Source organism: Cygnus olor, chromosome 3 (assembly GCF_009769625.2).
Source record: "Cygnus olor isolate bCygOlo1 chromosome 3, bCygOlo1.pri.v2, whole genome shotgun sequence".
NCBI classification, from domain to species: domain Eukaryota; kingdom Metazoa; phylum Chordata; class Aves; order Anseriformes; family Anatidae; genus Cygnus; species Cygnus olor.
The window spans coordinates 58,985,602-59,129,780 of NC_049171.1; the positions used below are offsets into that span (position 1 = coordinate 58,985,602).

At 40.1% G+C, this 144,179-nt stretch overlaps 2 protein-coding genes and 1 non-coding gene across 4 annotated transcripts; 1 reads left to right on the plus strand and 2 right to left on the minus strand.

The window, feature by feature from the left end:
* Positions 1-2,352: 2,352 nt before the first annotated feature.
* On the plus strand, positions 2,353-93,282 carry AKAP7 (A-kinase anchoring protein 7). Of its 2 annotated transcripts, XR_005818362.1 has the most exons (9): positions 2,353-2,524; positions 4,881-5,036; positions 6,005-6,150; positions 10,604-10,740; positions 15,913-16,073; positions 31,257-31,369; positions 42,262-42,406; positions 91,031-91,745; positions 91,983-93,282. XR_005818362.1 is itself a non-coding variant. In XM_040552388.1 (8 exons), the coding sequence occupies exons 1-8, from the start codon at positions 2,368-2,370 to the stop codon at positions 91,231-91,233; spliced, it is 1,218 nt and encodes a 405-aa protein (XP_040408322.1). In that variant the 5' UTR covers positions 2,353-2,367; the 3' UTR covers positions 91,234-93,282. The 2 variants fall into 2 exon arrangements, 1 of the variants encoding a protein (XP_040408322.1); XM_040552388.1 differs by having other exon boundaries at positions 91,031-93,282.
* Positions 18,638-18,709, minus strand: TRNAQ-UUG. The gene has a single exon. It is a non-coding gene; the product is annotated as a tRNA-Gln (tRNA).
* MSH5 (mutS homolog 5) lies at positions 32,263-39,617 on the minus strand. Its single transcript, XM_040552387.1, has 3 exons — positions 39,397-39,617; positions 38,946-39,041; positions 32,263-38,289 (listed from the first exon to the last, which is right to left on the minus strand). The coding sequence occupies exon 3, from the start codon at positions 38,286-38,288 to the stop codon at positions 35,853-35,855; it is 2,436 nt and encodes an 811-aa protein (XP_040408321.1). The 5' UTR covers position 38,289; positions 38,946-39,041; positions 39,397-39,617; the 3' UTR covers positions 32,263-35,852.
* Positions 93,283-144,179: the final 50,897 nt, after the last annotated feature.

Below are 144,179 nucleotides of genomic sequence, written 5' to 3' on the forward strand. Positions count from 1 at the left end.
ACCTCTGAATCCTCCTACTCTGAACTAAATTTGACTGAAATTAGGTGATGGACTAAGAAGCAGTCAGGTGAGAGGCTAACAGGCGTGGGCAGTGTGGTTGTATAGGCAAATCCATTTGCAGAGCTGCCTGTTCTTCCTATTTCTGTTAATGTCACTCAGCTGTCATTACGTGAGAGCTCTGATTTTTTCTCCTCCAAGGGATAACTGTACCACTGAGAGGTTAATCAGAAACCCTACGAAACACAAGGCCACAGGAAACTGATAATGCTTTGGCTTTAGCCCAAACCTAAGCATTAGCAAAAAAAAAAAAATACAACACATTGGCTTGCTTCAGACAGGCACCAGGTCAGTGACCACTACATAACTTGCACAGTATTTGGGCAGGCAGGAAAATCAGAACTTCTCAGCCTTCTAGTCCTCAGCTGAACATTCTGCTTCCAACCGCTTTTAGGACTTAAAGGGACAATTTGTGATATCAGCTAATCTTATCAGATCCAGCTAATGCGTTTTTAATTTCTCACTTCCCCTTATCCTGTATATTCAGGCACCTCATGAACCCAAAGAATATATCCATGTATCAGTACTAGGCTAGTGGCATTGGTTAGATACAATTTTAGGTCCACCAAAAAAGTGTTGCATTTTCAAATGTTATAGAGACCATTAAATGCTCGTTTATCTAGTATTACATTAGACTCCCCTGTCAACTGTACAAACAGAAATATTCTTTCTAGAGTTTGGTTGCTGAAGATTTCAGCAAAACACCTCATGAACTGACTGGGAACAATTTCAGATTCAAAACTGTGTTTTACATTACATTTTTACAGACACTCAATAGATTTTCTCCCAGTAGTTCATTGGTAACTCCATGGAATCAAATTTTCAATTTTTTTTTTTTTTTAACAATGCTAACCAGCTAGGAAGAGGTGACCACTTATGTATTTAGCCTCCTAACGATAGCTGTTATTTAGCTGAAACACATGCAGTAAGCAAAACAGCCAACAGCCTTATCATAAAGCTCCTCTGAGATTCTCCAAAACTTGGATTTCTGTGTCAAATCCAGTCTTTGGTTTCCATGTGTCTATACAGACCCCATGAAAACAGTGTGAAAGACATTGAGGGCAAACACAGCATGAAATGGGTCAAAAAGGTTGTAAAGTATTTCCAAACAAACTATCTCCCAGAAAGGGAAGGCACAGACAAGCCAAATATAGAAACTCCCTTAATTTTCACTAGTCTCTCAGCTTCCAACATCGAGAATGCATGCAGCTTTGCAGCTTCCTCCCTAATACAGCCATTTTTAATTTTTTTTTTTCCCCTCCAATCCTACTCCCTTTAAAAGCGAAAGTAAGAATTTGTATATATGGATAAACAATCAGCTCCTTCAGATCTGGTCTATATGCACAGGCTGATCTGCAAAAACAGAAGGCGAGATTTGGCTTGGCTTCGCCCACAGAATGTAGTGACAGCGTTTGGCTTCCAAAGGGCACAAAGTCTTTATTTAAGCAGAAAAATAGTGTCTTGCATTCCTCGCCTCGGAGAAACAGCCTCTCGTGTACACCCAAGAGGTTGATTCCCAATAGGAGATTGTACAGCCACAGTAGAAGCATTATTGCCAATGGTTAGGGTGGGCCAGAGTGATGTTAGGAGACTGGGTGATTGCATAAAGAATGGATGTTTCAAGGAAGATGATGTTTTTCCCTGGACTGCAGCTAAAAGGATAAAAATTAGTGCTTTGGGTGGTATAAAGTTCCTCTGGTGGTCCCAAGATACAAATGATTATTTTGAGGAGTCTGAGGAGTAGTCAGCTCAGAACACTCCTGTGGAGTTAGAGGCGTTCTGTTTAGCCGAGAAATTTTGGTAAAATAAGAGTGAAAACAACAAATGGACATAACATATATGAAATGTACATTACATATATGGGATGTACATGACATATATGAGATATACATTACATATATCAGATGTACGTGACAGATACGAGACGTATGTGACATATACGAGATGTACACAACAACAAATGTACATCTCGTGTCAGGACACGCCATCTGGATGCCTCCACCGCGTACAGGGCAGCTGGACAACAGCCCACCGCAGAGTATAAGCTGCAGGAAGACCACAAGGCACAACGCGCTCCCAAAACCCGGCCAGGGAAGCCTCGGTCCCCTCCGCACCGCCATGAGGGCCGCCCCCTGGGCGGGACAGCGGCGGGGCGGGGAGCACCGACATGGCGGCCCACCCCCGCCCCTCCCGCCATGCCCCACGCGGGGCTCCGTGCGCGGAGCACGCCGGGGGCTGTAGTTCCGGGGGAGCGCCGGGCCCCGTCCCCCGGCCGTCCCGCAGCGGGGCGCCCCGCCGTCCCCGCCGGGCATGCAGCGGCTGCTGCGCCGCCTGCTCCCCGCGCTGCGCCCCGCGCTGCGCCCCCGCGCCCTCCCGGCCCCGCCGCGGCCCATGGCGCTGCGCCCGGCGGCGGCGGCAGCGGGGGGCGGCGGGTCCCCCCCCGCTGGGTCCCCTCCCCGGGAGCACGGTGAGGAGGCGGCCGGAGGGAGGCGGGGAGGGAGGGGAGGCGGCCGGGCCGGGCTCGGCACCCCCGCGCCGTCCCGGGGCTGCGGCCCGTGTAACGGGACCGGGCGGGCTCCAGGGGACGCCCGGGCCTGATCCAGCCGGCCTCGGGCGGGCAGCTGGAAAGTAATAAAACGTGCTTTACGGCTCCCCGCTTGGTGTGCTTCGCTTTACGAGCTACGTGTATCTTTTTTTTTTTTTTTTTTTTCATGGTTATTTTTTATTTCCTGCTGGAACAGATGGCTCGTGGAGATCAGGAAGCACTTAAAGACAAATATGGGGATAACGTGGATGCCTGCTCGTATATAAACCCCAGGCAATATCATTAAACGTGCAGTTAAAAAGAGTTTATCCTACAATAGCTTGGTGATCAAGGAGCTCCTACTTCTTGGGTTACTTAGGTCTCAGATTACCTGCATTATGTCAGGAATCCTGAAAAGTTTTGTTTTCACCTTGTTTTAGTAACTAGGATACAATTTTTGGGCTTTGTTGCTGCTTTCTGCGGTATTTTATGCCAGGAAAGGGGTGGGATGAGGCTTTTTGCCCGGGTCTCAGCGCGTGTTCAGAAGCAGTGCCCCTTCAGATGAGCCGACCCCTTGGAGAAGGGGCATTGCTGGCGGCCGGCTGTGCCGCTGCCGTGCCCACCTGCCCCTGTGAGCAGGCAGAAATGTGCGGGGTGGCTCAGGTGTATGGCTTTTCGTGCAGACATCTGCAATATACACCCCTCAGATTTATGCGAGCCCCGGCCTGCAGCTGATGCTACCATGACAGATCCCTTTTGCTCTCAGCTGGGCACGATTCCGCATTTCGGGATCTCGCTGATAACTTCTGTGCCCCAGACCGACCTAACTGGTTGCCAGTTTCATGGATTTTTGTTTTGCCCCTCGCTTTGCGATCTCTTTGAAGGAGAAAACATTGTTTTCTGTGTGCTGGTAGATCAACAGCAACAATCTGTTGCGTAAGCTTCAATGTATATGTTAAGTAATAAATTTATTATTGCTTTAGCATCTCTTTGTTGCACATAGTTTTTAGTGTCTACAGGGGGAACAAGCAACCAGTCTAAATAGTTTGCTGCTTTTTAGTTAGCCTGTGGCACAAAGTTAGGTGTCAGATCACAACCACAGAGTGATTTATGCCTCCCTACTTTAGGCTGGAGTGAATTGGCATTGAACCAGCTTGTTCTTTTACTTATCATCCCTAGCATAAAGTGATAAACACACACATACACAAAAAAAACACCCTGTAGGGTGCTAATAGCCCAGGCTGGGTCTGTACCATTGATTTTACACAGATAGTGCAGCTTTGCATGGCACAAGAAAATAATATGCACTTTCACTGCCAAATTTCCCCCTTGGGCCAGATTTGGACTATCTGCACTGGTCACAAGAGGAGCTTTGAAAGTGTGTTGTCTGTAGTAATGAGCTGTCCTGGGATAAACTGCAATTCTGACATAAGGCTTCTGCCACTACAGTAATCCCATTGTGGAGTTGTCCCAGAAGAATATTGCTGGATGTTTGGTTACGTGCACATTTTCTGTTGCTAGAGGAGATTTTGATTTTTTATTTCTTGAGGTATAGCTTAGCACACAGCTATTAGCGTTTACTGATGCAGAAATATGAAGCAAATATAGGGAAATGACTGCATAATTAGTACTCTTGGGGAAAAAAGGCCTTTTTGGAAACTTGTTAGTAGAGTTTGTTCTGTCATTGTGGTATTTTTCTGAGATTCATGTTTATACATGCAAGATGAATTTAGATGTGCATTGATTCCTTCTTAAATGCTATTAGTTTCTAGAACAGGTTGAAATCGTTGCTGTCTATAACATGTTAATACTGTGTGGGAGATGCAGGAATAGAATAATCATCTCATTCTTGCATGATGTAGTCAGCTGAGAATTCTTTGTTTTATCAGGAATTGTAGGATTCCCTTTGTGCTCCTCCATGCCTCATTTTCAGTGTGTTTACACTGCAAGTCATTTGCCAGTGTTTATCTGCATTGAATTTCATATGCCACTGCTGTTATCTAGAGTGAACTTTACATGATATGTAAAGGCTTACTGTTTTATACTTGGTCATAACTGTCCTCTTTGCACGTAATTAATTGCATTTACTTAGAACTGAACAAGAACAAGTTACTAAACATAGAAAGCTAAATTCACTTTTTATGCTATGCCACATCGAGTGTTGAAGTCCTTTTGCTGATATGTTGATAAGGAAATGCTGGTAAATAGAGGAATTTTTAAATTGTATATTGCTTGTGTATAATGCCACTTGGCTGTTTATATTGAAAACTCAGACCCAGTGTCTTAAAATATATTACAGATGGGCTGGAAAATGTACAGCAGAAGAAGAAAATCTTTGCCGAGATTAAAAAAACGACAAAACAGAGAAAAAAGCCATGTCCGTCTGCTGACTCAGTAGACTCTCTGATGGCAGAAATGCCGTTTGCCAACACAGATATTGAAGATGAATTTGCTAGTAAGTAAATTTAAACAGAAAGAGTGTTTGTGGTTCTTGGTTCTGCCTGTTGGAGTGCACAGGTGGGCTGTGTGCGTGGGGTGGTGGAGCTCCTGCAAGCAGTATCAAGTCTGGTGTATCCGTTGTTAGTAGGCAGTCCTGCAGGTACATGAGTGTATTAAAAATTTACTATTTTATGATCCGTTGCAAGAACGAGTTGCAGAATAAAGACATCTTGTATGTCTATTTGCATTACTGCATGCAAACTTTTCAGTTGATGGCTTGCAGCTGATGGTTGGAAGAGCTGTCTTCCAACATGTGTGTTACCAGCATGTAGCTATAAATTAGTGCACCTGACGTTGGACAGTGGATGACCGCATTCTGGTCAGCTTATGGATGTGTATCACTCCACGTGGTGGGAGAGGGTCTGCAAAGTCTTGAGGAAATAAGCTGGGAGGAAAGTAATGTATGGTACAGAGAAGAACTGAGCGCATGCACTTTTCTTTCTGTGGGAAGGAGTCTTTGGGAAAGGAGACAGACAGTAGGTCTTGTTTGGATTAAATCTTCTTCTGGGCTGGGTTTGTTCCATGAACTATAGGTTGGCCAGTCCTAGTCTATTGCAACCTTTTCCTTTAATGATCCTGTGTATGATCTTGTTTTGAAGTCACGTCCATTTTCATGTGTGGATAGTTGCAGGCCAAGTCCACTGCAGAGAGTTGACAAAATGAAACATGGGAGTAGCTTGGAAGCTGTGTTAGCAGTTTATGAGCCCTGCTTGGAGGTAGACGCTTTTATTTCAAGTATGGTACTCCACCTGCGTGACTGTTAATTCAGGTTGGAGTAGGATCCCAATCAGACAGTTCAGTGCATGGGTAGATCAGATGCTTCAGTCAGTTGACTGTAGGCAGCTCCTGTAGGCATGATATTATGTGTATCTTTGTTCTGATTTGTCCATATGATGATTTTTTTTATTCTTTTTTTCTTTTCAGTGCATGAAACCTCTGAAGTAAATACAGAAAAGAAAAGAAAGAGGACTACTGGAAGGGAAATTCCAGAAGGCAGTGAGAGAAAGAAGAAAAAGAAAAAACAGTATCAGCCAAATTATTTCATTTCTATTCCAATTACTAATCCAGAGGTGATGTTCTTTATGATTGTAATTTGGTATAACCAGAATTACTTCAACAGCTATATGTGTTTGTAAGAAGAGAGGTTTATATTTATCTTTTTGTTCAGTTTTATGGATTTCATACTGTTTTGATTGAGGCTGGCTTAGATTTCCCCTCTGCACTTTTCCAGTATTGTGTATTTTGTCATTCATTTAGAATAAGGAAGAGAGACATTTCATTTAATAGGAAAAACTCTGCATTATTTTTAGCTCTGCTTATAGGTAGGAATCTAAATTTGGATCTGTTGTTGTTTTAACTAGGCATTTTGCAGTTTAAAAGGTTTCCAGTAAAATAGATCATCTTATTTAAAATTCAAACAAGCTGTTGTTTTAGTGACAAGCTGTTTAAATGGATTCAAGAAGTGCAGTGGACTTTTGAAGAACATGTATTTTCCTATAGTTGGCATATGTTGTCTCATTTAACCTAACAGTGAACAAAGATGATGTTTTTATGTGCTGTGGGATGTGTCTGATACAGCTTTGGCATCTTTTGTGTCTTCAGCAAGGAAAGTAGGCATGTTATGTTTAAAAAGTTAAAAACAACAGTTTACCACCATTTCCAAATTTAGATTTATATTTTAATATCAGAAGCTATATCTTTCAGGTGATTTTTAACACATTCTACATCTGTACTGTTTTCAGAGAAAGTCAAAGATTGAGAGAATCTGAAGTGAAAATGATGTAATCTAGATTTGAAAGTTACGATGCAGTCTTTGATGCTTCAAAAACATTGTGTGAAGAAGAGATTGCAGAGGCTGTCTTCTTCCTCTTCAGAATAGATCTCAGATAGCCTGACACAAATATTTTTAATGCCATCTCGGTCTGAAATGGCTTTTCTTCCTGCCTCTTCCATGATTTAACAGCAACAATTAATGTAAGGGTTATATAATCTGATCATTGAGAATTGCTTCTCACAATTGTTATGTTGAATTGCTGGCCGAGTAGAAAAAAATCTTAACTAAACGTTCATTTTTATATGCCCTGTATTGTTTACAAAGGTAAAGGAACAACTCTAAATCTCAGAGCATTTGGGAATTCCAAGACTTTGCTAAAAAGTTTTGTTTATACTTGCCTCAGATGTAGAGTTGTTATGAAAGTAGAAAATACATGTTGGAATTTGTATAGGCAACATTAGCCAAAATGTAGACTTAAGACACCTGGCTTCTTGATAGCCAGAGGGGATCTGGTAATTACTAGTAGCATTTCATTTAGTAAGGAGAGGTCTTTCCTTTGTGAGGATCTAATTTTATTTCAGTGAAGTGTTTTAGGCATTACTACTCTTCCTTCATATTTTATATATGCTTTTAAGCTTTACACAACCATTTTGTAGTAAGGAATATTCCTGGAACATTTAATGAACTGTTCCTGCTGGAAATTAAACATTTTCCTTGCTTTCATTTTAATTATGTTTCAAATCTTCAAAAGTAAAATGAGGTATTCCATTAATTTGGGATTTATATTTAACATTTTATTGGTTCTGTAAGAATAATTAAATGTTATCACTTGGTAAGTTAGTCTTTCGGGTTCTTCCAGTCTTGATTATAATTTCAATTAGTCTGTTAAATCTTTAAAGCTCACAGTATTCACTTCCCAGTAGCGATCTTGCAGTAAGCAGAACCATTATTTTATTACTCTTTGGAATAACATATCCCAGGGAATGGGAGAGGTTACCTTGAAATCACTATTTCAGTCCTTTTTTGGGGAGACTTTTTAAAAATAATCTGAGAGGAGAATGATTGAGTATGATCTGCCCTCAGACGTTTCTTTTTGGAAATGAAAGTTAGGAAATCTCAGGTTAAATGAAGTTGTTGTCAGCATGACAGCAGTTGAAATATAACATAAAATTTCATAAGATAATGTAAATAGCAAGTTAAAGCAATTTAAAGTTCTCATTCGTGCATGGGCTATAACTAGGTATTACAAAGATTCAGGAAGAGTCCTAGCTAGCTTGATTAAAATTCAGTGCTCTCAGCTGTTAAATGCACCTTGGATTTATCGAAGAGAACAGAATCAGTCTGAAGTCGTGACAGCACAGCTAAGCTCTAGCTGTTGTATTACATTTTGATCACATAAGTTCTGGGAAAACACACTAAAAATAAATTCCTGAATTCACAAAAATGGATTTGAAAAGTTCTTTTTTCCCTTCTTTCTGTACAATCTCAACGTGGATCATATAGAATGTAGTTGCTCCAGCCAGAGAACACGATCAGTCGTCTTTCTATTTTGCTGTTACCAAGAAGGCAGCTCATTTTATACTTCTCTGCTGGGTTCAACAACAGCTTGTCTCTGGACCTGCTAACTGTCCATCTTTGGAATTAATCTTCTTCCAAAGGTGCGTTATTCATTAGGTTTTAGCTTGTCAGAGGTCCTAATTTCCTACGGTGTTTTGTGGAATTGTTGGTGAAATTAGAGCCTTGAAAGAAAGTGCTTGTGTTACAGGCTGCAGTGTGAGTATGGCAATTACCTGTTCTTTGAGATCTGACAGATGATGAATAAATATATGCATATTTTTTAGGCAGTCAACCCCCGATAACTGAAAATCAGCCACAGCATGTGTTCTTTCTTGCCCGAGCTAGAACTGAGCTATAGGAGGGACCTGGGGGTAGTGCAGGGAGTTTAGGAAATGAGTAGGAAGAGATTTGGAAGTACTACTGAAGGAAACTGTATGGGTGAGGGAAAGCGGAGTGTTGGCTGAATAACTGAACGCTGAGTAATACTGATCTTTTTCTGAGCTAGGATATGGTTTTATCACTGTGATAACACAGTTCCAAACCTGTTTAATGTATACACACCCTTCAGAATACTTACACATATATATTTTTTTTCCTTTGCCAGCTCTCAGGTACAAATTAAATTTAGAAATAGTAGTCAAAAATAGTTGAAAATGGAATGAAACTGCAATTGTTATGATAGAGCATTTCATTTTTTTTTTTCTTTACCAGGGTAATTGCATTTGCTTTAGTTTATAAACTTAAATAATTATGCAGTCAATACACTGTAGCTATCAGGGATTGTGTTTACCAGTTTCTTGTGTAAACATGGGTTACATTTCTCCTGCATCTTAGACTACAATAGAAGCGTCATGTATCTATGATAATTTCTGACTGTGGAGGAAATGGTCTTATTACAACAAGAGTTATAATCAGAATGCTGGTGCAATTTTCTTCATGTGTCTCGTACTACAGAGACACTTCTGATTTTGTAGATGCCATATTACTTTTTTTCTGGCAAGTGGCTTTTCTTTTCTCCTTTCCATCCTTCCTGGAGTTGGTCCTCTTCAGCTATAACTTGTTTTTATTTATATGGTGCTTTACCTTAAATAAATAAAGTGCTACTAGATATATTAGGTAAAACTCCTGCATGGCAAAACTCATCATAAGAACGTGGGTCACAGAAGTGCTGACCACTCTCATTATAGTATACTTTTCCAGGAAATTTGTGTGTTAATTATCATGAGCAGAGTAACTCAATTATAGCTTTTTTTTAGCCTAACAGCTACTTGTGCTTGTTATAAAAATTAATATATATAGTATATTCGTTAAGCATTTACCAATGAGTTTCAAATAAAAATCAGATTCAAGTTTTCTACATGCTTCTTTTAGACTATATACCCCAAAGCTGATTTGACTGTAATATCTTTGCTTACCATCGTTTAGAAATAACTCATTTTGTCATGTGGTCAAGGTTATTGGATTTGATGTAATTTCCACTAATATATTCAAGCATTCATGGATGTTTTTTAAAACTACTATAATACAAGTATCATAACTGCAAGCACAGTAAGCAATTTGGATACAATTTATAAAGCATGTATAGCTATACAAATAATTTTAATTGAAGAAAAATGTGAACCAAACACTTTTAAAGAAAAAGACTGGTGGTGTTAGAACTGTATAGGTGTTACAGAGATTCATTAAAATGTTTGAAGAGAGTATATAAATTATGCAATCTTTTGGACAGTATGATCAGAATTGTAAATCTCCACAAATAACTTACTATTTGCCTGTTTCATATGTGCCTGATACTGCAAAGACCTCTTTACCTTATCAGACACTTGTCTGCTCATAGCAGTATACATGTTTAGCAGACAGTAGAGAAGCTCCCTGAAGAAGCCTCTGATCTGGACTACTGGCAGTGTAAAATTGGATGATTTTAATCTGTTCCGGGAATTTATCATTGTACGGAACCTAACTCCTGTTAAGATGTGATGGGAAATGTCCTGCTATTTGTTAATCCCTGCATTTGTGCCCACTATGAGTTTACTCAGGCCAATTAGCACAGCTTTATCAGAGGATAAAACTTCCTTCTGCTAGGATGGTTTCTACATAAACATTTGACTTCAGTTTGTGCACTTTCTTGTTCGCTCGCATTACGGGATGCAGTAATTGCTAACTGCTGTTTCTGTGCCTGTCTGTCGTTCCAGATTACTGATGGTATTCGGGCCGTCCAAGATGCAATAATACAAAAGGATCATAGGCTTTCCAAAGCAATGGTTCGCTGCGGCTCGTTGCATGTCACCATGTTGGTGATGCATTTATCCGGTGAAGAAGAAATTGGCATGTAGGTATTTTGGTGTTAAATATATAAAAGTAGTTCTGTTGGAGGAGTTCGTAAAAAGACTAGGAGGGGTAACTGATGCTTGTTTTTTGTCATCCCTAAATTACTAGAGCTACTGAACGTTTAATTCATGTTGTTCTTAAGCTGCTGATCTTAATATCAGCTATTTTCCTAACTTATGGTATGTCATAAGCTCTGCACAAAGTACTCTTTTTGTTTCCTTACATTTTTCATAACTGTGTGCTGAACTTGCATGCGCAAATCTCATGTTCGCTAAAGTAGTTATTTCAAAACAATGTTTTGTTGTGGGGGACGTTGAACAGATCAACAGAGGAGCTTTCAGAATTTCGTAGCTCAGCAGATATTATAGGCCAAATTAGTAACTGTCACTGAAAGACCTCAATGAAATAAGCCTTAGCTGCAAGGTAATGCCTCATGCAGTTAGTTTTTAATGCCTCTAAATGAATTTGTTATACTCAAAATTTAAGTACATTAAAAGAGAGGTGTTCATTAGACCTTATCAAAAGTACAATTTTTATATTGCTTCAGTGAAATAGCTGAGTTTTTGCTCATAAAGAAGTCCTAACAGTCATGGAAAAGGCTATGTGTTATGTGATGTTATCATGTATAAGTGTCGAATGTGACTATTTGCTTTATAAAAAATGCAGTTCTTTGATGGCTTTTACTGTTTATCACATGCCGTATAGCTCTCCGACAAGCCTACGTTAAAGTACAAGTTCCATGGTTAACATGAAGAAATTCAGACTTTTAAGTCTATGCGGCTATAGTTTATGAATGTTTAGAATAATAGTTTTTGTGTCTAGCTGTACGTTTGACTTGAAAACATACTTCATGTTTCATAGTCCTGCTTCACACAGACTTTCCTGGCAGTTTCTATTGCGATGTGGTGCCCAGTAGCTTGCGTATGTGATGTCTGTATGTGTACATGGTAATTGCAGGATTGAGATCACAAACACTTGGGTACCTGTAACGTGTTAATTAAAATGCTGATAAATGGCCTGCTGGCATTATACCGACATCTGGGAATCCTCCATTGCTTATGTATCAATTTTGAAGGGAATTGGTAATGAATCAAAAGTCCTTATATTGTAGCTTTGTGAAAGAAAAGCATTACTTTTACATCTCCCCAAGAGGAGTTCTTTCAGGGGGCTTCCGTCATCTATATATCATAGTGGTTTTCTCTGCAGTATTAGAAGACATGCAGTCCGTATACTGAATTACCTAGATTAAATAATGAACAAGTACAGTGAGACATTGCTTGGGTTATGGTCACACAGTTACAAAATAATGTGTATAATAAGTGTGTGCATTGAATCGTTTTTCCCCCCGAAGGTTTTGCTGTTAAAGTACAGATTGCTCATAGGAAAGCCAGAATCCAAGGTGGAATGTGAAAACAATTAGTAGAAGTTATTTTGGCTGAAAGCATTTATCACACCTAAAAATAATGAGATATCAATGTATCTAAATCAATTGCCCTGCTTGTTTTTTCACACGTTTCCTTGAATGTTGTAATATTGAATCATTGAGGCAGCTGTGCTCTCACCTCTTTTGTGAGGTTACAAATCTGTCGGCTTCTTCCTCCAACACCGCTCTGAAGGGAGAGACACAGACAGCCAGGAGCAGGAAATCGAAAGGAGAGCAAAGGATTCTAGATCTGCTGGGCTCCCTCTCCTCTCCATGTTCCTTTTGTCTCCTGGAGTCAGCACACAAGCTTCCTCCTTCTCTGGTTGATGAGTGAACTTTGGTAGCACCTGAAAATCGGAGAGAACAATCACCAACTGTGTGAACACTTTTTTTTTTTTTTTTAAGGGTTTTAAGTATGAACTTTTGAAAAAGGGAGTGTGAGAGGATACCTCAAAGGCAAGTATGCCTCCTCATGACTGGAGTCGTGAATTGTGTATCAGAATGAATATTGGCAAGTTCAGTATTCTTGGCTACATCCTTTGCAGCTCTCTCTGTCCAGCTGCCACTTGGGCACTTACTCATGGAGTTCTTCTCTGCCTCTCCCAGCAGAACTCCACAGTCCAGGCATGCAGGAGCTGTCCTCTAGTCAGCAGCAGCTTCCCCGGGGATTCACCCCTTTCCTGGCCAGGTGCCTACTACAGGTATCTAGCTCAGCTATCCTCAGGTTGCATTTCTATTATATGGAATTCTTACTTTTCTCATAACTGATGTTTTCTGCTTAATATTGTGAGAACTTGAAGAGTTAAAACTTGAATTTTCCTTTCCTTGCATCACCAATTTTTGATACCACATTAATGGAATTAAATCAAGATCCAGACTGGCAAAAGAACCTGTGTGTAATGTCAGGTGACAGTAATTCCCCAAACAAAGGGCAACTAGTCAACTAGACTTATTCTAAGAGTTCACAGATCCGAAAGTTTGGATGCGTTAAGTTACGTAGATATCTACAGTTTTTATACTGTATATGTACAATAGTGCTTCTGTCTGTATAGAAATGAAATGTGTTGAATGCTATTTGAAGTCCAAACGCATGATAAGAATGTTCTAAACATAACATTCAGTTCAGCACAAAGCTCTTTGTATGGTGTTTTAGTACATACAGCTTTTGCCTTGGAAATAGAAGATCTGCATTTTAGGTTTCTCCTTCTAAGGGAATCCAGACCTGCAATTTGCATGGGAATTTTCTAACTCATGGGCTGTAGTCTAGCTTTCGTCAGCACACGTTACATCTGTTTTTATAGGACTGCATGAAATCAAGAATGTGAGGTTTAAAATAACATAAAGAAAACAAGCAAAAAAGAGTCATGACAGCACACCCTTCAAGCAGAGCAGTTGTAGTCCATGCTAACTGCATGTCTTTTATCCATTTACTTTAATGTCAAATGCATTTGTAGCATACTTGGGATCTGGTATTAGAAATTAGGATACCAGCCTTCGCAGTAAGTGCCTTCATTAACAGACTACAGCGTTAAGTTCCTTTTGCTTGTTACTTGTCAAAGACTGTGAATCTAACCTTTTTATTATACATATGAAAGCTATTGAATTCTAAAGTAACAGTTCAGAAATTTCTGAGAAGAAGCTACACCAAACAAATGCTATAATGTTTACATTAGAACAATATGGAAAACAAGAAGCACTGCTTCTGTGACCCTTGTTTGTATACACTTAGAATATACTGCCTTTTTAAAATTTTTTTCCTTTTCTAGTTTGAAGCAAAATGCATGTAAGCTCTTTTGTTATGTTTGTGGGGTAGTTGCACTGAGTGTAATTACTGTTTGGCATTGTAAGTACTATTTGGTATGGAATAAGAAGAAAATACCACTGTTGTGTTCATTGCTGTTGAATTCAGCGGAAACGTTTGTCCTTTGTGCTTTATTCTTACAAAGCAATTGTCAGTTGTTATAAAACGATTGATGGAAAAAGAAAAATACGAAATATTCTCAATAGAGCTGACAACAATTTTTTAAAAAATAGTGTATTTAAAGATTATTAAAAAAAAAGTAGAGCTAAATCTTCAGTGACAACAGTGCTAAACTGAAAACACACTGCTCTGTCTGAGTTGACCTTTCATAAACCTCACCAACTGGAGTTGGGCTGGTCAGTGAGTTCTGCAGCACACCCTACAGTATGGAAATACAAATCTTTATTCAGTTAGGGACCAGAGCTTTCTATGGCTGTCTGTGTACCAGTTCAGAGATGTAAAAAATCCAGAGAGGGGTATTAGGGCACAATTCATTACTTAAAAACCCACTGAAGTTTTTGATACTGTTTATTTGTAATATCTGTACTTATTTTGGAATGATTTTCAGGTTCATGTCAGTAAATAAATACAGAAATAATAATCTGTGAAATAATCGTGACAGGTATAATCAGTATTAGATGGTGTTTTTGAAAAGTCTTGAAGTATAGCAGACCTGGAAGGCACTCAGAACAATCTTGTCTTAAGGTGATGAAGGTGGCAGAGATAATGCTCAAAAAGAAATATCTTTGCCAAGGAACAAGTAATAGCATTGTTGCTTAAAGTGATGATACAGGAGCTAAAATACTTCCACTTTGTAGATTAAAGTCATAAGAAAAACCACAGGAGAACAATATCAATCAAAGATTTTTTGTCATGTACTCAACATGCTTTCTTAACCTGGTCTTGATTTCAATTAACTGCATGGTTCTCATCAAGACTCTGTCTTGTTAAACATAATGGAAAAGTGAGTAGAGTTGTTTGTATATGTACAGGATTAAAAAATAGATATACTTCAGAAATCATGATGATGGCTTTCATCCAGTTACTGTAGAAAGAGTAAAATAAACCCTCGAGAGTTTTTAATCTGTTACTGCCATCTAGCGTTGATAAAGTCAACATTGGTTTAGTGAAAAGTTTAAATTTAGTTTCACTGAGTAGAACTGAAAACTTGGAGCATGCGAGAGATTTTTAGAAGACACTAAGAATATATATATTTTTTCCTCATGAATCATTTCAAAACAAGTACATGTACTTAATAGGGCTAATTAAAATGATTATTAAAAGGTTACCAGGTTTGCTACAGTTTAAGTTACATGTAGATTACGTGTGCATGCTACTCCTCTCTTAAAGAAAGTAAGCATTAATTTAGATGGTACCTCTTTTCCTGATAGCTCTCAATGAGCTTAATAGTAATTTCCATCTAATTCCATCTAATTTTATCATTATACATATATTACATATAAAATGTCACTAACCTCTGTTTACAGTATTAAGTAATATTCTGTAGTAGGTTTGAATGAAGTAGAGTCTTAGAGTGTCCCACTGAGATGTGAGGAGATGAACAAAAGTAGGCTACTTTCAGAATGGAAAACCAAATGCTTCTGAATTAGCATCTTACTAAAATGGTATGCGCAGAGTAATGGAAATATTGTCATCTTATTATCTAGTCACCTTGAGAATTGAGAGAAATTCTTTCAAGGAATTGTGCCTGCTGCTAAGTCTGCTTTGTAGTTTCCATGATTTTACAACGGGGCGTATGAACCAGTTTCCCATTATAAAATGATGAGAGTAGTACTGACTGCATTGATAGGAAGTAGTGCAAAAGTACCCGAGTAGCTAATAAACTAATACTAATAAAGCTTTCTGAAACTTTTGTATGGAAGGATTAATAGAAATGTAAACATTAATATATTTGACTTTCACACAGATATTTTCTTTCTTCTTGACAGAGCAGTTGATGCTCTTTCAAACAGCAAGGATTTTGTAGAAGATCTCCTAAAAGGAAAAACAGTGGACTTGTCTTTTCAAGGAATTGATCATTTCAAAAATGAAGTTGGATTTGTGAAGTTGACAGAAAATGATCATACAGCTATACTTACAGAAATAGCAGGTAAAAAAGTTATTTCTTACACATTGTGAAAACAGGCTGAGAGAGTTGGGGTTGCTCAGCCTGGAGAAGAAAAGGCCCAGGGGAGACATTACAGTGGCCTTCCAGTGCCTAAAGGGGGCCTACAGGAAAGATCGGGAGGGACTCTTTGTCAGGGGGTGTAATGATAGGACAAGGAGTAATGGCTTTACACTAAAAAAGGGTAGATTTAGATTAGATATTAGGACGAAATCCTTTACTCTGAGGGTGGTACGAAGTGTGAGAACAGGCTGCCCGGAGAAGCTGTGGATGCCCCATCCCTGGAAGTGCTCAAGGCCAGGCTGGATGAGGCTTTGGGCAACCTTGTCTAGTGGAAGGTGTCCCCTGCCCATGGAAGGGGGGTTGGAACTGGATGGTCTTTAAGGTCCCTTCCAACCCAAACCATTCTGTGATTCTATGATTCTGTGATATAGGTGCACCTGCATGTGCACTAACTCTCAGTTCTGTCTTAGCAGTGGAGCTAAGGCTGCTTCATTTGCCAGTCAGGTAAAATGCATCCAAAATATAGTTCTCAAGTCAGTAGGAATATATAAATTAAAAGGCATATAAATATCAGCTGAGTAACAGTAGACAGTATGTAGATCAAACCAAGGTACAGTGGAGTTTTATCTGTGTACAAGACTGTACTTAAATTATGTTGTTTACAGATATTAAAGGAAAATTATCAGTAAACAGTACTGTCTGTAATTCACCAGTGTCCTTTAAAACTATCCCAGCAATTCCAGCTATTCTTTGAAAAGACTCTTTAAAAGAGTTTTTCAGTATTGATGAATCATCTTTTGTGTTCTGTGGAATGTGAGGTCACACCATTTTTTAATAGTGCAATAACCCATATCAGGCATTTTGCAGAACAGCAAAAACTACTGTTGTCACGCTACATCTTGTGCAGTCCAGTACAGAGAAAAAACGGAGAAAGTCTTCATTAATACAGTGCTTTATCTAGCAGTTCATTAGGTTAATTTTTGAAGTGCATTTCCAAAATGTTTAGTATTTTTTAACTTACATTTTGAAGAGAGGTTGAAGAGAAGAGTGAGAGAGAGCTTTCCAGCTTACCAAATTGCTTATGTTATGATTAGGTGATGCCTTCTTATTTTAAGCAGTGTTTGATAGAGAAGTATTTCTAATATTAATTATGGTAGGAATTGAGCAGTACTTACAGTTCCAGAGAGGCTTTGGTTGTCAAATAATACCATAATTATTTTAGGGATTTAATGTACCAAGTATTTTTTCAGTCATTTGGAAGATACGCTTCCTCATCCTTGTCTTTGAGTTTGTCTTTAGATTTCTTTTAAAGGTGACAGAATACTGTGTGTACGCTGTTTTATGAACAGTGAGAGTTCATGCATAAGCTGAGTTCCCTTTCAGTACCTCTTAAGAAAGGAGATGAATGGTTTCTGTTAGTCACTGACTTTTGATTTTAAGGATTTATATTAAATTATTAAGAACTCTAAAACAACTGAAGTTGCTAGACTCAGACAGCCAAACATCTTTTGGCTTCAGGAAATAAAGAAGTTTTTATAAGTGATTTACTATACATTTTAGACCAGTTAGACGGATTTTTATCAGAATACTTGGTAAAAGATGAGGTCAGATTTCAACTTTTGTTTTATGTTTGAAGGTCCTTCCCAGTGGATGAACTCATGGTACAGTCAAATTCAGCAAACAAGCAAACCTATGTTTTCTAAAGTATAACTACTGGTACTCATTGGTGAACTTTCTTTGCTTATATTAGAACTACAGCTGTGTATTACTGTTTTCATTAAACATTGCTCTTTAGTGAAAACGTTTATTATTTTAGTGCTTACTTTTGCCAACTGAATGGAGTGTTTCTTGCCTTAGGACTGTCTTTTAGTTTGTAGACTTATACAATGACACTTGTTTCATCCAGATTTGATTCTGAAACAGGGTAGGGAGCTGAACATTGCCAGAAGAAAATGGTAAAATGGCCAAAAGTGTTAAATGGATATGACTTAGCATATTCTTTCCTAACATTTCTTTACTGGCTGTCAGAACTGTAACTTCTCAATTGCTGCTGATTTCAAAATATCTTTTGTTGCTTTCTTGGAAGTGCTGGTATTATTTCATAACAGGTAGCCTATATTTTGTGAAAGCAAATTCAGCTATATGTTGATACTTAAGCCAGGAAAAAGTTTTCAGGTTTATAATCACTGGATATCAAATATTATACAAGTTTTTCAAAAGTTAGCTTAGTTGCATGTTAAATTATTGGAAAAACGGAGGAGGAAAATAAACGCACTAAATGTTTTCAGTCTATGTCTTCATTAAGACTGAATTGGAAAGACTTTAATATAAGTAACCTGGTTAAATAGATAAATTGTTAATACACATATATCACAGAATCATCCAGGTTGGAAGAGACCTCCAAGATCATCTAGGCCAACCTTTGACCTAACACTGACAAGTCCTCCACTAAACCATAACACTAAGCTCTACATCTGAACATCTTTTAAAGACTTCCAGGGGTGGTGACTGAACCACTTCCCGGGGCTAAAGGGAAACATCCCCACAGGTTCTGCTGAGGCTTGAACTCAGATCACTGGATTCAAAGTCCAGAGTGCTGCCCATTACACCACAGAACCAATTCTGTGGCCAAGAGTAATTTTGATCCTGTAGCTCACAAGACTGTAACCACTGTTTATCATTTAGTACTGCGTAGCCTGGCAAGGATAAGCAATTTAATTGATAAGTGAAGGCACCCCACACAGAGCACTTCGCAGGAAAGGGCTTGTTCCTTCAAGGTAGTGTGATTTAAAATAGTAAATAATATTAAACGAATCTCTGTGAACTCTTCAAAACTGCTGAGGCAAATGGGAGTCGTTAGGGTCCCCCCATCTCCCAAATGTATCACATATATAGTTCCTTTAGCATAATTATGCAATTACAGGGCTAATTACAGCACATTTACTTTGCAAGCAGTTTTTACAGAGCGTTAGCGGACAGTCCTCTAGTGGCCAAAACTCCTACTATGGGTAGTGTATTTTGGAAAAGATGGAATTATAACAGTGTTGATCTGAATGTTTTTAAAATCCTGCAAAATTTAAATAACGATGTATACATTTTTTCCAATCACATCCACAAATTAGGAAAAAAGTAAAAATGTCATCGGAAATTAGGATTTTCTTGTGGTCAGTGGAGGGTAGATGTATAATAAAAATGGTATTTTTCAATTTTTCATCTCCAATAGTAACCGCCTCCTTTGTGTATAAATGAGAACTAGGTATGATAAGAAGGGAAATGCATTGTAATCATCCTTCCTCTGCCTTGATGAATGAAATGAAATCAGATGTTATGGGTAGAGTGCAGGGAATTTTAGGCTGGCAGACTGTGATTGTCTAAAATATTATCCCTATTACTATGGAGAATCAGAGAGCAAGATAGAAAGATGCAGTAGAAACTGAATGAGAAGTCTGTGTCTTGCTACCCACAGAATTTTCCTGAACTGGAAAAAAGGCGATCCTGGTTTGCAGGTTCTTCGTCTGTTATATTTCATGGTTGAGTTTTATAACACTTACACAATATGATAGAACTACTTACTGTCAGAAAAGAACTTCTTGAACTTTTCCTAACGTTTACAGCAAACAGCAATTTGTATTGACGTTGTTGTAGCAAAACAATAGGCTTGAATATGAGGCAAATCACGAAGCATCTAGTGTAATGAACCTACTTTCCTTACTGTCCAACCTTTTCTAGTTGACTATACAGACGCTAAGCATACAGCTACTAAAAAAAAAAAAAGTTCACAATTGTGCTAAATAACTGTTTTCTGAAAAAAAAGGCTAAATTCCTTGAGGCACAGTGACATTTTACATGATCCTTCACACGCAGCAAGAATCATCTTGCCTTTAAAAAAAAATAAATAAAAAATTGTGGAACTTTCAAAATGTAGTAACATACCATATGGATGCTAGAGCTGAGGCATTCTTTTTTTTTTGGCTGTCAGGAAGTGTTTTTAGTACCTGCACAGGAAGTTGCAAGTACATTAAATGAAACTATTATTTGTCTCCACTTAACAGTATTGCTTTGTAGATGGCATGAAAGGATAATATTAATGGCGGAGTTTTAAAAATTCTGGTAAGCTTTAATTCTCTTTCTACTTGGAAGCTCTTATTTTACTGAATGTTCATTTGTTCATTCAGCTTCATGCTGCACATAGTATATGACTTTTTTGTATGAATTGTCTTATCACAGTTTGAGTGCTCTGCTTCTCTCCTTCTGAAGTGGAAACACCTTGGAAACACCTAACACAGCCTTTCCTTATGACTATGGAAAATCTGAATTTTCTTGTCATTTTTCTCCTGGACATGATTATACAGCTTATAGAGGGCTTTACGAAGGATAAACCCACGTTTGATTCTGTGATATACCAGCTTCAATTTTTCTCCTCCTATATTAGTTCCTCTTTTGTTGTTTTCCCTGTATGTTTTTCATGTCACTTTTCTTAGCTTGGTGTTCTTTTTAACCATCATTTCTAGACACCACGCTTTCTGCTTTAGACTCTAATCTTAGGAACCATTGTCTCCCCCACCCCCTTTGTTATTAAAATCTCATTTCCTAACCTTTCTTTTTTCCTTCATTCTGCAGCTTACAATTACTTAAATATTTTTTCTCTTACTTTTTTAGCATTTTTATGTATTTGTGGCATGCGTTTTGTTTGATCGGGATTGATTCTTCTTAGGCTCACCTGTGTGAACTTTTATCTACAAGTGCTAAAATTGTGTTCTGTCATCGTAGAACTGTGCTCTGTTATACTCTTGCATGTTTTTGAGTTCAGAATGTCTAGAACACAATGTCTTGAATTAAATCTGAGTATGTTCCACATATTTTCTGAGTTCGTGTTTAGTTGGAATTTTGTGATCTTAGTGTTGTTTTTCAAGTCCTAGTGAGGCTTTCAAGGTCTGAAATATAAAGAAAAATCCTGACACAGCTTATTGACAGAATTTATAATAGGAATGTTTTTTCTTTGATGTTTTTCTACATTTTCTTCACTCTGATTTCTTTTGTTTGAGTATGCCCTATTTTTGGAATATGCTCTTTCCCTCTCTAATACAGTCACTGTATTCCAATCATAGTTGTTGACCTTTAGCTTGTATTATAGCCATTGAAAAGAGTGGATGAGTATTTTTTTGTTATTTTAACTTCTGGGACTGATAATGTTACCTTTTGCTGGTTTGGATATATTGGATGCTTCATCTGACAGGTTGCACAGGCCCAACAATGGATTTTTTTAATGCTTATGTTATCAGCAAAATGAGTCCAATAAAAATGATCACATATTTCATCTATAGTTGTTCTCCTTGTATATTAGAGATCGTATTTTGCTGCACTGCTCCGCTTATATACCATGTAGTACTTTCTGAACTGTACTTGAAATAATAAATACATTCTAATGTAAAGAAGCACATTAGCAAAAATGTACCATTTAGTTTGTTTTCTGTAATACATTTCATATATTCATTCAAAAACAGGCCGTATGTCAAAAATATGCCTAGCATTCCTGCTTTGTGGATAGTATCCTGAATACATGATTTTAGGGACACAGCTGCCAGAGACAATACCAGAAACTCTTTGCTGCTGGGATGCTGATACCAGGATCTGTATGACGAGTGCTGCTCACAGCCTACTGCTGTGATGCTATATATGTTTGACATAAACTAATTGTTGAAAATTTATTCTCTTTGTCTAGTACAGCTTGTCTGTGATATAACTTGTGTCCCTGGAAAACTAGTTTTAAAACTGAAGCTTACAGAAATTAAAAAAGATACAGTATTGCTGGTAGGTTGTTAATCATTTTGTTGTTATCCATGGAGCAGTAAAGAGAGATCACTCATGTAGTTGGTTTGATTTTTGGCAAGAACTAATCTTAGTTTATTACAGAATCACTGTTCTACTACTTCAAAATTATACATGGTTTCTCTTGTACTCTAAAGTGAATTCTGACTTAACCTGTTATTTTGTTTCCTGTGAGGATGTTGAAAGAAAAATATGGATAACACTAGAAAATATATTAAGTTCAAATTAGCTTTCTGTCAGATAACTCTCTTAGTTCCATAAATTACATGGAAATTTGATACTGATAGTGTCTGGATATGGTAAAATATTATAATGGTAAGTGCATGTCTGGTAATACCAATGTAAATAAAAGTTTGTCGGAGGCAAAAGTTAAGGAAAAGCAGCATTAATATGGATCTTCTGTTGTGATTTGCTATTTATTCGCTAGCAATCCATTAACAAACATTAGCATTCTGTAATTATCTACTAGAAATAATGCAATTAGATCTAAAGTGTTAAGTCAGAAGTTTGGAAAGTATTTTAGCACTTTTTGTCCAAGACCTCGTAGAAATCCTGAGCTAAATGGTACACATACAGTCATTTAAACAATAAATAAATCATTTCTTGTGCTTTTCGATACTATGAAATATTTGAAATACTAAGTGAATTTGGGAAATATAACAAATTCTTTGGCTTAAATTTTCATTTTGATAATTACATTAAAAATGCTCTTTGAAGCTGATAAAGTGAGCAGGTGAACCCGTTTTCTTTTTTTAACCATAAGCTTTGCAGTGTTTGGTTATATGAATGAACGATGGAGTTTATGCTCTGACCATTAGAGGGAGCCTGCATTCCATGAACAAGTTACTCTTCTGTTTACGTGGATAACTATTTCATTTGCTTTTGATCCTTTCTTTTTTTAATAAATACTGATTTGTTGGATTAAATATTTTATTTTAATTATAATTACAGAAGGAAGACAAGTAGTCACTTCCTGTCACTGTAGTTTTCTAAAAATGACATTTAGTCTAATCTCACTAAATTGGTTTTCCTAACTGTTGCTACTAGAGAGAGAAATGGAGAGCAAGTCACACTTGCCTGTCAGTTGCTTTACATACATTACAGCTTTACTCAAGCTTAAGTTGGCATTGCCACCATACCAAAGCAGCCTTTATCCCCGTTGTGCTGGGGATTTCTGCAACCACACAGTGAATTCAGACATGGTTAAATTAAACATTTGTCCTTTGCCAGGTAACTTTAACCCATTTAGTTTCCCAGTGCAGTTTACTGAAAAGATGCATGAAAGTCAGCACAAAGGACAGGAGTGGTGGCTGGCATGGGGCTAGAGAGAAGCAGCCTGTTTTGGGAAGGATGACGGTTTATGCACTTCTTTAAAGATTATGTAACCACAATATTTAGCATCTGTTTTAGGGTGAGAGCCTAGAGAAATAGTTTAATTCAGTTAATTTGGTTCACTTCAGTTCCAGATGGCTGAAGCTAAGATAAATGAATTTTGCCTCTTGTCAGTTACTCTTAAGTCGTGTCATACGATGTAGAGTTAGCGTTAGGTCAGAGGTTGGACTCGGTGATCTTGGAGGTCTCTTCGAACCTAGATGATTCTGTGATTCTGTAAAAATTGCAAACTCAAAACTGTTGTAATTTTCCATTAAAATGACTCATTTGTACAAAGTGAACAAAAAGCTGCTAGTCCGAATCCCTAACAATTGTATTGGAAATACCCTGCTGTGGTGGGTTAGATTTTCTTCTAATCCACGTGCCCATGTTAGCTATAGTCCCTGTGAGTGTCTGCAGCAGAACTTCGTAGGTCTGTGTAGAAACTCAGTTCATCCACAGCGCAAAGGGAATCATGCTGTAAAGTTGAAAGTAACCGGCAATGTTTTTCTATCTTAATATAATCATCTGTGTCAGCAAATACATATATACTGAATCGTGCGATGAATATAAACATCAGAAAAATACAAGTGTTTTTGCTGATTTTATTACAAGAGCCAAGACACCTCCCTGCTGGTAGTGTTGAGCATTGTTCATGCCTTTTGATGCTATGTAGTTTTCCGCATGCCTTATTTTTCTAACTAAGCTTTGTGCTACACAACAGTTTTCTTCGTTTTAGGTCCCTTGACCAGACAAATGCTGGCAACAGGCACAAACATTTTAGTGAAGATAAACAATTATCATTAAGGCCTAGTTTATCGCCAGTTAATATTAAGAGTTTGTACTTCCAATCGGTAATAGTTACAAAATACTGATAAGCTCTTGAGCTGGATACTTCGTTAGCTGCAGTGGGCTACGAATGCTGTGACCAGCAGAAGAGGCTGACGTGGGTATGAGGAGCATTGGGCCGGGCCGGGGCCTGGCTCTGGGGTGCCGCACTGGGCCTTTCTTGCCCTTCGGCTCTACGGTGCTTATACTTCACATGAGGTCTTAAAATTTGGGTCCAACTGTGTGGAAGGAGGCCGAAAGAATGGAAAAAAAAAGTCTTTTCAGTTTGATTTGGCTCTATAATAATGGTGTTTTCAGGGAGGTACAGAGAGGGCAGTTAACAAGGGGAAGAATGAGGTTTTACTGGAAGGGAAGACAGGTTGGCAGGGATGAGTGGAGAATCTGTTTGTAAGGCAAGGAGAAGGTTTATCTCCCAGAGGTTTGTTGGCATTTACAGACCGGGTAATCTCTGATTTGCTGTTGTGTCGTCAGGTGGGACTGGAAGCAAAGTTTTCAGTTGTTCCAAGTAATTTATTTAAGTACTAGGGAGATTGAAATATCTACAGTTTGCATAGTTTCTTTTCTTTGCACTTTGATGTCATTGTGACTTTTATTGTCACTTTAACTGTGACATATTTGAAACTAACTGGCAGGCTCTCAATCTGCATATTGATTTCTCCTTGATGGTTTATTGTGAGATAGTTTTGATTGTTAACATCCCTCTGATGTTGCCTGAACACAAACAATTATCTGGGTAAAGGCTGCTGAGCACTGCGCTATTGTTTAATGAAACTGGGTGTGCTGTTCACTATGTTCATTGCCTTCACTCCTCTAAAATACCTTTCAGTGATCTCCACGTTGGTTCTTTAATGCTGAAAATGTTGAGTCCCACGGTCCTTTGAAAACAAGGACAGCAAATGCTTTTGGGTTTTCATTTACATTATTTTGTGTACAGCACTACCAAACACAGAATAACAGTCACTGTAATAAACACCTTATTAAAATGAAGCAATATGATATGTTTTTGAGGAGAATTGAGTTTTATCAAGAAATCTGACATAAGTTTCTATTTCAGTCTAGCACTTTGAACCTTCATACTATCACTGTCTTGTAAGGCTTACCTTACACATTGGCACCTGTGCACAAAGTGTGGATTGCTTGGTCCAGGTGTTCCTTGGATCCTACCATATGAATGAGCACGTTTTTAATCTATGCTCCTGTGTAACAATGGGGTGAAAGAGAAAAAGCCACAAATATTGATGATACGTGGTTGAAAGAACCATATTGCTCGCTGATACACGATAGTGGTATTATATGTATGGTGACAACTCACTATAGAAAAGCCTAAACAATACATAACCAAGTAACCATGAAGAACCATTGGGAAACATCTTGACTGTGGTTTGCCTGCTGGCACAGTGCAAAGCTGAATGAATATTTGAGGAGAAATTCTAGGGATGATGGGGAGTAAAAACAGCCACTTTTCATACAGAGAAACAAGAAATAAGGTCCTTCCTTTTCTTATATTCTGGAGACAAAAGCACATCAGGTAGTGACTGACCCTGGTTTAACCACCATTTTTTTCCATTCCAGAAATTGAGTATTGCCGAGCTGTTCATGAGTCAATAGCTCTTGTCTGACAGTAGCTAGGGTCACTTGTCAGTCTGACACAGTCCTTCCTTACCCTGTTAAGGGTCTTAGCGGTAAGGCGGTAGAGAGATTGGTGCTTGGTGCAGTGTTTGACTATATGTTCCAAGGATAAAGTGATTTCTGAAGTAATTTTTTTATCGCTTGGTACTCACTTCTCATGATTTATAGATGAGGTTGTGAAAAATCTTACCATCTGAAGTGGTTGGTGTAGATTTCTTTGTTGGCTTAGGTATTGGGCCTTGTGAGGCTGTGTGTGTTATGCTCAGTACTATTACAAAAAGTAAGGATAACTAAAAAGCTTCTTTGTAAAAACCAAACTTCTGCCAATTGGTAGCCAACACTCTATACTCTTAAAATACTCTTAAATACAAACAAACAACTGAAGAACTTAACAATTTTAACATGACATGCTAAAGTTATAATCGTAAATTAGCTATGCTTAGCTTCCTCTCTGTCTTCAGCTTTGAGTGTATAGTCAGAAATGTTTCAATAAAGGGACAAAATGCTGTTTCTAAATTCTAAATCTTTTAATTGAGGTACAAGCAAAAATTAATAGACTGGAAGAAAATGTGTGTACATAGTAGTTTTTCATATTTAATGAAATCTTGGAAAATAAAGCTACTTGCTACTTACTTATGGAATATTGCTCAATGTGCAGCTCTTGTATGAATCATTCTGTATTGATCTAGCTGTTTAAGTTTTGGGCCTTTCCAGTATATAGCTGTTCTGAGTGAGCTTCATATATCACATTTCAAGTCTAATTATGGGAAAACAGTTGTCTAATGGATTCAGCCACATCCGATGTAAGAGATGCAGATGACATTTCAGTAATTTTGACATTATAAAAATAACGTACTAAATGGTATTGCAGAGTACTTCAAATTGCATGAAAGATGCTCTGAAAGCTGTCCAAAAATTTGTTCCAGGAAGTCGTTGAGCATGTAAAAATAGCCTTAATTTTTCAAGGGTATACTTTGAAGCTGCAAACATCGGTCAGCCTGAAATTAATAAGGGAAAACACAGATTCTGTTTTGTTTTCCAGTCCAGCTAGTAATGTTGAAGTCTGGGGTAAATATGGCAGATCCTTATCTGTTAAGACCAATCTGTCTATCATTCTTATAACTGGCCTTTCTAATTTACTTCAGTTTGGGTAATCTCCGTCACGGAGTTTAACCTTCATATACTTGTTTAGTCTTCAAATCGACTTTCATGCTGTCCCATAAGCTTTCTCTTGCCCACAATATCCATGCTTCCTTCCCCTGTTCTTTTAAAACCCTCCTTGTAACCACCTCTTCAAAGGGCTGCATGGATATTAATAGCATTGCATTATCTTTTACCCTTCCTGTACTCTCAGGATAACGTTTCCCTTTGTTTCTTCCCTGAGACGCGCACACACGCATTGCCCATCTCCTCAGATTTCTTTCTGTTTTCTTTATCTTTGAGGGGGGGAACACTGGTAGTTATGTCTGTAACTCACCTTAACCAGTAGAATGTCACGCTTTCCTTAAGTGTCAAATACTACAAAACTGGAGCTATTTGTAGCGCCAGCCACTGTGGCCAATCTCTTGAGCCAGTCTATGCCATGACAAAGCTGTGTTAGAAGGTTATGTCTGATGACCATAGGAGCATGTGGACACACATACACGTGCAAATCAATCACATTTAAAACGACAATCTCTCTGTAAATCCATGTTTTCTACTTTCTCCCAGTTTTTCATTATGTGTTTTCTTTACTAGAATTCCCAGGTAGGAAAAAAGATGAATTTAGGAAGATGAATAGAAGCAGATAGCAAGTAAAGTTGATTTATTTAGCACAAAGCAAAGATACCCAGGCCATGTGGTTGCCGTTCAGCAATATAAAGTGAAGGTGCCCTGCTGTCCAGCTGTAGCACACATTATATACCATAGGATCATTTTACACTGTTGAAACTGCTGTGTTTAAAATCCCATGATCAGATGTGTTGGGGCAAACCACTGGTCTGACGCTGAGCTCTTAAAGGAGTTACGGAGAGACCCCTAGATGTGCCAGTCTTCACCACTGCAGATGTTAATTGCAGAGGTGAGAGATAAAACATGCTGGCCATAAGACATGGTAGCAGAAAGAATTGAGCTTTTTAGGGGAAAAAAGCTACAATCCATGAGACAGAGTATCAGACGGTAGCATGAACTTTTTTTTAACAAGACTAATCCTTTGCTGGAACATCAAAGTCGATGAGTCCCCAAATGATGCTGTTAAGGGAACGAAAGAAAGGGACCAGAAAATGGGTTTGTTACAGATCATTTCAGTTTTAAATAAATGTAACACTTTATTCAGCACTTACTCAGCTACCAACATCAGAAAATAAGAGGCTATCTGAAGCATAGAAATACATGCACAGCATTACTAAATGACTGGATTTGAACTTCTGTATCTCAATTTGAAGAAGCAGCAAACATTTATTTATAGTCTTCTCTTTTGATATGTTAATCTGTTGTTCAATAGCATTTGTGTGCACAGCTCCACAATAGTTTAGTGGGGATTTAGTGCAAATTTAGAAATGTTTCCTGCAGACACAAAATAAACAAGTAGGTAAGCTGTATTTACATGTAGGCATGTATGTATAGCTATAGATATACAGTAGATCTAGATATATAGATCTAGATATCTGTGGATCTACAGATGCCTGTATATACATATATACGTACATATGGAGAGGGAGGGAAGGGGGGAAGAAAAAGGGGAAGGAAGGAAATGGACATAAACTGAAACCCAGGAGGTTTGGGCTGAACATCAGGAAACACTTCTTTACTGAGCACTGGCGCAGGTTGCCCAGAGAGGCTGTGGAGTCTCACTCCTGGGAGATCTTCAGAAGCTGCCTGGACGTGGTCCTGGGCACCCTGCTCTGGGTGATTTGGACCAGATGGCCTCCAGAGGTCCCTTCCCACCTGTGATTCTATATTATATGCATGTGTATATATATGCACGTATATGCACTTTTATATAATCCTATCTTGTAAATAGAGGAATAAAACCAGAGGAAAGCGTAACGACATCCAACATAACAGGTTTGTATCATTTGTGCAAATGAAGTCTAGATCAGTTTTGTGCCTCATCTCTGGGGCTGTATCACACCTTCACCTTCTTCTGTGTTACGTGCCACATGTACGTATGTCCTGCAGAGAGAGGAATCTTGCAGCTGAATTTGAAACCATGCGCTCAAAAAATAAATGTTGGTGCTCTTCTTCATCTCTGTTTTCTCAATGTTTATCACGAAAGTTGTAATCAGAAAATGATTGTTTAGTCCATTGACTTCTAGAGTGTTGTATATTAATGGGTAGTATAGTAATAATTGCAGGAAATAAATGTAGATGGTAAATGAGTGGAAAATAAAAACAAAAGACTGAAAACAAATCTAAATGCACTGACTACCTCGGAGGCAAGTGACTGTTTATAGCATGTGTTGTTACTTGTGTTTTGAACAGTGTATCGCGGATTTGCCTGAATTTATTTAGCTGTGGAAGAAGGTGGTTTCAGTGCTGAAAATTCACTTTGTCATACAACCAAATTCTCTTCTGTCCAGCTGTTCAGTTTTCCAGCAGAGGCCTAATACTAGCTTCAGCGAAGGACTGAAAGAGCTTCATGAGTTCTGTATAACTTTTTGTCTGTGTTCAATTGAAGTATATCAGCTTTACTGTTTTAAGACTTCTGTTTGGCAGAAGAGAGAGGCAAAATAGTTTTGATGCATTATATATTCTGCTCTACTGGTAAAAGGCAAAATTTTGTCTTCTAGTAGGTCACTTTCAGTGTTTGTGATGGGAATGTGATCCTGTTACCATTGTCTAGATGCTTCATGGTTTTTAATCCTACTGACTTTTCAGCTTTCTGTGAGGTAGAAAAAAAAGGGTATACTTTTTTTTTTTCTTTGTAAAATGCATCAGCATCTTTTAAGTGGAGAATGAAATTTGAAAGAGAATCTTCAAGTGGGCTTCTCTAGGAAGTGCCGTTTGGGTCTTTGATTTCCTTGGCGTCTTTCAAAATCCCAGCCTCAGCTGCATAGGCTGTGGAGCCTAGGTTTATAAATCGTATGCAGCAGAGAACAAGAAGTGAATTTTGATCTCCAGGTCTGAGGAGGATAATCTGAGATTCTTTTAGAACTCTTCTGTTGTGAAGTAATGCACAAGCTTGTGAAATCTCTTTTTATGTGTGATTTCCAACTACCTCACAAATACCTCACTGAAGCAGTTAAAAACAAGGTAAGAGTAAGGACTCTGGAACGACAGAGTGTGAGCTGGCAGACTTAGGCTAACCAACTTTATATGCCTGAATTCCTCTTCCTTGGGCCATCCCTTTTTTTTTTCCACCCATCTTCGCTGTTCACTTCCCAGTGTAACGCATTTCCTTCCAGGCGAGAGAATAACGCACTGTTTCTTTCCATTACAGCTGAAACATCTAGCCAAAAAGTAATACACTTTAATGCAAACACGTTATTATAGTAAGGGCTGATTAAATTCATGTGATAGGATTGATTTTTTTCCCTATTCTGAATTTAGCTCAAGGACAGTGTGAGTCAACTAGACTTAGAGCTAGAGAAACAGTGTAAGTTGTATTTGCAAAGAAGGAAAAAAATTTACAGTTTTTCTGTTTCTCAGTAACAGAAATAGTCTACTTACCATTATTATTTTTGCCACAGGTTTTATTAATTTTTATCTAAAACATTTCTTTTCAAAATTACAGCAGATATTTTTCGTGTAAAGTATTTCAGTTAAAAAATGAAACATAGTTCAAAAATGACACTGAAATTTACTTCCAAGAAATGAAATATTGTATTGGGCAGATAAGCTGCAAAATAGTAAGCTAGGTCTATGTAGTAGGGTTGCTTAGGCCTTTGGTGTAGATAGGTAAAAGCGTACTTTAAAAATAGGAAGTGAGCTTCAAAGGCAAGTGAAGCTTAAGGAAAACATAAGAAAAATCATCCAACTTCAGTATACTTGATATGTCCTCAAACTCTGCCATGTAAATGGCAGCTCAGCACCAGATTTTATAGCTTCCAATTTCAGATTTCCTTTGGTCTAAGTGGGAGATTACCCAAATACAGAGAGTAGAGCTTGCCACAGAACAGTGTTTTTGAAGAGGGAAATTTCCATTATATACTCAGAGTTTTCCTGAAGTTTGCAAAATTTTTTCAGTGGGAGTAACTCCTGAACCGTTTTATTGTGACGTTCCTAATTTGATAGCAGAAGCGGACAGCATGAACATCTTTTTAATTGCCATTATTTTAATAAAGCCAAATTTGTGACCCATATTAACTGCAAATGCAATAATATTTTCATTTGGAATAATATGCACCTTTGAAGCTAACTAGAAGATCTCTCTGCCTGATAGTACTCTTGGTTGTTTTTTGTTTTTGCTTTTAATGTGGTGTGGCTGTGACTCATGCTACAGTTGCACATTTTAAACATTCTGTCATCTAGTATCTGAGTTCCTCTATATTTTTCTTCCCGCCTCAGAGACTATGAAGAAGATATTTCAAGAAAAAGGCATCTTGGCAGGAGAAGGAAGAGCTTTTAAACCCCATCTGACTTTCATGAAGTTGTCAAAATCAACACAGCTACGTAAGGAGGTGAGCTCACATTTCACATAGCTCAGCAGCAATCTAGAAAGCTTAATTTGGAGACAAACACAGGAGTTGCTTATGCTGTAGCATCATAGTTATTATGTCTTTGTAACCAGCTGAAGAAGTAAGACTTTAAAATACTGATATTTTAGAAAAAAGAGTTAGTACATCTACCGTGTAAACAGCAGTCCTGTACTGTACTGCAGGTCAATAAACTTGACATTCTCAATACAGTAAAGTCATGGTCTGTTTTCTTCCGTGAAACTACGCAAAGCCAAAGGATGTAAGTACTTGCTCAAAATTACAGAATTAGTATTAGGGTATAGATTATATATTTATACATGCTGTCACAGTATTTGTATGCGGTTTGTTTGAATATTGTTGTTTTGTTACTGTATGAGAGAAAGTAAGCAAACAAACAGTAGAATTTGTATTTAGATGATGCATAATATGCAGACTGTCACTTCTCTCAATTGAATATGCTTTGGTGAATTCCAGGGTAGTGAAGAAACGCAGCATTTATATTCTTTCTTGCAGGTATATATTTCTTGAACATTTATTAGCTTTTTTGACAAGAAAAAATAGACAAATACATACAGGTTACAGTAACTGTAATGAGAAGTACCTAGACTCAATACTAGTATATCTAGGGTTTTATTTCACACTAGTTTATCAGTAATATAGTATTTAACATAAGGTATATCTCCATAAAATTTCTTTGCTGACATAGCATAGAATGTTTTATGTCACCCTTCAATATTGACCAGGAAAATAATTTTCAGAATAAATATTTTTTTTTAAAATAAGAACTAAAAAGTATGCAGTATAAATATTTTCAGTTTGCAACCATTAAAGAAAAATACTTTAAAATTTTCATTAGAAAAAAAAACTCTAAAAAATAATAAAGTGCAAATTTTAATTAAGTAGTATTGTGAAATCATTTGGAAGAATGGAGTGAGTTCTGAGATACATCAAGAAACTTCAAGGACATAACACATATCTGCTCTGAAACAGAAATAAGGACTTGTCCACAGGTTGTAGGTGGTATGTTATAGCTCTCAAAATTGTAAGTTCAATTAAGCTTTTGCTTGTATTAACAGCTGCTTTTAAAAGTAGAGCTCTTCTAGAATATTAATTTAACTGTTTTGTTAAAACCTCTCAGATAACCAGGGTGCTTTTTTTTATTTTCCATTCTGTTTTCCTTTTTTGATAGCTATTTTTTATTATTTTAATGTTTATCTACCTTTCACGAACTATTGGCCAGGATACATATTTTCTGTGTTCTGATATTCATGGCTACTGACAGAACCAGGTCAGTGTCATTCCAAATCATCTTCCTTAGTCCTCCACAATACTGGATAATGCATATAGTATTCTAAAGATATACTGTTTGGAAAGATATTATGTATTAAAAATCTGTAAATTATTTTAACAGGAGTTTTTCTCTGTCAGTCCACTGTCTGTCGTAAGCATCATAACCATTATTTCTAGTTGCATTGTCTATGAATTCAGTAAGACAGTTTCATGCATTTACTGAAAACAATAAATACAAACATGAAGCACAAAAGGAAAAACTGTTTTGTAGAACATTTTAACGTAATGTTTAATTGCATTCTCCGATCATTCAACAGTATGAAAAACAAGAAATGGGGTTGGAGAAACGAGAAACGGTGGATGAAATTTGCATGAAAACATGTAAAAGAGCAAATAGAATGAAGTAGTTGACTATAGTTCACAGCTACAGCTTCATAACTATTTAAATATTTTTAAAATGTATGTTTTCTAATTTGAAGCAGTACCTTACGACACCCTCCTAATAATGACATCTGAGTTCCACCAACATTTCCTTTTGGAAAAAAAAAATTCTTCAATGCTTAATATAGATAAACGCATTTAGAGATGCATATATTCTGAAAAGTATTTTAACTTTCCCTAGTTGTTACTGGTATTTAGAAAGAAAAGAGTGTGAGAATACAGAATTAATAAAAGAAAACAGCTTTCCACTTTGAGGTCACAGCATTAAGCTAAGAACAGACTAAATGGTAAATGCAAAAAGAAAAAGAAAAATCCTTGGAAATATAAGTTAATAAAGGGTAAAAATTTCAGATAAAGTCTGTGAGGAAAGAGCTATCTGAGTACTCTTAGCTTTTCAGGTTAAAGAACCTTCTTAACTGCTCAGAAGTGGGAGCAACTCACGACTCGATTTGACAGTTCCAAAATCTCATGTGCCACTGAAAACTTCCCCAATTGGCACTGAAAATTAAGAAGGCACAGTATGCCTGTGGGTGTCCTTGTGGAAGGAGATAAAGGGAGATAATTTACTTGCATGTGCTTAACTGTTTCCACACTTGACTGGATGATAAGAATCTTGGATTGGTATCATTATCTTCGGTACAAAGAACCTAATGAAACAGTGAAAGAAGCAATTGGAGCTTTCCACTTAAAGAAAACATTCCTATTCCTGCTTCCCGTACGAGCCTGCTGTGTTGCTGTAGGTCAGTCACAACTTCTCTTTTTCATTCACCCAGGCTGCTGTTTATTTCAGGGAGTGGTGTGAGGCACATTAGATAAACGCTGTATGACATTTGGAGATCCTTTGATACATAGTGCTGCCAGAACTGCAGATACGGTGAAATGGATTTTGTAAGTAGATGACTGACAGCTAAACTGCTCAGATGGCATCTACTTGGTTAGTAAGCAGTGTATCCTTAGCCTAGACAGAGGCTGACAAGGAAGTATTCAAAAAATGCCATGTATGAATATTTAATATATAGTACATACTTAGAGTGCTGCATGTATAATTAGTAAAATATATTACTGAGAAAAATCCTTTTGTATCTAAAACACTTGTAAGAGTTCTGCATGGCCTGTACACTGCTACCGTTCAATTTCAATGGTAATGTTGCCAGTATGTTAGATATTATCTTGCAGACGGTATTATTATGATTGCACTGACAATAGCAGCAACTGCATGATTCAGTCATTTACTCGTGTATTTTTAGTGTGAATTATGTTAAACTTTTGTCTCTATCCTGGTTTCATTAGAGATAACAAAAGTTACTTATTTTGTAATACTAAAGCACATCATAAAGGAAGAAATTCTGCACTGAATCAAAACCAAAGCAGTGTTTCTGAATCCACATCTTTTGGTGGACACATTTGTCTTTTTGCTATCTTCAGTGAGACATACCAAACAAATAAGATGTTTAATACTGATAGTATGAAGATAATTATTTTTTTCTCATGTATTTTTTCTCTCACTGTATGTGACTAATATTTTTGGTTCTTGAAATCAGATACAACTGAAGAGAGATGTAATATATCTGCTGATGTCTTTTATGAGCCATATTGTAAGCAGTTATAGCAAGTTTTGGCAGTCAGACAATTGGTTAGACATATGATGTCTTTTCTGTCTTGCTCTTAGATAAGGAATCTCAGGCGCTTAGCCCATTGCAGGGAAGGTTATTACTTCTGTGGTACTTAGATATCACGTCTGCTGCTTCATTAATTTTTTCATGAATATTTTTGGCATACTAATTCATCAAATGCTGTGTTCAGTAAAGATCGTTTGCACTGACAGAAATGAAAGGGAATGCTATGGTTCTGGTATTATTCCCTTAACCATAACTTTTACTCAATACTTTAAAATAGACTATAAAATGTCAGTTTCTGTTGTACATCCCTAGTGTAGTTTTCCATTTCCTAGACTTGTAATTTTGTTTTTATTTATACTCATACAGTATAGATAGTAGTCTTACAATAGTCCTACAAGTCCTATAGATAGTAGTCTCACCATATAGGACCTGAGGAGAAGAGAGTGATTCTCAGTAAAACCAAAGCGCTTCCTCTGTAATCAGTCCCTGTTGATTCTGACTTCTAGCATTCTTTTTATAGCAACTCTTGGGATCTCTGGCATTTTAGCCAGAAATGCTGTTTTAAGAAAAGCCACAGAGCTCATTAAATCCCTCTCTATATTTCCATTAATCAGCCTTTACTTCAGAGGTTTGTATTGCGACAACTGTTACTTGCTGATCTGGGAGTCTGAGGCACTTATTTGTAATCTTTTGATGCTGATCCTAAAATAGCTGAAACAATCTCTTTGACACAAACACAAAACAATAAACACTTTGCTTGTACAGTCTCATGAGACCAGCAGAAATATTTTGTGATTTTGCTACGGTATTTTTTTCAGTCTGGGGATCTAACAACAGGGGCTCAAAAAGCACAAACTGTGTAATCCAACAGGTGAAAGAGATTCTTGAATTCTCTTTGTTCAGTCTTCTTGTTTTCATATCATAGACCATATTGCAGAGATGCCTAACTTCAATACTTGTTTTAAACAAGAAGAAAGGACGTACACTACAGACAGTTTTTTTACAAGTGAAATGTAGTGTGAGGTGTTAGTCATTGTCATCATTGCTTAAATTACCAAACTGTCCTACTGAACGTGGTAGATACCATGTAATTCATGCTTTTACACAAAGCCCTGTTACAGAACTGAGGCTGCAGAAGGCAGCACCTCTTTACGCATGAACTCTTCTAAGTCCAGATGGGGATCATCAAGGTCTAGACAAAGAAACTTTTCCACAACAGACTTGCATTTTTCCATCTGGTCTCCTTTTGAAGGATGATCAATACATTTGATAGCTTTTCCATTGCGAATCAGTTCTGATACTTCCACTCCTCTTTCAATAATTTTGGCTGGCATTCCAGCTAATGCAGCAATGTTGGCAGCATGACTGACGGTGGACACGCCTTGTTTGATCTGATAGAAAAATACCAACTCGTCTCCATCTTGGTGGGTCTCCATGGTCAGGTACTCCAGAAGAGGCGTGGCAGGCAGGAGTTCTAGCTGCATTAAACTGTGAAAATTTGTGGAGACAAAGACCTGCGGACAGCGGGTTCCTTGACTGATCCAGTACCTCAGCACAGCAGCCAGAAGGGACAGCCCATCCAGTGTGTTGGTCCCTTTACCAAACTCATCGATAAGCACCAAGGACCTCTCTGTAGCATTGTTTACAGCCTTGGCAACCTGGTTAAGATCAATCATGAAAGTGGAGAGCCCTACAGAAACAGATTCCCTACTGTGGATTCTTGTGTAAATTCCGTCAATTGCTCCAATCTCTGCCTCTGCTGCAGGGACATAACTGCCAATCAGAGCCATAAATATTATAAGACCTACTTGCTTTAAGTAGACGCTCTTTCCAGATGAGTTGGGCCCTGTGATGATCTTTATTCGTCTGGCAGCCTCACCACTGTTCACAGAATTGGCCACAAAAGTCTTTGCGCACAGTTCCATGAGCGGATGTCTGCCATCCTTGATGTGGAAGCCGTGGCGGTGAGTAAAGCGCGGCCGGCAGTAGGAGTTCTCCCGGGCCATCACTGCCAAAGCCAGCAGCACATCAAGGTGTGCAGTGTACTCGATCACGCTGCTAAGCACTTCAGACTTCTCCAAGATCTTTGTCTGCAGCTGGTGCATAATTAGTGTTTCCTGGTCTCTTATCTCACAGTGCAAGTCACCCAGCAGGCTGTCTAGCTCCTTAGTCCTCGCACTTCTGTAATGCAGTTTATCCTCTGACAAAAACATGAAGTCCAAGCCTTCGATTTCAAAGTCACTCTTATCCACCATAGTTGGTAGCCGTGGAATGGAGAGAAGGAACCCAATCAGAGGAATGTAGATCACACAACAGGAAGGAATATGATCGTCCAGGGTTTCCAGTTCTTTTCGTGCCACTTCTGTAAGGAAGTCTGACAGTCCCATGAGCCTTCGTTTCTTTTCGTCAATGGTGGGATCCACGTTAGGTCTGACAGTGAAGCGGTTCTCTGAGATGCTGCCTTCAAAGTCCACCACTTTGCTGATGAGACTGGCAATGTAGTGCAGATCATCAGTGAAGACACGTGAAATAGTCTGAAAGAGTTCAATGTTACTGGGCAGAGAACGGCACGTGTCTCTAAGGCACACTGCGCTATACAGTGTCTTATAGAGAGCTTGCCAGTCACTAACTTTTGTATGGGAAAGTGTCATTCTTTTTAGAATAAGAGGTACATTTTTTATATTCCTGAGACAGTCTTGAAGGGTGAGAACTGTTTCATGGTTCTGAGCCAGCAGGAAGAAGTGGATAACATCCAGCCGTTTATTTAGCTCTGTCAAGTTCCGAGTAGGTCGTGTAAGCCACAGCTTCAGCAGTTTTTCTCCCCATTTGCACCTGCAGCGGTTTAAAATCCCATATAAACTGAATCCTTCTTTTAATCCACTAGACAGCTTGTACACAGAAGGATGGATATCACTTTTAAATATCTGTAGGACACAGTAAGCGTCTTGGTCCATATTCACAGTATCTGACAGCACAAACTTTTTAAAGGCCAAAATAGGAACAACAACACTGCTTTCTTCTAGCTCAATTCCAACCCTTCTCCTGTCTAGGAACTTAAGGAGCCCCCCTAGAGCTCTTATAACAAGTGGGCTCTCAAAAGGGATGACTGAGGACAAGTAGAGAATTTTCTCTGTTGCAGTCATATGGGATGGGATGAATGGAAATTGCCTAGATAGGATCCGTTGTTTGCTGACTTCTAGGCCAAAGTCTGTGTTAGGAAACAAGACAATTTCTGGTTTTCCCATGTCTTTATCACTATCACCAGCTGTTAGGTCGGTCAGGAATTTGGCAATATTCTGGTCCTGTTTTGCACTTGTCACTATGCATTGAGGATGAACTTCCTCAATTACTTTTTGCAGTAGGTCAAGGTCTTCATTATCAGGTGTGTCAGGCATGAAGTAAACTGAGCAGTCTTCTGTATCGTAGTAAGTAACTGCAAACTGCCCTGCGTACCACAAAATAGACATATGCGTCTCAGAACACTCCTGGTCCTCTTGTTCGGGCACAAGCAGTGATGGCAAGGGACAACTTGTGGTTGATGTGGAACTCATTCTGTTGGTGAACAAAATTTTTATTCACGACTCATCCTAACAGTCCTGGGAACTAACTGTAATTGACAACAGCAAGTTAACACTTATTCTTCCAACCCTGGAGAAAGTAACATGCTACCAGTAATTAAAGACAGATGTTAACAGTTCCAGTGAAAAGATGCAGCCAATAGCTACAGATGCATCTTGATTCTAAGCAAGCTGTAACTGAGCTACTACTAGCAATGTTGGAATAGTTTTATAGTTTTTCTTCATATCTTTAAGTACAATCACACCCTTCAAACCCCTCATAATGCTCTTTGAACCCTTCTACTACTGACTTGGTGTTACAAGCCATAGCTGGAGAAACTCCAAACCACCTTTAGGTACTGAGCTTGAAAGCTCAAACATAATAGGTCCTGTCTATCTTCAGGTTGTGTAGATTGTGATTAATCTAATCTCATATCTAATACGTAATCCCAGCAGGTATCTAATAGCCTGCTGTATATCCTGTTTCCATAATAAGCTATAGAAATAACACTATAGAAGGTAAAAACTTGCTGTCAGCCATGTGCTGATGGTTAAGGGACTGGAGCAACTCACATGTGAGAGGCCAACAGATCTGGGATTGTTTAGCCTGGAGAGGGCTCAAGGAGGGCTCTTACCACAGTGTATAAATACCTGATGGGGGGAGCGCAGAAGACAGAGCCAGATCCTCCTCAGTGGTACTCACTGACTGGCAGGAGGCAGTAGACACAAAAAGTACGGGAAATTCCACTTAAACATGAAAAAACAAACAAACTTTCACTGTGAGGGTGATCAAACACTGTAACAGGTTGTCAGAGAGGTTGTGGGGTGTCCAGCTTTGGCGATACTCAGACCCTGACTGAACACGGCCCAGCTGCTGCAGGTGATCCTGCTTCGAGCTGGGAGTGGACTGGGGGATTGCCACAGGTCCTGCCCAACCTCAGCAACTCTCTGATTTGTATCCAGTATTTCAGAGATGCAGCTTTACTATATGTGTGCCCAAATACCCGTGAATACAGTAAAGTACACTCACCAGTTTCCCCCTACAGAGGCCGAAGTCACTGTCAGCTCCCTGCCTCCAGCCCTCTCCCTGCCCGCTACTCACCCTCCTCACTCACAGGCGGGCAGCTCCTCTCAGCTGCTGCTACTTCATGAAGTCCAAAACTTTGATCTCACCCCCTTTTCTCCCCTTCCTTCTCCGGATCAGAGCTTGGCTCCTGATCCTCTCAGGAGGGAGGTATGCCCTGGGCCAAGCTCCCTCCCCGTGGCCTGCCCTTGCCGCTGCCAGTGACTGCCACGGAGGCAGCCTGGCCTTCTGCAGGCCCATTTGCACAGGCCTGTCCCTCCGCAGGCATCTACCTCCTCCTCCTCATCCAGCACCCAAGTACAGCATATCTCTGTAAGCAGCATCTACAACTTTCCCAAATGGGAATAACTCCTCTCTTTCTTCCCCACTGCTCCAGACACTTTCAAATAAATGAACCATGCCACACACCTGCGTTGGTTCATCCTTCCTTTCACCATCTGCATCTCACTGTAACCATTGCAAGCACTGCTCCATAAATTGCTCCAAATTCAGTTTTCCCTTGGCTGCTTTTCCAAATATCTTGTAGCATGGATGGGTTATCTTAACCTTTTCTTCATTTTCTTTGATGAGTATTCAAGGCTTCACATTTTGACAAGTGTTCTCATGTCTGAAAAGGTCTTTTTTATTGCTAATTGATGTCTAAATGCATTTCAAAGAGCTGTCAGCCAGAGAGCACCAACTGATGATTTAATTTCAAAATAACCTTAGTACATAGGAACCAATCTAGCCACAGAATATCATATTTTAAATAAAAATGACTATGGAATACATGTAGTCTTCCAGTGTGATTGTTTACCCTAAATGACAAACATCCACCACTAGATGTCATCATTTCAGACATTAAGGAACTGGAAAGGTGGTTTTTGACCTCTACTAAATTAGACTTCAGGGGAAAGAGAACCAGATGTGCAGCTAGTTACTCAAGCATAGTGCTTTTGAATTTTATCTAACTAAAAAGCTCAGTAGAAATACCACCACTGAGCACATATGGCATGTGACTAATTGTGAAGCATCACAAGAAATGATTAAACGTAATGCTCAGATGAACTGAGATAGCGTAAGGGTATGTGCAAGGGGAGAGCATCTGTCTACTTTAGGGCACCTGGTGGAGGACCTTTCCAGTGCAGAAGGGGATAATAAAAGGAGGGGGAAGCCACAAACAACAGCAACACACAGAGACACAAACCTCCTTGCCATATAACTGGGAGATATAGCAAGGGCGAAAACTGGTCAGTCACTCTGATTGCTAGGGTTCTGTGGATTGTGGGAATGCTTAGTTCTGTAGGATCATCTGGTTGAGGGCCTTGTTAAATGGAACGATAAGGAAAGATGTAAACAAAATGTATGGAGACACAGAGCTGTCGGACAAACCGAACAGAGCCAAAACCAAGAAACAAACCTTGTCTGTCTCACTAATTAATGATCTATCAGGAAACTGCAGGCAAACCATAACTTTGCAACTGTTGGGGATATAAACTTGAGGGTCCAGGGTGTTTGCAATCCTGCTGACCAGTTTGCAGGTCAGTGAGACTGCAAACTGACGGGGCAATGAACAGTGGAGGGAGATCAAGGAGGAACAAAGGAGGAACAGACAGAAGAGGTTGTAAAGGTGGCCAGTTGTGTGTAAAATGGAGCTTGTCTGACTTTAGCCCTTCGGCTGACCACCGCAGTCTGTCCTGTCTTCTTATTAAAGCCTCTTAACCATCTCTCTTTCTGCGTAATCTCTCTCCCAATCCTGTGCACATGCTACAAGGACAAGGCACCAGATACTGGGATCTGGTGTGGGTAGATTTGGAGTCAGACTGGCTGTGTGGGCACCGCGGGCCTGGAGTGTCAGCGGCTGGACCCAGTGGGATCTCCGTGCCAGGCACTGGGGTGGGTGGGGGTCTGTCCCAATCAGCCCTATCCCTGGGGGCTGCCTGTGGCAGTGCCTTGTCTGTGGCACCAGACACGTCCATGTCCTCAGTGCTTGTACCTGTGTCTCAGGGCTGCATGCTCAGCTTCCCTACTGTTTGCATCTGCAAAGAGGAGAGCAGCTGGCCCATCCACCAGAGAACTCATATCCCCACCAGAGACCCCGCGTCTGCGGCACTGGGCTGGCTCCAGCATCTGGGCTGGAGGGAGCTCTGGGTAGAGCTGCTACAGGCTGCGGCCATTGCTTACATCCCTTAGCACACCATAACGGTTTTTAAAAAGGAAGTGACATTATGTTGAAGTACACTGAAGGAGAAAATATAGTTTCTACAGAGATCATCATTTTTATTGAAAACATGATGGAATGAGGAGCACTAAACCACTAAAATACTAATATTACTGCTGATATTACAAATCATTAATATTTATCATTAGAATTGAGTCAGTCTTTTTGATAGGTAAAGTTCAGAAATATAAGTAAGTTTTTAGATTTGCTGAGATAAAAAGCCTCATGTTGGTTACACAGAAAAATATTTTCCTGTTCGGTGATTTCAAAAACACAGAAAACTTTCCTTGACAAACATTTGAGATTCTTCTATGCATGAGCACATGCCTGGTGCTGACAGAGAATAATTTCCAGTTACATGTTCCATGAAGACTCTTGCAAACCACTTGAAGTTAAAGCAGTTGTAGTGTTGTACACAGCTATAACATTGAAGAGGGATGAGTAGAAAGGAGGTGTAATGACACTTCTATTTCCATGTTTAAGTTCTGCAGCAGATAACTGCTTAACTGAAACAGATTTGGCACATTATTGTTTCAGTATTCTTTTTGCATTTTGAAGCAATTTTCCATTCTGATTTCAAATTTCCATTTAACCTCCGGTTAAAACAAAAACTGTAGGAATTAAATGTGAAAATTCAGTCTCTTAGCAGAATGCCTGATTAAATTTTCTGTTGATATTTAAAGGTGAAAAAAATTGACTCAAGCCTATATGAAGATTTTAAAAGCCAGTATTTTGGAGATGAAGTCCTTCATCGCTTAGATCTTTGCTCCATGTTGAAAAAAAAGCAACCCAATGGCTACTACTACTGTGAGTCCTCTGTTTTTCTTGGTAAGTACATCTTCATTTTCTTCCTGTATCAATGGTGCCTATAAATTATATGCCTGAAAAGTCATTTTTTCTGTGGTGTATGTTAGGCAATTTTCTCTGTTGATTATAAAGATAGCCTGTGTGACTAAATGAGATTAGATGCAGTAGCTTATTAGATTATTAAAGCTAAGTGAAATGTGTGGTTTGGCAAAGATGTGACCTTACTCGGACTGTATTCCTATATAGAGAGAATTTCAGTGATGTAACAGATTTCATGATAACTGTTCAGAGTACCATCAACACTTTAAACATTGTACCAAATACTTTGCCTAGATCGTTGCAATGCTAGAAATTACACTTGTGTCCTCCAGCTTCAATGAACAGAAGTTTCACATCTCAGTGATTATTCTAGGCTTGTCTCCTTGTTTTTGCCATTTGTATATAGCTGGCACTTCAGTTGGTGTGCATGGAAAGTCTGTGCACTGAGAGACTATGGGATAATTGCTGTATAATTAATTAACCACCTCTCCGGGGTGGTTAGCTCTCACTAGATGATAGTGGAGTTTGGAGTTGGGGTTAGTTATGTTAAGAACATGAGTTATAAGATTCTTAAATTAAGTAACTCAGGAATGTTGAGGATTTTTCTTAATGCAGTCAGCCCTTTAAACCTAGGAATGTATTGTGTGATGTGTTGGGAATATCTTGAAAGATACCATTCCTGCACCTTGGAGATCTTTAAGAAACCAGATGACATGGGAAGACAGGCAAGTAGTAATACTGTAAAATAAGAGCTTTTTTATATTAATTTTATTTTTTACTTTCCTAATTTGTCTGGTTCGTTATATGTGCCATGTTAGATGTTGAGTCTTAAAAGAGGTTTATAGCAGGGAATAAGTCATGGTCCTGGGAGGTCAGTTGATATTTTTTCTTATTTGTACTGGTACAGCTTGATTTTTACATTTCAGGGATTTTTTTCCTGCATTCGTGTCAGAGGTTGAATGTAGTGGTGTCGGAAGGCATGGGATACTGACATTCATGATGAAAGTTCATGTGAAGTTTGCCTTTTTTCCTTAGAAATAGAAATTTAGAACTCTGTTGTGCATGTTGTCAATGAGCAATAGTTCTATTTCAACAAGAATATGGACAGCCTTAATAAATCTGAATAAATCAAAGTCTTAACTCATACTCAAGGGAAAAAAAAAACATCTGTTCTTGTATGGATTCTCTAGCAAGAAGAAAGAAATATAAAAAATCTTTTTACAGGGAGCCTCAACAATAAAATACTTAAAGACTATGATGCATTTCTTCTCATACACTTTGCAACATTTTCCAGATTTCTGCTAATAAACAAAAATATTCATAACAAAAATTGACCATAAATCATTTCAACAAACAATCATTCAGTGAATCTAACCTCTCCCACTCCAAAGCATACTAACCTTATTAATGAAAATATTCACGACCAAGGAGTGATCGTATCCTCAGAAAGAAAGAACAAAACATGCAACGTTAGGGAAGTCTTCCAAGACTGTTGCCATCCCAAGTAGTTGAATAGAAACATCTTCACTGGAGTCTTTTCTTGTGTAGACGGTTTTAAAGGAAAAACGTGTCTTCATCCTTGAAAACTAAGAAATCTTTAAAAAAGATTAAAACAACTATTTGTGATGAAGATAACATCCTAAAGGACTAAAAGATCTTAAAAGGATGAAAACTTCTATTGGTTTTGAAGATGGATGTATCCTTAAGGACAAAGAAATCTGAAAAAAGATGAAAACTTCACGCAAGTACTGTGTCCATCCCCAAATTCTGCAAAACCTTTAAAGGCGTGATGAGCATAAAATAAAAGGAAAACTGCTGATCCAGGCACCTTTTCTGGTAGAGCTAATTTTGATGGAAAGATCCAATTTTCTAAGGCTCGTAACTGACGGGATCAATGCATTATACTTCATTTTTGCTTAGCAAATACTGTGCTTTCATCATCATAAAAACTGTACCGGGTTCATGTGCCTCATCTGCTGTTTTTCAGGCACTCTTCAACACCTGAATTGTTTCATTCTTAATGCCGTGTCAAAACTAACACTGTAGTGGAGACAAAAAGTGTTTATGAGCAACTACCACCAACTCTAAGTTTCTGTAGTTTGGACCAGCTTTTCGTAAGCACTGCTATTAAAAGGTAGTGCTGCTTCTAGGGCTCCATGTAGGGCTTTGGTGACAGCTTGCTTTGTGTCTTGTGGTGCCTTATTCCTCCTTGTGGTCCCTCTTGTGGTCCTTGTTCCCACAGCATTACTGGTGGGATATTACTGTTTTTGAGAGGACTGTTTTGAGGATTTATTATTAAATACTTATACAAGACTTTCAGCATTTCAGGCACTTTGTAAATGCTGAATATTATTTCCTGTTAATGTTTTTGTTTGCACTTAGGCCCCGTTTATTTAGAAGAGGTATACTGTTACAAAACAAATAGAAAGTAGTTGCCTGCAGTACAGAGGAAAAAAATTGTAGGATGGCTGTTTAAATTTGTGACAATATTGCAAAATCCAGATCAGTCAAAACCAAAAAGAGATTTATTTATACATCTCTCTCTCTCTGTATATAATATTTATTACCTCGTGTTATGTATGTCCCATGTTTATATCTGTGTATATATATATATATATAATGTCTTCTGTGCACATTTGTACATTCAGTTAGGTATTTGTGTGCATCCAAATGCTTAGAGAAATCACAAGATTTTTTAACATGGTATAAATTTTTTAATTTGGATGAAATTAAGGCTCAGCTATTCACAAATACTTGTTTTAGAATGTGTATCTGATTAATGAATTTGGCAAATAACTCATTACAAATAAAGATGTTTAGTAGTATATTTGATAGATACTGACAATGTGTTTTTCAAACATTTGTTTAAGTCTCTCTTGAACTTTTCTCGTTACTGACATTTCAGAATGAGATAGTCAGTCTTTCAGCTGTCTTTTGAGTCCCATTAAATGGTTTATAACAGCAGTCAATCAACTGGTATTCAAAGCAAGAATCAGATGCTTGTTTGGCTTTAACTGAGTGGTGGTGTGACAGTGTCTAAAGAATTTATGGGAATTGTCATTTTCACAATCTGAGCAGAATTCTCTGAATTATTTTTACATTAGTACTACATCATGCTTTCTCTAGCCAGAGTATTTGAATAGATGTTCTTCACTGACACCACATTAAGAAAGTGTAGCTTTATTATCCCCGCTTCCCTCAGCCCTGTATGAATAGACGCATCTTGCTAAAATGTATGCATCTTGTTTTTGTGGTTTTGAATACATTAATTATACTTATCTAAAGCCAAAAGGGGAGGGAAAACATCTATATTGGAACAGAGTTTTAATGACTTCAAGTTTAATTTCAGAGAAGGAGAAACTATACTGCATTGAATTTTTAAAAACCCAATATTTAAAATATTTTAAAATGTTACATGAACAGGGGTTTTAGTGACTATAGAAAATTAGAGCATTAAAATAAACATGTGGAGAGTTAATGCAGTTTTATTAATACATCAGAAACAGTAAAATTTGAAAATTTATACAGACAAGAGCTGTATCCAGCTCTGATTCTTTCTACATGCACGTGCACTCAAGCACTTCTCTCTTTTTTTTTTTTCCTTGAAGTGCAAAGAAAATATAACATCAGTATTTACTTTTTGTTACCTAGAGTTTGGGCCACACTTCAGGGTTATGCATCTAATAAGATGAAAAGATCTAAAAAGGGATAAGATACAATGTTAGAAGAGAAACAGGAATCCATGCACAATGAAGAACTACATACTACCATTGCTAAGAAGTGCCACAACACGTATCAGCTTGGTAGCTAGACATTTTAGAAACATGTTTAAAAGTATAGGAAGCACAAAAGCTCCATATAGATAAAGACAGAGCTGAAACACCTGCTGAGCTGCAACAGTACACACAGCAGGTAAATAAGCTTTGACAGTATGTTACAGAGAAACATCCACTATCTTCAGCAGAGCCTACAGACATCTGCATCAGAAGATTTCTCTCCATCTGCATGTCACCCCCACAGGGTATGTATTCAGGAGTTAAAATTTGACATGACAGTGACAATGGGGTAGAAGCTTCATTCTCAAAGCAGAGATCAGTTTATTCTTTAAAGCAAATAAATCAGCAAGCTGACAAAAAGTCCTTCAGACCACCCACCTCATGGCAGCTGTTGTATGTCACCTTGAATGCCAAATAGCAGTGAATGCTAGAATACGTTGAGCTTCTCAATATATACTCTTTCACCTGAATGATGAATCAGTTCTTTATGTCACAGTAAAGATGTTCAGTAGACCCTCAAAGGGAACATTATGTACATCTTGTTATGTTAAACATGCCTTTGACATTATGTATCCCACTTAAATATTTTTGGGATCCTTGTATTAAGATTTTTATAAACTTCTGTTTTAAAGAAAATGTGTTTATAGTAATATAATGTAAAATCAAATTATATGCACATTAAGGAAAGTTGTCGCATGCCAAGCTGTATTCAGCCTGTAAACTGTGGTAAGTTTCTCCTGCGTGGCTGGTACGGAGAAGGTTAAATATGAGATTTCCCATGTGCTGTCTCTGAGGCAGGAAATCTTCAACAGAAGACTGTTCCTTAGTGGAAAGCACCAAGCAGGACACTCTTACTTTCTCTCCAGCCAGAAGTCCTATCTCTGGACTGTGTGCCAGGTTGGAGGTTGAAGTGCTATTATGGTTCCCCTTAATCCTTGCAAGCTAGCAGTAGCAATCTAGAAATCAAAATACCAGACCACAGACGCCTAATGTATCTGAATAAAAGCATAAGAATATGTTAAAAGATAGCGTTTCTTGCTCCTCCAATAATTCCTCATACAGATGGGTTTTAAGTAGCGGAACATTGGTGTGTCAGTCTACATTTCTATGGAGCTACATACAAGTTAGGTCTAACTTCGTCATCCAGGAACCTTCTGCAAGTCTCTCTGAAATGGGAGACACCTGCAGTCATTCATCCCATTCTAAAATATGCGTGTGTGACAGGCAAGATCTAAGAAATGTCTAAGATAGGCAAGATTAGAATCTGAGATACGTTACTTGAACAGTTGTTAATATTTGTTAATTAGTTTGCTTGTTATTTTTTTATATAGAAATGCGTAGATTCTCAACGAAAAGATGCATTATATTTGCAAGCTTCATGTTTCTGAGGAAGAGCAATAACCATATGAATGGAATGTGTTACAAGCAAAATATATTTTTGCTGATCTCTGCTGTTAGGCCATCTGAGTCGTTTAAGTAACTTTTTTAATAGCCTCGGTTTAGGATTTAGTGTTGCAGTTTATGCTTCCGCATTACATTTTATGGTTCTAGCCAGGCAGCTACTCTGCACTCCTGTCTCAAACAAGGAACAAGATGCTCCTGCTGGCAGCTTATAGAAGAGCTCTCTAGTTTGTGGATAAGCTTGCCAGGAGTAAATTTTGGGAATACTGACCAAGAAGAAAGGAATTACAAAGGAGGAAACACATCTGTACTAGATACAGAAAATAAATATGATAACATCACTTTATGAACTCAAAGTAATACTGAAAAGAAATAGTAGACTGAAAATAAAAGAATTGGAGACCAATGGATAGTTGGAGAGATTGTCAACATCCCTTGGTTTGCTGTTTTAAAAAAATGCGCTTAGAGTGTCATGCAAGAAGTATGGTGATATCTCACCTTCATCATCAAGGAAGGAATGAATTCAAATACAGTGTGCAATATGAATTCTTCCTAATTTGTCTGACATCTTTTTAAAGCAGCACTGGCTTAAATGAAAAGAAAGACTGGCATTTGTCTGCTTTACATACTGTCCTACTTCCCTGTCTACAGACGGTTTGACCTGACTGTGACTGATTTTACTCATACAGAAATTAAACATTTTCTCACATAGGAAGCAACAGTAGTAACGAAGTAAAATGTTTTGATCATCCAGATTCTATTTCCTCCAAAAACATGCTTACCTTGTGTTTCTTTTGCTATCCGTACCTGCATGGCATTGAATCACTTCTAAAATACTGAATCATTCTTTGAACTTATCTGATATCTGTCCTTCTTTCTGCTTCTTCTGTAAATTCAAAATATTTCTGTTAGTTTCACTTCTTAATTTTTCTCTTCTTGATAATCTGTTTATAGGCTAGCTTCCAACTTCTCTACTCTGTTAGGTTGTGATTAACCACTCTTGTGTTTCTTGCATATCTATGACACTCATCCTAAATTTTAATTAAAAACGATAGTCACACTGCTTATGGATAAAATGGCTTGGGCAGCTTACCAGGGGCTATTTCTTGACGTTTGTAATTAGCAATTCATTCACTGTTTGTGATGAGTTTTTCCACAGCTGCTGCAATTTTGTGCGTATAGTATGCTAAGTAGCTCTTTGCCTTACATAAAAAGCAACAGGTATTGTGGGTTAATCTGTAGTCTTTACCCAGAGCACTAATTCTTAACAGCATCATGTGGTCTAATACTGACTTAGAAAAGTGATTCCTTTAAACACCTCAGAGAAACACTCGCATTTTAGTTTATAATGTAGAAGTCAGACTCTTTATGTAAGGTGGATAGAAAATGGTGAGCCAGCAGTTTCATACACAAATCAAGTATCTTGTATTGACTTCTGAGAATAGAGTGGTCCCCTATTGCTTCCTTTTCTCTGGTCTTACATTAGAACTTCATGTTCTCTTTAGCTCTAGTGATACAGCTCATCTTGTGTCAGTACACTGGACAGTTTCTTCTGTACTTGGTAGTTTTATGTTATTGAAACATTAACCATCGGTACAGTATTTTTCTTCATGATAGAGCATTTTTACTTTAGCTTTTTAATACCAGTCAAATAATACCATTATAACTTAGAAGTTATAATGACAAATTCTGTGTGGATACAAAGGAGAACAAGTTGACTGAAGTTAAAATAACCTATGTAAATATGACTTGAAAGTGGAAACTTTCATTTCATAGTAATATTCAGTTGTTTTGAGGGCAACTTCTAATATCCCCGACTTTGAGCTTTAATGCTGGCAAATGTGTAAGAAACTTTTCATTGGAAAGTGACAATGAATTTTAAAGAAAGAAGCATGCTTTGTATTCAATCATGCGTCTCCTAATACTGATGGTAAAGAAAACTTTCTCATCACCTTCCGTGATTGCAGTTGGTGATTCAGTGATTATGGGGTATGTATTATTTGCTTTGTACAGGGTAGTTTTTGCATTTTTCTTTTAAGAATACCATATTATAATTAGAGGGCTATTTAAAGACTAAATGCTGATATTTATCTTTTTATTTTTCAGCAAAAAGATGTTTGAAGTAGTGATGTGTTTTCATGCCAGTGCTGTTATCAGTAGTTGAAACAAAATGAAAATATTTTCCACAAATGACTTTCAAAAATAAGTGCAGACAGTGGGATAAAATTGGTGAAGTAAATCTGAAGGAAAACACAAAAGCATATTTCGGATCAGTAAGAATGTGACTCGTGAGTGAAAATTTAGTCAACTATATAAAACAAACATTGAATTTTTCGCCCATGCTGTAAAGTACAATTTAATATCATCCAGCATCTTTTTTTGGTGTATTAAGTATTTCTGCTTGAAAGACATTTTTCCTCAAGCAGACTTCGGTTTCCAAACAAGTAATTTATTCCTAATTTTAATATATTTAAAATACTTTGAAAATAAGTAACGCATTAATGTCAAGGTATGTTAATTGCATATATAAAAAAAAGACTGCCAAAGTGGTGAGGAGTGTATTAAATATTTAGTATTCTTTCATTGAATAGGTCAGTAGAACTTAATTATTTTTTATTATTAAAATTTTCCAAGCTAGGATGTTGCTCTTCTTGATACTTATTTTGTAGTCGTGACATCAAAAAGAAGCTATGTTTGATTTACCATAATTTAATTAAGCTCTTCTGCAGTACTTGTGAGAAGTGTTTTTCAGTAGTTCAAAGGACATGGACTGAAAGGAAAAACATTATTCCATTGTTATAATGTCAGTATTTTTCAATTGTTGATGGTTCATGTAGATCTGAAGAGTTTATACAGTGTGCTGCATGATTACATGGAGAGATTCTGCTATGCTTGCTCTAAAATAAAACATGGTTACAGATCAGTCCAGATCAGTACTTCAGGATAATACAAGCACTGACATAAAAGTTTAGTTATTAAATAAAAGTGCTTTTTTTTGCTTAATACCACAATTCACATTCGTCTTTCAGAACACTACTAGGCAATGAATAGAAACAGATGATAGTTTCATTTCCAGCACTTTTCTTCTTTTAGGCTGTATGTAAAATATTTTTGAAGGCCCTAAAATTTATAAAAACAAAAAACCAAACAAACAAAATAAACGGTTTCTTTCCAGTGGAGATAATTTCAAGATAAAATGTGACTGGTTTTAAAGAAGTATAGTTAATGTGGCATATAGCGTCATTTTTTAATTCCTAGAAAGCAGCAGTGCACTGTTTCTTATGGAAGCAGTCGACTGTAACAGCACTTTCCATAGCAAGATCACAACAATCACAAGCTGAAACATATCACTATAGTCTTAAGAGTAGTCTGCCAAATCACGTGAAGTTTTAATCTGTTCTCAAACCCATCAGAAAGAACAATCACAGACCCTGCAGAATGCATAGTACATTTGTATCAAACATTTAAGATGTGAGTAATGACAGGAGTGAAATCTGAAACACCCCTGTTTATAGGAGAGTTACACAGATCTGTTGGATATGAACGGCTGGAGGGTGTTAGTCATGCAGCATGTAGAATTTCTGGGCAGGAGCAACATGCATTTCATAAACATAGCTTTGTTATACAGTTGACTCACAGAATCACTGAATGGTTTGGGTTGGAAGGGACATTAAGGACCATCTTGTTCCGACCCCCTGCCATGGGCAGGGACACCTCCCACCAGACCAGGTTGCCCAAAGCCCCATCCAGCCTGGCCTTGAACACCTCCAGGGATGGGGCATCCACAGCTTCTCTGGGCAACCTGTGCCAGTGCCTTACCACCCTCACAGTGAAGAATTTCCTCCTAACATCTAACCTAAATCTCCCCTCTTTTAGTGTAAAGCCATTACTCCTTGTCCTATCATTACACCCCCTGACAAAGAGTCCCTCCCGATCTTTCCGGTAGGCCCCCTTTAGGCACTGGAAGGCCACTGTAATGTCTCCCCTGGGCCTTTTCTTCTCTAGGCTGAGCAACCCCAACTCTCTCAGCCTGTCTTCGCAATGTGTAAGAAATAACTTTACACAGCCTTTCATGATTTGTGAACTTTCCTCATCTGTACCGCTACAAGATTAAATGAGTTAACCACTGAAGACATAAGCTATCTGATTTCACTTCGGTGGTTTTAGGTGCTCTGCTTGCATTTGCCATGCAACAAAGAACAGTCAAGATCAGGAGAGATGACAGTGCCTCAAGACGTCCTTCCTGCTTCTCAAGTGCTGGCTGTGGACTTTGGGCTGATGTTATAGTGTTTAACTACGTACTAATTTGTACACAAGTGTCCATAGCTCAAGAGACTTAAGTGACCAAAGCTGTGGTACCAGGCCAAGGTCAAACGTGCACACATACTTACAGCTTCCTAAAGTTAGACCTCCAATTTTTTATGTTCCTAACCATGTCTACATGGTATTTTCCGAGTCGGTGTGAATTCACACCGCTTGCATTGTGAGCAGGTCATCTGGGTGAGCGAGGTCGGCACAGCGCTGAGCGTGACGGCGTGAGTTGGCACCACAGGGTCTGTTCACCTGGGTCTGCCTCAGCTGTGAGTACGGGAAGGGTGAGCTCCTCCTGTCCTCTCTGAAGGGCATGGTTTTATTTTATCTTAGGTAAACACCTTGATTTCTGAATTGCTGAGGCACTCCAATTGAGCCTTCAGCTCAATGAACTTTAATAATCTACACTGTAACTTTGTGTTTTACAAAAAGCAGATTTGTTTTAAAGAGTTCAGACTAACCATCCACAGCCTACCAATTACAGCAAAAAGTAATTTCTGACCGAAGACTCTTTAAATAACCTTTTAAGTTTGACATGACTTATTTAGGGAAACAGTGGAAATGCATTTTAATACCTAGTCACTGTTTCCATAGCTTGTTAATTTTTTAAAAATGTTTAAGTTGTTTTGAATCAGAAACCCTAGATACTGAACTTCATAGCTTTAATCAAGAGAATAAACAAAATGCTTCTTTACACATAAAACTGTTCCTGATTAAATACACTTGGAAAGTGGGTCAAGCTGAACAGGAGCAAAGCACTCTTATTCCAAAGTAAGAGTGTTCACATACGGAATTATTCAGAAATGGCTCTTAGTACTTTAAAATTCTCAACCATTGTTAATCTGTTTTGTCTTTCAAATGCAGGCAAACCTTACACTTTTCCTTCTCCATTACTATTTATCATATTAGAAACGCAAAACATTGCATGTTAAAACTTACATCACTTAATTAGGATATATGCAACCCTTGGCAGAAAACGAGGCTTGTTAGTGTATATTTAATATTAGAAATGCTATTTTTAGTACTGTATTGAAGTTGTATTGGATCATTGTGAAGATATTTTCAGGATGGAACCTTTGCTTTTTATAGCTTCTTTTTTTTTTTTTTTTTTTTTTTCCAAGAGATATAACCATTCTTTGGTGAAAAAATATACTAGGAAGAGTTAATGTAAAATTAAAGAACAAAACAAAATGACATGATTGTTAAGATATGACAGTATAAACACATGAAAGCAAGTGAAAGCAGTAATTACTTTACATGGCAAATATAGCTATTTCTCATGGATATACTCTTTTAGAAGCATACATTGAATTCTTTGTGATCTTTATTACTGATGAATTCTGTTTTCTATAGTTTGTAATTTCCTTTCCTGACTTTACCCAAGACATACAGATGCTAATCTCCAAATCCCTCAGTTACCATCCATAATCTGGATTAGCTATTTGCATCACGTTCTGCATCATTTGCATCATCCAGTTGTTTTGCAGTTATCTAGTCAGAGCTTCTCATGTATATTTTTTCTTTTGAGAAATGCAGAGAACACCTTGATAATCTTCCTTAATAATTCACTGTCTGTATTGGCTTGAGTGTACTTAGGGTAGATATATTCTTGGGATAGTTTTATTAATTATGAAAATCATACAGGTATACTGTTTCTCAAAATGGTGTTTAAAATATTATAGTACAATTCCTTCTATATAGGTACGACAAACATGTATTTCAATGTGAAACTCAGTTTGTAATTTGAAATACAGATATGTAACTACTAATGCCTTACTATTTTTAAATTTGTAAATAATTTCCTGATAAAGAGCTGTCTGTATTTTTACTGCTTCTCTGTATTATTGGGCTTTAATTTTTGACTTATATTACCAATTTACAGAATGGTGCTGCAATTATTGAAGTTGTTTATGAGGAGAAAGGGCTAAGAGTTTTTAAAACTTGACTTATTTCTGATTTTTCATTTGTCCTTTCAATTCTAAACTCTCCAATCACTTTCAGTTATTTTTTTCCACGTCTTTCTCATTTTGGGACTTCAGGGCCAGTGGTGGTGAGACATATATAATGAAATTCTAAAGAAAAAAAAATATTTTGGGAAAATACTTTGTATTAGGGTAGATTTCAAGGTAACAGTTAAAGTGGAGTGCAATAATCAATTACAAAATATTTCTGAAAGATAAGATTCTACTTAGTATCCCTTTTGTCTAGAGTCTAGATGAGTTGTGACTCTTAAACACATGGAATTAATCAGCTGTTTATATCTAATAACTTCACCTTTCGTAGCTGTAGCTATTCTTTTTTTTATTATTATTTGAACACTTCAGTCTTTATTGATAAATTAATTGAAGAATCCGTAAGGGTTTACATTCTGTCACATACATACATTTTTCAATGTAAATTTACATACAGGCAGACAAATTCAAATGTAATGGTCTACCAGTGCAATTATATTAAAAATGTTGTGCTATTAGTGCAATTGTAGTAACAATTCTCTCTACAGATTCTCTCGTAAGGGCTTTTCTCCAAACAAATTTGTACTACTAGTCCAGTCTTTTGTGTCATGTTATCTACCTGACTGAGAAGTGCATTTGATAGCTGTATTATGTTGACAAGCCCTGCTGTTCTGTACTATAGGAGGGGCCCGTTATACGTCTTTGTGTATAAACAAAAATTACAAGGCAAAGAAAGAAATGTCTTTGTAGGCCTGTAGCCCCAGAATGAGATACCTCCATTTCCAAGCCATTCAAACTGAACATGAGTACTACTAGTGCTGGCCAATAGTAGGATAGGTGGTTTTTACTCTATTTTCAGATGCAGACACATCACTTTTGTCTAAATGCTCTGTTTGGTGCTTGTCCTTCACTGGTATTCACTCACTAGAAACAAAGTATCAGTACATAGAGTTGATACATACGTGTGCGTGTGTGTGTGTGTGCGCGCTTGCATGTTTGTGTATGTTAACATGCATGCATACCTATATAGTGTAACTCCTAGAATTTACTTAACTAAAAATTCCCTTTAAGCAACTCTTTTCTTGCTGGAAACCTTTTAACCGATTTAGCCACAGAATGGTGGCATTCACATGGAGGATGTTACAAAATAGGACACCAGAAATGCGTTGAATAAATGCATTTTTGGACAGTCTTTGACTATGGGATTGTTATCACCTTGACATATACCAAAGCTGCTTCCTACCAGTTGTACAGTACAGATTCCCCACTACATACAGGCTTTGCACTGAGTATAGCCCAGATGTTCTTTTTCGCATGTGTTGTTAGTAGGTGATCCATTGAAATGTTCTTTTACTTGGAAACAGCTAGGAAAGTCTCCTACACTGACGTGTTTAGGAATGTCCACTTAAAGGAGCATCTTTTTTATTTATTGCATGTTATTATCTTTTGTGTGTGATCTTATTTTTCAAGCTATGAAAACAGCTTTTTCAAACTATTGCATCCTTACATAAAAGCTTCATTAGCACATAAATGAAAAGTTCATGTTCAGCATTATAATTAAAATAAATATATAAATCCTATTTTATCAACTTGGTTAGAACAGCAATTTAAAAATAAAAGCAAATACCTAAGGTGTAACCACTGATTTCCACTACATAGTTTTTGTTGCCAAGGGTGAAAACAAATCTCTCTTTGCCTTCTCTACGAGGTAAATGCAGTTTTAGTTTGTACAGTACACAAAAAATCCAGAACAAAAGAAAACACACTGTGATTTTACTTCTTTTAAAGCCTGTTTATACATGACTTCATTTTGTGAAAAAATATTTTCAATACGTTGAGGAAGGGAGAAAGAACTTGTTATTTCACATAACAGGTACTGTATCATCTCCTTGTTCTGACTGCAAATGCAGAATCCTGTTCCTTCTTTTAAAATCTTTATAAATACCACTGTGTCCTTGGAGTTAAGAAATATGTAGGAGTGTCCACTATACAGGGATTTCAGTCAGAAACCCCAATTAATGAATTCTTTTTTTAAGAATGATTTTTTTTTCTCAAAATGCTTTAATTTTTATACAAATAGAACAGGTGTTCATATATGAAACTAAAATTCTAGAATGCACTTTCCTCATAAATCTTAAAACCAGATTCAAAAACAATAAGCATGTTTCTACATGAAGATAAAAGAAATTTTTACGGGTGTAGTGCCAGATGAGTTTTTTTGAGAACCTTCTAGTAAATCACTCCTAGCTGCTGGCCTGCCTTTGACTCCATAGATTTCTCTTTTCAAATTACAAACTTTCTGTATTACCAGCCTTATATTAAGTAGATAACACTTCTGCATCTTTTGGTGGAGATGTGATAGAAAATCTTAATGGACAAGTGCTGCTTAACTTGTTCTTTACTTTCCTTTTTACTTTCTCCAGTTATAAATAGCATTCAGATTAATTGTTGTCAACATGCTTACGTGTAATGACTTACAGAATAACTTACGTGTTTGAATTTGTTTGAAAATACATGTATTTCGATTTTAAATCTGTAAGTACATTCTCTTAACACTTGAGTCTCTCGGGTAAGTAGTGTAATTAGGTTTACATTATTTTAATGAACTCTAATGTTTTATCTCATCTCCAATGGAAAATAGAAAACCAAGTGGAACTATTTGTTTCATGCAGTATTAAACTGAGGCTGATGATCTGTAGCAAAGGAATGGCTGGATTCCAGCAGAAGTTTCTCTTAACATTGGAGCAGGGCATCATTTTTGTTATATAAGTTTTTCTGTGAAGAGTATATGGAGGGAATAAACCAAAAAGAGTCTAAAGGAGGGCCACCGAGATGATGAAGGGCCTGGAGCACCTCTCATGTGAGGAAGGGCTGAGAGCTGGGACTGTTCAGCCTGGAGAAGAGAAGGCTCAGGAGGGATCTTACCAGTGTCTAAAAATACCTGAAGGGAGGGTGCATAGAGGATGGGGCCAGCCTCTCTTCAGTGGTGCCCAGTGGCAGGACAAGAGGCCATGGACACAAACTAGAACACAGGAGGTTCAGTCTGAGCACCAGGCAGCATTTCTTTACTGTGCAGATGACAGAGCACTGGCACAGGTTGCCCAGAGAGGCTGTGGTACCTCCCTTCTTTGAGATCTTCCAAAGCCACCTGGACATGGTCCTGGGCACCCTGCTCTGGGTGTCCAGGCTTGGCAGGGTGCTGGACCAGATGGCCTCCAGAGGGCCCCTCCAGCCTCAGCCATTCTGCGATTCTGTCCTAACAGGAATATGGCTAACCAAAAGGAGTTCCTTTCACAGTCATCTGAGGAACCAAAGCTATCTGGCATTCACAATGCTCCCCTACTTCCTCTTGAGGGTGAGTTTTCAGCTTTGGTCTCAAGGAAACCTTACAGCAGACTACCATAAGAAATGAGTCAGTGTTAACTGCCTGTTCTGATCTTTTAGTAGAGACTATCTGGCACATTTCTTTGTGGTAATGAATCCAATAGATTCACACACAGCCAGTGTGGCAGTGTTGTACTCTTTGGTTAACATAAAGGAAACAGTTAATCCAACTTCCAATTCTTTGGCAAAGTGTTTAGGGTGTATTGGTAGACCATACGCTTAGGGGTCACCTGCAAATGAGAAATTCAGTATTCAGTAGACTTCCTGCAAAGATCTTGTAGTAATGAATGCATATTTTGCACCTGCTTGTGAGAATAGACATTTTAATTCCATGCTGTTTTCCACTGCCTTTTCATAGTTTTAAATAAAACAGGGAGGAAAAATCATAAAAGGAAAGCAACAGCTTTTAAAAATTATATGTAACAAATGACTGCTGAAATAATGTTTAAAATACTCTAAAATGTGGGGGCTAGATCCTGAAATATTTTCCATTGCCCCATTTCTGTCTTTGTAGAAAGGATTGGGAGTAAAGTTGTTCCTGGAATAGGTTTGATTTCGCTGCTGTACTCAGGGTAGAGTTTAATAGCTTTGTGTATTGGCTACCTGCGAAAGATCGTACTCCAAGTATCAGTTTTAGCTGGTGTAGATTTGGGCTTAACTTTATACATATTGCCTGAAGTTACATTGTGCGTCTCAGATGGGAGCTCCAGAACTGTGCATAAATCAGATAAAACAATTCAGGAAGGCAGCCTGAAGGCTCCACACGTGATTTCTCTTCAAAAATTTACATGGAGACTGCTGAATTTCTGAAAAAATAGCTGTTGAAGCTGTATGGTGTATAAAGCCAGAGATGGCTCCATAATCCAGTCTCAGCTCAGTTACAGCATGGGCTATAAACCTGCTTGGCCCTTTGTGGGGCTGAGTGAATTTAGGTAGTCTGAAAGGACAGTGCTCTCGTGGAACCTCACAGGTGTGTGGTACCGGCATGGCACAAGGACATCTCACCTGCAGGCAGTGGTCAAAGCCCTGCCAACGGTAGATTAAGCTGCTTTCTCATCTCATCGGAGTAGAGGACACTGAAATTCCTTGGGGCATCAATTCTTGTTGTCAGACTCACTTCCTCCAAGTTCCGTATGTGTGCACCAGCGAGGCACCTAAACCTGAGGATTTTCTATACTGAATTCAGTTACTGGTCATAGCATCCCTCTTTCTTCACAGACATTCGTCCTGCTGTGGTTGACTGTGTTGAAGGCCTGTTGGCTGTGAAAAAAAAAAAAAAAGGATATATATGTATTTAAGGATATATTCAGATCTTGAGATTTCTTATCTGGAAAGTTATGAGGTGAAATGTGTTAGATATTTCAAAGGAAGGGGAGTCAAGGGTTAATCTCTTTCTTTCAGAATATGTTTTTCTTTACAGTCTAAACAAACAGATTGGTTGAGGTGTGTTCCTTGCTTAGCAGTACAGGTTACTAAGTTAATTGACAGTGCACAGGTAGATTTCAGTGAACCATATTAAGGTGCAGCAGCGTAGCCAGTGGTATCAGCTGACAACATCAAAACCTCATTGTATGAACTGTGGGGTTTTTAATACATTTTACATGGATTGCTTTGGTGACTTGGTGCTGCTTCCCTGTTTTTCCTGCCATGAATCATGAAAAGCCTTTGATACAATCTTAAAAACATAGCTCTTATCATAGTAACTATCATTGGTCTCTTCATTTCTGTTCTTTAGAGATAAGTATTATTAGTTGCACTGCACCAAATACCACATTTTCACTGACGTATAGGAAAAATATAGCAAAAGGTTGAAAAATGACCTAAAATGCTGGGTCTTTGTTCTCTCCAGAAAGTTGGCAGAAATAACGTATTAGTACTGATCTCCAGAACTTCTAAGAGCATAGTGCAGCTGTCTATTCAACATTGACTTTTTCTTCCGACTGCAAAAATACACATTTAAGGAGTCTTCTCCTGTTGTACTGTCAAGTACCTTTTGAATTACTGAAAATTTTACGGACAGTATTACATTAAATCTCAACTGCACCCTGACTTGCATTCTTATCAGCAGCTTTAACAAGGAAGAGCAAATGAGCTTTGTAATATTCTCAGAAAATTAACACATCTGTGCGTTGGAGCTCGAAATGTAGGAGACTGGGAAGAAGTTGCAATACACGAGTGTTGCAACAGGAATGGAGTGGGTGCGGAAATCATGGCCGTTCTGTGCAACCTTAGCAAGTCAGCTAAGTTTTGGGCATAATCAGTGAGCCTATTTAAACGTGTTCCAAATCTCAGAAGAATTCTTCATACCCAGAAGAACAGTAATGAATAGCAAGCAATGCACCAGCAATAAAATGCTAGCACTGAACAGAATGACAAGGGTCAGAGGTACTAACAGTGGATTGAATACACAAAACTGTCGTGCAATGTCAGCATTTTATTTTCTCCTTTCTTCACAAACTTTGAAGGGAAAAAAGATTAGTACTCACTATTTTTTTTTAATTTTTATTTTTTTCAGTTTGCGTGTTCTGGTGGAAAATGCATTCTGATTTTTTTTTAACAAGACTTGTTCTTCTGGGCTGAGCACAGTAGTGTTCCAGAAGCCAACTTTTAACATTATGTGATTGGTAATACATGTACATTGCAAAAAATATCTCACTGTTCATGCTGCATTTTATTTTTAATGTAAGAGGTTGGCATGTTCGAACGGAGTTGAATGGAAGTAAGTACGGTAAGAACTGACAATTTGGTAGCCAGGTTTTCCTATTCATTAAAATAAACATTTAAAATGGCTAAATGTAATCAGGAAAGTAAAGTAAATATTCAGAATAATATTAGGGAAAAAAAAAGGAAGTCCTCTTAAAAAATGCAAACAATGTAGAGATAATCTGTTGGAAATGAAAGTCTACCAATTTAGATATCTGAACATAGTCATTAGCGTCATTCTACTGATTTTTTTTCCTTGTTTAATTTCCATACGCAGAAGAAAAAAATCTTTTTATTTTACTATAAAAGTTAAATGTAAGGGAACAGTTTTATTTTCGCCTTAGAACTTTTTTAGTATCCTCACAGTCATGTTAACTCTCAGTAAACCATTAGCGGACAGTGATAGCTGTCTCTAACTACTTACTGCATTGCGAGATTGCCATGCTAGGAACATAACTCTTTTCAAGCCTCATTATCCTCAACTATTCAAATCACCTTTGACATTTTAGAAGGAAAAAGTATATAAGTACCAGCATTTTTGCCCTGAATTAAATTGCACTCACTTCACATGGCATTTAGTAATTTTTCTCCAGCTAATAGGTTGTTTCTTTTTGTGTTTTTGGAGAGTTTTTTTCCCCACAAAAATACAATAATTAATATAATAAAATAATTAAGTAGCCTCCAGTCCCCCCTCCTGCTTTTATACGTTCCTTAATTTTTGTCTTTTCCACAACAGCAGGAACTAGCTGCACACTTTCAATATAAAAATTTTCATTTGGAAAGTTAGCCTGCCGTTTCTTAGTTATTATTTAAAGATGCTAAATGATCATGATACAAACATAAGCATCTCAGCACCCAAGTGGAGCCAATGGGGATTTTGAATTAAATGATCACTTGGTAGATCTCAGAGGCTTGGGCTTGTAAGGTAAGCCTTGGGAAGACCCTCAAGTGTGAGGTGTGTCTTGCCCCTACTTTTCACATGGTCGCACTCTTGGTGCTTACATGCACATCTCCTGTGTCCAGGGACTCATGTTCTTGTGTGCTGGCATTCTCTAGGAAGTCCATCTCGTACGCTCACTCTCAGTCAGGCAAAAGCACTGCCAAAGCAGGTAGGATACTTACCTAGACACCACTGCAAAGAAGGGTGCTGTGAGTACTCTGTAGACCTTGAATGTATTTGGGGTTTTTACCCAGAGGTGCTGTTTGACTTATACTAAATATGTCTCTGAATGCATTCCTGAGGGTAAGCAATCTGGACAGTTGGCAGATTTGGTCTTGAGTCTCGCCTCGAGGTTGCACTTAAAATAGAAGGCAGGCATATCAGTGGCTGACTTCCCAGCCTTTGCTGAAAAGGTACAGTATGTTCAGCAAGTGGAAGTATGAGAAGTAGTAATTTACAGTGAAAAAGAGCAATATTCTCTCTCTAGAAGGCAGTGTTGTAAAACACAAATTAGTGGTGAGACTCCCCTTAAGTATTTTAATGTGCTTTAAAAAGGCAAAGCTAAAATAGGCACTTCTATTTTAAAATGCAAATGTCAACTCAGTATCTCTTTTTCCCTACTGTAGATGTTTCTAGGGATGTTCTTAAACCATAGGAATAAGAAAATCAAATACTTTAAAACGAATTTAGTGTAGTCTTTTAATTTTTTTTCTCCATGAAAAATCAATTGGAATTGTTTTCAGAAGGACACAATGGAAAATTTGATAGAATTAATGCATTATAGACCAAGTATTGGAAAGAAATGAGAGCATAATCTGCACTGTCAACCACAGTAAGAAAATGTTTGCATTTCAGGAAGTCCAACAGAAGGTATGTAGTTGCAGAGGCTTCCCTCATTTATTTCTGTTCTCTCTTCTTGACGGAGATTGTAATTCTGAATTGGTAGGTGCTCCCAAAACAACACTTAGAGTGATACACTGTTTTCTGCACTGTGGGGGGTGTGTGCATATATATATTTGTATACACACACATATATATAGATGCACAGGCTTGGGAACAGCTTAGGTTCTGAGTGCAGAAATAATTTTAAGTTCAAATGCAAATCAGCTTTTCTTCCTCACCCACTTTTTCCATAATTTGCACCACAAGCATCATCCAAGAAAAAGCTTTGCTAGGTTCCTTCTGGATCAACGCAACAGTGTTCTGGATCATAAAGAAGGCTGAAATTCTCTCAGCGTACCTTTAAGTTTCTCTTAGTCTCTGTCTGCTCAGAAGAGACACTTTCCAAGATTAAAAACTGTAGTTTTTGCTTGGGTGAGGCCAGTCGTTCTACTTGCTGGTTTTGTACAGGTTTAAATTGGTTAGTCTGGAAGCATCCTTGATAAAGGACAGTTCCTTGCCATTCCTTCCCCAGAAAAATGCCACACTTCAGCTACAGTCCCAAGGAGCCCTCACGCTTCTCTGGCTCCTGGCAAAATACATACCAGCATATCTTGGGGCTTCTTCATTTTTAATAATACTGTGGCTGTTTAGGCCTCATACAGCTTGGGTGGTTATAATTACATATCCAGTCACACTCACGTGACTGTAACAGCTGAAAGCTTTGCCGCTGTGCCATAACTTCTGTCAAAATGTACTTTATGTATCTCACCAAAATTTCAAGAGGTATCAAAATAGAGTGAACTAGAGGCTTTGAGCCAGCAAAACACTGAAAATGTGATCAGTCCCATTTTTGTCAGTGAATATATGTTCAAATACTTAAGGAGGACCATAGCCAGCTGTGGAGGCTTCAGCTGACTTCATGGTCCCTGCACATGGTCTCTTGTACGTTAGAGCACATACGCTACTGATTTGGCCAGTGCCTGCCTTGAATCCTCTGTTTCTTCTCTGTATCTGCATTTGCGCTTACGTGCTTTGTTAGGTTTGGCTAAAAGATGACTTGTGGATGTATGAAAGAGATCTCTCACTGGTTGTGACTGTTCCAAAATTGCTTAGTAGGATATTGTCAACCTGACATCCATGAATTGCCAGGACTGCTTAGAAAGAGATGACTACAGAAAACTATATGGTTGTTACATTTTAATAGAGGATGCTTGGTTTTGAGTACAACAGGACTTTATGCTTCATATGCTGCTTTGTATAACATGTTTTCAAAAAGATGACAGCACTGGAAGTTTTCTGCTCATTTAGGTACTGCATAGATATGACATATGGGGATTGTGCCTACATAAAACTGGAAAATGTATGTTATTGTTTTGTGTATTCCTTGAACAATTCTGCTTTTTTTAACTTTACCTGATGGAGAACATTTATTTTCCTGCATAAAATACTGCCTGTGTTCTTCTTTTCATCCTGAAAAGGATGGAAGATACCGCTGACTCTTAGAAATGGTCTCTCTATGCTTTGATGACTGGCTTCATGTATGCCCTGTAGTATTCATGTTTAATTCACTCATATAGTAGAATTTGGGTCATATTCCTTTCTTTTTGCTCGTGATTAGGCTGACAGCATCTCCTCAAATGAGGGAACTGCACAGCTGAAATTAAATTCTATGAATATAGAACTTAATAATTTTCATAGTTATTATTAAAAATTGTTTACTGTCCTGATTTTTTGTTTCTACTACTGGAAGAGAACAATTCTTAAAGCAGTAGATGATTTAATTATTACTAATAATGGAGTAGTGATGGAAAAGAATAAAAAAAATGACAAGCTGGCAACCTTATTTTAATGCATTTTAGTTTTGGAGTGGTACTTAGCTTAAGGACAATCCATTTTTCATAAGGAACAATGCCCTACAAACATTTGCTTTAAATATGTCACACTTGTTCTCAAATAAGCTGACTTACTTCTGTAAGGAGTATGAAATATTGATAGGATTCTCCAGTCTGAGATTCTTACGTCTGGGAAAATAAATATGTAAGTTCATGAATCAAGTAGTGCTTTGAATATGAAGCACTAGACATTTTTGTGGGAGTTTCTGCCACTGATTAAATTACTGCTTTTCTGGGAAGTGTCTCATGCTAACTAGAACCCTTAAAAAGTGCTGGTTAGTAGTAGCAGAATTCATACTCTCATTTTCTGGTAAATGGGTTCTTTTTACAAGTGTAAATGTTAGTCTTCAGAATAGAAATAATATAAAAAATGTCATTTAGTTCTTATAAATTACTTTATTGGATTGATAAGAAACACAAGTGCATGCTTCATCCATCCTTCACATTAATATTAGATGTTAAAAACCATTGATGTTGTAGGTTCTCTCTTATATTCAATGGGTACATAAATGTGTCAGTGACTGCAAGTATTAAGGGAGAATATCTGCAAGATTAGGTCTTTTAATTGAAAATATTTGTAGATTTGGCTTCTTCTGGACTTTTGTTTTACATTCTGAATAGAGGAAAATTGTACTGAAAAGCAAAGTGAGTGCAGTCATGGAAGAATGCTTTTCCAGTGCACTCAGATGATCTTTCAGTAGAACACCATGATTTTCCTGGATAACCTGGGCAGGAAACTGTGTGCGGATTTTCTAGACTGTAATTCCATGATTCCTATGTATACCTGCGCTCCTTAATTATTAACCAGGTTTCCTAAGGATAGCTTGTGGGGTCATGCTTTGCTTCTGTACATGTGTTTGTGTTAACTGACCATTGCAATAACTTCTAAAATTGTTGGCAAATTTCTGGTAAATTAAACAGGTGTAGAATTTTCAAAAATTTAAATACTTATATGTTAGTGGAAATAAACATACAGATAGAAGAGAGATTTAATTATTTTTAATTCCTACAATGAAGGGGAAATTGCGGTATGAGCTGAACTTGTAAGAGACGTGGGGTATCCATGGTTGTCTGAAAGGCTTGCCATGGGTCAGTCATCAGAATGATCATTTCACTGGATACCAAAGAGTTACTTCTCAGCCACGTACCTCACCTGTAGTCTTTGCTGCCCGCAGAACAGTCTGTGATGACAGCCATTTCCAGTGAAAGCGGGGATATTTGCAATCTGTTTGTCCCGCAAGGATGCTGTGATAGCTAATAGCCTGTGAGCACCCCAGTGGTGTTTGTCTAATGTCATTAAAAATTCAGTGAACTACAAGACAAACCAGGTAGGAGGCCAGGCATTTTTAATTCGGGTGAGCACAAGAATACTTAAGCAAAATACACATCTTTACATTTGGTTTTATTAACATACTTTGCACAAGCAGGCTCTGTCGGGGCTATGCAGGCCGCTCTCATTTACCATCATATCCTCCCTGTATACACCAAACTTCTAGTCTTATTTATGTGTTTTATTACTAATTTACTTTCAAGTGATTAATTAACATTGGTTGGTTCATGGTGGGACTAGTACTAATGCCCATAGGACTGTCTTTGATTATTTTTCATCTTTAATCCCAGATGCAGTCTTTGCTGACATTGACGTTATATTTTGATGTTTTGCAACCCAAAATCTTGTTGTTTTTTTTGTTACTGTAGCAGCGACCAAGCTCCGGGTTGCACCTGGTGGGTGCCCTGTCGCAGCCCCCGCTGCCATACAGGCTGCGGGGGGAGAGGCACCGAAGCCTTGGCTTTGCCTGGCATGTGGGCAGCCGACTCCAGCCCTACTGACGTGGGTGTTTTGGGGTGGCAGCCTCCAGCACCTCAGCTCAGGAGGGGAGAAGCTGGGCCCCTCCAGTAGGTCCCTCAGCCACGTTTCGCCCCTTTCTCAGCACGCCCGCGTGAGGTGGTGGAAAGGAGCTCTGGCCCGGGGGCACCGGGCCACGCTCCGGGCGACTCGCTGAAGGCAGCCAAGTTGTGCCAGGCTATTTTAAGTTCCTCAGCGCGGGACAAGGGCGGGCAGGGCAGTCGCCTGGGGGCTCAACCGGCTGCCGGCGAGGACAGGCGGGGCGGGCAACGCTTCCCCCGAGCCGAGCCAAACCGGGCTGGGCTGCAGCGCCGGGACCACCGGGGCTGAGAGTGGCGGGGCTGGGGCCGGTGGGGCCGGGGCCGGTGTGACCGGGGCCGGTGGTGCCGGGTCCGTCCCCGCTGGGAGCCGCCCGCGCCCCGCCTCGCCGCCCGCCCCGCTCCGCCCCGCCTCGCCGCGGCCGCCGGCTGCGGGAGCAGCGTGAGCGGGTCCCGGCTCGGTCCTCGCCGTGCTGTGCTCGGGGGCAGGCGGCGGGTGCCATGGGCCAGCTGTGCTGCTTCCCCTTCTCCAGAGGAGAGGAGAAGATCGGTGAGTGTGGCGGCTCGGCGCTGCCCTGCGCCTCCTCCGGGTGTGCCGCCGCGCCGGGGAGTTTGCGGCTGAGGAAGGCAGGCTGGCGTTCCCGGGGTTCATTTCTGGGGGTTTTGTTTGTTTTGCCATCTTGAAAATTAACTAACTGCTTTCAGAGAAAAGATGGGAATAGGTGGAGACAGATTGAGCAATATATCCACCAAGTAGATCAAGATTTCTTTGTAATACAGCTAATTATGCCTGGTTTCACTAGCATCCCGGCGGTCCCTTTCCATAAGCAACTGTAGCCAAAGTGAATAGTTTAATCGTCCTTTTTCACAAGGTCTGGACAAGCGAGGTTCAGAGTAAGAGGTGAAAAGGTTTTGGGGCTGGTGGCACAGGCAGGGCGGCGAGCACCAGGTAGGAGGGAGGTGGCTGGTGGCAGCGGTGCTGACAGCTGGTGAATGGAATCATCAGCTCCTCTTGCATTTGGGTGTTGTTCGGTTGTGGCGTTTTAAGCTGATCAAATGAGGGAATAATGGCACTTTTACAAATTCTTTCACCTGGTAGTGTCTGGGGTGACTAGCAAGCGTATCTCCCTGGTTTTGCTTTCGGTTGAGTACATCCAAATTGAATTAGAGGAAGCGGTTCTCATCGCTTCGTCCTTCGCTGCTCCAAGTCGAAGTAGCTGCTTTGGCCGGATTGTTGTTTCTGTTAAATTCTCTATTGAAACTGATGTGTGTCCGAAGTTGGGTTACACAATATAATATTTACTCTCAACTTGCTACTAAGTGAAATATTTTCAACCTTTCTTCTAGAAAATGCAGCCAAATTTTTGTCAACGTTATTTCTGAAATCAGTTTGAACTGAACTCTCGTAATTCATTAGCTATAGGCTAGAAAATCAAGTTTTATGGATCCAGTTTATATTTTATTCTTGTTACTCAGGAAGCTGTCTAGGCATAAATAAAATTAGAGTTCATATCATTAATTAAAATAAATGTATACACCAATAATGCCATAAATCTAGAAGACAGCCTGAAGAAAAGAGTTGGCTGTTTTAAAATGTTTTTCCTTTCCAGGTCATGGTATGAGGATAAATGTTACAAATTTTTAGTGGAAAATGGCTAGGAATTTATTTCCAAACTTTTTTTTTTTTTTTTTTTAATCACAAAGCCAGTACAGAATGTCTTTTTGTGCACCTCATTTCTAATATGCAGCAGAGGCGGGGACAGACGGCAAATACAAATTGTTCTTTAAGACAGCTCTGTTGACACAGAACAAAAGATACAAGGGTGATTGATCCTCCTGCATCCGGTTTCTCTCAGTCCTTTCACTTTGCTGCCTTTTGACTTTTCCTCTGGCATCACCTGTCACGTACCAGGATTATTCCTATGTGCTCCTGCGAGTGCACGTAACATACAGCGAATGTAGCATGTAGCGTAGCATGACCTGACTCTGCTTGTAGTCGAACAAATCATTCGAGGGATGTCACTGTGCACGAAGTTAGAAGGGCTTTGGGAAGGGGCACATTTCTGACATACAGCGACTGAAAAGTGCGGCACGAGCCCCTGGGAAGGAGGAGAGGACAAAGAGAGTGGTTACAGGGTGGTGGGGATCTGAAGCAAGGAGGTCTGGTAATGGTTGAGGTAAGAGGGCGATGTCTGAAATGAGGAGAAAAAAAAAAGACATGGCACTGTGCTGCCAGTCTCTGCAGGGGAAAAAGGTGTACCGAGACACCTTAAAAAGGGGAAGGTAAAGCAAGTGTTTGATGAGGATGGTGAGTGATTAGATTTTTCCTCAGTCCAGCACAGTTGGGTGAAATGAGAGAAAAAAAGAGCAAGAGCCTTCCTTCCCTTCAGCTGCTGGTGCCAACTCACTTGTCCCATGGCTTCCCGGAGCTTGTCATGCTAAGCGTGGCTCTTCCTCAGGGCGAGTTGGACTCAGTGATCCTGGTGGGTCCCTTCCAACTCTGGATGTCCTACAATTCTGCAACTGCAAGCAGGAGCTGCACATGGCAGCAGGTCTACCACAGCCGTGCCCTGGCTAAACAGGGTGTGAGGCAGGGCAGGCAGAAGGGAATGACTTGTATGTCCGTTTGTTGTCTTCCTGTCGTATTATCATGATGGCCCTTAAACTGATTGTGCTAGGCTATTTTATTGCCCCTGCTTTAAATAAAGGCAGGCATTTGCAGGAAACAGCAGCTCACCATGCCAGTCGCTTCAGTCATGGTGAAGACGAAAGTGCCCAAACATTATTGTCTTTCCATAGGTTTGTTTCAGCTGACATTCCTCAGGTTAAACAAGCTGACAAATGCCAGTCATTACGTCGCTGTGAGTTCATTACTTAGTAAGGCATTCACATTCACACGCAGCGTGTATTTCATATCCAGTCTCCTCAAATACAGATGCTACTTTGGGAAAACACTTAGCCAAGCTTCATGGTTGTGGTAAGATTTTAAGAATGGCAGTTCTGGCCCAGATTAAAGACCTCTCTCCCCAGCATTACAAGCATGGTGTGCCTAGTAAGACTACTAGAAAAGGGTGAGCACAAGGGTTTTTTTCCAGAAGTCCAGCTCAAATGCTCCAGTGGCTGGAGGCCTCCTGAAGCAGGCTGGCATTCTAGTTTTTGAGTTCTTAATTTTTTTTCAAGTCACCTCTTGAATCTATGTAAACTTCTAGTATCTGTACTGTCTTCTGCTTTACAGTGTAAATACGTATTTTGTAAAGAACCTTATTAGTCATGCCAACAAACACATTTTGTTTTATCGAGTGCTAAATGGACAATTTTCCTGCCACACTTGAGAGAAATCAGTTCACAGAAAGTCCCTGGGGAGCAAAGAGCTAGGGTATTGTTCAGAGAAGGAAGGAAAGAAATACCTGCCCTCACCACTGGTTGTGGGACAGAGATACAAGTAAAGCCTAAGCAGAAGCTGTTGTAACTTACTCATTTAGGACTTTCACAGCCTATTCTTCGCAGCTGTCTCAGTGGACGATCTTTTAACCACTCTAACACAGGTAGGCTCTCTGTAGGGATGCAGACACCTGATTCGGCATCTCCAAGCGCTGCCTTCCTGTATATTCATCTGTGCATCCTATGTTGAGTCCTTTAACATGAGTCGTGACTTAACTAGTTTTTATTAATTTTTAGGTACATAAATTGAGTCATTTTTCATGTCACTGTCCTGATCTTGTGCAAGAGATCCCTCAGATTTCTGTAAATTGGAAGTTATGCTTGTGAATGGATATAATCATTTTAGAAATTACGTACATTTTGATAAAAATCTATGAAGTATTTTCTTTCAAATGAGAATTACGAGGGTAGAAATTAGTTGCTTTAAAAAACAAAGCAGAACTACAACCCATGTTATTTTTGCCCTCATTCAACAATGTTACACCTCAAAGAAGTAGGTGGGAGTTTCAAAATTTGGCTTTTTATACTTAAGAAGAGACTTTCTGAAAGAGTGTAAATTCCAAAAATATATTCTGAAATATATGTATAGTCTAACAGTTTTTGATATTTCTGTGGCCATGGAGGAATTCGCTATACGATATATATCTTGGAGTTAGATCTGGTATTGATTTGATTGTGTCAGTGCTAAATATGTGAGATTTTCTTCCTCTCTTATTCCATGCTCTGATGTGCAATTAGAGATTAATTACAGTAAATGTGTGAAGCCAAAGGTGCCAATTCACTGTTTTTAATACATTTTTTCCTTATTTACTTTGACTGAATTCTACTTGAAGTATATCTTTGGTACGTGCTGAGAAGTAGCTTAATTATGTGTGTGTATTTAATACACACTACATCTTCATAAACACACACGACATATAAAACAGCCAGCACTGTGGGGGCTGTAAATATCATCAGGATTACGTATGTTACACAAAAACATCTTTAACATATACTCCTGTGTGTTGAAATGATCTTATTGGAAGCTTATTTTTGGTCTGAAGTTTGGGTTGGTTTCTTTTTTAATTTCCTAGTGTGACACCCTTTAATGTGGCATAAAAGAAAACGTTTTGCAAAATAATCATTGTTACGCTACATTTTATCTGTGTACATCTTAGCCCATTTTCTACCTGGCTCCAAACAGGAAATGAAGGATTTGGATCTTGTACTGGCATGAAATTTTTGTTTGAAAAAGACTGTTAAATACTGAACATACCAGTAACTGTCTGAACAGTAATTTTGTATGTGAAATAAGGCTGGTCATATCAAAGTATCACATGAAATGTGTTTGCACTCTAAGAAATGAACAACTTGGGAGCAGAGCAGAGCAATTTGAGCACTCTCATGTGTTTTGATTTAATGGGATTAAGCACTTAATTTATTATTTCATAGCTACTGTACAATATTACTTATGGCGCAGATTGAATATAATACATGCAAATTGTTGGGGAGATAAGTGAATGAATGCAGGGACTGGGGCTACGTACCATGTGGGCAGGAACCAGGGACGCTTGAACACACAGCCAGGTGAGTGAAAATCAGTCCCCCTCTTGCGCTTGTGGCCTCACCAAAAATTGCCAAATTGCATCAAACTAGGGATCCTTTTTTCAGGCTAAATGAAAGGACAGTGAACAAAATGCAACCATTTTATTTAGGTCTTGAACCAATTCTGAAAATCCTGAAAGTTACATTTGTAAGTCAATGACTTGGTTAAACTTCTGATTTGTTGGAAGTTATCATCAATTATTTTGTGTTTGTACAATGTCCACATAAAAGAGCCATTGTCTGGCCTTCCGTCATGAGAGCCAGGATGGGTTTGCCTACCACAAACAGTAAGTCAGTCCTTGTTGTTAAACAGTCCTTGTGTGCTTGCCAAGCTGTCTAACTAGTTTCCAATACTGATAGGTCCCTATCCAGCAGATTGTGTGTCATTTTCACTTCTGTTTTCTGGGATTTTAATTCCTAGCTGCTCAAAGTGATACCCATTCTGGTACCAGAAAGACACTATCCTTTTCCCATATTTTTCTTTGTATATGAAAACACCCACTCATCAGCTGAGCTTGGTAAGCCCTACACGCGCTCCATTCTTGGAGCAGAAGAACAGTGCCTCTGTTCTTTACGGTCTTGCTAATCTCCCTGGGCAGTTTTGTTTCTTCACTCACACACAAGGTATGTGCAGACAAAGCAGTGCATGGTGTGGATGAAGAACCAAATAGTTTGAAGGAAAGGTGCATTCCTCAAAATGACAACCGGAATAATCACTAGCTGTTGTTTGTCTTCTTCCCATCACAAAGCCCATGATGAGGCTGCTAACGTTGCTTCCATTTTCTGCTGGAAGAAAAGGGACACCAGAGACAGCAGTCCCACGGACCTTGTTGCATTGTAAAGAAATATGGGGCTGAAAAATGGGGCATGATCTTATCAGTAGTTCCTTTAGGATTTGGTGGTCCTCGCCAAAACTAAATGTTCAGTACTCACTAAGTCAAAGTTCAAAGTTTCACACATCTCTCCTGCAACCAGTGATGTTCGGTTTAACGACTGGGCTTGATGACACCCAAGGCTGTCATTTGTGTGTGTGTGTAGCATCGGTATGTGTCTACTTGTTTGCCCATTCTTGGGACTGACAACGGCTTAGAAAATAACCCCTCATTCATTAATGCAACCATTTTGTACATTAATGCAAAATTAAGGCTGCAGTAGTGGGGGAGTTGTAGGTACCAGTGAAGATGAAGAGAAAGCAGAGATTTAGAGAAAATCTGGGTGATAAAATAGGGGAGTTAGTTGAACTGTTAAGTTCAACCTCATCACAAGGTGTCCTGAAGGGGATGGTAGAAGAACGGGCTTTCAAATAGAATGAAATAGATTTAGAAAAAAAATAAAAATAAAAATGAACCCCCCCCCCCCCCCAAGCAGTGGATGCCTATTTATGGCTTAAAAAATGGAAGAATATAGTCATCTTGAAGTAAAAAGAATAAAAATAATGGTGACTATGAAATTGGGGAGTTCTTACAATGATCTTAGATATACCCATATGCCTACATGTAAGCCTTCTTGAAATTGAAATGTCTCTACATGGTGTTATTAAGTTAAAATTACTTACTGCTTTTATTAAATAGTCCTACAAGGTGTAAACACATTGCTGTATTTCCTCCGCTGTCTGATCTGTAGTCATTTTGGGTGTATTTGACTTTTAATTGAAAAGAGAAAAAATTTCTTTTTTTCCCTTTATGTTTAATAGAAGATAAATAAGTCAAAACTTAAGTCCTATAAACATTTGTATCCCATGGAAAGAAATGAAATTCTTTAATTTTTGTTCCAATTTTTATTTGGGTATAAGGAATTCTGAAGCACAGAAGTCTGTAATTTTTAAAACTAGGCTGCATTTTCCTGTTCCACGAGGATACAGCAGCCTGTCTTGTTCTATAATGTATTAGGCTGCAGATGTTGGGATCTCTGCCACCTTTCTGTCAGGATGTTTTATGTAAAATGAATTGCAACTGGAAGTTCTGGAGATGAGTCAAGTCAAATGTGATTGCCTTGCTATTAAGTTATGTTACTGATGGGGGAAAGTAGCAGTGTTTATTATAGAATTTATTTAGAGACATGGCAGAACTACTTTTTTCCTGAAAGGAAACATGAACAAAGACAGGGAGTTCTCTGGTACATAATCTAAAAAAATCCAGGCTAATTTGTAACTGCTCTAGAATACACAAAATTGTAGAATCTGTTTAAAGTCTAAACTTTTATGTAACATGTACTTATGTGCAAAATGAAGATGTATGTGGACCTTATGTGGAAGTGCTTTGGACCACAGTGATCTGTTTCCGCTGAATACTGGGAAACTTCAGTGATGCCTTTAACCAAACCTGTTTGTATTAAAGGACGTGAAGAATTACCTGTGAGAAGGTAGGAAGAGATTTCAGTTCGTTTCAGTTAAAGCAAGCGGAATACAGGGCAAGCTAATAGGTGTAGGTGACTTGTTTCATGATGGGACAGATACCTTTCTTCCTGATCACACCGAGAAGAAAGTTCAGAAGAGCCTGATGAAAAACTTTGAGATGGTGATGTGAGCGCTGAAATGATATGTTGGTAGAGTTGGGACTTTTATAAACTTAAGGATCCCATTTTCAAAAAGTGTGTTGGCAGAGAACCAGCCTCCAGTGATTTGTGACCCTGTAGCAAGATGAGAAGCACAGAGGTCCCTGAGTGCAGCGCACTGTTACTGCAATGTATTGGCTGTTTTCTTTCTTCTACTGACCCCACTGGGAGCCTGCTGCAGAAGAGGTCTCTGCTGGTGGTTTAGGCCCTTTTAAAATTTCCTTCCTAGATTTATTTCTGGGCAGTTTGTTCCTGTCTGGTGTTGTATCAGCACTGACCATTAGCTTAAGCATCTAAGGGTAAATAAATAGGTTAATGGCCGTTTTATAACAAGCATAATTGCCAAACCATCACTTTGAGTAGGTGGAAAAAATGAGGACATTTTTGGCTTTCGGCTGATGCGCAATATTTTGCAGCTATGTTTGCACAGATTCCTCCTATGGTGTTGAAATTACGTGTTTGATTTCCATATTGAGGCCAAGCATTTGGCTATTTGCATGCTACAGTTATTGGCTCTTTGCATGCTACAGTTAATTAACTGTGAGTACCTCCACAACTGTGTTAGGTTCCAAAAATCTGCAGAGAGGGGTGTAAGATAACTATGTCTTTTGCTCTCCCCTTTGTTATGACTGTATTCATCTTGGCCCCGTATATGGGAATTGTGTGATATTCGGCATGCCCACCTCTCTGATGAGACTATAAAGTTGAAAACTGGCCACACTTGTGATAACCCTGCCAGTGCTCTGAGGTGGGCTGGTGGGAAGGAAGAACCTTCCTTCTTTCCTAGAGAACTCCAGTGAGAAATACGTGGTTGTGCACGGTGCTAATTAACAACACAATTTAATGTTGATATTGACAAAGTTGTTAGGCCGGTAGTTCTTAGGTAAGCAAAACAGTAATGGCTCTAAGGCCATAAAACCCCATCCTCTTCTGGATTCAGAAGTACTGACCGAAGAGTTTACTGATCCCACGTGGTCATTGTTGCCGCCATCATTGATCACATAGACCATACACTGGTGATGTATGCTGTGTATACCATCCCACAGCAGAGCAGGTTATGTGAGCTCTCCTTTAAGGCAAAATCACCTCAGTGAGGTTAAACACTTCTCCTTCTCTGCTCAAAACTAACCCAGCAAATTTTGATTGAGGTGTATTAAGGAATTCTACAAAACCCAGAGGACAGATGATGGTAAGAAGCAGCTAGGCACCATAACTTCTTCCAGTGTAAGACTGGATCAAGTAAAAAGTATCTGTATATTGCTTCAGAAATATGTGGGCTCAGTCTTGCAAAGCGCTGAGCAGCCTCGATCCCTTGTGTACGCATACAGACATGATAATGCTGTCCTCCTTCTGCCAGCAGACGATGTTGGGAGCATTGACCAGAACAGTTTGGTTATGGTGTCTTTCTCAACAGACTCTTAATAATATTTATATTGAGATAAGGTTTAAATAAAACTGTACTCCCTTGGCACAATTAAAGGGATTTTACTGTCTAAAATATTAAGCTTTGCTTCTGTGCAGGTTGATCTGGTGATACTTGTGGATCAAATATTAAACTGAGTAGACGTGAAATGAGAATTGGATGGAGAGAACAACCGGAATGCACCCGATTGTAGTCCTAATGCTTTTTGGGAGCTGCAACAAGAATAGCTGGAGAGGCAAATCTCTGTGAGAGGTGTATAGACTATGTGCCTCCCTCTTGCCATCCCTCCTAGTTGTATTGCCTCATGGCTGTTGCCCAGCAAGATAAAATGCAGTACTCTTCATTGCTTGGTTAACTTACAAGGTACTGTAAGGTTTATCATGTTTACATTTCACAGAAAGGTTATCTTCATATCTGTATGCTTCTCCATCCTCTTCTGATCTGCCAAACTGTAATTCTCTGAGAAATAAGTTTATTGAGAAAGAAATGATAGTTAATGCCCATCTGGGACTGCTAAGAGCCATGGAAGAAAACGAGATGGCTGATGCAAGTTTATACCTCATTTCTGCAGTGAAGGGCATTCTATGAACCACTGGTGGATTTTTAGGTGAAATAATCTAATTATACAAGAGCAAATTCTTCACTGTTCTGTCATGTTAGTGCTGCAGCGGATAACTCAGTTACAGGTTTTTTCATTGAGTAAAGATGAGAGACAAGATTAAAATTGGTTTGTTTACAGCTGAAGGCTTCTTTGCAGATTATGGGAATTGAGCCTACGATCTCAGTCAGCCAATACAAAGGTCACCACTGCTGGAACTCGTCAGTGCACTCCTCAGTCTGACAGTGATTGAGTGGGTTGAGAGAAATGTACTGTTTGTTATACTATGGCTGTACAACTCTTTCTGGGCAGAAACGAAACACAGTAAGAGGGCATGATCAGTATCGTTCGGTGTTGCTCCCATTGTAAAGAACATAAAAAGGAATCCTCTATAAAGGAGAAAGGCCTTCCTTAATATTTATTTTACTGCAGGTTTATGCCACGAAGTATTTCCGTCACTTGTTTTCTTGCATTTGATCACTATTTCAAAATTTATGACCAAGTAACTTTTTAGCACACTTCACTACAAGGTCCGGCAGTCCATGTGGAGAGGTAGTGCACTAGAAACTTGCTTATGTGGAGATATTTCTAACAGTGACATTAACCAGATGTTTTATTTGTTGTCTCCAGTAGGAATTTCGTTCAAAGAACTGCACAAATGAAAGAGCATATTCCAAAAGAAAAGTATTATATTCTTGATCTCTTTACTGAGCACACCGGTGCTCCTTCCATTAAATCGATTTACGAATCTTTGGTGCAGCACGAAGCTTCCGTAGATGCGGAAATGAGCCTTAAATTTCTTTGGTTGTATAGATAGCAGCTTAAATACCATGCACAGTGGGTCATTTCACTGCCCTGTTGGGCAGCAGGAGGGAAGGTCCAAGACTGTATCAAAAATACTCTGTGTCAGTAGTGGGAAAAGGAATCTTTATGATGACTTGAAGTATGAAGGAGTTCTGCTGCAATAGAATTCAAATGGCCCGGGGCATTTCTGTTGGCCAACAGCTGCAGTGGCAGATTTTAGCTGATAATTGCATTTAATATTCCAAATTATGCTGCTGCTTGCTTCAAAGGACCAAAACAGCACAGACCAAAGAATGGTGAATGCCGTCTCTCATGGGGCAAAATCTTTTGACTGCAATTAGTTTATGTGTTGTAAATCTCCTACATGAAGTTAGAGCAAAAACTTGAATAGAGATGAATCTCTCTTTTTATTTATACTGTAATGGGCCTTTTCTATTTTGTAAAGGGGTAACAACTGATTATATGTCAATTTGCAGTGTAACATAAATAAGAATTCACATTGCTTTTGCCTACAAACTTACTCTGTATAACAAAAATGATTGCTTTCTACTAGTGATAAAATCTCAGATAATTTTCCAGTGTACATTAAAATTCCCAGTTAGTTAATAATAGTTATATTCATTTAAAAATAATAATTTTGATAACATACAGTTTAGGTACTGCAGTGCTTAGAAGCTGTCTAAAAGGATACTTCAGCTGGAGTATTTAATTAGAAGCAAGTTAAGTGTTTAAGGATATTTGCGAAACATGCAAGTAAAACCATGAAAGTGAGACAAATTATCTGGGGCGTGAATAAAGCGGTACTGAAATGTCAAGTGAAATCCTTAGCAGCTGTAAGCAAGAATAGTGCTGATTTATACCAACCAAGGACCTGGCCTGCCAACTGTCATGGCTGTGACAGTCTGCTGGCAGTCCCTGGAGTCAAGGACTGCAGCGAGATGGATGGGAATATCAGCGAGCCCATGTAAAAGGGACTTGCTATAAATAATACCAGAGGGACTGGTTCCTATGGCAAGCCGACAAATGGCCAGCTTCATTTGGAATCTACTTCATAAGTACATAGCAAGAAGAGGAGGACAGGTAAAATACTGTTCTTTGAGCCCTGGGCAGAAGAAGTCAGGCTCCCTTGGAAGAAGCCTGGTGTTCTGCTCGCACAGCTGTTGCAGGAGACGTCCAGTGTGATTTCTTCAAGGGAGAGGAGAGTGAACCTGTAAGGCGAATAAGATCACTTTAAATGTTCTGCATTTACAACAGTTCCCTTAAGCAGCTTGTTTACTGCTATCCTGTGTCGTCTTGGGTTTGAAAAGGATAGCAGACAAAGTAAATAAATACAAGTATATTTTAGGTGAACTGGAGGGAGTAACTTCGCTAATTGTCCTATATGCAGATGTTTCATTTAAACAGAGAAGCACTGTATTGGATTTCTCATACTTCTGTAAGTATGCTGGTCAATCAACATCGATTACTTACGATAAGATGTATCCTGTATTTACCACGTACACACTTAGATATGAGATATTCTGTCTTTTAAGCTGTTAAGATGGTTTAACGATAATCTTAGTAAGACCATTGCTGCAGTAAAAGGAAGATAAGGTGAGACTAGCTTCTCAGAACTGTGCTTGCTTCACGCTAATGTACTATTGAATAAACCGAAGGCTACAACTTAATGCTTTTATTGATTTCCCGAAGTGTAAATTAGAGGCTGTTGCTATCACAGATGCTATTAAAAGCTGCCTTATATTCCCTGTGAACGTATGAGAACAGCATCCAAATATTATCCTTACTCTGTCTGAGGGAGGTCCCCTTGCTCAGTACTGTTTCTCATATTCATATTTATTCTCATATACTCCTTCCTCTGTTGACTGAGCTTTATGTATGCTCTGGCACAATGCCCCAAAACTCACTATACACATTGAAAAAAAGAGCTCGTGCTACATGCTACTCGCCAAACAATGGAAGGAGCAGCATGTTTTTCTTAGGTCCTGTAAGACCTGCCCTGAAAAGTAGAAAGTGTCAGAAAGTCTCAAGGGTTATGAATTTTACCTCTGTACTTCCTTACTTCTGAAGATTAAATCAGAAGTACTGCAGGAGGATTTCATTGTGGTGGAAGAGGAAATTGGCTGTGTTGTTCCCACAGCTTTATTGGAGTCTCAAGCCAAATCCCGTCCCCTGTCACTTGTGTTACTCCAGCTGCTGCTGCACTGCGTTGTGAAACCGTTCTTGTTTAATATTCTTGGTTGCCTGTGCTCGTAAATTGTTACTGTGGACCCCGGTATAGTGCCTCCCTGGAGAAACAGTGCTTTCTGAAACAGTTCCTAGACACTGTTCGGGAGCTAGCATCGACCTGAATCCAGTCCCCCAGGCAGGTGGGAGGCAGCCGTGCTGCTGCAGAGGTGAGCACAAGTGGGTGGTGTGGACCTGAGCTATCTTCTGCTAACTGGCCTCACTGCCAGAGAGCAGATACTGGCACTGCGTAGCTCACCTGTATCGACATAGCCCCGTGTGTCTGAATGAAACGCTGGGCTTCAGAAATTACTTTCACGTTACTTTAACGACAGACAGCTTGCCAAATGACGAAAGGGAACCGCCTAAGCTGAATGCTCGTTCTTGGCTCCGAAGTGATGTGCGAGCAAACCCGTGTTACAGCCAGACGAGAAGTGTGACACGCTGAGCACCAAACACCTCTCTGGTACCGACACAAACAGCCACCCCAATTTGGGTGCCCATTTACTGCGACCTGTTGTGTTGCTCTGTGGCAGGTCGTACCGGCACCTGGTCCCTGTGGGCTCAGAGCGGAGCCAGTCGCAGCGTAGAAATCGTAGCATATGGAGAAAAACGTGTATTACAGGAATAGAATAGCCTCGCTGGGGAGGGGGAAAGTGTTATATGCCCGATATGTAGTAGTTGTCTCCTCCTTCCTAACCTGATGTTTTAAATGTGCTTTTTTCGCTCTTGTACTGCCTTGATTGTAGTGCTTAATGCCTGCTAATTGTGTGCTTTGTTTTCCAGTGGAGAGTGGTATTCCTGGAAGCAGGCAGGCGTGCTTTAACCTTTCTTCTGGAAACATTTAAAGTATTACAATGAAAAAAAAAAGGAAAAAAAAAAAAAAGGAAGGTCTGCACAGCCTCTCTTACAGATTACTTTTTTCTTCTTAATTATATATGGTATTTCATTTTGTTTTATTAAAGATCTCTAGGAACTGAAATCTGGACAAATAATTGGACTGTCAAACTTGACATTTTCCTGCTGACCTGGAATGATCAGGAGGCTGTACTCTGATCCCTTTGAAAAAGGGGAGAAAGCAGGTTTCATCCATAAGAAAGGTTCACCTTTGGGAAAGAAAAAAACACCAAACACTCTCTCTTCTCTTCTCCTTCCCCTCCCAGCAAGATAGCACATCACCAGACCTATGTTTTAGCATAAACGATGTGCATCTGGTGCCAATTAAGTCTGCCCCAGAAAGATCAGTGTAACTTTTGTCCTGGAAGTGCAAGAGGCACAATAGGAGCGGTGAAGGGCACGGCCAGTGTTGCACTGAGAAGGCTGTGTTCAGCTGGGGCCATCGGAGTTAGGGCTGGTAACGTGCAAGAAGTTTGGAGGAAGGGTTGCTTCTACAGAAGAAAATGTTCCAAAAGCGTTGTAGGATCCCAGGCTGCTCTTCCAGAAAATGGCTGGGGATCCATGGAGCTACAGCCGATGTGGTTTCTGAGTAGAAGTTTAGAAAATAGCTACAAAGCCAGAAGGCAGGAGGAGGAACTGGTTAACATGATTAAGCAACTGTTAAGATATCATGGGATTACTTCTATTACATCATGCAAAATAAGAACAAGAGAGAACATTTTGTATGTATTTCAGGAAAAGCTTCCTGACAGTGACAGATGCTGGACCGCGGAGCAGTCTCTACAGCAGTCTCTTGCGGTATTGGGACTGAGATTTTCAGATGAATGCAGACAAATAAAGCAAACGAGGCAGACAAATAAAGTAAGCAAGGCAAGCAAAGGTCCTTAGTCCAGTGAGTGGTTGTCCCTTAGATAACACTGGTCTGCTATTATTTGCTGAACACCAGGCAAAATGGAAAACAAGGTGTGTTGAAAATTATTGTAATAAGGCATACACACTTGGTGTTCAGCAGCTAATTACTACTGATTAAGTAATGTTTCTAATTGTTCTTGCTATTCCTAATACTCGAGTAAAGCTGTCTTCCTGTTTCTGAAAGCTTGAGTTGTAGAATTGACAGAAGGGACTGAGAGTTAGCGAGGAGTTTGCAGTCTTGGAGGGGGGTTGCTTATGCTGTGGAAGTCAGACTGGAGAAAGGGATAGGAAATTATCCTGCATTAACAAAAGGATAATGGGCTAGATGCCATAAATATTGTTTAAAATCTAGTTATCTCCCACCGAAGGAAACATTTGAATATAGACTAAGTCCCCGGGCCTTAAGAATCTAGAAGTGTAACACACTAGCACGCTTCTGGGGCTGCCAAAGCTTTGTAATAGTTGGTGCTTTTAGGCTTGTAATTCTGCTGTTAGCACACACAGCTGAACTTTGTCAGGCTCATGCCCCTGCTTGGAGCCCTCGTGAACCTTAGGATTTGCCATTTTACATTGATACAGAGAAAATTTGCACCTTATTATGTATCTTGTCTGGATCCCAATCTACAAAGTCTCCAAATCCACTATTAGCTTTATCGTTCCTGCAGATGATTTAATCTCTCTGAATATCTGCCAATCTCAGGTGAAATTCACCTGGCCACTTGCTTTGAGTTAAAACACTGAGGCACGGATAATTCATTTACTCTCGCTGGAGAACTTGTATCCTCTTGCTAAGAAGAGAAATGTATTTTGTCATGGTCTATTACTGTGTTACTCATTCTGTTTCACATAATAGCAATAATTTTTTAAATGGCATTTTATTCAATTTTCCACTTTAGTACAAAGCACAAGGATTGAACAAAGCCATATTAAATATCAGGCATGTTTTTTGCAGCACTTACTGTGGCTGAGGAGAATCAGCAAATGCATAATATTTTTTGCTGTCTTAAAAATCCATTACCACTCAGCATAGACTAATGCAATCAAAAAGGTTTCTTTCTTCCTCTCTTCTCTCTGCTCCTCTTTTACTTTTCACAGACACGTCAGTAATAGAATGCAAAAGTTTTTTTCAGCACAACATGGAAGTTTTTCTTGTAGTTCCTCTAAACATAATCGGAGGCTGAGGTGAGTGCAATGATCAGACACCTTCCTGAAGTCCGGAGTTATCTTCTTTTTGTTAACGTGAAATTAGATACAGTGTGTGCATATTTCAAACCACTCGATCCTCTAATTTAGTGAAGTAAATGTTGCTTTATGTTGACCCCACTGTGTGTGTTCTCTCTTATAGCGGGGCTGGAAAATGTGGAATGAGGGCCGGGTATGGCAAGGATGAAGGGCCTGATATAACACAGCCCAGGCCACTGGGACATTGCCTGTCATGCTCACTTCAGTGCAAGTGAATAGCAGTAATACTAACTGCGTTCCAAATGAAGCTCAGCATTTTGCTTTGAAAGATGAATTTAATTCCCTTGATCCTTTTTTTAGCCATAATCTCTATACAAGGTGTAAAATAAGAAGAGATTACAGGATTAGACTCCGGATAAAAACCCGTTATGTGGTAAGATGCATCCAAGTGTGAGGTCCTACAGCAGCGGCAGAATAGCTGGCTCCAAGTGGTGCTGCACCCAGGCTATGGGCTAATTCTCAAGAGCTCTGGTTACTGTGATGTGGTCACTTCGCATAACCCCCTGAGGTATAGATGTGCTCGCATTCTTGGAGTTAGCACCGCATTGCATTGTGCCATGTGACTGAAATGTGTGTTTACCCTTCTCAGGAAATCTCAAAGCCATGAACAATATGATCCGCTCTTACGGGGAACTGTTGCCCAACTCCTTCCTTTCTCCACATCGTACTGAACTTTTCTTGGCACTTCTAGCCAAAAATAAAGTGGGGGAGCTTTTTCTGTGTGGAAATAGAAAGGCAAAGGGAACTATGGAATCAAATGCACTGGTATTTAGCTGGAGTGAAGAAAAAATGCTACTTCTGTTTTCAAGGCTAGTTCTGAATGTAGTGAAGAGAAATGAAAAAACTTTTTAGCTTGAATATCAAACCTTTATTCCTTTACCTGGAGTTGAGAAAAGACTGAGGAAAAATATTACTTTAAAATAAGAGGGGAGGAAGAGGCAAAGATGAAACTCCAAATGAGAGCTGTTTAACCTAATAGAAATAAAGGACCAGAAGAATGGGACAGTTACAATTATTAGGTTGATAAGGACGAAAGAATCAAGTTGGGAATACTGTGTCAATAGAAAAAATAAAATCTGAGAATGGAAGAAGGGGCAGAAAGAGAACAGAACAATCAATTCTAAGGCATGGTAATCAGCAATCAGTTGTACCGTGTAAGATGGTAAAAGTTGTGATGGTTAGTTCAGTTTTTGGCATGGTAGAGGTATTTTTCCGACTTGATTTCATTGAAGTGCTAGTACAATAGGCTTTGATTCACTGAGTCTGAGGAAATAGAAGTATGGGGGAAAGAGAGAGTGAGTTATTCTCTTGATGGAGTGCATTTTTGGAGCTGTAGGGAATCTTGTGAAAGAGGTGTTGCTGTTAGGTAGAGAAATATTAGCTATGTTCTTAACAAGTTTTATGTTGTTTATGAAGAAAGTGATTTTACAGCTCTTAGATTTTTCACATAGGAAGGATGTGAACAGTAAGGCCCACTGGTTTAAACAAATAATCAGGACTCAATGGTTCTTGATTTCTAACAGTGAAACAGACTGCAGAATAATGTTATGTTTGATTAAGTGATTGTTGATCAACTTCAGATATATGTTATTCATACATAAAATAGGAAAGAAAAAGAAGTGTTGTCTTCTAGAATCCTTATTCTATTTTGTGTGTGTGTGTGTGTGTGTGTCCCCGTCCGTCCTAATCTGGTTATTTTATGTAAAGGATTGATTACATTAAATTTAGGTTTATGACACAGTAAACTGTAAACCATTTTTTTTTCATCCATACATTTAAGTGGTCTCTCTTTACACTGTGCTCCAGCAACAATTTTTAGATTCCTGTGAATTAGATTAACTGTGGTTGCACCTTCATTATTATTAACAGCTCTTTAACTAGCAGCCACTCTGATATCATATGGCTAAGATGACCAAAAACCCCATGACAGAATAATTTATTATGACCAAACATTTATCTGAAATCATTGCTTAAGATACCAGATTTCTTTTTTATTTGACATCAAGATTGTGTTCTTGCAAGTAAGTATATTTGGACTTTGAGAGAAATTAAAGCTGAGGAAATGTTTGTGAGTAGTTCTGAGTTCAGAACTGTAGCATGTAAATACAGGGCTAAACTTTTATGGACTAATCTTTCCATGTGTCAAAAATGAATTTCGTATTTACAAGCCTTTCATAAACCTATACGTGGTAGAGCAGAGGACACGTACACATATATGTGGCAAACAAAAGGGAAGTAAGAAAAAATCATGCTATATACTTAAGGCAAAATATAAATAAAGGGGATTGAGATAGGAAATGCTGTGATGAGTACTTAATGATGTTTTTTGCAATGAGATTCAAATTGACTTAAGGGTATTATGTTAGTTTACCCAAAGCTATTAACAAAATTGGTCAGATTCTGGAGGCTTGATCCATGAAACAAAAGTCAGCAACAATAACTACTCGTACATTCAAAAATACATAACTTCAAGCCCAAGAAGCTGATGAAGGGGGTTCAGCTCCTTCATGCAAGATTCTGGGAAAGGGGTGAGACTCATCTGTTTAGACAACTTTGGGTTCATAGAATCAGAGAATCATTAAGGTTGGAAAAGACTTCCAAGATCATCTGGTCCAACCATCACCCTACCACCAATGTCACCCACTAAACCATGTCCCTAAGCACCACGTCCAACCTTTCCTTAAACATCCCCAGGGACGGTGACTCCACCACCTCCCTGGGCAACCTGTTCCAATGCCTGACTACCCTCTGAGAAGAAATTCCTCCTAATTTCCAACCTGAAATGTGTAGTTGTAGTGGTAGTTGGGTTGTAGTTACACTGCCAGTTCAAGCTTGTGTGAGATGCTTCTACCAAAAGAACTGCCTTCAGCCTTCTGTTAGATTTAGGTCCTAATTAATTATGATTAAAGAGATGATAAAAACCATCTTGCAAATTGCATTTTCCATAAAAATTGCAATTAATTAAAGTATTTTATGGACACTATTGGGCATTCTCTTTAATAGCAATTATATCTACAAAATGGTTTTTTTGGACAAGATTTCACCTTCCTTCTGCAGTTCAAACAGTATGCAGCTGTTTCGCAACTCATGTTGCAGTAATTGAAATAATGAAATGTTAATGCTTGTTGATTAAAATTTGACTTTTCTCTCCATAATTTACAAAATATATTCAAAATTGGTTTTCCTGAGGAAAGACATATTATGCGAGAGACTGTTTGATAGCATGAGTTTGTATGGAGTCTTGGTCTGAGCTCAGGAGAAGCAGCCCAGTGCTGAACAATGCAGGACCAGCTTGCTGACCTTCACTTGACACTTGGTAAGATCCATCTGTCATATTTGAAAAAAACAGGTTGCTTTTTGTTTGATTTAAATCTACTTTATGGTAGCATTAAGAAGTCCCAGCCAAAACAGAGTCCAGTTCTGTTGGAAGCTGTGTAACAGATGGAACCTTAAGAAAAGAAATTGAAGTTCACAGAGAATATAAGAGGGCTAGAAAACAAAAAAATAGGTGAATATATGTTAAATGATTTCCCTTGTCGTGCTCTGGAGTAAATTCTTGATTTTCACAGTTGAATGTCCTGTAAGCAGAGAGCCTTATGATCTGGCAACGCATTTGGTCTTTAGGAATCAAAACCTGTGCGTGCCGTGTTAGTTGCTGCATGTGTTGGGCCTACACCCCACGCAGCCTGGTGACCTGGCTGAGTGATTTTTCTGCCTTTGAGACCGTCCAGCCCTGTCTGTGGTCACTGACAAACGTGGTCGATGGAGGAACAACATACGCTGTTTGCACAGTGCGTGACATTTCTTGAGGGCTGCTGAAGACCTAACCTGTGCCACAGTTGAGCTTTAGACAAGTCATGCTTCCTGAGAGGACAGGAAGGCCTGGTCTCTCTCGACTTCCTTCATGTCTGGCATGAAGCCACTGGACGTGGCTATGGATGGTAAAGAGGAGTGAGTAAATCCATCCAGGGGGCTCAGTTCTCCTGTGGTCAGCATGCACAACATGTGGTTGTGTAAAACCACTTTTGTGACCGTGACCTGGGCTGTTTTCTCGACCTGCCTGTCAGTGAGAAAGTCGAGTAAAGCTTAGAGCTGTTTAAAGCAACCTTCTTTCCTTCAGCCATTAGTGTAATAGCAAACAATGGTATCATAGACTTGCTTAAAATTAATGAATTCATAAGATTTTAAACTGCATTAGGGGAATCAGGAGATTTCTCTGTCAGCAGGTCTCATTTAATAGGAAAATAAGGAGAGATAGAGACTTAGTTATCTTTAGTTATGATTTAGGTTTGTTGGTGTTTTGGAAGGCTCATGTCTGTGGTATCACATCCTTCAGTGCTCATAGGAGGATGACTAGGTTTAGCAGAGCACGTTCTGTGTTTCTCCACTTGTAGGTAGAGGTGTTCAGAAACCGTAGATCACTGAGCTTTGAAGGGTTTTGTCTGAAACAAAGCAAAAATTTTCCAAATTAGCCAAGCCTCCAAATCCAAGGCCGCCTGCAGGTATTGTTGCTGTCCTCCCTGAAACTGGCAAGAACATCATATTCCCTGAATAGGTGCAAGAATTTCCTCTTCACTAGAAATTCATGTTTTTGTTGGCTATATTCCGTGATGGATCAAATCAAATAAAAAATTTAAAATCCAGCAAACTAGAAACCCATTAATTCTGCACAAAGAGATGATTCGTATTACCCTGTTAGGCAGTCCTATATGTACAGAACAACATACTTAAAACCAAAAAAAGGCTTTTCAGATGTCCACGATGAGCTAAACTGCACATGCTGCTTAGCATCATTTATGGGAATATGCAGCAATGCAAATGTCCTTACCGTAATGTCATAACATCATTATAATTTCACCCTTCCTCTCAGCGCTTTATTTGTGCCAATTTCTTAAGTGACCGCCTGAGACATTTTGTGAAAGTCTTTCCTAATTAACAAGGAATTGTTTAGGGTTGTGATTTTCCTGCTGATGCTTATTGTGCTGATTAGATATGGGCACATGCTCATGTTTGTGTTCATTACATGTTCTTGACTGTGCTGGATGATTCACAGTCTGCTGCAATGGGGGGAAGTATACGGTCTGCTGACTGGATGTAGCTTGTAATTCAGTTTATTACGGACTGTGGACTCTGTCTTGGCAGGATGACGGTGATGGTATTTTTCTAATGCTAGAGTTTTGTTAATATATGTGGCCTATCAAATTTATCTGAAAGTCCTCAGTAAAGAAAATGTTGAACACATTGGACTGATACCTAGGACACTGCAGTTCGGTGTGCAGATATGGGAACCTCATCAGATTCTGACTGATGTCACTGAGATTTAATTTAATTTTGAATCAGATTCTGCAGACACAAAGGTATATTGTAGCACCAACTAGATATTTCCATGAGGTGAAGCAGGGCATGGCAGCCTTGCAGTAGCCTACAGCTGCCTGGATGTTGTGAGTATAAATAACGTCTTCAGTCTTAAGTCGTTTCCTGATAACAGAGATAGTGAGCCATGGTAAAGGCACAACCACCGAAGTCACAAGCTACATGGATTCACATGGCTGAAATCTATCTGGCAATGGTTTTATTGGCCTTTCTCTGTTTTCTCCAACCCCATCATAGACAGAAATAAATGACAGACATCTGCTGAAGGTTTCTTGGTGTGCCAATAATTAGGATAGTGTTTCTTTCCTTCCAATCTCACCATACTACACAAAAACAAAGCCTTCCCCTCTCTACAGAGGAGGTAATAATAAATTATCTTATGGTTAGTGGTTATTATGACTTAGAGTGGACTTCTCAGTCACTGAGGGGTCACCCGCAGAAAGGGAGTCTTGGTGAAGTTGAAAGCTTTGCGCGTATACAACAGTGACTTGGCTCACTATCTGGGTGTCAGCAAGAGATACAGTGTAAGTAGAAAAATTAAGTTTTCTAGCATTTCTTCCTTTCAGAAGGATTTTCTTAATGTTTAGTTTTTTGAAAGATCGCTGAAGTCTCTTGTGGGCTTTTTATTTCTAGATTTTGCAAAGAGAACATTAGAAAATTGATGAACTAAATGGGAGATAGAGGCATGTCTGTTACCACAGTAGTCCCCAGGGCACTGCCTGTAATCTCTGCTTTCAGAAAACAGACTTCCCAGCTGGTCTTATTCACCTATTTAAAATACCAGCAGCCTCCTTCATAATTTGCCGCATTTTTTGTGATGAAAGGTTGTTGGAAGCAAAAACAAAACCACCAAGTGTATTAAGGCCATGAGACAAGGACTGCAGAAGTTTGTCTTGGAATGTAGCTGGTAAAAGGCTGTAAAACTGGCTTTTCTTGTAAAATGGAGGTACTATTGACTCTTTCACAAAAGAGTCAAAGTCACAAAAGGTAAATCTCACAAAAGCAGACTAGTAATATAAACAGGGATAAACTGTCCTGCCTCTCCAAACCACAAGGATACCTAAAACAGGCTGTATCAGGACCATGAAAAGTCTGTACCAGGACCACCAAAGGTGATTTGTTCCAGTGCGTTATTTCAAAATCCAGATCACAGTCTTGTAAAAATGTAAGGGAGTGTAGAATTGGAGAGTAAACCTAGTCCAGTAGGGAGATGCAACACTGAATTTGGTTGCAACGTGAATTTGGTCTCAACGTGGATTTGGTTGCAGGGCTCCCATTCGTGTCCATAACTAACAGCAGCACATTGTGGCATCATAAATCCCCTTTCAAATAATTCTGTGCATTCTCTTATGAGAAAAAAAAAAAAAATTGTCATTTCAGGACAACAGGTATGCTTTAGTTTCAATAAATAATAAAAAGGATGCATGAATTTAAATATATTCACAGAATATGAATTTATTTTCATCTTCTGAAAATAGAGAATTCTGGGATAAACAAAATGGAAGCTTTATTTCATTTTTGTTCTGAGCCATATGCAGGAGAAGGCAGTGGAAGGGTTTTTTATTTTCATCATTCACAGAAATATAGTAGTGACATAGTCCATACTAACAGGCCTACTGTAGATGCAAATACAGTGCACATGATATATCTGTTCCCTTTTTCAGAACAGAGTTTACAAAGTAATTCTGAATTGAATTTTTAAGCCTCCCCTTTAAATCCAAAACTTCCTTATCATCAATGACTCTATACTGATATTAGATAAGTCATGTAATATAAGACAATCTACACAAAGAAGCCTGTTGCAAAGTAATTATACATATAAGAAGTAGGCAAGCAGCAGATGCAGCATGGAGAAAGATATATGAAGAAGACGTATACATTGAATATTCACATAAATATAGGTGATCAATACTTGTTATTTTTACCTGACCTATTTCTTTTTGTTAATGGTCATGAATTACAGAATGGTTAGTTTCGTACCGCAGTACAAAACTGCCTTGCCAATGAACTTTAGCATTGCGCACATGCACGCACACACACAAGTGCAATTTAGGGAGTCTAAACATATAAAGAGATGATGAGTGAATCATATAGTCCCGTGTGCCAGGCCACAAAAGTGACTGGAAGATAAATCCAGGGTTACTCTTCATATAAGGATGTGCACGCAGTCACACGTCAGTCAGGTCCTGTGTAAGTCTTCCCAGCTGGAATGCAGGACAGACTTACATGGTACTACAGACTGCTGGTGAGCCATGGAAGTCTCAAATATTAGAAATAAATAAAAGCCACAGAACTGTTTTTTAAATTTATATACTGTACTTTTGGAAGGCTCATTTTAGATATTTCAGATTTTTTTTCATGCTTGAGAAATTAGTGAACCATCTACTTAATATGAAGTTTTTAAATGCAGTTTGTGCATATATATATTATATATATATATATATATGGACTTGCTATATATGTGGAAATGACAACTGTTTTGTAAGAATGCAGAAAGTACTTGTGAAAGAAGAGCACTGTCCATGCTTACAATACAAGAATAATACATAATGTACTATAAGTAAAACAGCATTCTGAACAAATACAATCACAACTGTTTTGGGGTATCTGAAGGCCTCTGTGGCTGATTACTCATATTCTACATATTAAGTAGGGTCAGGTGTTGGAGTCGCTGAGCACCAATTTCCCATTGATTTTGTTTAGAGTTGCTTGGACAGATCATTAGAGCTGTGTGAATAATAATTTCTGTGATTCACTGGCAATTCTGAGAAATCTGAAACTCTTAACTGGAAAGCACGGTGCTGGTCTGTTTATTTGCTAGGGGAAAAAAAAAAGTGTCAACCAAAACATCTTGTTTCAGTTCTGAGTATCTTTAATAAAAGCAAAGGAAATTTGGAATCAAAGGGTTGCATTCAGAGGAGCCCATGGGATCAACTCATCAAAGCTTGGAGGAGCTTTTCCCATCTTTTTCCAAAACCTAATGAAATGTTGTGCCCAGGTCTAGTCCGATCCCTCTTCAGCTGGAGACCCCAGTTCTTGCTGTCCCACAGTAGCAGCACTGCAGAGGCCCAGAGCTGGAGGAGTTTGGTCTGTCCTCCTGTTCCAGAGCAGGATGCTCTTGCTAATAGCTAACAGAGGCACTGCCTCTGGAAATGAAGGCTTCTGCGTACCTCTCCCTCTTGAATCCCCATACGATCTATGTTTTATCAGTGAAATTGCTCACAAATTCTACAGTCCCCTAGGAAGACTAATAAAAGTCTTTTATATCTATAATCTATATGTGCTGGCAAACTTGAATAAATTTACATATATGAAAAAGAACAAATTTAGATAATTGAAGAGTACAAAGCTTAGTGCTGAGAACATACAATAGTATCTCTTTCACCAGATGTGTGTGACTAAGCAGCATCTTATTACTGGTTACAGAACGCGAATTCCAGAAAGGGCCATTAAAGATATGGCCTTTAAATGCACGGGGAGAGAAACGGTTATTTACCTAGTGCCAGAAATTGCAAAGTGGCAGGCACAAATTATATGGCCGGTGGAAATTGGACAGCGAAATCCGCTTTTCCTCAGTTACGTTGTTCATAAAAGGAGGATGCTGCAGTAGGCTGTGTAAGTGCTTAGGAAAATGATTCGTGGAAAAGGACAATTTTAAAATGTGTTTAGTGTTATATGGGAACCCTCATTATGTGTGCAGTTATTTAGTTGTGTGTGTTTACTCCTGTGAATTCTTAACAAAGCAGGGAGACGCCAGCTTCTTGCTTTTATCAGTGGATACCTATGAATAGACTCAGCACTTGCATTCCTTCAGTGTCAGAACTTTATTGAGAAAACTGAAGAGAGATTGGGAGGGGGTACATGTTTTTTCCAGGTTTTATGCTTTGTTTTGAAATAACAGTAATAATATTTTTTAACCTGATCTTAGGGTATTTTAACCATTTTTTCCCATGAGAAACTCTTGAATGATAAGCAATGGATAAGTAAGGTAGAAGCTTTCAGATTTATTAAGCAAACTTACAAAACAGGGGCAGCTAGACTTAAGAATTTTACTAAAATGTAAATCGTGTGTCATATTCTTCACCTTTGCCCAGATGGCATGGATTATTGGTGACCAGAAGAAATGACGCCTCTTATTCTTCTAAGCTGACTCAGTGCTCCTAATGTTAGTCAGTGGCTTACAGGAGTGTTACAATAAAGATAAGAAGTGAAATATTTTTAGTCTGATCTACTGTATACATCTCATGAAACACTCGATTTAGAGCTCGTGGAGGGGGAAATTATTTTACAGTCAGGAAGAGGCAGTCTTAAATCCAGCTAATAACTTGAAATCTAGATGTCCAGCTCAGCCAGAGGCTTCTGGTACAATTACAATTGGCTGCTGTCTTTCCGTGGCAATGAATTCCTTCTCTTGTCTGTTGTGACACATAGGTGAAAAACATGCAGCAGAGCCAGATGATGCAGAGCTGGTGAGCCTCAGCAAAAGGCTGGTGGAGAACGCAGTGCTCAAGGCTGTACAGCAATATTTAGAAGAAACGCAAAACAAAACCAGACAGACTGATGGAAGCCCTGTGAAAACTGAGGAAGCAGCTAGTGGCACTAAGAATGAGAGCGACAATGACAACAGCAAGTGAGCACTGTGGAAAAGCCCAGGAGCAAATATCCCACCGAGAATACCCACAAAAACATGTCCCGGCTCCGTGCTGAAACTTGCTAAGTGGTGCTGGGTGACAGGCACTCTGCTTTGTGAGTCTCTTATCAAAAGTTTGTTCTGAACCGAAGGACACTGCCGACGGGTCTAACAAGTGCTGGCGTTGCTGAAAATCTGTCGAGTGCTGAGAGGGATGGACTGTGGAAAAAAGGCAAGAATGGTGAATCAGACAGCTCCAGTCTTCACTGGCTCTTCACCAAGAGCCCCTTCCTTGCTTTTGGAGAGAAACTGAGCCCTCTGTGTTTGCCTTTTGGGTTGTAATGAATGGCCACGGAAGGGGCCTCGCCATATGTGGAAACAATGCCCTCCGTGCTGCTTGGCGCTGCCACAGGGCTGCTCGCTGGATGCGAGAGCACATTCTGTTTCGTAGTCAGCGGCAGTCATCCCAGGCTAAAAATTACCACTACAGATATTCCTCACAGATACTATTACACAGTATGTAATATAGCAGGAGTTTCTCTTAAATGTGACACCGTTCTGTTCTGTACTTTGTGGTAACATTTGTTGATGCAAATTGTATTTTTTTTTGACAGGGTACCTTTTTATAAAAAACCAATATGGGAAAAAGCACTTAATACTGTCCAAAACAGATATGATCTCTTTTTCTCTGTACATTAATGATTCTAAGTGACATTAGTTATTACAAAACATTATATTGTTCTTCTCCTCTAGGAAAGAACCGTGAAGCAGACTTAGTAAAGGAAGCTTTGCACAGAGAAACACAGGCCCTGTTATCCAGACTGAATCAGATAAAGGAGCTGTTATCCAGTCCAGAGATCCGCATGAAAATTAGCAAAGAATTGTTTGAAGACAGGCACAACTCTAACAGTAAATGGAAAAGTTGTATCAGCTCTGGATCGCCAAGTGCATGATTGTAAATTGCTGTGATGTGAGATCTCACCAGGTTGTTAGAAGATGAAAAACATTTCTTCAAGAAATTTTCTTATCCCTGTTCATCTTTTTTTTTTTACTGAAAATAACGCTTGGTGTAAATGGCTCATGAGGAATATACTGAAGTACTTGCACAGGAGTATAGTTCATCATTAAATACAACTACTCCTCAGCACCACTTTGAAACACATGTGAGTGTGCAGGTAGACAACATGATTCCAAAGTGGAAAACTACTGGCGTCAAATAAAGCTGAGCAAACACTGTGCCCTTCCTTTATCATTGTGAAAAATTCAGACTTTTCTCATAGATTCTTTCTCTAGCAGTGATATACGAATATTAAAAATATAGATGCTTTTAAATACTTTAACGTGTGTATTTGAAAAAAGCTCTTTTAATTATCTGCCTTTTGTATACATACTGGCATTTTGGGTTAGCACTGTCTATTTTTATTTTTTTTTAACAGCACTTGAATACATGTATAGATGCTGATATGCTGTTTCTGCTGATGTTTACACTAACACAAGAATGTTTTAAATTTCAGAATGAAATTCAGACTCCACTGATCTCAATGTCAAACTCTTGTTGGCTTTAATGGAGTCAGGATGCTGCAATTAAGATCTCATGAAAATAATAATATTCCTCGGGATGATATTTGCCTTTTCATTTTTGTAGAAGTGTTTTATGTTTTATGTTTTTGATGTCTCCTCCATCTCTACCTTCGGTTGCCTGGGGTGGGGTGTCAGTTTGCTCTGCGGGGTGTCATTGTTCCCTCCATAAACCCACAAGATTCAGCGAAGCTTTGGATGTACAATGCAGGAATAGGTCCAATATTTGAACTTTTTATAAATATTGTTTTAAATTTCCTCTGATGATGAAAGTTATTTAATACGTTGTGATTGGTATCGGTTTTGTGCTGTTAGAACAGCTGTGTGCATATTCTTCATTGGTCTCAAGCACTGGTCATTTATCTCATGCTTCATGGCTTATTTTTTTTTCCTCATTTGATATATAACAGTATATTCTGAAATGTCTCATACATTTCTCAATCCATGCTCGCAATAAAGTATTTCTTCCTTTGCACTCTGTGTATATTTTCACCCATCTCCAAATGGATTTTTAATAAAATGAGGTACTTTGCAAGTAACAAAACTGACAGAACCATTGCTTGGATGAATCACCCCGACAATGCTGACTGCGGGTCTCGAGCCAAGACACTGAGCTAGAGCTTGGATGCTGAAATCATGTGAAGAAATTCATGCAGATTAGCTAGTCCCAAGTCATGGATTTTAAAAAGCCACCAGGAATCACATTCTCTTCTTTGAATCACAGAGTCACAGAATCATCTAGGTTGGAAGAGACCTCCAAGATCACCGAGTCCAACCTCTGACCTAACACTAACAAGTCCTCCACTAAACCATATCACTAAGCTCTACATCTAAACGTCTTTTCAGACCTCCAGGGATGGTGACTCAACCACTTCCCTGGGCAGCCCATTTTAATTGCTAACTTCATCAAAAAATTCCCAAGGCGAAATTTTAAATGGTAAAACTTCACCGTTCTCTAGAAATTAACCTATCGTTTGGGCATTATGGGTTTAGAAGGAAGTATGGCTACAGCTTCCTTGAGGTACATATCCAATCTTTAACCTCAAAAATTGAGTTTGAATTTAACAAATGGTCTAAATTTTCTCTAGATATAAAAAAAATAAAATAAAATCAGAATTTGCCATCCTGGCATGGGTCTGGGAAAAATGACAAACAAACCCTACAGGAGACCTGCATTCTTCTCGATCAGGAACTGCGGGTTCGGGGCTCCCCCATAGCCTCTACAAAGACATTAGATGTCCCTGTTTAAGCAACTGAATCCCGCCCTTGATTTTCAGATATTTTGACCTGTGAAAATCAACAGGGCTTTTGTTTCTAAAGCACTGTTTCTTTTAAAATGCAAGCCATAGCCTTTAATTCTGGGTTTGACAAGGCGCCTCTACTAATTTACTCAAAATCGAGCTCAAAATAGGGTAAACCAAAACAATCCTGCATCTAGATTCATGCTCTTACAACAGCCCTTCTTCCCCTCTCTCTCTTTTTGTTTTGGTTTTTTTTTTTGCTTGTTTTTTTGCTTCTGGCAGCGGAGCCTGCTTGCCGTATTAAAGCAGAAATCTCTGGTATGGAGCTGCGAGGTGAGCACTGAAGAACACAGATACACAGAGACTGAACCTAATATAGAAAGGTGTGAAGCTCTGAGCAGCATATGACAGAACAAATATGCTGCCTTCCTCACACTCCTAAGTACTTTTCAGATAATTCTGATTTTTAATTAAGTTCTTCTTTTGGAGAACGTCTTGAGGTAGTGATGCACAGGTTATTCTGGGAAAGCGTTGGCAGATGGTGCAAGTTTGTCCATGTTCTGTTTTCAGTTCTACCTTCTAGCTCGCACTCAAGAGTATTTCTGTGCTGTTGTTTTGTGGAGATGTCTGTGACAACTCCAAAGCAGCTTCCAGGACTACTCCAGGTGGAACTCAATGGGCTGCTGTGACCCATTGAGAAACTGTCTGATATCAACACTTGCTCTAGGCGTAGACCACAAAATTTGCAGAAGCCGTGCTTTTGGTACCTAAGCAGCCCGTGCCATACATTGCCTGCACTGTTGAGCTGTGCAATCAGAGGTGTTAGGGGCTGACAGAGTAAACAGAGAGATCAGTAAATCAGAGGATCCCAAGCTGTAAGGAGAACCACAAGTGTCATTGCTTCCAGCTCCTGAAATCTGTGTGAGTCCTGCCCAATAAAGACACTAATTCTCTGATGTGGGAAGAGAGACTGTTTTAGACATCAATGTCTCTAAGCATAGGTAAACATGGCATAAGGATGCTTGGTCTGCAAGCTAGGCAGTAACAAAAGATGAATGTGCAACAAGCTCTTTGTAAAAAGGAGACTAACTGTTGTTTCTGTGCTGACTGAAGGCGATATAAATCTAGAGGGATTGGAACTTAAGGTCAGATTCAGGCACTGTGCATCCAGACACACAGATACTGGGATCCACTTTGGATAATAGCCTCTATCTACCAATAGGCTTATTGAAATAACTACGATGCTTTCAATGGTAAAAATGCACCTTCATGTCAAAGTTATACAATCTGGAAGTTAGGATTGCAGAGACCTCACGTTCTGTATTTATGGAAGTTTCTGATTATAACTGCACACCTCTACCTGTGCTATTTTGGCCTAAATGCCGTGTGAGTCTGTGAGGGCTCAAGGGGTGTCAGCCCTACTTCGTTCCAGTGACAAGAACGATACCATTTCACTTTATGTCAGTCTAGACATGTGACTCGTGTCTTCTTCTTAGAATTCTGATTTTGTAAAGGTCTTGGTGGATATCCTACATGTTTATAATAACCACCCAGCAGGAAAAATAGAAGAGAAGCAGCGAAGTCACCACACTCAGCTGAGTCTGTAAGTTGAGCTTCAATAGAAATACACATTTGCATTTTAAATTCAGTTATATCTGAGAATATGCTGGTGTAATTAAGTGTAAACCGAAAATTTTCCAGTGCAGATGCGACACCACCTGCAGAGGCAGAGCCAGTCCCGTGGAAACCAGGAGCGAGTCCTGTGGCTGCGGAGGGAGCCCAGCCGCCGGACAGCTGGGGCTTCACTCTGCGCCTAACCTGGGGTTTTGTTTTGCACAGACTTTTTCAAAACAGCCTTATATCCATGAATTCCCCTGCCTCTGTTCAACTCTTAATGACATGTTGTCTTAGCCTTAGCAGATGAGCGTCTGAACTGGCTGTGTGGCTTTCAGCAGTTTCTCTCCCTGCAGAGGAGGGGAAAATCTGCTACTGAAATCCCAAAGACGTTGTCTTTGCAGAGCCACTCCTGATGCTGTGCGAGGGCAGAGGAGGCTGTCTGCTGAAGTCTTTACCTACAGGTGACTACTGTCTGATCCTGAAGCATCAGGGACAGCCTAAAACCACCAGGCAAAAGCAGCTCCTGAGGGATGCACCCTCCCAGAAGCCAGCCGGCCAGTGGTTGAGCCGTGCGGCCAGGGGCCAGTCAGATGAAGTAAGTGGTGTTCTAGCCTTGTGAAAATTGCTCCCAGCCAGGCTCACCCCGTAACTTAACACATGAGCACCTTTTGGACTTTAAGTTCCTCCGTAAGGTTTCACATAATGATAAAGCGTGCCGTCTGAGATTGGTGGAGACTGCATTTGCTTGCAAAGAACTCCTTGGAGCCATACAACAATGGCCTATAATAATCACGGGAAACAATTTGCACCTTCTATTTCAGTTAAGCAAAATCGTCAAGCTGACCTGCTTTCAGGGGCGAGGAGTCACGCCACTCCTATGGGAAAGGAAACTATTTGAACGCTGCAAACGGGAGCACATTAATGCTGGCATGTGTTTTACTCCGCCACTCCTTTGATCAATACAATTTCTGTATAAGCAAGTTCTTAGTGTGCACGCATCCTCTCATTTATATTCCCCTCATGTTAAGTCTTTATAATGAGAACATTTGTACAGAATGAAAATCAGTCCTGAGAGACAGCAAGGCTGAGAAGTAAAACACATTCGTAGTGGAGCAATAATTAGAACAGTACCTAGGAAAACAAAAAGCGATACGGCTGCCATTCCTGGCATAGCAAAGGGGACACGCTGGCATTGATAAGCAAATAACTGTTACAGCAAGAGGCTGGAGTTCGACTGCTGGGGTCTGCACTCTGCTCCCACTGCTGTTTCTGTTTTGTTTAGCGACTTTTGGATGCAAAATGTATTAGCAGAGACTGGGATGTGGAACTATTTCTTCCAAGGGTCTGTCCTCATTACTGGAAAATAAAGTCCCCCTTTGCTCTTGGTGATTAAGGATTATCCCAATCAAAAATGGAGAATTAGAGTAGTTAAAAGAGTTGATTAAGAAACGACACATGAAGATTTCAGCAGAAGCTTATTTGCAATAAAAGGAGTTTTTCTTTCAGATAAGAAAGGCAGAGATGTTTTGAGGTCAGGATAGACTCTAGAGATTCTGTTTTTTCAGGAGAATTGCAATTTGAATTAAAACTCATGGAAAGCACTTTCAGAATCATTTTTTAAATTATTTTCTTTCCCCAGCCATACAGAGAACTTCAGACACTGAAACCTTCAGAAGAGAAGAAGAAAAAAAACAGATGCTAGTATGATTTTACTTCAGTCGTAACTCAGACAATCAGAATGTAACAGAAAAACAAAGTCAAGAAAAAAACACTGTCAGCTACTGGTAAAATCAGAACGTAGGTGCCAGAGTAAGAAAGGTTTGATAAGTCAAAATGTTTGGAAGAATAACTGTTGAAAGGAAGTGCTCTCTGCATCTGGCCAGTCAAAGGGTACACACCTGCGTTTGTCACTCAGAGGCACTGTTATAGGCAAATGTCACAATTTCCAGTCACATTTTCCAATCAAATACATCAGAGAGGAAAGGCTGAATGATCATGTTGCTGTGAAATACTACTCTGGCAGAGTGCTGGAGTGAAGTGATATATGAAATGTTGCAGGATAGCGGCAAAATCAGGACAAAGCAGTCTGAGATTGAATCTGCAAGCTCAAGACTGATCTCTGGGGAAGCAAAGAAACAGAATTTGCATTTGAAACTCCTTTAACTAATAAATTTTGCCATCGTGCAGGTCCACTGAAGTTCTGTGTCTAGAAATCAAAGGGGACCAAGTAGTCAAATCCCTAAATGTGCACAGAAAGCAACAGAAACTAATTGTGAATGATCTTATAGTCCTGGGCTGCCCATGCTCCCAGCCAGCAGAGCAATGGCACAGAGCAGAGTGGGAAACAAATCTCCCTTCTCTAGGAGCACATTTATGACGTAATGCTTGTAAGTGGCTGGGTGTGATGACTGCAGCATCAAGCTCTGCGTTGTGTCATGTTATGCTTGTAAGGCACGGACTACAAGAGGAAATGAAATGTCTGTTCTTTGTATAGGTAACATCAGCAAACCTATTTAGGTTGATTACCAGTCACTGCGCAACCAGGCAGAATCATCAAGCAAATAGGATAACTAGATAAATTAAAAGACTCCTTACCATTACGCTGTAAAATGGGTGCAGTGAACTGCACCTGGGTGCAGTGAACGATTGCTAACAAAGGAACAATGTAGAGAATGGCTAAACCACTGTACTAAATGAATAATACTGCAAAGATAAGGAAGAAATTTCAAAAGTAAAGGTGCAAAAAGGAAAAGCAGATTAATTTTTAAGTAAATATATTTTATTATATTCATAACTTCACCCTTCCTGTCACAACTTCAAGTGCAGGACAGCTCTCGAAAAGCTATTGCTCCATTATGCTAAAACCATAAAAAATCTCTAAAGTGTTAATCAAGGAAACACAACTGAAACTGCTTTTAGAATTAAATCTAGCATACATGTAGAAATAGATCAATTGCTCATCAAGCTAGCATTTATTGTAAATTACCTAACATTTTCTTTACATATGTATACTAGAATTTTCTGAGTAGAGACAGTAATAACCTTTCTTGAAATACAGGAAAGGGATTGAAATACACAGGACAGTCAACTTGTACTTTAAAAGAAGATTAAAAGTAAGAAATGAAGTTATGCACTTTTTTGAGAGACTGGAAATGAGCTTATCCACTAGACACTTTTCCATTTTCAGTATATGAGGATTTATTACTTTCAAAATAACAGAAGTTAAACATATTACTGGACATTACTGGATTTAGTGAGTCACAGAAAAATGCATGGAGAACCCACAGATCAATTTGTGTCATTTTGTCTTGTTGCTCCCGTGTAATTTCAGACTGTTGGAAGACCACTCTCATCTGTGGTAACTATGGGGATTCTTCTTCATAATTATCTACTGAGCTTCTGGCTCTTTTCCTAGTGTAGCATTTCTGGACCACTGATACGAATTAATAATTTATGTAAATTAATAATTTACACTAGGGGGGTCTGATGAAATAACAGCACCTAGAGGCCATGGTATCAAAGTGAAGATCTTCACTGTAGCCATTGAACTCATCTGGGTCATGAAGAGGAAATAAAAAGACCTTGTGTGGGAGTTTCCCATCTTTGTGGAGAAAAGCAACGATGTGCTCTAGCAGGCTGGATGAACAACCTACCCCACCAACATCCGCTTCAGGGCTCAGCTGAGCAAGTGGGGCCCAGCCAGGGGCTCAGCACCAATACTCAGGCCCACTGGGCCTTGCTGTGCTGCCGCGTGGGTCAGGGGAGACCCACAGCCTGTGCCTTGGGGCCTTCGTCCCAGTGTTCCCACCCTACAGGACACCCGTAGCCACACAGCAGCTGGCAGTGTAGCCAGGTCTGCGGCTGTAACGAAAGTCGTTCTCACTACCAGCAGACATTTCCACCCAAATACTGCGTTAGCTTATGCATGACTGCATTAATGTTACTATTAATATACCAGGCTCAAGCTGGTCCTTGCAAGAATTAGGAAAAGGAGGTTTCAGAGCAGTGCTAGCTAACATTTGTTAATCATTATTCCTTGCAGAAATCCCTTGGCGCTTTGCTCTGCCAAAACTCTAGGCACTTTCTTAACCCATCTCCTTTGCCAAAGGGAAGATTCTTTTTGCCGCGGCTGGCCCCAGGAGGTTAGTCACGATGGCACAGGAGGCATGTGGCCAAAATCAATCAGAAACCCTGAGGAATGGGTGTTGATCACATACATAAAACCTCCATATTGCATGTAGCCTTCTTTGTGCCTTCTTTTGCCCAGGAATCACCTTGCAGGGTCTCTGGTGGGGGCTAAATGCTGTCGTGGAAATGCTCACGTTCAGCTGCTTTATGTAATTCATCCCTGACTGTGATGCTTGCATTTGTGGGTTTGTGTAAGACCAGTTTAAAAATAAACACCTGGTGCAGCAGAGACCTGGCACAGACCAGGGCAAACATGTTGCTTCGGCTGACTTGCACTGCCCCAGTACTAACGAAGCTTCCTGTCTTACCAGCACTCTCCCCAGAAACCATACAAGTAAATTAAGAAGCTTTCAAAAGAAACCATTTCTTAAGCAAGAGAGAGAAAAGCTTACCTAGCTAGCTGCTATCTGGACATTCCATTAATTGTGTGAGTGGGTGCATTAGGATAGTTCACAAGGCACAGGCCACAGAGTCTCACTTTTATAGTTTCTGTTGAGACTCAGCACATGGCCACACATGAAACCATGTTCACATCATCACTTGTGTTCCCTTCACTTTCCAGTGCAGCAGCAGAAGCCCATGTCATATAAGTTACCTGTGTGACAAGTGGGTTTTGCCCATACGTGTGAACACCATGAGGTTCTTCCTTCCTGCCCTTTATTGCCCTGCTAGAAAGAAAAATATACTCATATTGGCAGCACACCGAAAAGACAAACAAACCTGGGCTAGGAGACACCAAAGTCAGCAAAACTTTATTCAAATCAAAGTAATTTTCACAAAAGGGTCTTTTATCACTAGGGTTTCTGCACTGAGAGGATGTAGGAGCAGAATCACAAACCTGAACCAGTAAATTTTAATTAGGCAGTTGTTTATAGGCTGGGCTGCTGGCATGAAGAATAGAGCAACTTTTTTTTTCTTTTTTCTTTTTTAATCAGACTACTTCAGAGTTGTATTTAAAAACCGAAAATGTCATTGTCACCCAGCTGAGGTGAATTATCCAACAGTCTACAGGAAAGATGTATCCAGGATGGGACATTTATATTAACAAAAATGAAAGTAGACTTAGGCCAACAGTGAACATTTTTTTTAAATTGGTGATCTGAAACTCTGGGTTAAACACAGTTAAATAGTGGAAAAGTAAACCTGTGAACATTTTTATAAATGCTTTCCACAACTCACATTGCTGTTTTAAGGGCTCAAAGATCATTATGCACAAAATTGTGCATGAATAATCAGCCCAGCTCCAATGACAAACATAACATTAGAGAAGCGTAACATTTTGAGTCTGTTCAAGGAAATAATTTTTTCTCTATTTTTGATAGATTCCCTGCCGATAGCCTTTCAGAGCCAAATGAGAATATGAAATCTATCCCCTGCCCTAGCAGGTATTCCACATATCAAATTGTATTTTACATGAACAAACACATTATTTCACACCAGAAGTTTCCCCTGTATTCTTTACTCATGAAAATGTAAGAACTGAGTTAAAGCAAAAATCCACCTTTAACAGTAGCCAGGAGCAGCTGTTTAAGTAGTGGCAGCTGAGTGTTTCTTCCCCTGGCAGATCCTCCCATTTTCCAGCAATCAACTTTTCAGGGATTTTGTGAGTGGGAGCTTGCGTCTGGAACTGGAGGCTTTGATTACAAGCCTGATTACCAAAAGTGAAAATGATTTCCAAAGAGCAGTGAAGAAATATAAGAAGAGAATAACAAAAGACAGTTGGTGGCATAAGTGAATTAATGAGCTAGAGAGAAACCCAGCTCTATTTAACAATAACGAATTGAGTATTATTTGGTATTGTCCCAGCTCTCACTGAAGGTGGGCTGCAAAATGCTGAGAGGCTTGGTTTGTGCATATATGCTACTACTTTCTGCTGTAGATGTGTACCTATAGCATGCACAGGAAGTGGCAAAGCACATACTATATCACGGTCCGTAGCATCATGTAGCAAGCCTTGCCCAAAGTATTTAAATACTTAGATTGAAGGCTGTCTTTTTGTTGCCATGCAGAATCAGAAATGTTCAGCTGTTGGGGTACAAAGGATGTGCTAGCATCAAACTGGTGAACAGCTCTGTTTTTCAAACAGGACAGTACAAATCCTCGCCACCTGGATGAGAGGCCACTGCTACCAGCTGAGGAGCAGTCATGTAATTCTGCCTGGAAAGGATGTGGTGCCATTTTCACAGGTGAGCAGTTTAGGTAATTTACACTCTCCCAGGTCAAATGGATTTCAGCTAGACCTGAGGGTCAAGTGCAGTATATTAGGCAAAATAGCTAACACAGGATAGCTTTTTGGCTGCAGGAAATACAGATGTACTTTGAAACAAAATGTTCTTACTGCACTATTAGGTCAGGAGAAATGTCACATGAAAAATAATTGTAATTGAAATTCTGGCCTAATACACTTTTGTTTTTCAACTTGGTTTGAGGGTGGAATAACATTTATTTTATTTTTTTATTATTATTATTTTTTACTATATCTTTCTTTCTCAGAATTGTAGGGGTTGAAAGGGACCTTGAGAGATCATTGTGTCCAACCCCCAGCATCATCACAGCTAGCAGAAGAGTCTAATTCTTCTTGATGTACCAAATCTGCTAACTGGACAGAAAATATTATTCATAGTCCTTTTCTCTTATGTGCCTTTCCTATTCACATTCTTTTAAATTGGAGTCCTTTTCAAACACATGGCAACAGGCTGGGAGCATATTATTCTTTGGTGCTTCAACAGACCCTTTCTATACACTGTGTTGTAGTGAGGGGCATCAAAAGAAGCTGGCAGGAAACAGTCTCAAAACAAAAATAAGGAATTTGTCGTGCAGCAGATAATTGACCTATGGAATCTATTGCAAAAGGCTCTTGTTAATAGAAAATCTTTATGTGCCTCAAGGGAACAACTGGATGAGTACTTGGAAGGGAAATCCATCAGGGATTGATACAGAAACCATATCCTCTTCAATAAAGTTCCAACAGTAAAACTAGTTGGAGGTTGAGAGAATATCGGTGGAGGAAGATTATCTCATGGTCTTGCTCCTTTTCTGCTCCTTTCTGGGCATCTGCCTGCCTTGGAGACAGGATGTTAACTCACTAGACCATTGGTCCGACTGTTCTTAAAATCCTACTCATTTGAAATGTTGCAAGTGTCTACACTGAAGAACAAAGTATGGAGGTTCTATTTCCATCTTTTAAAATATTCAATTATTTAATACGTATTTTTTTACAAATAAATACAAAAATATTTAGGCTTTTAATTCAGCCACTCTGTAAGTGCTGTGAGCTTTGTTACCCTGACTTCTTGGACTTTGGAAAGTTGTTGTACTATGAATTTGAACATCTATGGGAAAAATATTGCCGCCAAGCTGCAAATAGATTACCTGTAAAAATATAATCATAGACTTGGTAAATTCAGGACAGCCCATTGAAGGTGATAATATGTGCAGTTCCCTTTTCTACAGCCTGAGGGGATTTTCATGCTTTGGTGGTATCTGGCACACAACTGGCACAGGGAATTATCCTCCTTTGTCCCTTTCCGCTTAGTTCAATTTAGAGCTCTTTACTAACACAAGTAACCTACCTGCTATTTCTCTTTGATTTAGGAGCATAACCAAGTATGTCAATGATGAGGGCTCCATGCCCAGAGAAGCCTTCTCCTTCCTCTATTCCCTCCCTCTGTACTTTCAGTTTGTGCAACGAATTGGATGAGAAGGGCCCGCCATCCCTGCTGCCATGTAAGCGCTACGATGAGCTACAGAATCACACAACAGTTGAGGCTGGAGGGGCCCTCTGGAGGTCCTCTGCTCCAACCCCCTGCCAAGCAGGGACACCCAGAGCAGGGTGCCCAGGACCATGTCCAGGCAGCTTTTGAAGATCTCCAAGGAGGAGGTTCCGCAGCCTCTCTGGGCAACCTGTGCCAGTGCTGTCACCTGCACAGTAAAGAAATGCTGCCTGGTGCTCAGACTGAACCTCCTGTGTATCAGTTTGTGTCCATGGCCTCGTGTCCTGCCACTGGGCACCGCTGAAAAGAGTCTGGCCTCATCCTCTTTGCACCTCATGTATTTAAAGATATTTATGAGATCTCCCCTGAGCCTCCTCTTCTCCAGGCTGAACTGTCCAAGTTCTCTCAGTCTCTCCTCATAGACAAGCTGCTCCAGGTCCTCGATCATCTCGATGGCCCTTTGCTGGACTCTCTCCATCTCTCTGTCTCTCCATCTCTCTTATGGGGGAGCCCACTACTGGACTCCAGCTGTGGCCTCACCACTGCTGAGTAGAGGAAATATTCATAGTGACACCAAGATGTTTTTCCTGGGTAGTAATAGCTAAATTAGAGACCATTATTGTGAAAGTGTAAGTAGGGTTGTTTTTTCTTCATGCATTAATTTATATTTATCAGGATTGAATTTCATCAGCCACTGCATTATCACTGACATTCTCACAAAATCCTTTTACAACTCTTTATGGACTTAACTTTGACTATTGTGAGTAATTCAGTATCATCAGCAAAAAATTTCTCCAAATTCCTCATGTTCTTATGTTCACTTACAAACATTAATGGAATTATACAGCTATTCCATTTTCTATTCACTAATTTTATACTCGTAATTGTTTAAGTTTTTTAAGGCTCTTTGAGGAGACACATTGTTAAAGTGATTTAGTGATTAGCTCATCCTTAACTGTATGTTTTTTGATATCTTCAAATAACTCCAACAGATTTTACTCTAAAAGTCATGTTGATTCATTCCCTTTATAACATATTTATCTACAAAAGCACTAATTCTAATTTTTAATATTGTTTCCACTATTCTGCTCCTCATAGAAGGCAGATTTATCTCCCTGTAACTCTCTAAATTTCCCTGGGGGTCTCATTAAATATTGATATGACATTTACTGTTTTCCAATCCTTGGGATCTGAGGTAATTTTAAGCAAGAGGGTGCAGATGGCATTTGACAGCTTGGTCATTTCAAACCATTCTAGGATTGAGTCAAGCAGAAATTAGTCATGGTCAGTTAGCTGGGCTTCACAGTGTCTGTTTTGTAGCATTGCTGTGGGAAATTTCAGAGGAAAAGCAGTGCCAGGCTGAAAATTTCAGCACCTGTAGATGAGCACCACCTCATCCACCTGCAGACGAGCATACCTTTCATTTATGTTAATTACTTATAATGGCTCAACAGGAAATGGAGAACTCACCTGTTGCCAGTGGCCTTAACCGAGTGTAAGACGTACTTCTAATGGAAAGGTTTTAGTGATTTTGGTGTCAAAATATGCTGTGAAGTCTGGGTTAGATCCTTTATCAACACAACTTTTACAAAATTATCATGGATTAGTTAATTTTGCTGCATGAGAAGCTGAGCAGTTGAGGAGAACCTTGAGCAGTACATGGCCTTGCAAAAAAAAAAAAAAAAGAGAGAGAGAAAGGAAAAAAAAAAAAGTATTTCTTCTCTTTCAGTTGAATAGTTTGATTAATAAGAGCTCCAAGCAAGGTGAGCCCATGCTCACCCTGTGAGAGAAAAGAGATATGAGTGGAGGCCAAATGGAGTGGGCCTCCCTTTACATCCCTTTGCAAAGACTCATGCAGGTAAAAGTTAGGGTAAAAAAACTCAGACAGCACTTCATTGTGTGAGAGAGAAGATAAGGGATCATCCAAGCATTTACAATAGCTTTAGTCCAGAGTCACTTTCCCCTGACTGTATTTAGACTTAGGCAATTTGAGGTGTGGCAAATAAGGATGAGAGAAACAGAATTTAATAAAAAGAAAAACCCCACGTACAGAAGGTACATATTTAATAATGTTTCATAAAAGAAAGATTATTTTTGGGCTTCAGAAAGAAAGCTGCATTCAATTTTCTGTCATACTCAAGCCATTTTTGTACCATCTGGACCTTCAATCCACTTTTCTGGCAGGAAATGCTTTTGATGCTGTGTAAGCATTGTGTCCTAGTTGCAGTGATCTCTAGAATACAGTTACAAAAATACTATAGCTAATATAGAATAAATACTGAGCTTCAAATATTAGATTGTCTCTCCAGAGATTCCATTTCCTTAACGTGCAACTCATTATGTCTTTGCAAGGAGCCTTTTATAGCGCTTTTCCTTCTGGCAACACCAGAAAAGAACCAGGATTTCCCCTACGGCTTGCTCCTGAACCCACTAAGTGGAGTGCAACACTGCCTGACATTTTGACAGTAGAAAAAGAAAAGTTGAAAGATCCTGTCCTGCTTTCAGCTGTGATAGATCTAATTTTCTTATAGTGGCTGCTGTGGTGCTGTGTTTTGAATTTAAGTAGAGCACAATGCTGATACCAGAGGGATGTTTCAGTCGCTGCAGAGCAGTGCTCGCACAGAGCCGAGGCCTCTCCTGCTCCTGGTGCTGCCTGGCCAGCGAGGAGGCTGGGGGTGCCCCAGGAGCTGGGGGGGGACACGGCCAGGACAGCTGGCCCAGGCTGCCCAAAGGTATGTCCCACATCGTGTGGTATTGTGCCCGCTGGGTTAAAGCACAACAGACCCAGGGTCCCACCAGCTTTCTGAGGGATGTGACAAGTGTAACAGGTGCAAGAATCCAATTTAAGATTTATTTTCAAATACAAAACTTAGCGCTAGAGCAGATCTTTGGCATATGTCAACGTAATTTTATTGACTGGAGTTTATTCTACATCAGTACAAACCCACCTGAAAATTTATTTTTAGGATTACACTTTCCACACTTACAGAGAAACAGATCTATGCAGGCAAAAATTTTCTTGTATATTCAGACAGCTCACAGTGTGCAGCACCTCATTTGCAAGAGTAAAAATGTTTCAGTTCTGGTTCACAGAGTGTGGTTGTCTTAATGTTCAAAATAAAGTAATGCTGGAAGATCTGCCCAGAGTTAACAACAGGTGATTAGATATGCAACTAACCAAGGACCTAAAGCTTGTGGCAGGATTAGGAGAAAGTTTTTTGTATCATCACTGGGGTTTTCTGTTTCTGTTTGGGCTGAAAATACTTTGGGAATAATTTAAAACAACTATGCTGTACTTCCAGTCCCAGCAGCATCTGAGAACAGAGGACAAAGCTTTAAAAGTAAAAATTAACAGAAGTCTAAACATTTTTATGAAGTCTGTTTCGCATCAGTTATTTTTTTGAAATGAACATCTGAGGCAGAAAGCTGTCTTTTGGGAAAGCCTGCTCTCACATTTCTTTTCTTAGAATGATCTGACTTCCCTCAGAGAAATGATAAAAATATCCATAAACAAACATAATATCTTCATAAGTTTTTCTAGCTGTGTGTCTTTGTTTAGTTAAAATATTCTTAATCTCTTAAGTGTGATCTTATGTCACTTTGTATGCTGCACAAGTACTCTTCCGACCTTGTAAATTGAGTTTTAGATGTACACTTATCTACAACCCTCATTTGTAACGCCAGAGGCAATTTAATTGTTCAATACTTCCATTAGTCTGCTATTGACCAGTTCCTTTTCTTCCCCGTTGTGTAGAGAAAGGTACATTTCCGTCTGCTATTTACTATCTAACAAAACTCTCTCACTGTTTCTTTGGCATTTTGATGATATTTGATGCTAATCTTGCCTAGTGGCACTTCAAGAAACACGTTTGTTTAACATTTTATTTAAAGCAACCTTCCAAGCCGTTTTACCTGGCCTGGCAAGTTCTTTTGCTCTGGGCCCTCAGTAACCCACTTCTACTCCGTGCCTCCCTCCCAGCACCTATTAAACCCAATACTGGGCTGGGCCGGGGGAAGCTTTCCTCAGGTAGCTGAAGGCATTCATTAGCTGGTATTAGTTAATGAGCGATGGCATGCCCTCTATGGCTAGTCTCCAGCCTATACTGGGAAGCAGAGCACCGTAACAGACTGTGGGTGTCGGTAGCCATGACTTTGGGACCCCCAAACTCTCAGAGCAAAGTCTGCCGTCGCAGTGCACCGAAACAGAGCCGTCAGAGCCGGGCCTGACCTGCCTTATCCCAGCCAGAGGGTGTTACACGAGATCGCTACCATACACTAACCTAAAATACAGTTGATTATTTGTTATACAGGCCTAAGCTTGCTTTCATGGCATAATGTCCCCCTGGAGCAGCTGCTCCCTGCAGACTGGGCATTTCAGGTTTTTGGTGCTGACAGAATGAGAAGAGTGGAAAAAGAGAGTGATTTACTTATCAAATGGTCTCATAAGAGCTAAAGGAGCATACGCATGTTTTAGTATGCCCCATTTGGTGGCTCACCCTCAAGTACTGCAGGTGGGGACAGGCTGGTACCTATGGGACATAGTCAACGTGTTCTGCAGGTGCTGCAGTTGCCAGGCACGGCCAGTCTCTGCTGTGAGATGGGGACACTTTTAGGGGGTCACCAGTACAGGGCCAATAGTGTGGTGGTTGCCACAGTCTGGTACTACAGACGCCTCACAAGACAGAGAGCAGCTGTAGTATGTCCCTGTATGGTAACTGCCAGCAAACAAACGGGCTGTAGTTGTTTGACAGCATCATGGACTTCAGGCGGTTTTACAGATCTATTAATTTAATATTTTTGATGAGACATTGAGACACATAATTCTCATAGTAACCTTAAAAGTCTCCCAGGTGAGAAGCAAGACTGAGGCCAACAACATGTTTTTTGAAACGAGTGCTATGATTTAGGGACAAGGGAGAGTTGAGCTCGCTAGCAAGGCTTGCTAGTGGGCTTACTGCCATGTTCTCTGTTTTCTCACTTTCCCCAGCCTGTGCAGAACTGGACCAAAAGTCACTGGAAGTGGCAACAAGCCACTGCTTCAGTGTCGAATCCTTTAGCCAGAATGACTAAATTTCAGCCAGACATTATTTAAGAAAAGAAAAAAAAAAAAAAAAAAAAAAAAAAAAAAAGAATAAGCCTTGACATTGATTCCTGATATTAAATATCAGATCCTGAAACTTGAATTTTCAAATTTTCATTACTACACTTTTTATTATAAAATGGAAAAGCTCTGATGAAGAACTTAGCCATTTCAAAGGCCTTTCCTGATTGCTGGCAGAAAATTTCAGCCAAGTTTCCACCCTGGTCCAACAGAGAAGTCCTCCTGTCAAGGTCCAAAGCTCCACCGTGGAAATTCATGAGTTTCATACTGGTATATCACTGAGAGTTTAGCATCGATATGGAAATGCTGTTGATCTATGCTTAGTTTCTGGCTTTTGCCCATGCTTCCCCACAATTAACATCTGCCCACAAGGTTTGTTTGCATGGATTTCTTCTCTTTCCTCCTGTGCTTCATGGTTCAGCATAAGAAAGGCAGGCAGACCGACAGAACTGTGGTTCAGCAACCCACAAATGTGGGCTGGGGTGCTGAGCATCCCTTCTGCCAGTGTTTGTCACGTGCCAGCTAACAGAAGAAACAATTTCTCCTGCTGCCATTATTGACCAAACTACTTCCTGGTGCCCCTCATCAGGCAAAACACCTTTGCAACCAGGGTCCACGTCATGCTACAACAGCTTTGGTGGAAGTCATGGGGTAGACATCTGGAAAGAGCCCTGCTGCATCTCGTTTGTGTACCAGCCACGGCTGGCAGTAACAGGGACTGAGCATTTAGCAGGGAAAGAGGAAATACAAGAGCAAGGTCTAAAGCAGCAGGAGGAGGCTCAGAGAAGGGATACCAGCACATGGCCCTTTTGCCTTGGCTCTGCCCGCAGTGACACAAACAAGTTTTGGGACAAGTTCTTCTTCGTTCAGGGAAGCTGTGTGTCCCATGTGAGCCACGGCCATTCCCTGTCCCGAGTCGCAGGCCTGCCACAGCCACCCCTGCGCCTCTCTGAAGAGCCCTGTAGGAGCTAAGTGACATGGCAATTGTCCCCAAGAAACTGAGTGCTTGGTGCTCCCTGGAGCCCCAGGGGGATGTGACTGGAAATACTTCTGTGCCCCAGGCACTTTGCAGGTGATGGCAGCCAGCTGGATGGGTTACAGCCACGCAGTCCTCAGCAATTCCAGTCCTTAAAGCAAGTGACCTTCTCCCAGCAGCACCTTATGTGAATGGGGAGGTTTTAATGGTACCCAGAGCAAAAGTGGTATGTCCTTCACTTCTCGTGTTTTTTCAGTGCCTCAGCACCTGTGCCATGCCACAGGACTGCCCGGGGCTCCTCTAGTTTCTGTCATCCCGAGCTGAGGAATTTCTCCCCTTGTCCTGGGCAGAGCACGTTTGGCTGGATGTGATGTAGAGGGAGGGGTGCTATGGGGCCAAGGCAGTGAAGCATTCATGTACCCAAGCAAAAAAAAAAATAAAAAAAATAAATATATATATATATATATATGTATATAATCTGAGGTTGTTCTTGAGACTCTGCAGAGTCCTGAGCAGTCTGGGGGCACTGTCCAGCATCCTGGCTTTGTCCTTATAGGACAGGGCACTTCCCAGCTCCAGAATACATATCTACTTTTTGCTTACCTAACTGGGCTTTTCTTTAGCTCTCCAGATCCAGCTTCTGCCCTGGTACTTCAAACTGGACCCTTCTCCTTTTAAGCCTTCTCCCAGTCTGGGGGCTGCCGACCAGCTCCTTTCCCTGGACATTGCAGCCGTGTGCTGCAAAGCTGCAGTCATACAATAACCCTGGTGTTCAATGGATTTTGAAGATCTAATTGTGAAGAGCGTTAGGTCTTCAAACCTTATATTCTGCAGGTCAAAAATGATACCTTTAGATTGAACAAGTCTCAACCGCATTTCCTGAAATCAATACCAAGATCAATGTTTGCAACCTGCTGTGGGACAGCAATGATAGCACAGAAGTGTAATGTACTCTGAAATATTTATCTAAATAATTGTGGATGAGTAAACAACTCGCTGATCACCTTTTAAGCTTTTGAAGAACTGGAGAGCATTTCCAAGTACTGCTTTATGAAGATTTGCCATTAAACTGCAGATTTGAGCTCTGACCTAGGGATTATGACATATTAATGCTTTCCCATCAGTCACAACACCTCAGGAATACTTTGTGTGGGTTAGCTATGATTATGATAATTTATGAAACTAAATGAAACTCTTAAATTCTGAATACACCATTTGTTTGCATCAAATACATATCTCTCTTAAAGCATGCTAGTTTTTACGTGGAGCATGCAGAGTCGGTGGATCTTTTTTCCTCATGCCTGAAAACGGTGAAATCCACAAAAAAAAAAAAAAAGATGAAGTCATTAAGTCATTAGCATCATTTCATGGCTGACCCCCTAAACAAAAATGGTAAAAAGAGACCTCCTATAAAAGGGTGGCTGCCGTAGCCAGGGGAGGTCTGGGTTTGGCGCAGGCAGGACTTCCTATCCCTGGCTAACTCCACCTGATGCCCTGCTGGCTCATTGATGCAGCACAAGAAAGCTCTGCTGCACAAAACTGCCCATCCCGCCTGAAATTAAGACTCAACAGGAGGATTATGTGAGGAAGAAATCACAGCTGCAACTGAGATAGGGGATTCTTACCTACGGGACAAAAGTAATAAGCACAGGATAAAATCCAGGTGTGAAAATGGCAAAATAAGTATCAAATAGACAAATACAAAAGAATATTGTGTAGAGCCTTCCCTGTGGGGTCATTTGACTTTCACTGTCTTCTCCCTAGTCTAAGAGGGAGGAATGATCCTACTGAAAGAGTCCACAAAAGTCTTCCCTTCACAAGCTACAGATTCTCATGGCACGTATGGTCTAGGAAAGTGAGCATAACAAAAACCAACCAACCAAAAATAATTCATATACATGAAGATCTTCTATTCACCCTCACAAGAGAGGCAGGAACATCTATAGGCAAGCATCTCCAGCTTTGTCAATAGGCGCCTCTCCACTGTGATCATGCTCTGGAGCCTGAGTCAGGATTTAAGTCCGTGCTCATTGCATTGCTTCTGCATTCATAATGGCCCAAGAGGAAAAAAAAAAAAAAATCTGCCTCAGGACACTTTAAAAGTCAGATTCAAACACCTTTTAAAAACTGTCACTTTAAATTGGAGCTATCAGTAAGAAGAATTAACATTTGTCAAGACACATCTACAGCTTTCAGAGTCCTTTAGCTCAAGGATTTCCTCACATTTGGAGTGTTCCCCCTCAGCAGCGAGGTGGCTGCAGACAACTGTGAATGAGAAGGGTGGGAAGGGGAGAGCAGGACCTGGGGAAGCCACAGGAGCTGGGAAAATCTGTCCTCAGGCCTGGGACTTTTGCTTGCCTGCGGGAGAGTTTGGTTGCGAACCCCTGCTGCTGAGAGGCCAGGATGGAAGAGTCCACGAGATGCAACCACGAGCTCTGACAAAAAGAAAACCACTCTCAGGAGCTGCAAACACAGCCTCTGTCGTGTGCCCTCATCCCAAAGGGAAAGGCACGGCTGTCATAACCCATGTACAGGCTCACACGTGCATAGTATGAATGCAGTGTGCCCCAGAAGGGTGTCTCACACTGTGCTCAGGCCAGGCTGGGCAGGCAGTGTGACTTTGCTACACCTCTAATTTGAGGCTGTAGAGGAATGCAACCGATGGAGTCTAATTATTGTGACTTTATTGTATTAGTCATTTCAAATCAAATGGCAAAAGGGGGAAAAACACAACCTTTTCTTCTGCAAATGGGCAAGTATTGAAATAAATAGACCCAGTCTCTCACCATTACTCTCTAATTGTGTTGATTTCTCTGTGCCCACTGTGTAGGTTAAGCTGAAAATGTTTTCAAGAGGCAGGAAGACAATGAGACAAGTGTCTGAGAAAAATCTTGCTGTTTTGGTCCTTGCCACACGTTATGACTTTTACTGGTGCTGTATTGACGGAAGAATAGAGGCAACATGTCCTGAAAACACAATTATGCACTGCAAGCCCTACTCCTTTGCTGCAAGAGTCAAGTGATCTGCTCCGAACTGAGCATCCACGGCAGAACACAAAAGTTGAGTGCAACACGGAGTGCTTTCTAAAGGAGGGACTTCAGTTTTGCAGCTTTTTTAATGCAATCTGTGCACTTCAGGAGCAGAGCTTCACATTTCCCCCGGTGCTGACTGGGGGCATAGCACAGAGCAAAGCGTCACTGGGCTGTCTTTTCTCACTTACTGCACTGTAAATATTAAATAGCATCCACTTACTCCCTCCCAGACATCTCTCACCACTCAGGTGGGAGCTGGAAGTAAGAGAAACTGCCCTTTAACCCCTTGCGCCCTCTCCTTTGGAAACAACTTTTCATCCTCTTTAGAAGACACATCTCGGTGCTTTCACCAGTGACACCAGCCCTTTCCCTCCCTCACCAACCTCCTTCAGCGTGACCACAATTTCAGAGCAAGCAACCAAGAAAACAAAAGCATTAACAGCTCTCAGCTCAAAGGAAAGCTCTGCAGCACTAGAGGAGCAATGCTATGAAAGGGCAGGTTGCAGAAGGCGGCCTGCAGGGTTACGCAGGCTGAACATGAGGCTCATTTCTGGAGCCTCTCCTCGCTCTTCCTTGGAGCAGTGCCTGCCCAGTCCATGCCGCAGAGCTCTGTGGGAGGTGGAAGGTGGGGCAGGGGCCAAGGTCCCACTCTGCACAAACCCTGCAAGGAAGGTTTCCCCCTCACTGAGGTATTTCCCCTTCGCTTGTTCAGGTCAGGCTGCTTGGCTTGACAACCTACTTTTTAGCTAAGTACCACGTTTTAACTACAAGGTTCCCAAATCTGCAGATGGAGGGTATTCTTGGTTCTCACTAGACCTTCCCACGTAGAAAGTAATTTGTATTTCAATCAGGGTAGCAAATGTAGCGTATGTGCAACAAAGCTACTGGAGGCGGGCTGAGGAAACATAAATGAGCTTCATTTCTGCTGCTTTCAAGTCGCTTCTGTACAATCTCTTCAGTTCTTATTTACTGTAATCAACATCCATCTGATGGCAATTTCTAGGTAATTGCGCGCTACAGTTTGTTCAATATTCACAGCAAAACTGCATCTCTCTGAGACCTGCAGTCAAACCCTGCAAGTGCTAGAGCTCCAGACAGGAGATGAAAAGGTCTCAGCACAGGACGTTTGTTGTTCTGCTCCAGAGAAAGGCACGGAGGCAGAACACACAGGCACCAGGGGCTCAAAGCAGCTTTTTACACCAAGATTACTCCAAAGACAAAGCAGACCGAGTGCTGGTGCTCTTCCCTCCATGAGTGCTGTCTCAGGCTGAGTCGCAGGGTTTCAGCATGGCTGCATTCAGCTGGAGGATGTTGGGGAGTTTTTCTGCCGAAAGCTTTTATTCCTGGTGGCAGCATGTGAGCATGGCAGAGTTTGAGCTCTGCAGTGATAAAGTCAACAAAGTTACCTATGTCCTTCCACATGTGGCTTCTCTCTGATTGTGCTTCAATAGCTCATTAACCTTGGTTCAACTGTTCTCATGGCACAGCCCTTTCTGAACTGATAGGGGCCTTCCTTGGAACAGGAATGCTGTATTTATGTTTGTAAAGCGCCGTGTAAATTTATAGCGCTGCCTAAGTGATGACCCATAATAAACATACCAAAGGTCAGCGCAGCTGCCAGCCTCAGCATGGCTTCAAGCGATAAGCCTGGCATGAAAAAGCTGTTTGTGTTACACAGAGATAACATAATCCTCTCAGGTAAACCCACTGAGATGCTGTCCTCGGAAGAAGAGGGAGCAGGCAGCGTGAAACACAGCCACTGACAGGGACTAAGCAGCACGGGCACGTTTTAGGTAGTGGCTGCAATTCAAAAGACCTTTTCCCTGCAGCGGTTGTCATGGCTGAAAATGGTAATGGACTGAACAGGTTTAAGATCTTGGGGCAGGCTGTGATCCAATTGTTCCCTGCCTCCACGTAAAAGGTACTTAATTTCTGTGCAGAGTCTTTATCCTGGAGCACAGGCCTTCCTTTGCATTTAGATGACTGGGGAGAGCGCTCTTTGTGATAAGCCTGGAGCAAGTCTGATTTAATTTTGAATAAACCTTTATTATCAGACAGATCAGCTACTGCCTCTGCCCTGCTCTGGTGAAAGGGCTCTTTTGCTTTGCAGCTGGTAATGTTTTAAAGCTTCTTTAGCACCCCAAATACCTAGATCCTTGCATAAACAAACCAACAAAGCTGGCTTGTGTGAAGTCAAATTCTCCACGGAGGTCTGCACACTCTGCAGCTGAGAAGTGTGTGTGAAAGCTGCTTTGGAATAGCTAAACCCATTTAAATCCATTAAAAGGCTTCACAATTAAATTTGCATGCAGCCTGCGCCTGTTCTGTCTCCCCTGAGTAGCAGTGGGCTCAGCAGCCTGGAGAAAACCAGGGCCACGTCTCACTGCCTTCATCTCTGTCATCTTGGCCTCCACTTGGCTTGGTGAGGCAAACCTGGTTGCTCCCAAGTGCCGTTTTCCCAAAAAAACAGCCTCCCCATGGTGAAGGCGGGGTGCAGACGGATGCCAGGGCTGCCTCGGAGGAGGCTCTCTGGCTGCCCAGCAAGGGGAACCCGCAGGGGCTCTGGATGCACAAGATGAGCCCCCAGAGGCTGCAGGTTTGGGCTCGGTCGTGTCCTCCCTCTGCAGGTGGCAGGACCTGGGCGCCTTCGTTGAAGGGGGTCTTTTCCAGACAGGCTTTGGGAAGAGGGCACTGTTGCTAAAGCAGCTTGGTGACAGGGAAAATTCAAAGCAAGCAAAGTGCAAAGGAGAGAAAAGGCCAGATGCTGGCTGTCACAGCACCTTCAGCAGTCACTGCTCCTCATTAAAGGGCTAATGATGCCAGGGGAGTCATGTGGCAGCTCTGCATTAACAGGCAGAGCAGAAACATTTGCTCTGCCATGCAGATTTAGAGTGCCACCTCTCTCCGGGTGCAGGGAACCCTTACTGAAATGGATGGATAAATTTCTGAGGGTTTGTGTGTCAGGGTTAGGAAAAGCACATCTTCCCGCAGCCACGCAGAAATCCCGGGGATGGTTAAGCGGGCGTTTCTGTCTGCTTTCAAATACGGGCCAGTGCCATGTGTAACAGCAGCTGTGTGTTCCCAAAACATTTCCTTGCAATTAGGTTGCAGGGAGGCAAAATCAACCAGCCCAGCTTGCTTCTCCCTTCCTCTGCTGCAGCCTCGGGGAGCTGCGATGTGCTGACACCAGCCGCAGCAGAGATGAGCGCCTGAGGCTTTAATCGGTTTCTAATTGAACCTTGCTGCCTAACTCCTGGAGCAGGGCAGGGACACCCTCCTTTCCTGAAAGTCATTCAGGGGGATGCTATTTTTATTTTAATTTTTTCCTGGCTATTAGGAGCATATTCATAGTACGTTATTCTGGGTTTCAATCAGGGAGAAAACATGAAACACTTTTAGTCTGAAGACTAATGAGTAAGGAAAGCTCAGTGACACAGTCTGTATTCAACAAAATCTGTGAATTTTAAAAGCTTTTTTCATAAGATCAAAATGCAACCATGCTTTCTTTCTTTCTTTTCCTTCCTTCCTTCCTTCCTTCCTTCCTTCCTTCCTTCCTTCCTTCCTTCCTTCCTTCCCTCCTTCCCTCCTTCCTTCCCTCCTTCCCTCCTTCCTTCCTTCCTTCCCTCCCTCCTTCTTTCCTTCCTTCCCTCCTTCCCTCCCTCCTTCCTTCCCTGCTTCCCTCCCTCCTTCCTTCCCTGCTTCCCTCCCTCCCTCCCTCCTTCCTTCCCTCCTTCCTTCCTTCCTTCCTTCCTTATGTCCTTTGTCCCCCTGTATTGCACGCCCTGCTGCTCCAAGTACCTGCAAGCAGACATGTAGAGCTGGCTGCTAAATGCCTGCCATACTGGTGATTCGTGCAGCAAAATACTGTTTGTGCTTTGTGGAGTAAGCTTTTCTTATCCTGGTGGGTTAAGCTCTCTCCCACCACTCTCAGCTGGTTTGGACTTCCAGGAGGAAGACTGGCTGCAAGGTGATGGATGAGGAGGAACACGGCTGGGAGCTGGGCACTAGCAGCTGGCAGCCCTGGGAGAGCTGAGAGCACCTAAAGGGAAGGAGAAGCAAAACTTCTGACTATACATGGCCTCAAGGGCTTAGCTCATTGCAGATGCCAAAGGCTGGCTCTTGTTCCACTGGAAAAAAAAGTAGACCCTAGCTGACTTTAGGTATGACCAGCTCAGCTGTTTGGTATTCCTTTTCCCACTGTAGAACCTTTTTAGTCACTTCTGTGTTTTCAAATAGTCTTAAGAGAGCCTTTAAAAGCTTTTTCTTTCACCAGGATCAGAAATAGTTTGGTTTTAAGTTCCTGCAGTAGAATTATTATAATGCTGGAGCATGTTCATTCACACAGTTTAAAGTGCAGACTGCTGAGGAACAAAGATTTGGTGGTGGAGGTGTTAAAATTCTTCCAATAAACTAGAGAAATGATTATTAATCCTCCAGCTGCTCAGCAATGTTGTCAGAACATGTGGATTTAGCAGAAGAGAGAAAAGATACTTGTGCTTGCAAGTGGATTTGCAGCATTGCTCCTTCAAATTCTTCAGGCATGAACACAGTACATGTCTAATGAAGTGGCGACTACAAATGCAAGGATCCTTATTAGTCCCTTTGGCGACAAGGATATTTCTAGATGATTTTCATCCCACCTTTTGCAGATCCCACTGAAATTCAAGGTGAATTGCTGCAGTTTTACCACGAGCCTCAAAGGAACGAACATTCAGTCCTGATTGCAGAGATGGATCCTGTGCACAGGTCTCTGAGAGGCTGCATGCCTAGCTGCCTCTCGAGAGGCAAGAACGCCGACGCTGCGGACACAATTTGTGGAATATATTGCCAAAGCGATGTGAAAAATACTCCTAGGCTTTACAAATGGATACCCTAGAGCTTTCAGCTGGGATGGGGAGGAGTCGATTTACACTTCAAAAACTGAAGAGTGCCCTTGGATATATTTGCCCAGCTCCTTCAGAAGTTAACAAGGACCGTGAAATTTAAGAAGATATAATTTAGCTTAACTGTGTCTTAGCAACTACACTATTTATATGGCTAATCCTTTTTATTCTGCCTATTTTACAACTTCCACAACCCAATTTTTCAAACGAGTTTCTGAACGTTCAAGCTGAGGTACCTTAAGAAGAATAGGCAGTCTGGAAGCACCTCCAAAAGTTTCTTAAAAGAATGAATTAGATGCCAACAAAATAAACAATCCCCAAATCTCCAGCTTCTTCTGAGACTAGGAAGAACGTTTATATATCCAAAAGCTTATTTTTTTCCAGCTAAGCTACTTCATTCAATAACAGATTAACTCTACCTAAAAACCTTGTCTTATCAACATGTCTAAGAGTAAGCTACATTTTAAAAAAAATCACGCTCTAAGATGCTCCAAATTCTGACTGAAAACAAAAACCCTTTCCTTGTTAGTTGACTGGAGAGATTCCTAACATCGACAAAAATCTAAAATAAGTTCAGATCAATAGAAGAGCAATGGAACATGATGACTAAAGTTTCTGTTTGTTTGTTTTTTCATTTCAACCCTTCCCGTACAATGAAGTAATGTGGGGCAGATACCAGATACTCCTCAACTCCTGGAAACCTGTGTCAGGTTGTGCCCTGCTGTTAAAGAGGGAGATTTTTTTTTTTTCCCTACAGACACTTAATATCAGTGTAGGATTTTCTAAAGCAGCAGCAGGTCTAACCTCATTAAAAACAATTATGGATTCTTCTTTAATCAGTTTGTCTCGAGACAATTATGCTGCCTTACATCGGCATACTAAATATACTGAGGTCGGTTTAGCTTTGTCTACAGTAATTAAACAGAAAAGTCCATATAAAAAGAAATCGATTTGATGAGCTGACATAAACCGGGAGTGCAGGCACATGCCAAGGCATGGCATTCACTTGCTTTGTCCTGCCTTGTTCTTGAGGCAGGCGTATGTGACACTGGCATGGGCACTATGGAGGCTTCTGTAATTCATGGAGACGTTACACAACCAGGGGCAGAAACGGGAACATGAACTCTCTTCATTTTTTAAAAAGATCAGATCAGAGAAAACATTTTAAAGCAACTTTTGTTGTTGTTTTCTTTTAGATATTTTTTTTAACCACAATGATTGTGTACCATTTATTCCTCTTCCTTCCCCTCTGCCCTTCTCTGTCGTGTTTTCTAGAGGAGGTTGAAAAGCTGCTGGTGCCACAGACCTCGCAGAACAACTCCGAGGACCTTCCAGATGGCATGGGAAAGTGGGAAGTAACAAAGGAAAGCCTCAAGGCATGGTTTCAAAAGTCTAGTAGGAAATAAAAGTGCTTGGATGCTTGAGCAACCTTCCTGGCTGCTGGTCTCTGCTGCTGGCCGCACCTTCCCATTCATATTTGCTGGAAACTGAGTCGACACTGCTGTGCTTTGGCATCTCTTTCCCCTTCCATGCAAGGACCATCACTGTGACTGTTTGCCTATGTCCTCTCACAGAACAGCTGTCTCCTCTTAGAAACTGTGTGATGCTGAGGATCGCAGCAAGATTTTGAGTACGGCTCTGATGGACTGCGCCTTGCACCACTTTAAAACCTAAGCCAGGCGAATGTGATGGCAATGATGAGGTTGGAATTCCTGGATTAGAAATAAAATAATCGATTTTCAGCATCTCTACTTCTCAACAAACTCTAGTAATTTGCTATATTCCAGGGCATTCAGAAAATGTGCAATAAAGAAAAATAAACGAGATTTCTGGATATTAAACCTGCATGAAAGCAAATGCTTCGATTACAGGAACATAATAGGAGAGGAAAGCTTTCCCCCGCCAGTTTTTAGGCAGGTCGGACATCACTCTTCTTGTTGATGGTAAGCGGGAAATGTTATCTCCAAAGTGCAGATGAATAGGTGCAGCATGTATTTCTGAAAATGTCTTAGATGGGAAAAATGCTTCTCATATATACCAGATCCCTGGTCATTGATTGATTGAGTTTCAGAAGCAGCAACAAGCCCCATGCTAGGTCTTGGCTTCCTGGGGCTTGTTCCTACACATACACCCAAAGCACGGTGCCTGCCCAGTGCAGCCTGCCAGGTCAGCCCATGGTCAGGCAATCGACCCACAGTGGATTTCTCTGCACAAAGTCAATAGGAATTTTTCAGCTCTGTAAAGTCCCTGAGGCTAATGGTACATATATTATTCTAAAAAGAGGAACAATATGGGCGCATCAAAATATATAGGGTGTGTAATACAGCCTTTGACATATAGCGAAAAAGCACATCAGGAGTCCAGCATGAACCTGGTGGGACATGGTGCTACTGTAGCCACGCCATGAACTGTCACTAGTAACACAGCAGGAAAATCAGGACATTTTGGGTCAAAACCAATGAGAGAAGTCTAGTCAGTTCACATCTATCGCTTAATTAGATGTAGTACAGTTTTTGATTTTCCCCTAAGAAAATATTTTTCTAGCAAATTGAAGAGCTGAGCCCACTGATTTCACAGGATCACAGAATGGCTGAGGCTGGAAGGGACCTCTGGAGGCCATCTGCTTTGACCCCCAGCTCAAGCAGGGACACCCAGAGCAGGGTGCCCAGGACCACGTCCAGGTGGCTTTGGAAGGTCTCCAAGGAGGAGGCTCCACAGCCTCTCTGGGATTTGCTGTTGTCTCAGCAAAATACTAGTCCACATTTACTTAGTCTGCTATAATAGTACCCACTATTGCGTCTCAGTGAATAGCCATAAAATACAAATATAAAAAGATGTGAATAAGAGCTTATTCTCTTAGTGGAACGCACAGTGTGGAATATCACTTTTAAGAAAGCTGTACTGTGAAGTTTTGCTTTTAATTGTGTTGCTGACTGACAGCTCCTCCTGAAAGGGGGAACCCTGTAACCTTCCAGGGTTCACATCAGCATCTGTAACCATAGAGACCGTAACAATGTCTCCTTAAAAATATTACCTATTATCTGTCTTTATCTCTTATCTATGAATTATCCTGAGGTATAGGATTATAGAACAATTTCAGGTGGAAAGAGCCCCTGGAGCAGCAAAACATAGATCAGGTTGTTCTGTGTAGTGTGTAGTCTAGTTGCAAATATCTGCAAGAACAGAGGGTGCTCAGCCTCTCTCAACAACGGGTTAGCTGATGATCTGATTCTGAAGAGGACTAGGTAAAATTTTGTACTGTCGCATACCATTTGCCCTCAGCACCCCCAGCTGCACCCTGCCTGGTCCAATGGCCTGCTCTAGGCTCCCGCACCAAACTGAGCAGTTTCAGCCCGCAGATTGTGTGCAAAGGGAGGGTGCTGCTGCCTGACACTGAACTGGAAAATGTTTTCCCAGGCCACGAGAAAACACAACATGGTTTTTGATTTCTTAATATAATAATCTACTGCTCTGCCTTGCTGGACTCCATGCTGCAGATCTGCAATGTCCATTGCAGTTTTGACCCTGATGTTATCAGCTCCTCCTCTGAAACATGAGCAGTATCTATTGGTGGCAATGTTTGGCAGCTGTAGGAAATAAATCTATTGTTGCTGCAGAATATTTGCTTCCTGAATAAAGTGAGTTAAGGCAATAGATATCAGAAATCCCACTGTGCTTTAATAATCCCGTGGCTCAGAAAAGCCACCTGGATCTTGTGATTAAAATACTGATGAGCCTGGTGAATTAATGCTGTGGTAGCACAGCGTTGCCTTTCAGCATTTAGCTTGACTGCTGGGTCTGGTGTATTTACGGTGGGCTAATCCCCAGTTTTACAGATGAAACCGAATTCCCTGGGGCAGCGTGTGTGTGTGAGGTTTTTTTTAATGAGAGATGCTGAATGCGATGAAAACACCCAGCTGCACCTGTAGGCTGGGGAGACACACAGGGCTCTTATTTACATCTCCAGGTGTGAGCAGCTTGCAGCCAGCACGGCCAGCAGGGTCCTTGTTAGCTGGCATCCCTCACCATGCGTTATGAATGCAACAGTGGAAGATGCTTCAGTACGTGCAAACCTTGAATTGACACCAGCCTGATGCCTGTGTTGGTGTCTCCAGGATAATAAAGCTGGCTTCCCACCAGAGAAAGCTGGACCTTGTCCAAGCCCAGTTTCAATAACAAGGGAAATGGAAGCAAGGATAAGAGATATAAGAGATAAAACAGGGCTGAGAGCAGACTGTCGGAGACAGATCATCCGATAGTGTAAATTCTGCTAACACCATGGATGTTAATGGCTCATCAGGACATTTTCCTCCTCCAGACCCAGCCAGCACAGAATATCTATTGCTTTACTGTAAGCTCTCGCTTAATGCAGTCTAGATTCAATAACAGAGCTCAGTGATAATGTGGAAGTGGAGTTAGAAGTTTTCTAGGAATTTATTTATTTTTTTCAATGGGCTTCATTTCCGTACAGGCATATTCCATTTTAAGGCATAAGCCGGAGCAAAAAAAGGAGAACAAGATGCAAGATATCCTTGTTTATCATTAACCCAATTACTCCTGGGTGCACTGTGGAAAATGACCTTAGATCTTACATAGGATGTATGGAACACAGTTCAAGGGAAAGAAACCTTCCAGATTATCACTACCCGGTCCTCCCTTACCCCCTCCATCCAAAAAAAAAAAAAAAAAAAAAAAAAGCCTTCAGAAAACAAAGCACAGAGATTTCTGGTGCTTTGGTCTCCACGTGTATTGCCACAGATATCCTGCTACTTTAAAAGACCCAGGGATTAGAGCTGCAATTTCAGGAGCACATCAGATGTTTCAAAACGCATCAACCTGTGTGCCTGGCAGCATGAGGCAGTTGTCAAAGCCAAGATGTTGCTTGTGGGGCTACAAGTTGCTTTTTCCACTTGCCTTTTTGACATCTGAATGGATGACAAGAAATTGGAATTTGGCACAAGGGAGCCGGAGCAATGGCTTTAGTGTAAGGAAAGGAGGCTCTCTGGTCCCTCAGTTTACCCTAGTTTAAGCTAGGAAAATTCTGCTACTTCACAGCTCTATTGCAAAAATTGAAGTATGTGATGTATTTGCACATTTCTGCATGTAAAATGCCATTGATAAGACATTTCTTCAAAGTATTCCCAGACAGTGCTTATCCTTTTTTCTGATGACATGCCTCTGCATAATGGAAATGATAAAACATTCTTGAAAGCAGGGCATCCCCCACCATGTACTACCTGACGTGCTGGTTCAGGCAAATTCTGTGCACCTGAGGAATGAGCTGCCATTCAATCTGCTGTTTCTGTTTTCTCCCTCCTGAATTTTCAGTTGGCTCAGGGCACTTCAAGGTTATCCGCAGTCACACAAACAAGAAGCTGTGCTTTGCATCAGGAACCTCTGAGGCTCAACATTAAAAAAAATATATATGAATAAGCCAATAAAAAGATGAAAAGAAAAGCCTTTAGAAAGGTCAATAAGCTGCTTTTAGGCAGCTAGGAGTAGAATTTTAACCATGATTATTTTTTTCCCTATGAATTATTAACGTGTGCCATAAAAATGCTATCAGCAGAGGACAAACAGGACATTCTGAGAGAATTTTGGAGTTTGATATTTTCAGCTAGAAACCGGAAGGAAACACCCTTGATGCAGCTATTAAAATATGGCCAACCATAAAAGCTGTGAAACAGTTTTACTCTCTTACTGCTACCTCAAAATCCGGTAGATGTAGAAACTGAAACATGTCTGCTCCTTATGCATGAGTGATGAAGTTTATCATCTTACCACCATGAGCAAGAAACTAAGACTCAGGGAATTAATCGTACTGCTTCTTCATATAAATGTCTTCTCCTGAGAATGATTTTCTAAGATACTGAAAGAATACAGATCTGCCAGAGGGCAACAGTTTTCTTTTTATAAATTTATTTCCTGTAGTAATTATTTCTGAAGAAAAAAAAAGATCTTTTTCCCCAGAAAATCATTTCAATGCATGTTTTCTGAACCTCAGAATGAACAGCGGTGGTCCCGCCTGGCCCTATTGTTTTCTAATAGTCTGAATGACGCAGCCTTTAGCTTCATCTTGGTACAGAAATTTCTTTAAAGAGGTCATGTACAGAGGACTTGTGTGTTCTGTAATGTTTCCAGGTTTGCCTGACTCTAGGGCAAAATATGAATAGTTCTATGACTAATCTGGAGTAATGAAGGAAGGAATGGGTCCCTGCTCCAGCACATGAAGGATTCTGACCCCCACAAATAACACCGTGAGTCTTCCCCTACCAGACACTGCCCAGGAGCAATCTGTTTTCCCAGTGATGCAGATTTCCTAGCTCCAAGTTAAAAGAAGCCCTAACCTAGCCTAAATAACACCAGCAAGAAAGACCAGCAAGAAAGCGAGAGAACAAAAATGTTGGCTTGCCAGCTCCTTTCCTCCTGTAAACTCCATTTTCTCCAAACTCCAGCACTGTCTTCAGTTCTCCAGGCTACTGATTTTCCAGCACTAATCAGTACCCTGCTCTGAAGTCCATCCAGGCAGAGAATTACACTTGAGAAAAGAAGAGTGAAAAGATGGGCTGCAATTGAAGGCAGCTGCCTTCATAACCCCTCAGGTGCTGCAGCCTTCAGTAAGCATAGATATTAGATTTTAGAGGACCTGGACAGCTATGAACAGTGCAGGTGTGGATAATTTGGCGAGGCCATTAGTCCCCTTTCCCCACAGGCTTCAGCCCTAAATTTGTGATCGGTTACAGGACCACTCTTGAGGTACACCACAGGATTCAGCCTGCAAAAAGGGAGAAAAAAGCTTTGTATCCACGCCGTGCCAGCCTTCGTCCTCTCTCAGACTCCTGCATAATAAGGTCCCCAGCCGGGAGACAGGAAGCTTTGGACTGCTTAACTCAAAGACCAGACAAAGCCCTAGGCCTAAGCTGAATGTCAGCCCACAGACCCTCCCAAGGGCGCGTGTAACGGCCCCCCTCAGTTAACCATCAGCCACATTCCTAGTGGCATTCAAAGTCATATGAAATTCATGAAAAAAAATCTGGGCCTTGTGCCATTATTTATAGGCCTCGTAGAAGCCATAACTTGGCACAAACTCTGCTGAGAAAGAAAAGCAAAGCCTTTGGCACCTAAATTAACTGTCTGCTTCCCACCACCTGGACATAGGAGACTGCCATGGTGAGGGCTGCCTCCTCCAGGGCCTGGTGGGCCGGGAGCAGCCCCAGAAGAGGTCTGAGGGAAACACCTTTACTATCTCGCAGAGAGAATAACTCTGGTTAGGTTTCCCATGAAGGCTACTCAAGAAAATTCCCCTAAGAGCAAAGAGAAGGGTGCAAGTTGGGCTGTGACCAGGTGTCTGGTCTGCCCAGGCTTTTTGAGGTTTGTGTTGGTGTTAGAGTTAGGGTCAGGAGATGGACAGGCTGCAGAAGGCCCCAAGGTGATGTAAAAAGAAAGCCAGTGTTGCCGAGAGCCAAGGGTTTGCTCTCCTTGCAGAGCAGGGGCTGGTTCCCAGGCCAGCCCTGCTGAGGGGTGCTGGGAGGACAACCAAAACCATGCCCTCCGAGGGCTGGAGGGATGGCGAGGGTACATGCTTGTCCTAGCCTAGGCCTTTAGATTGCTTGATTTGGGGGAAGGTGTCAGCAGGCTGTGGTTGAGCTATGCCTAATGGCGGCCTTAGGCTTACCATAGGAAGTGGAAAGTGTTTCCAGAAGGGGGGGAGGGCGGAGTCTGCTTCTTCAGGATAAAGTGAACGATGAAGAGGTCTTGTATTTTGGGACCTAAAGGGACCTGGTATTTTTGGGACGTATTGGGCCTTAACACTAGTCATACAAAAAGTCAAAAGACTATACCTCACACTGTTCTGAATCAAATGCTTTTAGAATAAGTAGAGCCGATGGATATATCAACTAGAAAAATAACACATCTGTGTTGTACAGGCTGAACACACTGTGGATGTAATTAAAAGCTCAGCACCTGCTGCTTAAGTGATTGTGATACAAGCAGCATTAGAGTGGTTAGCAGAGATGCCCATGGCAGGGGATTTCTAAAGGCGTTTGCTGTATTCTTGTCAGGAATAACAACGGGAGTGGGACAACATGCTGAGTGGAGACAGAGCTGCGCCGAGTTGTGCTGGTGGGGAGGAGAAGGCGGCCAGATGCACGCCCGTGGCCTCTTGTGGGGAAGGGGCAGAAATTGTTTTCAAGAGAGGGTTTAAGCGCATGCAGAGGATGCTGTCTAACCCAGTGGTCTCCAAAGCAGGGTGTGCATGCACCAGGGATTTTCCAAGACAAGCCATTGGATAAAAGGAAGAAAATACTTTTTTTTATGCCACTAATAAATAAAATTTCAATAGTTTTTATTTCACCTTTATCTCATCCTTTTTATTTTAATTTGTCTATGTTTTATAATATCGATAATATATTAGTACGGTGTACATATATATAACTCATAAGTAAATAAATACAAATATGCGGAGGGTGCATGCTTAAAAATTTTTTTGCAGATAGGGGTGCACAATTAAAAAGGTTTAGACACCACTGGCCTAAACTGCCCACCAAAAATTTCTAGGGAAGGGAGGTCTTAAAATCCTGCCTCTCACCTACAGTAAGGTGCATAACATCAGCCCTGCACTAGAAGCTTATGTGAGACTGAAACCCATGTCCTCACTGGGACCCTGCAATTCTGTTTCCAGTCAAGGTATCATTTTCTGTTTTGTTGCACATGTAAGTTTGCAAATGACCTAAATTAAGGGTGCCGTTTTGTACTTGGTTCAGTCGCCCCGTAAGGCTTTCCCCGCTCTGTGGTGCGGGCACAGGTCAGAGCTCCTGGCTGGCTGCTCTGCCTCCTCACCCACAGAAACAGCCCTGGCAGCAAACACAATTTGTGAGGCCCCTGTGATGGCATGAGCAGCTTCCATATTTTACAGCAAATGTTACATAAATAGGCATGTGAGCTGCTGCTGGCGAGTCCATGATATCCATAACTGGCACTGCAGTGGGTCATTAAATGTGTGATTTACACCCTCTGATAACTGCAGCAGGTGCTGGAAAGGGACTCCGTGTCTCTGGGTGAGGAATGCAGGAAAAACAAAACCAACAACAAATGCCACACATCAAAACTTGAAAGACACTTGAGGAAACTTCTAGCTAGCACCTGAGATTAAAAATTGATGAATATCTCACCAGGGGGAGCAGAGGCCATTTTCAGCGGGGGGACTGATGCGCATGCTGCAGGAGCTGCAGGGAGGAGAGCCCAGCTGCTGGGACTGCCTCCGCGAATCAGTGAGTCACGATCAGAGCCTTCTCAAATCCACAGTGGCAGTGGAAAAACAACCCATTCCGTTTTGTTTGTGGAGATGACGATGGCAGTAGGGCTCTGTTTTGAAGTGCTGCTTGCAGCATTGCAGCATTTTGTCTTGCTGGTCCTTCCAGCACCATTAATAATTCCTCCACCTTTTCCTATAGAGATACTGAAGGGATCCATTTAGGGGTCTGTGGTGTGTCAGTCTGTGTCAGTCATTTTCTCCCAAATGAGAAAAACTAACCACAGACTTCTTTTTTTTTCCTCTTTCACACCCGTCAGCCCAATATTTATGTCTCTGTGAAATACATTTTCACACTCTTTCTGATGAAAGCTCTTCATTTTTCTGCTCTTCAGGTGGAAAAACACCTGAGTGCCATTCCAGCAACTTCAGTGAAATTAAGCAAGCTATCACTAGTTCATGAGCTACTCTTGCGTATTTTTCACTCCACGTTGCACTCCTCAACTGCTGCTGTCATGCACGCATTTCATTTATAATTTTCATTTATAATCTGACTTTGTTAACAGATGAATCTCCACATGGAAATTCATTCTACTCCTCTCTAATTCCCCCCTTCCCAGCAGAAAAAAAAATGCAGATGAACTTCAGTGCCTGATTTATGCATCTTATTCTCTCTATGGAGCCAGAAAGCAGTAGTCACATTTGAGAAGCTCTCAAGATGATGCAGGAGAATCAAAAATGTGCTGCCCAACTTCATAGGACTTAAATCTTTAGTTACAATATTAAATTTGAGAAAGAAACAGTTTTTACCTAGCTTTCTTCTGTTCATAATAGAAGCCACAGAAACATCTCTCAGTCCTGTCTAGAAAAATTAAATTAAGGCTTTTCAGTGGAAGTAGATGATGCTTACAGTACAAAAATAGACTGTTTCTAGTCAGCGGGATTAAAGGAAAGAAAAGCTCAGCAAGAATGAAGTTTCATTGCAGAGTTATCTCTATCTAGGCAGCAGAATGCAATTTCCATAAACTAAAGAAAAAATTCTCTTCTCATTAATGTCTTGCAGGTCAAAGACCCATTTTGAAATTCCCTTATCTTTCTTTCCCTTAATTCCCTCACTGCCTACTCATCTGTGCTTCATTTGAGAACCCAAGAACAGCAACGTGCAGAAAAAAATGACTCTATGAGTTTATAGTATTTTTGGTTGCCTATATAACAGTGCATTTTGCAGGAGCAAATTTAAGAGAGGAGAGTGGAGAAAATGCCCTCTGACAGCACTACCTGTTGCAAGCCACTCTCTGAAAGGGTGTTATCGTCCCCTGGTCACTTAAAATCAAAATGTGATCAGGATTTCGTTAAAAACGTTGGTCCTGTAGACCTCACTACCTTCTCCTGACTCTTCTTAGTGCCTCCTTTGCACCACCACTGCCTTTGCCCAGGAAACAGCTAAAAATAGAAAAGTTAGAAAAGTAAAGATTAGCTTTGAGCCAGACAAATTGTGTGATCCAGCTCATTGCTGGCCATGTGAATACTGGTTCCTACTCGAGGGACACGGCGACAACATGAAGCCTGTGGCAGACTGAAAGGTGACTGAAGGAGGATAAAGGCACTTCTTCTGACACTAGCCCACCCTTAAATCAGCTTTAAGAGATTTCAGAGCAGAAAATTCAGCCAAGCAATGTGAGAGCAGTCAGGGAGCTCCCCCATTAAAGCTGCAGCTTGTGCTAGGTTATTTTCTGTACAGCACAGTGTAATGGGTGTCTGAGCTGACCCCGGCAATTACTTGTCCTTAATATAGTATGAGAAGAAAGCATCATTATGAAATACCGAAGCTGTAAAATAGTGCCACTGGTTTCTTTACTCTTTAATTCAAAATCTCAAGACTTTGAAATGTAAAAGTTGAAGGGTAAAATCCCAGATCTCTTGCAGTCTGTGGAAGACCAAGACAGAGTAAGGTTTATACCCTTGCTTGATGTTGTATTGTGAACATGGACATTGAACCTCCCAATGGTATGAACCCCGTGGGTTCTCAAAAATATACTCAGATTAACCAAAAACACTGAAGAAACTGTAAGAGGTAAAGTATTTCTCCCAAAGGTAAAATTGCAGGAAGAATTTGTGGCAAAGCAAGCTGCTGCTGGCTCCCTTCCCCTTGCAGAGCAGCCATCCAACAGGGGTTGTTCTCCCCTAGCAGCAAGATGTAGCATCCTCCACTGCTCTGCAGGGGATCCTCAGGATGCCCTGGCCCTCTCTGCATTATTTACCAATATTATTATTGTTGTTATTGTTATTATTTATTATTTCTATTACTGTTACTCTTATTATGACAATGATGTATTTTTCATGCCTCAGTCCTCAATAAGTTATTAAATAGTATCTTTGCCAACATTTGAAATTCCATACCAGAGTTCAAAAGAACAAAGACAGGATATATTTGTTTTTACTTTTCTGCAATAATAATAACAACAACAACAATAAACTCAAGTTTTATTTGTTCCTTCAAAAACAATATGCTTATTTAAGCTATTCAAGCACACACACAAAACAAACAAACAAACAAAACAAACAAACAAACAAACAAACAAAATGCATAGGCCAAAGACTGGTACTTTTGCTTTGGGAACATGTAAAATAAGCATTTGTTTGATGGAAAATTTGTGCAGAATACCTACAGTGGGTGCATAGTTAGTATCTTAGAAACTAATTGTACATATTCTCCCCCAGAACAATATACATGCAGACAAATATCTAAATATGTAAAATGTTAACTATAGTGTATACAGTTACCTCTGTGGACAGCAATCTAAGAGAAATACCTATGAACAGAACATAATGAATAACATATATTCTGAATTTATTTATTCTAAATCTATTTATCCACATGGCTTGCTAACTAAATAACTTATTTAGTTCGTATACTCTTGGCTTGTCAAGCTGGCATGTTTTTCAACTAAATTAATAGCAAAGTTTATGGGCTCTGCTTCATTAATCTATTTAGGGATGGTACTTAGCACCAAAGGAAGGGGAAAGAGAGAAAATCATCCAAGCAACATGGAAGGCTGGCTATTTCTGAGTCCCTGTGTGTTTGTTTACAGCTCAGGGCAGCCACCATGCAGCCTCCAAACCCAGCTCCATGTAGCCAAGCAAGGAGCTGACTGTCTGCCTGCCCTATGCAGTCAGTAGGCAGTGCCAGCCCTTTCACTCGCATGACTTTCCATCCTCCCACCGCCTCTGGTGGAGCCATGAGCTGGGTTAATGCCAACACATTTTTTGCCACTGCATGTTTTTGCACATCTGCCTCCACCATGGGAGGGGGCAGAGCTGCTTGGGAGGATCTGTGGCACCACAGCTCGGGAAGAGCAGGTGAGCAGCAACTACAAGGGCTGGAGAGCCCGCGGGGAGCTTCACTCTCTTGGACTGATGCATAGCACATCTCAGGGACCGTGCTCCCTGGGAGCCCTCCAGATGGGAAGGGAAAGCTCATTTTGCTATCACTCATGTTACATTTAATACTGAAGTAATTAAAGGAAATGAAGATGGAAAAGCAAACCATTACAGTAATAAAAATTCAGGAGAATAATTAGACACTTTTTATACTAATGAAGACTGGTGGGGGAACTCATTTGCATTTACCAGCAGTTTTAAAATATTAAAAATATTGTATTGTGATTTATATTTAGCACCTAATTTCTGCACATACACACAATTTTTACTCAGTGCTTGTAATGAAATTCCCACAAGGTTATCTAGGGCTTTCTATGCATATTCAGCTGTGATTGACTCACCGCTCCTGGGAGTCTGGAAAAAAACACATTCATGGCAGTTTTCTTAGCTCTTCACTTAAAGCACCATTACAGACTCCTCTGCATGTTTGTATCAGTGTGATTGAAGATGAATGCAAAAAAAGGCTTTATTCTCATGCTAGATCTCACCACTATAAAGACACCACACTCTTGTTCTGCAATGAAAGGGAGGACAACATGACACATTTGTAGGTTAAACTCCAAGCAACAAGCATGTTTGACACAGCTTTATGCATAACAGTTGTAAATTCTGTTTTATCCCTGTTAATTTTTTTTCTCTGCTGTTGACTAAATAATAAATCCCAATTGTATACATGAATCCTCAAATGCTGGCAGGATTTGCTAAGAGTGGTATACCTACTGAGTTTGTCCATGCTGACAAACTAAAAAGCAACCCTTTTATGCTGGGTAGCTTAATCCCCACTAAGGCCTCCTCTCCAAAGCCCTTCTGAGGCTCATTGCAGACATTATTGCTTGAGTTAAGGAATTCTCCCAAGGCCACAAAGCTAATCAGAAGCAAACTCAGGCAAAGAGCTGGGAGTCCTGGTCCCATCCCTCACTAACACACCTCTGGGGCAGAAAGAGATGTGTCCTTTCCACAGAGAAGGGATGACTGCTTTCAAAGCAAGTCTTAAACTATTCTGGCTTCCAGAGAAAAGCAGAGCAAAACTTGGGTGCTGCCTTCTGCTCTGTTTAAGTCACAGAGAAACTGGTGCCATCCCGACTATGAGTGACATGCATACCACCAGCCTTTCCTTCTCCACGCACAAGTTTTTCCTCAGCCAACAGCTTTGATAAGAGAGCCCTGGAAGTTCGAAGTGGAGAGTTTCCAGGGTCAGGTTTAGTGCCTTTTAGCAACTATAGAAAATTTGGCTTCAGATTTTTTTTTTCCAATCCATCACTTCGACTTTCAAAGAGCAGCTGGTATTTACTTCTGGAGAATGTGTGGGCATAGAGCAGGGAAGGCAGAACAGACTTGGATAGGAAAAGAAAATGCAAAACACAGAAGGCAGGTAGCCGAGATGGAAGAGTGAAGGTCAGGACCATAGGGAGGAAGATATGAAAGAAATTAATGTGATATTTAACTCTGTAACACTATTGGCTGGCTGTGTTGATTCAGTCAGATATAATGGTATTAAAACCTTAGTGTTTAGAGATCTCTCCTGCACCAACCCCCAGAGCTTTTTTCTTTATTCCCTGGAACAAGCCCTGTAAATACCATCCTCTACTTGCACAGAAACTGGACTCTGCATTATCTTCTGTTTTCTGTGCTGGCGTGAGGCCTTTTGAGCTGCAGTTTCTTCAGAAACAGTCATCAGCCCCTTCCCTTTGGTGTCTGCAGAGGAGCAGTGCAAGAAGTAGCAAGCAGTGGCAGGACAGGGGCTCACAGGCCTGTGAGGCTTCTTCTGAGGCCCACCCTGTAGGCTGATGAGCTTTTGAAACAAGCCTTGTTGTGTTGGGTCTCCAGGTATTTAGGGACTGAGATCGTATTGAGATGGCAGGACAGCTACGGCATTGCACAGTGATGCCGAAAGGGAGAATTTGGGCTGTACCCAGGTTCATCCCTAAGGAGGCCCCAGCAGCCTGCACTGCTGGGGCTGGGCTGGTTGCACCAGAGACCTTGGGCCCACAGGGGCACTGCGAATTTCCAGTGTTTCCAGCGCAATGGACAACTTCTTGCAAAGTTCCTTACATCTATCTATTCATTTTTTTGTACATTTATAGGAAAAGGAATTATGCCCCCCCTGAAAGCCTTCTAGAAAACACATCACACAAAATGACCCTGCTGTTCTCCAGGGTTTGGCCATTTTTTCACTCAGGAGATGACGATACAGACTGCCTTATGAGCAGTGGTGCCACACCATACACAGCTGGACAGCTTTTGTCTTAGCCTGAACCTGAGCTGACAGCTTGCTGCTCCAGTCCCACGCCAGCCTACCCAGAACTGGTGCTGCCCCATTTCCAGCCTGGCCAGTTAAAGACGGCCATGGGAGAGACAATGCTGCGGGCACCTCCCTGGTGCTTCCCTGGCAGCTCTGCTCACACAGCTCTGAGCAGCAAGAGCAGGACACAGTCAGACCCAGCTGGTACTTGTAAAACTGGAGCGGGGAATTAAACTGCTCATTTTTCTCTGACATAGCTATTTCTCTTGGACAATCCTACAGGTTAAATTGTTGGGGTTTTGTTGTTGTTTTGTTTTGTTTTGTTATGAGTCAAGTGGTCATGGATTCAGAGACTGTAAGACCAAAACTGCTGCCACTGCCGTCTCACCTGACCTTCTATAATACACAAGCCACAGGCCTGCTCTGATTCTGTCTTTGTTACTCTTGCTCAGGCTTTCAGAAAAACCTCATCTGGACCGAATGGGGCATGGACTGGCTGGCAGGCCAGGCTGCATGTGTGCACCAGCTGGCACTTGCACTCAACAGCATAAAGCACCATTGCAGCTGCCTCACCCCAGCAACTTTTGTTGTAACTGGGCAAATGTGTTACAGATATTTTAAACTTGTCTTGATAGTGGAGAAGGAGGAAAAACAAAGGGATGAACTGAAAGATGGAGGGACATCCCAATTGCAGAGACTTTGCTATCCCTGGGAAAAAATGAAAAAAATACTTTGTATTTGGCCAGCTCTATTTTCCAGCTTTTAATTGGTTTCATAGCTTGAAAACTGACTATCTAATCACTGCTCCCCGTGATTAAAAAACTGTGCAGGTTCCTGCCAAACATGATAACATAATAATAATAATAATAATAATAATAATAATAATTATTATTATTATTATTATTATTATTATTATTCCTTGATTTCTTTTCGCCCCTTGATTTCTTTCTCAAGAGGTGAATTTTCTACTCCATAAATAATTTCTGTTTTTTTGTTTGTTTGTTTGTTTCCTGAATCCTCTCCAATTTCATCAGCATCTTCCTTGAATTTGTAGGCATCAGACTAGACAAACATTTTAGCAGCAACCTCCCTGTAGGCATGAAACGAACTTCTTTGTTTCTTTTGTTTTGTACTTTTAAAAGCAAGATCGAGCAAAGATAATATCAGGTGGTTTGGCCATCATCATTTTGAAGGTCATGTTCAGCAGGACCACCAGCCCTTGCTGCAGTCCTCCCCATATCTTAACTTACAACCTTTGTAGAGGCATATCTTCATTATAGGCCACATTCGAATACCTACTGTTTGTTTGCATCTCATTTACTTTCAGATACTTTCCCCTACATTTTAAAACTACTAGATTTCTCTAGACAGATAAGGAACAATTTCATATGGCATAATGCTAAAAATTGATCTCTGTGGGAATCAGTAGAAATGCAACCATTAAAACAGAAATCCACATTAAAATTTGAGACATACCTGCCAGTTTTTAATTTATTCTGCCTCTTAATCAAAATGCCATGCTGTACTGTATAAAACACCCTGCAGAGTCTATGACAACAGCCCCAGTTAGGTTTTGCAATCAGTCTTGTAACTTTATCAACAGATAACAAATCTGCTATTTGTTAGTTTTGCATAATTGCACTCTGTTCACTGTTAAATATACCACTTTATTTTATTTTATTTTATTTTATTTTATTTATTTATTTTTATTAGTTGACTCTCCTATCAGCTGCAGAGTATTTTACCTGGGATTAGTTTCAGGCTACCAGGCTTATATTGTCATGGACTGCTCTGTTTGTCTTGTTTGAGAAGATTGGCAAGGTATGGCTGATTATTATTATTATTATTATTATTTTCCACATGTGCAGCAATAGATATTTATTCAAAATATAACATGACCTCAGCCAGACTGTTTTCAGAATATTTCAGATGCAAAATCAGTTCATGGGACATCAGCCTCTCAACTTGGAAATTGCTGGGTTCTGGTCCACTGCACAGGTCCTGCATTTTTTCCACACTGAAGCATTTAGGAACTAAACATATCCTCCTCCAAGTTCAGATGAGAGTTATTCAGAAAGAAATGAGTGGAGGAAACCACTGTCCTAATGCCAGAAGAGCAGTAGGAGTGCGTGCAGGGAGGCTGCCAGAGCACAAGGAGTGTGTGGCTGGGGGTCCCTCTGCAGCAGCATTGCCTCTGGTGGCCCTGTACGGTGCAGAGCAGGACCAGCCCACAGGCAGCAGGGAGGACCTCAGTGTCTTTTCTGTGGCTCTTCTGCTGTTTTTTACTCCTCCATCCAGGGAAGATGCCAGGAACACTTCTACTTCAAATGTGAGGAGGCTGATGGTCATAAGGCTATGATACCATCCCTACTGTGACTGTTCTTAATGTCCCATATATTTCTCTGTGTGCACCCGTAAATACGGTTTCTTTCTGTGGTCAGATGTACTCCTCAGAAGTGCCAGACTTCACCATACATTCCTCATCATAAATGCTGTTTGACTCTTTCTCTCTTGAACACCAAATGGTGTCCTTGTCTGCTGGCTGCACAGTTCCCACAGGCTGGGGACGTAGGGGAGGTGGTGGAAGGCAAGGGAAGTGCTACCAAAGAAGCTAGTCCATTGCCTCCCTTGCACCAAGACCCTGAGCAGACTGCTGTATATTCTGTCAAGGAGTGCAAATGCTACTCAGATTTTACACAAAGAAACTTGCAGCATCTGATGGGCCTGGAGAGAGGCTGAAGCTTGCTTGAGGTTTGTCTGAAGTGATGCTGCTGCTTTTCTATTTCATGGACAAATTAAAATGAGTCCCGAGGAGGGTCACAAAGATGATCAAGGAGCTGGAGCACTTCTCCTATTAAGACAGGGTGAGGGAGTTGGGGTTGTTCTGCCTGGAGAAGAGAAGGTTCTGGGGAGACCTTATAGAGGCCTTACAGTACACAAAAAGGGCCTTCAAGAAAACTGGGGAGGGACTCTTTGTCAGGGAGTGTAGTGATAGGACAAGGAGTAACAGTTTTAAACTAAAAAAGTGTAGATTTAGGTTAGGTATTAGGAATAAATCATTTACTCTGAGGGTGGTGAGGCACTGGCACAGGTTGCCCAGAGATGGACAATGTGGATGCCCCATCCCTGGAGGTGTTCAAGGCCAGACTGGATGGGGCTTTGAGCAACCTGGTCTGTTGGGAGGTGTCCCTGCCCATGGCAGGTGGGGTGGAATTAGGTGGTCTTTAAGGTGCCTTCCAACCCAAACCATTCCATGATTCTATGATTCTATGTTTCTATTTTTCCCTTCAGTTTTCTCAAAAATATTTTGATGTGCATTGGAATTGTAATGGGAGGGGTCTTCTATAGAGCCTGAAGCCAGGAACAATAGCTTTGGAGAAGCTGCAAGCCTGCATTCATTTTCATTAACAAAGTGTGAAGTAGAGCCATAGCTGGTACAAATCAGGACAGCTGGTGTGTCTTCAATGGACCTGTCCCTGGTGACATCTGTTGTGGGTTTGACTCTAAAATGAAGGACATACTGCACAAGCAAGTATAGGAGCAATTGTTTTTTTTTTTTTTCTGATTAATTCAAAATACATAGAGATAGGTTCTTTATATAGCAAGAATGAAATAAAATAGCTGAAATAATAAATGTGCCCTTTTTACTTTCACAGGCAAGTAGAAAATAAAATCATCCTTTTCATTAAAACAATTTGGCACTAGAATGGGATTTGTTGGATCCTTGCAGTTATGCCCAAGACCTTGTCCCAGTTTCCCCCTTTTCTCCTCCACCTGCTCCTTTAGTAGCTGCTGAATAGCTGTAAAACAAGGACAGTGGAGGATATCAGATGCTTTTTTTTTTTTTTAATAAAGCAGCAATTTAAAATCCCCTACATGAATAAATAATCCATATGTTGCCTGAATTTTTTATGACATGAATTCCAAAAAAAAAAAAAACAACTTAAGAAGCTTTCTCTGTGGTTTTGGAACTGGGTCAGGAAACTCACTCAGGGAATTTTTAATGAGCAAGGCAGCTTCTCAGCTCTGGGTTACTGGTTCAAACGTGAATCAGGTTAGTAGGGACCAGAATTTGTCACTGCAGTTGAAGAAGTTAGACCCACTCCTTAGCTCAGATATCCGCTTTGCCATGGGCAATAACAACAAGACAAGTACAAAAACCCGGGGAAGGATGGAAACAGAGCCTGGATTATCAGTCATTGAATGTCCTTTCTCTCAACACCTGCTCTTTAGCCCATGCCCTTGCTTGGACATTGCCCTCCTGTCCTCAGTTCCTTCCAAAACCTGCTCTGCTACCTCTGGCTGTGAGGGGACCATTACCCTCAGTCAGCACGAGGATAATGAAATAACCACGTCTGAAGGGCAATCTTACACAGTTAGATTTCTTTTCCCCCAGCTTTCAGGCATTGACCACAGTCACTCTCCCTGCCTCTGTCATTCACCTCAACCTTTAGATCCATCACTGTCACAGGCATCCCAGCTTACTACTCCTAGGTGATAAAAGCAGAAGGGAAGCACAGGTACTGCATGGGGCCGCCCCATCAAACCAAATGTCTTACATGGTCTGCCTGCCCTCCTTAAATGCTTCCTCCAGCCCCAGCACTTCTGTGGCAATGAGGAAAACATTGCCAAAGGGTCAAATGCAGATTGGGAAATCAACACCTGTTTTGTGTATTTATGCCTTTTTATTATGAAGGATCAATAAATACATAACAGATGAGCTTTCACACATTGGAAGAAAACAAGTAAGAATTTAACTGCATTGCAGATGCAAAATGACATTTCTTTTTTATCTTTAATTTAACAACCACTGTTTTATACCACCAGTGCTACTTTACCAATCACAGTAGAAGAGCATTAAGGAAAAAGAAGGTAGAAAAAGAAATGGATCGTGGAACTGTAGTTACATTTGGCCACATTTATTTGATTGGATTTGTAATTTATGGTATTTTTAGACACATCTACAGACATACAGACAGCAGCTTTTAGGGCTGTACCTCCTTCTGTCTGACTGAGATATACATGTCACAAAGCCCTGTAAAAATCAATAATAAAACTTTCAGGACGTAGTAGACAGCATCACAATCCACTCATAAATTTCATTATCTGGTTGTCTAGCTGATGGGAATGAGAAGGTCACCAAAGAAAACAATATCTGTCAGGTTTAATCATTTTCTTTATGTATTTTTGTGGAAGTAGTAAAATGGAACCAATTAGTATAGGGGGACAGCCAGTAAAGAATGTTTTTTTGTTGTTGTTGTTTTGTTTTGTTTTTTTCCAGAATGGAAAAGAATGAAAAGTATCTTTCAGACATCACAGCCAGAGGGAGTTGCTGCCTGCAGGACCTAGCCCAGTCATCAGGAAGCCAGTGGAATGGCACTCTTCATGTATACATCAATGGAAACTGGGATTATGCCCTAAATATCCAAACACAGCATTTTTTGCATGTTGAAGGGAAGCTGTGAATTGCACTGGAGAAATTTTACTGAGTTATTGTAAAAGATAACTAGCAATAAGAAAAGAATAGAAAATAGAAATAAAACAGAAAATAATTTATAGTTTATTTTAGTTGTTTCTTTGATCATTTGAAGAGCAAAGATAGATATACTTACACAAAAGTTGTTTGTTTGTTTTGAGACTACTACAGCTAATACCAAAATATACACTCCAAATGCAGTGGCCTGTTTGCATTAAGGTAGCTGAGTGCTATTAGGGGTGGAGTAGAAAAAATACGTCTCCTATCTCTCCCAGCTAAACCAGAGTCAGGCACTTAAGATGCTTTGGCTTACCTATAAAGACAAAAGCCAGGGTTGGGGTTGGCTGGCTGACTCAGAAAGAGTCATTTCTGGAGGAAGGAAGGAAGGAAGCCCTAATGAGACAAGTGTTGGAGACCACCAGCATAAAGGAGAGTTGTTGGGCTGGGAAAGGCAGGTTCAGAAAGACAACTCTAAGAGGAAGACGGTGAAGTCTTGACTCTACTCACTCTAGGGAACTTCCTACACTAAATAAACTATACTCCAAGCAAAGCAAAATGTTGTTTGGGCAGCCCATGGCTATGAATAGATTATTTCTGGGACTCAACAAGGAATGTTCCCTGATTGTGAGGTCTTTTTGGCACCAAACTCAATATTATAAAAACTTAGGGGACAAAAACCAAACCAAACCAAACCAAAATAAAAGTATAAGATTAGAGATAGGTTACTTAGACCCATATAGCTTAGAGAGAGCTTAGCTTACTTAGGGATACAGAAGATGATTGGTAACAATCAGACATCTGTTTGCAGGGACCTGGAAATAATACAGGACTGAAGGACTGCCAAGGTCACTGAATCGCAGATCCCAGCAAATGCATCAGGTGATCTTCTGAAGTGCTTTGTTCTAAGCCCAGTTATGTTCAGGACTGATATGCATGTCAGCCATTCCCTGTTTATCGTTCCTGTGTGACTTGCAGGCAAAATTTCAGTAAAGCACATACAACCTATTCTTATGTGTGTCATGTTTTGACATGATTTAGTCCTGAAGGGTGTGGCAGCAGCATTGTATCTCAAGTGCTGGGAGTGGGAAGAAATATCCTGGGAAGTGATTACCCAGAAACATCAACTTCTCTGCCATGAAAAGAAGCTGTGGATGCCCCATCCCTCAGAGTGTTCAAGGCCAGGCTGGATGGGGCTTTGAGCAACCTGGTCTGGTGGGAGGTGTCCCTGCCCGTGGCAGGGGGCTGGAATTAGTTGGTCTTTAAGATTCCTTCCAACCCAAACCATTCTGTGATTCTAAAAGGTGTAGAGGAAGACATTGGACTATTCTTGTCCTGGGTTAAAATTCCCATTTCTTTAGTTCATACCTTCCCTTCTAACAGGGAGAAATCTGTTTCTAGTCAGTGAGAATTAGTACTTCAGGTAGTTATGTGGCAAGAGAACTGCTTTCCTCTAGTTCAGCTCTCTCAATGTGTGTCACCCAGCTCTATAATACGTAGTCACACAAAAGAGTTTGTGACAGCAACTAGTTAAACACCACGATTCAAAATGTGGAGCTCTCTCTCTTAATTTTGACTTGCCTGAATGTTACTGTGTTGGTTGTTTTGTTTTTTTTTTTTATCTGAGTTTTGGAGGACTCCAAATTTCTGTTCCCAGAAAAGACCTTGCAATCGGATAAGTACAAGTGATTTGTTCCACTACTGATCTGGCTAAACATGCCCATTTTGTTCTTTATGTTTCAACAACGAAGGCATTGTGCTAGCACGTGGCTCCTTGCCACTGAGGGAAGAAAGAACAGAGAGAGCCCCGCTCTGGTGCTGGCGTGTGGCCGAATGCTGCTTTGGTCAGAGCTTTCTGGGCACTCTGGGGCACATCATTGTGCCAGACACCAATGCATATCACACCGTTAAATCCATAAATACTACCTGCTGCTGGTGTGCAGAGTCATGAGTTTTTGACAGACTGAAGTGTGATAGAAGGAAATTGCATTGACTTGCTCACGGCAAAATTTTTGTTTAAGGAATTACAAGCGAAGTCTGTGAAATCATTTGAGATCTCCATCTTCACCACTACTTTCAGTTGCTCTGTAGTCCCTTGTGGATGACAGCAGGCTCCAAGACAGGAAGATGACTACACTTTACACAGCCTTACTGAGCTGCATTTACAGCCAGAGCTGGGAGAGAGGCTCAGCCGCACAGACAGTTCTGTGACTGTTCTTCAAAGGGAATTGTTAGCAGGAGTTTGCATGAGGAGAACAAGTCATTGCTTCTTGGAGAGGAAGGAATTCGGGGAAAATTTCTGGGTAAATTCCTGCCATATAAACTTAACTTTTAAAATTCAAAGATTTATCCAAAAGAGATATAGAGAGGGAGAGAGAGAGGATTTATTCCAAAGTTTCTTAGTGTAGTTTGAGACTGAAAAATCAAAAAATCATATCACCAAACTCAGACTGAATCACCAAAAACAAACACCAGAAACAATCAGTATTCCCGTGGGAAGACATACCATCACTTCACAGCTTTAATGCTTAGAAATCTCCTGGTCTCCATGCCATGGTTATAAATGGCTTGTTCCTGTCTGTATATTCTTGTGACAATGCTGTCCTTTACCTTCAGTAACTCCTTTCATGGCTCTGTCATGTTGGTATTTCATAGTACAGCCATGAGTAATGAATGCACCCAGGTCTTGCTTTTGTACACGATAACATGTAGTGGAAACGCATACTTTCAGCTTGAAACTTGTGTAGCTGAAGAGTAAGAGTGCCATTTAGGTACTAAGAGATGAGAGTGCTGTCAGTGCTTTCGGTTTGAGATATCTCAAAATAGACACAATTAACTTAAAATACTGTATGGTGTCTTACGATGGTATGCCCTATTTTATTAAGATCCCTTCACCTGAAAATGAGAATTTTTTCTCTTACTTTACCTGCTTTTCCTTTCCCAATATGAGCATTTCGTAGACACTGTTCATGTCCTTTTTGTATTTCCTCTTGCATCTGCAATAAAGACCTTTCCTTTGTATTTCTTTGTATCTGCAATAAAGAACCATATTGATGTGCCCTTCCAAAATTTCCCTACCAGTAACAACAACAGCAGTGAAGCTAAAGATTAAAGAACAGCAGATACAGAGAAGAAGGAAGATGGAGAATAAATATAGTAGAAAGCAAACACAAAAGATGTCTGCAAGAATCATTAGGACACAGCAGTGCCATATATTTTAACAAAATAAAACAATCAAATACACATAAAAAGAATAGCTCTGTACCCAAGGAAATCAAAGCTTTTCAGAATCTCAGTTCAAAAACTACAATCCTCATTGAGGTTTCCTTTTTTTTTTTTTTTTTTCGTTTAAAATATTGCATCAGCTAACAGCTGCACTTGTCAAGAAATGCACACAGAATTTGTGCACCTAAACCCATGTTGTTAATGGTCAGCAATTCATGGTGAACACAACTCTTCTCTGATGCAGAACTGCATACAAAAGATCAAACCATAAGCAACCACAATAGGAACTAAAGCAGGTTTCTTGCCACACAACCCTTCATCTTTGCTTCAATGAGACGGACTTTTAAGCTGGATGATAACTTACTTTGCATCAGTCTGGGGGTGCCAGGGATGTTGCAGTCCAGCCTCAAATGATGAATAGAAAACTCCTTTGGTCTTTGAGTCCATTACTGGTGCCTCTATTGCACCCGTGTCCCAGTCCTTCTGTTTTAGGAATTTGTCATGAAAGATAAGAGTTAAAGACACCTTTGCACTAAAACCTACAAGGATTTTGTCAATGACAAGCATAGAACCGATTATTACTTCAAAGTCTTTGAAGTCTCTCTTTTCTTTTTTCCTTTCTTTATTTTTTTTGACTCTTAAGCTTGTTACTTAGACTTCTAAAAAAGTCTGACTAGACCTTACTGCCTAAAAAAATCATTTTGACTCCAATGGGATTATTTTCCTTTGAATCAGTGCCATAGGATTGGTCTGGCGTTAAGATCTGTGGAAATTCCAGATAGCACACTTATCTGTCCTCCCCTCCTGACAGCTCCTAATACCATTTTTTCTTTCTAGAGGATCAGCAGTTTAACTTAGTAGGGCACAGCACTGGTTTCCATAAAATGTGCATAAGCTACAGGGTATTTAAAAGCACAAAACAAACAATACAAAACAAAACAAAACAATAAAAATGACCTTAACTTCAAATGACCTTAACAGTCACAAGAACAAATCTTCCCTGGGATATTCTAAAATAGTGTTCTTTTTTGTTTCTGTGGAGAAGTTACACATCCGTCTTGACCAAATCCTATCATTGCTAGGTTTCAAATTATGAACTTATATGGTTACAAATTTTCTGTCTCTGAATTGAAAAGTAATGTAACATTGAAGTTTTCAATTTCTGCTCTTACTACACCTTAAGAAACATTTTTTAGGATTAAATATTGCATACCGAAATCATCCATGTCACCTGTCTGTGTAACACCCTTTGTGAATGACATGCTGCTGAACTCTTCCCCAGAGGAAACCACATAGCCTATTTGCTTAGAAATGTGGTATATGACTCAATCAGTGACTCCTCTGTGTCATTCTCTTGACAAATCATTAATTCTAAGTAGAAACAAAAGCCTAGAACAGCACACTGGCTCTGCTCAGTTGGTTTATTGATTCAAAAAAAAATAATAAAACAATAATGAATAAAGGAATACATTTTTGTCATTTCTATAGACCCAAGAAACTTCATTGCTTCTAAGGGATGCTGCTCGGTATGGCTGTTCATTAACCCAGACTCAGTACTCTCTTTTCTAAGGTATTAATTTCCCTATTACTTAGGGTAACTGTTTGAAATAGCCCAAATAATGATGTGTGCTACCAGCCACGAGCACTCAGCCCAGACCTGGAGCTGGTTGTGGGTGACTAAAATTTGAGGGTTACCAGCAGAATACTCCTCTGATCTCAGTTCGGTACAATTTTAATATAAATAAAAGAAACATTCTTGGACTATGACCTGTACTTCCAGTGTTTATTTTTAGTGTAGAAAGAAAGGTTTTCTTTCTGTACATACCCAGGGAATTCAGAGAAAGTAGCATTGAACTGTTGAATGCTAGAAAGCAAAAGACAAATGTAAGTGTGAAAAATACTCAGCATACAGGAGATTTGTCAATCTCTTAACTCAACTGAAAAGTTCAGCGAGATTCATCTTATTACTGAGAAGTCAGGAATCTGGGAGAGAAAAAAGAAGTGCATTTATCAGTATGTCCCTTGTAACTAATTTATCTTGCTGAAAATAATAATAATGATGTTGTTATTTTGTCTTGAATGCTTGGATACCAGCCGAAGATTTTGACTTCAAACAGTCTGAAAAATTGCATATTCAGAACCAGGAATGGTGGAAGAAAAGTACTCCTACATGACCCCCTATCGGTTAGTGGATTAGAGTTTGTTTAAATCAGAATATATATATATATATATATATATTCTTTTATATATATATATTATTTTATATATATTTTTATATATATTCTTTTAAAGTAAGCTACCTTGGTTTTTAATGTTAGCCATCTAAAACATTTCAAAATGCATCAGTCAGGTGGGATACCCATTAGGGGGTTGACCTAATCAACAAATGTTTATTGGTGATATGACATCAGTCTTCCATGGTCACCAACATATTTTTAAATAGTGCCTACTTTAAAATCTGTAGCCCCGTACTCTCAGTGTCAACACTGCCTTTCACAGGAGATTACACCTGTTCAGACAGCAGGTAGAGCAAAGAGTACATATGTATTCTCAGAAGTAATTGTAGCAAAAATGAGGCCAAAAAAAAAAAAAAAAAAGAAAAGAAAAAAAGGCCTAAACTAGAAATAAGTAGTCAGGGCAACCAATTACTCTGCTTTGGGTTTGGGGCCTTGCAGCACAGAAAGCAATGCAAATGGACAGGCACTGGGGAGAGTGGAAGGCATCAGTCAGCCTTCGCACCAGGGACATTTTAGCTGGAGTGTGAAGGCTAAAACCAAGGAGCTGCCAGTTAGAAAATAAAAGTCATATGTTTACAGAAATGTAGGTCCAAAGTAGACAACCTTCAGCCTTCAACATGGTAATAAATTGCTTCACAGTGCCCAAATTACAAAAACTTGAGGAGAGCTTGTAATGTTGAAATAAAGTGCTCTAGCTTGGTCTATTTTTGTTAAAAACCCCATCTCCAAAGTATTTTCAATACCAATTGT

Coding starts and splice junctions, on each gene's coding strand:
- MSH5 (XM_040552387.1), bottom strand. CDS start 38,288: ATGAGTTCCACATCAACCACAAGTTGTCCCTTGCCATCACTGCTTGTG.
- AKAP7 (XM_040552388.1), top strand. CDS start 2,368: ATGCAGCGGCTGCTGCGCCGCCTGCTCCCCGCGCTGCGCCCCGCGCTG. Junction 6,151..10,603: donor TTCCAATTACTAATCCAGAG/GTGATGTTCTTT, acceptor CTGTCGTTCCAG/ATTACTGATGGTATTCGGGC. Junction 31,370..42,261: donor CAACACAGCTACGTAAGGAG/GTGAGCTCACAT, acceptor TGATATTTAAAG/GTGAAAAAAATTGACTCAAG.